We start from the raw sequence: 144,179 nt of genomic DNA, 5'->3' as shown, positions 1-144,179 counted from the left end.
CTGGTTAATTAGATTAAATCCTCTGGAATCTATTTATTTGTATTAAAAGAGCACAATTTCCAGGTTTTATTTTGATTGCTTCAGGCAAGTAATATTGGATAATCTAATCACTGGCTATAGAAAGTTTCTATTTAATCAATGAGAGGCCAAAGAAGGAGGGAGAAGAGAAAAAGGAGCCCTTTGAAGACCCATGTGATAATTAAAGATGATTGCAACCAATAGCTGTGTTTTAATGTCAGTAACAATTTCTGAGTAAGAACAATCATGAGTCACAGAAGGCAGGATATGTCCCTCAAGTGCTCATATGGATAACAAGATCAATTGCTGATGTCAATCAAAGTGAGAAGAACAGACATGAATCAGAGGAAGCTGCTGTAGCACAGACTGTCAGGTCCCATTATTATTTGGTTATTTTTAAGCATTGACAATATGGCTTAAAATATGGCTCTGTACAAAGGCCAAATGAACACAGACCCTGTCCAAAGAGCTTACAAGGCGGAAACACACACACACACATCCACTTTTTGTGGACTGCATGTTTTTCTAAAAGATCTGTTCTAGTTAAAACAGGAATTAATTCAGCGAAGTTCTATGACCTGTTTTATACAGGAGGTCAGGCTAGAAAGATGATCAGTGGTTCCTTTCTGGCTTTGTAATCTATGATTCTATCATGCCTTTTTTAACCAGTGATCTCCAAGCACTTTACAGCCAAACATGAGTTAAGCTTCAAACCATACCTGGGAGGTAGAGAGGTATTATCTTTGTTTAACAGATGGGATATTTTTTGCTGGCTTTTCCCTTCTGACTTTATAATTAGGCTTGGCAGAATTCAATTTTTATTTTCCAAGCATTTCAGTGGATAATATGTATGTTTATTTTAAGCACTTATTATTGTTATCTGCTTAAATTTTTGCAGTTGTGTAAAATTATGGGTTTTAAGCATGTTTTAATTTTATTATTAATTTTTACATTTCCACAGTTGCAGGAAATTATGGCAGGTCAGCCAATGGGAGGCTCAGACAAGGGTTATTTAACGAGAGTAGACACTGAGATTCTAAAGTTAAAGCTTTATGACCATTAAAACACAAATTGTCAACATCACCTGTCAAAGTAGACAAAGTAAATATCTTTACATTCAACTAGTAAGTTCTCAAGCAGCATTTTTCATTCTTTGACGATCTGTAAATTTCAGTGATCACTGATGGAAATATATTTTTTGTCAGTTTGTGTGTGTCCAATGAAATCAGTGTTTAATGATAAAAATTGAATCCATCCAAGACTATTTATAATCTAGGAACCTATGAGAGAGGGATTCTTTAGGAGGGATTTGAATGTGGGGAAGGTGATACTTTGGCTTAGCAAAAAGAAAAGGAGTACTTGTGGCACCTTAGAGACTAACAAATTTATTAGAGCATAAGCTTTCGTGAGCTACAGCTCACTTCATCGGATGCATTTGGTGGAAAAAACAGAGGAGAGATTTATATACACACACACAGAGAACATGAAACAATGGGTTTATCATACACACTGTAAGGAGAGTGAAAAGAAAAGGAGTACCGGTGGCACCTTAGAGACTAACAAATTTTTGATCACTTAAGATAAGCCATCACCAGCAGCAGGGGGGGGAAAGGAGGAAAACCTTTCATGGTGACAAGCAAGGTAGGCTAATTCCAGCAGTTAACAAGAATATCAGAGGAACAGTGGGGGGTGGGGTGGGGGGGGAGAAATACCATGGGGAAATAGTTTTACTTTGTGTAATGACTCATCCATTCCCAGTCTCTATTCAAGCCTAAGTTAATTGTATCCAGTTTGCAAATTAATTCCAATTCAGCAGTCTCTCCTTGGAGTCTGTTTTTGAAGTTTTTTTGTTGAAGTATAGCCACTCTTAGGTCTGTGATCGAGTGACCAGAGAGATTGAAGTGTTCTCCAACTGGTTTTTGAATGTTATAATTCTTGACGTCTGATTTGTGTCCATTCATTCTTTTACGTAGAGACTGTCCAGTTTGGCCAATGTACATGGCAGAGGGGCATTGCTGGCACATGATGGCATATATCACATTGGTAGATGCGCAGGTGAACGAGCCTCTGATAGTGTGGCTGATGTGATTAGGCCCTATGATGGTATCCCCTGAATAGATATGTGGACAGAGTTGGCAACAGGCTTTGTTGCAAGGATAGGTTCCTGGGTTAGTGGTTCTGTTGTGTGGTGTGTGGTTGCTGGTGAGTATTTGCTTCAGATTGGGGGGCTGTCTGTAAGCAAGGACTGGTCTGTCTCCCAAGATCTGTGAGAGTGACGGGTCGTCCTTCAGGATAGGTTGTAGATCCTTGATGATGCGTTGGAGAGGTTTTAGTTGGGGGCTGAAGGTGATGGCTAGTGGCGTTCTGTTGTTTTCTTTGTTGGGCCTGTCCTGTAGTAGGTGACTTCTGGGTACTCTTCTGGCTCTGTCAATCTGTTTCTTCACTTCAGCAGGTGGGTATTGTAGTTGTAGGAATGCATGATAGAGATCCGATACTGTCACGGCTAACCTGGTGGCTGAACTTTGTGACTTTGTCCTGACCCATAACTATTTCACATTTGGTGACAATGTATACCTTCAAATCAGCGGCACTGCGATGGGTACCCGCATGGCCCCACAGTATGCCAACATTTTTATGGCTGACTTAGAACAACGCTTCCTCAGCTCTCGTCCCCTAATGCCCCTACTCTACTTGCGCTACATTGATGACATCTTCATCATCTGGACCCATGGAAAAGAAGCTCTTGAGGAATTCCACCATGATTTCAACAATTTCCATCCCACCATCAACCTCAGCCTGGACCAGTCCACACAAGAGATCCACTTCCTGGACACTACGGTGCTAATAAGCGATGGTCACATAAACACCACCCTATATCGGAAACCTACTGACCGCTATTCCTACCTACATGCCTCTAGCTTTCATCCAGATCATACCACTCGATCCATTGTCTACAGCCAAGCGCTACGATATAACCGCATTTGCTCCAACCCCTCAGACAGAGACAAACACCTACAAGATCTCTATCATGCATTCCTACAACTACAATACCCACCTGCTGAAGTGAAGAAACAGATTGACAGAGCCAGAAGAGTACCCAGAAGTCACCTACTACAGGACAGGCCCAACAAAGAAAACAACAGAACGCCGCTAGCCATCACCTTCAGCCCCCAACTAAAACCTCTCCAACGCATCATCAAGGATCTACAACCTATCCTGAAGGACGACCCGTCACTCTCACAGATCTTGGGAGACAGACCAGTCCTTGCTTACAGACAGCCCCCCAATCTGAAGCAAATACTCACCAGCAACCACACACCACACAACAGAACCACTAACCCAGGAACCTATCCTTGCAACAAAGCCCGTTGCCAACTCTGTCCACATATCTATTCAGGGGATACCATCATAGGGCCTAATCACATCAGCCACACTATCAGAGGCTCGTTCACCTGCGCATCTACCAATGTGATATATGCCATCATGTGCCAGCAATGCCCCTCTGCCATGTACATTGGCCAAACTGGACAGTCTCTACGTAAAAGAATGAATGGACACAAATCAGACGTCAAGAATTATAACATTCAAAAACCAGTTGGAGAACCTTCAAAAACCAGTTGGAGAACACTTCAATCTCTCTGGTCACTCGATCACAGACCTAAGAGTGGCTATACTTCAACAAAAAAGCTTCAAAAACAGACTCCAAGGAGAGACTGCTGAATTGGAATTAATTTGCAAACTGGATACAATTAACTTAGGCTTGAATAGAGACTGGGAATGGATGAGTCATTACACAAAGTAAAACTATTTCCCCATGGTATTTCTCCCTCCCACCCCACCCCCCACTGTTCCTCTGATATTCTTGTTAACTGCTGGAATTAGCCTACCTTGCTTGTCACCATGAAAGGTTTTCCTCCTTTCCCCCCCCTGCTGCTGGTGATGGCTTATCTTAAGTGATCACTCTCCTTACAGTGTGTATGATAAACCTATTGTTTCATGTTCTCTGTGTGTGTGTGTATATAAATCTCTCCTCTGTTTTTCCACCAAATGCATCCGATGAAGTGAGCTGTAGCTCACGAAAGCTTATGCTCTAATAAATTTGTTCGTCTCTAAGGTGCCACAAGTACTCCTTTTCTTTTTGCGAATACAGACTAACACGGCTGCTACTCTGAAATTTGGCTTAGCAAGAGCTTTAGAGTCTTAACAACTTAAAATAATAACTAATGATAATCTTACATTTATATTGCACCTTTGACCCAGAAGGATCCCAACACATTCTACAAATCCCAGCATTTGCAACGGAATCTACTTGTCTCACCAACAAAATGCAACTACTTTTGGGGTGGAACCTGAAAGCTGTTGAATGGGGCCCTGCAACACTACACAGCTGCTCAGGCCTCTTCTACTAGACTGAGTGGAAATATACAAAGTGCCCATGAGCTGAAGCCAAGCAAGGAGGAACAGTTCAACACAGGGAGTGTATCTGAGAACACACTGAGACTCAGAGGCTTTGTGATAAGATGCAGAGAAGTTACCTGTAAAACCAGCATTAGCTATTTGTTCATATGATTCAATGTCCCAGCGCGAAGTGTTTGGATATGCAAAAGCATAGGAATTTTAACACCAGATTAGATGCATGGTCTGTCTAATCCAGTATCACATCTCTGACAGTGGTCAGCACGAAATGCTTTAGAAGAAAGTGCAAGATACACCTACTGGACAATTCTGAATCAACCTACTTACAGTGTTCAGAGTAGCAGCCGTGTTAGTCTGTATTCGCAAAAAGAAAAGGAGTACTTGTGGCACCTTAGAGACTAACAAATTTATTAGAGCATAAGCTTTCGTGAGCTACAGTAATGCATCCGATGAAGTGAGCTGTAGCTCACGAAAGCTTATGCTCTAATAAATTTGTTAGTCTCTAAGGTGCCACAAGTACTCCTTTTCTTTCTACTTACAGTGGAGTTTCTTCCTTACTCCTGTCAGTTAATGGCTGGCTTATTCCCTGAAGCATGAGGGTTTATGCCTCTCTGGGAAGGAGTACACTACCCAGGGGCCGCAATCAGAACCAACTGCATATAATCAAGGAGACTCCTTGCTCTATTTGAGGGCTGCCTTGTTTAAAACAGGAAGAGGAAGTGAACAGGGGGAGATGATTAGAAGCTGCACAACTGGCAAGTGATTGCTGGTCAAGGTCTCTGAAGACTGAATCTGATCAGATCCAGAGAGTTTTTGTTTTGGACTTTTAAGTTTTGGGATCTGAGGTAAGGGCCTTTAAACTGTTCTCCAAAGTTCCTTTCAGGGGGCTTCACTAAAGGGAGACTTACTTATGGCTTGGCTTCTCTTTGCACTGCTCTAAGCAAACACACTTGTTAACACCTAGTCAAAGTAAAGCAAGGTAATGGGCAATATCTATGCCACACTTGACTAGGAGGCAGCGTAGAGGGGGGGCCCATTCCTGTACATCCTCATAAAATGTAACTGTGGCTGCTTTCATTATCCATATAATTGTCTGTTCCTTTTATGGACTCCATTGGCTTTTGGCCTCAGTGATATCTTGTGGCAATGAGTTCCACCAGTTAAATATTTCCTTTAGCAATGTTACATTTGCTGCCATTCAGTTTCACTGGCTACTCTCTCATATGATGGGAAAAGGTAGATCTGGGCATGCAACTACTTCTCTGTCCCATTCATTATTGTACATACCTCTATCCTGTCCCCTCTTATTGGCCTCCTTCCTAAACTAAACAGCCTCACTCTTTTCAGTCTCTCTTTGCACAGAAATCTCACTGGGCCTCTAATCACTTTGGGTGCAATCTTGGGATTTGGGAGTTTTGCATTGATTTCAGTGGGCCCAGGGTTTCACCCTGTGTGTTTATTTCTTATTAAATATCATGATAAATAAATTCCCCTAGTGTGCATGAGCCACTGATGTCCAGAAACTACACAAGTCAGAAATGTATTCTTATTTCTGAGCTCTTACTGGTACTTGTTTGGCAATGGATGGATATAATATGCCTAAATGCTCAGATCATCATAGTTTTGGCAGGGGACCTGCTCTCTTTTTGGAGATTTTCAATTCTCATATAGGTAAAGCGAGAAGAGATCTCACTCCATGCCAGAAACAACACAGCCTGCGGATAAATTATGCTGCCTGAGAATTGCCAGTTTGCTTTGCCCTTGTGCTGTTCAAATATTGCATGAACCCTGGGGAAACCCTGGTTTGGTTTTTCTAGGCTACACCCTTACTCACTTCGGTGGTCACTTCGATTTTGCATGATTTGATTTTAATATTAAATGTACCACCAAAACATCGTCGGTAATTCTGAGGGTATGTGGTTTTCAAAGATGGAATTACTTCTGGATCTCCAAAGAAATGTCCATCTATCCCTCTCTTACTCCCAAGGAGGTCAGAAGCCTACTCAGAATGGCAAACTGTCCACACTAGAGTCATACCTCATTTGCCAGTAGAGATAAGTCATTCAGACAGCTTGGAAGTAGGAGTCAGAGCAATGGTTCAGCTAGATCAGACAAAATGAAATTTCACCTCCGCTATCAGCTGACTAGATCAGCTAGAAGCAGCACTACTGTAACACAGAATACTATGATTAGGCCCTATCAAATTCGCAGTCCATTTTGGTCAATTTCACAGTCATAGGATTTTAAAAATTCATGATTTCAGTTATTTAAATCTTAAATTTCATGGTGCTGGGATTGTAGGGGTCTACAAAAGGAGTTGGGGGTGGGTGTCACAAGGTTATTGTAGGGGGGTTGCGGTACTGCTACCCTTTCTTCTGGGCTGCTGCTGACGGAAGCGCTGCCTTCAGAGGTTGGCAGCTGGAGAGCAGTGAGTGCTGGCAGAGAGCCCACATCTGAAGACAGAGCTGCCACCAGCAGCTTCACAGAAGTAAGGACGGCAGGATATGGTATTGCCACCCTTACTTCAGCACTGCTGCTGGCGGGGCGCTGCCTTCAAAGCTGGGCACCTGGCCAACAGCTGTCACTCTCTGGCTGCCCAGCTCTGAAGGCAGTGCAAAAGTAAGGGGGGCAATACTGCAACCCCCCAAAAATAACCATGTCACCCTCCCTGCAGGTCCCTTTTGGGTCAAGACCCCTGATTTAAGAAACACTGGTCTCCCCTGTGAAATCTGTATAGTATAGGGTAAAAGCACACAAGAGACCAGATTTCACAGTCCATGATGTGTTTTTCATAGCTGTGAATTTGGTAGGGCCCTATGATCCAAAATCCACTGATCTCATTAGGAATAGTCCCGAAGCACCACAAAACTCTTCCTCACTTGCTGTTAACATTAGAAGGCAAAACATCAGTCCTGCTCAGAGGACCACATGTCTCAGGATAAAGGGAGATACATATACATGCACTGGATATATGCATAGTAGAATCTTTCCTGAGAGGTGGGCAACATTTTTCAACAAAACCTTTTTTTTTTTTTTTTCAGCAAAGATGCAGATTCAGTGACACCAAAAACATTTAGTGAATTTGTGTCTGTTTTGCCAAATTTTTTTAGGCTGAAAAACACCTAAAAAACCAACCCCTCGCCATCAAAAAAAATTGTTTTGATATTTTTTTAAATGAATCAATTTGATTTTCAACTTAAAACAAATTTTTTGGTTTGAAATTTCATTTAATTTTATTTTTAAAAAATGCAAAATGTACAAAAATTCTCATTCTTCCTGAAATATTTCATTTGGCCCAAAACAAAAAAATCAAATTTTCGACTGGCCGAAAATTTAATTTTTGACTCAACCCAAAACAAAGTAAAAAAAATTTTTTTTTGAATTGTCAGGGAACTGAGAAATCCCAGCTCTTTTTCCAGCTCACTCTTTCACTGCTAGGGAGCTGGCTTGAACCAAGACCCAGTCATTCGTGATATAAATTGTTTCCTGCTGATGTCTGCTCAAAGATGTCATAGTATTTCCATAGAACCACTGAGCAGACATGGAGATTAACAGACATAAGAGACGACAGAGTCCCTTCCTTGAGGCGTTTATGACCTCCGGTGCTCTACGTGAGCTTTGCTTAGTGGTCTTACAACCCAGTGGCAATGTACCCCCATCATCAAAATTAAGTGTCAAAAAAGGAGCCAATGAAAAAATTAGCACAGACCCTGAACTGACCTCTCTCCCCAAGAGGGAATTCCCATTATGAGCCAGTCCGTGGCTTTAGGTCATGGCCTGTCTTGAAAGAGGGCACAGAGGGGCTATGCTGTAGGAGGAATCCTGTCGGACTCAGAGTGGTGCACCCTGGAAGGGCAGCTCAACCACACATTGAACAAATGAAGTGAGTGCTCCCCAGAGCGCCAGCAGAGATCTACACCCCATCCCTCCCCCATCTCCTTGAAGGGGGCTAGCATTCCTATCTGCGCAACCATGGAACTGTGTCCCCCTTCCTCACCCCGACAGTGTAGGAGTTCCAGGAAGCTGGACATCATCTTGTGCCTTCTTCCACTCAGGGCTGGCCATAGTCAGTCCCTCTGTATCCCCTAAAGATGGGAAGGAGACACCAAGCCAGGATCTACATATCTTTGCTGCATTCCCATTTTCTCTTGCGTATTCCTATCAGACGTTCCATGTAATAGGAACTCTATTCTTATTTATTCATAGGAGCTAAACTTTTGCAAGTGTCTGACTCCCATTGTTTTATTCAGTAATCAGGATTAGGCAAAATGTCTGCAAAGTATTCTTTGTAGAGAACAGAAGTTGGGCAGTAATAGGAAGCTTTTTAGCCATGGAAAAACTTTAGTCAGTCATAAAAGTTCATAAAATAAATTCCCTTTTCAATGGATCCTCTGGGGCCTAAAAATAAATACCTGAGGATTCATTTAGTGGTAAAAGTAGATAAAATCTTTGAAGCAAATGGTCTATTGAGAAATTATGTGTGGAAATAAATGGATGGATTCTTCTACAAATCTCTTTATAGAGGTACATTGACATAATGAAGACAGAGTACATGCATTAGTAAGAATCCTCTTTTTAATGACTGCTATACCTTATGGTTTTCTTAAAGCAATGGGTTACCACTTAGCGATTTTCTAGGAAAGAGCCTGAAACAGCTCCACTGGAATGGGCCAGTGTAAGTTAGGACTCACTCATATAATTGAAAGTAACTTGAGTTAAAGAGACAGACCACTGAGCCATGTGGAGATTTGGGTAAGGAAGAAATCATGGTCTCTCATTACGTTTCCATCCCAGTCTGGTGATCATTGAGACCGTTGCCAATGGTGGGTGATATTTGCTCTTCAGAAAATATTCAGTTCAGTGAGGAAAGCTGGTCTTGTGGTTAAAGTACTGGCATGGCACTCAGGAGATCTGGGTTCTACTTCAAACACTGCCTTAGATATTGTACGTTACCTTCAGCAAAAAGAAAAGGAGTACTTGTGGCACCTTAGAGACTAACAAATTTATTAGAGCATAAGCTTTCGTGAGCTACAGCTCACTTCATCAGATGCATCCGATGAAGTGAGCTGTAGCTCACGAAAGCTTATGCTCTAATAAATTTGTTAGTCTCTAAGGTGCCACAAGTACTCCTTTTCTTTTTGCGAATATAGACTAACACGGCTGCTACTCTGATACCTTCAGCAAGTTATTCAACTTCTCTGAACCTCAACTCCCGCTCTGTAAAATGGGGGTGATGATACATTCTTTCTCCCACCCTTTGTTGTGCCTACTTAGTTGGTAGCTATTTGGGGCAGTGGCAGCCCTAGGTATGTGTATAGTGCCTAGCACAAGGGAGCCGCAATTCTGGATGGGGCCTGGAGATGCTACTGTAATATAGATAATCAACAACAAGCTCTCTCCACATTGCTGTTTAGCTCCCATTCTCCTTAGGGTTTAAAAATTCAGGTCTGTATTAACTACTAAGTGCTGATCCTGGCCCCATAGAATTCAATGGTAAAATCCCCATTTACTAGAATGAGTTCAGGACAGATAAGCTAGCTTTATAGCTCTGTGTTGCAACAAAGATCTGTGGGAAAGAGTGCTGAGGATCTAGCCCTGAGATCAGATGGCAGGGGTTCTCAGTGGAGGACTCTCAGGTCTGGAAGCTGCTTTCTGCCATTGGTCTGACCGAGCTTATGTTCGTAAATCTTTAGAGCACAATGTAAAACCCCTCTTTTGCCCTGACACTGGCTGGTGAAGAGGAAGGTTATTTCTTTAAGGACGACTGGCTGTTGGTTAGATGCTACCTCTGAGTTATGTTGTATTTTCACTTTATCATGCACATTTTGAACTTGAGCCTGTTGTTTAGCGTTTGTTCTGGTGGGACATTTTTTAATTGAAAAATATTCCTGTTTTCTGCCCAGCTCTCCTTATCTGGATCACTCATCCACCACTATCTAACGATTCCACAGGACATCTATGTTTCATTGGGAATGTTGTACATTTGCGTCATGCTGATCTTGGCAGCATGATGATAAATACAGGATTTGTTGTGGTGGATGCATTCAGAGGCTCAGGCAATGGGCAAATGTATTTATAAGTCTGAATAAGTAACTTTCTCTCCCTTTGAGCCACATGCAGTAGCTGATCTGCTAAACCTCAAACATTATATTAGCATTCTCCTGCACCGTCACACAAGGTCACCAGAGATAATCTGCCAGCAATCTGATTTTTACCAAGGCACAGTACAATGGAAATCAATTACTGTATATTGCATAGAATGCCATGCATACAGATTCAAAATTCAGGGTTTCTGAATAAACCAATGCCCAAAGCACTAATTTAGGACCAGCCATCTGGTGTTTAAAGTGAAATAAATTTCAGATCCCCAGACTTCACGTTTAATAACTTACCAAAATATTACATCTGAGTCTTACCTCTATAAATTGAACTCTTTCAGTGCTCCTAATCTCTTACTTTAACTTGGTATAAAACAAGGAAAGGCAGACAAGACAGACTAACTGGAGACACACATCAGTTAAGCTTTCCCTCTTCACTGTGGTTTCTCTCGCGGTGTGACAACAAAGTTGATATGGGGAAACCTGCCTAGATAAAATATAGACTGTTTTTTTTTTACCTAAAACTCAGATTATACCTTAACAGAATGTATAGTTAATGTTATGCTGGAAATACTGTGAGACATTCCATTAAAAAAAACCCCTCCCCTCCCAATGGGTCAAATTCTCTCCTAGTATCCTATACTTTAGGTTGGAGGTTTGCAGAAACAAACTTGTGCTAGCTCTGATCCTGCAAGCTGCGGCAGGAGCTAGCCTCCCAAGTATGTGCCTAACGTCTTGGATGGAATCATACGTGGGGTGGCTATCCTGGCCTGCTGCTCGCACCCGTTAGGCTACATGCTATTTTTAGCACACTAGCTTGATCAGAGGTAGTGCAGCTATGTCTCCTTGAGCCTGAATTTACACCTCCAGCTCAAAGTGTGGATGTACCCTCAGTGGGTGCAGCTCCACTCACTTCAACTGCATTGTGCCTTACTCCTGTATTTTCCTGTGCCCTATAAATGTGAGCTGTTGCAAAGAGACCACTGCAGTTTAACAAGCACCTGGCCAATAATGTTTCTAACTGCAGGGTCTGAATAATTATTTTATGTATCAGTTGGATAGCAAACCAGTATTTTGTCTGATTATGTATGCTGTTGTGAAACCCTGCAGTTCCACATCATTCAGAACTGGGACCAAGCAACCTCTGAACATTACTAGAAGGGACAGGTTGGTTGTGTGTGTGCTCTCGGGTTGCACCTCTCCTTTATGGCCTAATCCAAAGCCCATTGAAGGTTCCCATTTAATTCAGTGAGTTTTGGATCAGATCCTTTGAACCCAAACTCTGTGTGACCTTCCTGTGCACCATATTCTAGCTCTGGGAGAGTACTGGCAGCTATGAGCTAGGCTGGGAGGCTCTTCTGCTGTGTGTGATTATGTCTTGATCCAGCAATGCACTTGAGTACACTGATTTCAGAGAGGAACACAAGGTACCACCCAATTCCCTCCCCCCTGAGCTGCCATCACTTCACTGGGACCACCCTCATACTTAAAGTTAAGCGTGTGCTTAAGTGCTGTGCTTGATTTTGGCCTAAATGTGTTCTTGCCATTACCTCCACCTAGATTTGTTCTGTTCCTGCTCCCTTCTAATACACTGTAAATGTCCTCACAGTTTATAGGACTCGATCCTGGAGTCAGCAGGAGCTCTGCCACTGACTTCAATGGAAATAAGTCTGGGCCCATGGCAAATGAGTTTTCAATTTCAGTCCGAGCCATTAAACAGTTTGGATTTTTAAAATATATTAAATTCCGAGAGCACTGGCAAAAAGGTATTTTTTAAAGCAGATAAGTCTCTGGGAAGTGGGACTTATAAGAGATGTGCTGCCATAAGAGTAACAAACAGTGCCACCGCATAGTATATCACACCAGCACAGCATGTCGGCAAACGCTCTAAATCAGTGGTCCCCAACCTTTTTGTGGCCAAGAGCACATTCATGCCTTCAGAAGAGAGTGGCAGGCAGCGACGCTTCTCGGTAGCATTTTGGTGGCAGGTTCTGCGGTGGATGCACTCCTCTCCTCTTCGTTCCTTGGCACCAGCCCTGACGGCGGATGCACATAAATGCCCTGGCGGGCACCATGGCACCCACAGGCACCGCGCTGGGGACCACTGCTCTAATTCAATAGCTCCGATTTGCAAGCTCAGAGCTGGAATGATGTGATGGCCAGACTTAAGGGGGTACTCTCTACTCAATGCGTGGGAGATTTACATCAGTAACTCCTGTTAGTGTTTGATATGAGCCGGGAGCACATGCTGTCCTGTGGGTCCAGGGAGACAGAGATCCCCAGTTTGATGATTTCCACCTTCTGAGGCTGGAATTTCAGACAGATCCAGCATTTGTTTTGCTGCTCATTTTGTGGGAGCTGATCTTTGCTTCTGCCTCTGCACTCTGATCAGCAGCTCCCACTCTAACTGAGCTGAGGCTATCTGCTGATGGAGACCATCGTCACACCCAGCTAAACTGCACATGTGTAGCATTTGGGAGAGAACCCCTAGCTCTCTACCACACAAGCTAAAAGAACAACTCCTGCAGCTGGTGGTGGTGGTAGTAGTAGGACTTTTACCTTTCCATGGACAGCCATTAGGGGGCTGTGATACACATATTCTATGCCAGGGATCTCAAACACCTAGTCCATGGGCCGCATGCAGCCCCGGGGTTATTTTCTGTGGCCCGGCAGCTCTCCGCGGCACCCCCGCCCCTCTAGCATTTACCTAGAGCGGCTCTGGCCCGGGGCGCACCGGGGGCAGGGCAGGCTCCCTCCCTGCCTGCTCTGGCCCCGTGCCGCTCTGGGAAGCGGCCAGGACCTGGGCGGGGGAGGCCCAGGGGTCTGTGTGTTGCCCTGGCTGCTCCTCCAGGTACCTCCGCCGAAGCTCCCATTGGCCGCAGTTCCCCGTTCCCAGCCAATGGGAGCTTCGGGGGAGGTACCTGGAGGAGCGGCCAGGGCAACACACAGACCCTTGTGCCCGCCCCTGGTCCCGGCCACCCTCCGAACCGCTCCTGTAGCCGAACCCCCTGCCCTGAGCCCCCTCCTGCACCCCACACTCCTCCTGCACCCTGACCACCTGCTGCACCCCAACCCCCTGCCCTGAGTCCCCTGCCGCACCCTGACCCCCTGCCCTGAGCCCCCTGCCACACCCCACACCCCTCCTGCACCCCACCTCCCTACCTTGAGCCCCCTGCCACACCCTGCATCCCAACCCCCTGCCCTGAGCCGTCTGCCGCACCATGCACCCTGACCCCCTGCCCTGGGCCTCCTGATGCACCCCACACCCCTCCTGCACCCCAACTTCCTGCCATACCCTGCACCCCTCCTGCACCCCCTGGCGGAGTTGGGGTGGGGATTTCAGGGAAGGGGTTGGAATGGGGCAGGGAAGGGGTGGAAAGAGGTGGGGCAGGGTGGGGCCTCACAGAAGGGGTAGAGTGGGGGCGGGGCCGGGGCAGCGTTGCAGGTGGTCAGTGGTGCGGCCCTCGGGCTAACGTACTAGTCCTCATGTAGCCCTCATGGTCATTTGGGTTTGAGAGCTCTGTTCTATCACCATGCACTGGAGTCCATAAAAGTTCAATTTGTAGAGTTGGGCACTAAAATGTAATAACTCTGTGGCCAGATGCACAGTTTAGCTGGTGAGACCTCTGTATATGTGCAGGACCAAGGAGAGACAGCCTAGAAAGGTGGCCAAACTCTCCCAGAGTGAGGACCACCTTCCCTCCTGATCAGGATTACATGATATCACTATGGTAATGACAGCAATTGCTTACCTGGAAGAGTAACATCAGGGAAGCATTTAGCGTATTTAGTGCTGTCGTTAAAGTGATAGGTGGTTTGAAGAAAAGCCATTGCAAGACTAGTTCTGGGCCATCACACTGAATGGGTTCCTTCAGAAAGAGGGAATTAGTCTGTCTAGTTTTGTTTTCCCTTTCATCTCTCTCCTAGTCTGTTTTTCTCAGGTAGAAATAAGGAGGAAAGTCAGTGCCATGTGCCCAGCCCAATCACCACTGGCTAGAATGGGCATGGAAGCTATTTTCTTCCCCTCAGATGTGGTCCCTCTTGAATAAGCCTGACGCCCATTGGCGGAACAGCGTGGAAGCTCTGTGCTGCTACCTGTTGATAGGGAGATCCCATGCCCAGTCCAGCATGTTCCCCCAGCCCTGAGGTCACATGAAAAATTAAGAAAAAAGAAAATATGCTAGAGATGTTTTACCGATCACAACTGCATTTACAAGCCCTCTCTGGAAGGACTGCGTGTACCCTCAAATGAACACAAGGAAAGTCAGTTTTACATAACGGCCGAGATTTGTTACAGAAATATGGCTCATTTCTTTAATTATTTTTGATTTTAGTTTTTACAAGGAAATGCTGGGCTTCTATAAACGCCCGTGCTGACTAAGGAGTTTTCTCATGGATTTTGGCTGAACAAGCATTTCACACTCAGATCTTTATGATACAGCTGCATAAGTAGCCAAAACGGAGAGTTCTCTATGTGCTTGGGTTCTTTACATTCTTGAATTCTAGCAAGGGATTAAGATTGACACATGGTGCTGAATTCTGACATTCATTTGCGGTTTATTGCATATTGTCACTGATGTGTTCATCCTCTTTAATCTTTTTAGAGGTGTTTTGCTACAGATTATTTATGTAACAAACCCATATGGATAGGCATTAGGTGCTTTGTTACTTCTGTTTCATCGTCTATCCAGATGCCAAATGTACATCTGCATGAATGTGGTGGTTTAAAACGACACAACATAAAAAGAGCATGTTGTTAAGACACACTATTGAGGCGACAAATTGTTCCTTAGTGTATGTTGAAGAATATTTTAACAATCACCATGTGATCCCCTCATAGACTCTTTCTAGCAGCGGTATTAACAAACGAGCGCACAGTCCTTACTCAGGAAAGCACCACTGAATAGAAAAGGAGTTTTGCCTGCAAGATCTGACCCTTGCTTCTTATCTTAAGTGATCACTCTCCTTACAGTGTGTATGATAAACCCATTGTTTCATGTTCTCTGTGTGTGTGTATATAAATCTCTCCTCTGTTTTTTCCACCAAATGCATCCGATGAAGTGAGCTGTAGCTCACGAAAGCTTATGCTCTAATAAATTTGTTAGTCTCTAAGGTGCCACAAGTACTCCTTTTCTTTTTGCTTCCTAGAGTATATTCTAAAAATACACATGATTTGCTTTCTTATGCTGTGGTGGGAGTCAGGATGGTCCAAGTAGCTGCCTAATTAGTAGAGGACATTCAAAGATGTATAAATACCCTTGATTTTGGTCCCCGTCTACACCCTTTCCCTGTTGATGCAGGCTTCGGGAGGTTGGGGGGTGAACTCGCTGCTCATGGATCTGCCCTTTTTTATATGGAGTTACTTCTTCGGCTATCTTCCCTGTTGATTTTTTTAATGGACTACAGAATCTGTAAGATGAAGTTCTCAGCCTTGCTACATATTCTTTGTCACTATTCTGTTACAGATTCGTCTGGCTCACAATTCTCAACTTGCCAAGGCCCACGTGTGGGACTCAATGCATGGGAAAGACTGAAAATGAAGGACATAAACAAATTATCTACACAGGAACTTTCAAATGCTGTTTTTTTTTTAATGTAAATACTCCAGTAGCCTCATTTTCACCATACTAGCTTTCTGATGTAAATAATCTTCAACAATAAAAGAGAGAAAACCAAATTTCTGTGGAATATAGTTAACTTTGGGGCTAAATTTAGGGAAATCCCTCAAAATGAGGGACATTAGAGAGATATGATCTGCTGGTAGCGGAGATGCATTTTATTATGTTTTCTGGGAATGTAAATACAGCAAGTTCTTACATGTAGAAAACACGTATATGCTCCTGGCTTTGGCCAGCTGCCTACAGAAAAATGCTCAGCTTATTGAAATGACAATAAAATGAGAATTCAGCAAATAAATACTTGAAACTGAATAAGATTCCAAATCAATAACAGAATAAAGGTGAATAGGAAAGAGGTTTTTAAAAGGTGACCTGCAAATGTTGAAAGCCAAAATCCACTCCCTCTCTAACCAAAAGAAACTCTTGGAAAATCCTCAGAGAAAGGAAAGTAGATAGCCATTGTTTAAAATTAAATGCAATAGGGCTGATCATTTTTAAAAGCTTGTAACGCATACATGCAAATTCCTACAAACTAAAACCCACAAAGAAGAAAATGTTTCAGAGTAGCAGCCGTGTTAGTCTGTATTCGCAAAAAGAAAAGGACTACTTGTGGCACCTTAGAGACTAACAAATTTATTAGAGCATAAACTTTTGTGAGCTACAGCTCACTTCATCAGATGCATTCAGTGGAAAATACAGTGGGGAGATTTATATACATAGAGAACATGAAACAATGGGTGTTACCATACACACTGTAATGAGAGTGATCACTTAAGGTGAGCTATTACCAGCAGGAGAGCGGGGGGAATTCCCCACTGTATTTTCCACTGAATGCATCCGATGAAGTGAGCTGTAGCTCACGAAAGCTTATGCTCAAATAAATTTGTTAGTCTCTAAGATGCCACAAGTACTCCTTTTTCTTTTTACAGAAGAAAATGGCTCACAAATGCTTGGGAAGCAAAGCTGGAAGCCCACTTCTGAGTCTAGTCTTGATTCAGGACAGCATTTATAAACATGAGCTTAAGTCAATCCAATCACTATATTGGATTGCATGTACTATCACCTCCAGAATGAGAAGGGGGAAAAGAGAGCACTCACCAGCTGAAGAGAGGAGGAAATGCACCAAGCTGCTTCCAGCTCCAAAATGGCCCCATAGGGGCTGCAGGGGCCTGTCTCTGTCAATTTTAAAGGGCCAGTCCCCAGAAAGGCATGCTGGGAAGGAGTTCCTATAAGAAGGCAGCACTACAATGAGACACACTAGTAGGTAACAGGAAATCACTAAGGAGTTGAGTGGACTGAACTGAATTCTGTTTCTGTGATAGTCACATCCCCAAAAATATAACACAGCACAACAATCAATATAGTTCATTCAGCTCAGGAGTTGCCATCTCCTGGAGGAAGTATCCAGTGTCTTATTTGTACATCTGGTGTTATGTGATCTGAACTTACAGTGGCAGAGTTTGGATCTGAACTGATAAGATTTTTCCACAAGTAAACATTTTACCTTTGAGCCACTCTACTCCTGAGGCCTTGTCAGGGAACAGAGCAGAAGCAACTATTGGATTTCCTTAATTAGCTGCCATGTTCAGTAACATACCTAAGATGCATTCGTTATTGGGGCTGACCTCTCTGACCCTAAAACTTGTTAGATACATTGGTTGGAAGCTGTGAGTCATCTGGCCCAATGGAAGAGAAACAGGAAACTCTGAGGAGCAGTTCTTCCCTCAGCTATACCCACACACCCCATGAGAAATCAGTAGGTGTTTACACTAGAATAAGTAAGATCTCAAACTGTCTGCACCCTCCCAGAGCCCTACTGAAATATGTGGAGGGCCGTGCAGATACAGGGCCTAAGAACTGAATTCAGCCCTCTTAAAGTCAGACCCTACATTTCACCTACTTATATAAGCCATTCAAACACAAGCACAAACTGGTACTAATTAGCCACCTTACTGACAGTGAAGATGCTGAGGCTTATTTTGTAAAGGGACTGCTCTGTACAATAAAAATAAGCCTGCTCACAGTACAGCAGGCTGGGAACTTGCTGCGTCATCACAACAGAAATGGGGGCAGAGGGAATGCCCACTAATTAAACAAGTAGCAAGGAAGGGTGGGTGCATGGTTCCAACCCATAATACTCCAAGTAAGCCAGTTAAGAATCTGGCCCCTTGCTCTCTAGGGCTGTTAGGGTCACAGCTCTCCCCAGCACTGAACTCCCATCATCAAAACTAAATTCCTTATAAAAAAGAAAAACAAACAATCTAAAACTAGCTACTTTTGAATAATAGCATCCCTCGAACCGTCCAGATCAGGCCATCATTTCACTGTGTGGAACTAGGAAAGGGCTGGTGGAACTGATAATGAAACTAACTCTTTGATGGAATTGTAGTCATAGAATCATAGAATCATAGAATATCAGGGTTGGAAGGGACCCCAGAAGGTCATCTAGTCCAACCCCCTGCTCAAAGCAGGACCAAGTCCCAGTTAAATCATCCCAGCCAGGGCTTTGTCAAGCCTGACCTTAAAAACCTCTAAGGAAGGAGATTCTACCACCTCCCTAAGTAACGCATTCCAGTGTTTCACCACCCTCTTAGTGAAAAAGTTTTTCCTAATATCCAATCTAAACCTCCCCCATTGCAACTTGAGACCATTACTCCTCGTTCTGTCATCAGTCTTATGTCCAGCTGCAGTTGGGCTTTCTGTACTTCAGTCTCCATGAGACAGATATGACCGATTCAGCTCTGCACTGGAAATTAGATCTAGTTGTATCATAAATAACATATTAATGGTCAAGAAAAACTGATTAAATTTAAAAATATTAGTAACATTTAAAAAAGATTAATCAACAGGCACCAGGTACGTCGCTGGAGCCATCTGTCTGCTGATTTCTCTACTCTCAAAGTCGATACTTCATGTCTGATCTCTGGTTTGATCATTACTTGGGCAAGCTCCTATACTTTGACAGTTCCTGCTATTTGCTTTAGGGGAGTGAGAGAAAACCACTTTCGGAACTGCCATTTGCTTCAAAAGGAGAATTATATACTGAGGTCTTGTGTGATTTGTTGGACAGGTTCAGCAACCAGCAACTCCGCAGTAATTGATCAACTTCACTTTCATCAGTAGCTAGCATGGTTGTGGCCTGAGGAAAGATGAAGTATAGCCATGAACAAGGAATGAGACCCATATTGGACTATTACTGCTGTTAGGCATGATGTATATTTAAAATGGAGAATAGACAATCCACGCTGAGACAAATGATCTGCATGCTACCGAGAAAAGGAATAAAAGTTCTTCATATACCATGAGGCAAGATGCTAGAGATGGACTCTGCATGCTGGCTTTCATAGCTGGTGGTGTAGAGCAGGCTACATGGCAGCCAAAGGATGAGAGTTGTGCTGCTGGAACCCGGAATCCAAAGCCTGATAGGTAGGAAAAACTATTTATTAGAAAGTCTGACTCTGAATTTTGTGGATGACACATGAAGCAGAATAAAATGCTGCTCATTCTTGCATAGTTAAATCAACTCTCCAATTCTGACAGTAATGAAAAAGGTAAGATGCAAAGGCAAAGAGCAGCTTCCAGCTGAGACAGGCTCAGCACGGCTTTGACTGAACACAGCCCCCAGGGTGTGTTTTAGCTCACCTAGAAGAGCTGCTATCTATAGACAAAAAAGAAAAAGAGTACTTGTGGCACCTTAGAGACTAACAAATTTATTTGAGCGTAAGCTTTCGTGAGCTACACAGCAGCTGTAGCTCATGAAAGCTTATGCTCAAATAAATTTGTTAGTCTCTAAGGTGCCACAAGTACTCCTTTTCTTTTTTGCGAATACAGACTAACACGGCTGCTATTCTGAAACCTGTCTATAGACAAAAAGAGACCTGATTCAAATCTTGATAGGAAGTCAACAAGAAGGATGCGTACAAGCATCAGTTAAGCCACCATATGGGACTCCATTAAACAACTGATTGTTCACTGTAATAAACTATTACCACCCAAGCAAGCCCTGCCATTTTTTTTACCGTTGCCCTTTTGACCTTAATTAAACTTATAACTACACTGAAGTATAAAATACTTTCCAAACATTTGGTCTAATGCAAACCCAGATTAAAACAAGAAAATGTACTTCTTTAAAACTATAGATGTATATGTACACACACAACTTACTCACGTGCATAGGTGTCTGACAGATTGTGCTCTTACAGCCTGGGTCCAAAGCCCATTGAGTACGTCTATTGGCATCCACGAGCTTTGGATCAGGCTCTAGGGTAGGCTGCTTTCTGTGTTGTTTGCGTGGATGTTTCACACATGAAAAGATGAGAGGAAAAATATCTGAAGAACAAACATACAGGAAAATGTGATTGCAAAACCACAACATTTGGCAGGGGTCTCAGATAGGAGTCTTTCAAAGTACTTTAAATTCAATGTTTGAAATTGACTGAGGCCTGAATTGGTGAAACACCCCAGTTCATCAAAACATGTAGGCCTGGTTTTTAAAAGGAGTTTAGGCCTTGCCTTGCTCCTAGATTTAGGAGCCTAAATCTCATGTTTCAAAAATGATTTAGGCATTTAAGTGCCAAAATCTTATTGACTGTTAATGGGATTTTGGCGCTTAAGTGTCCCTACTTGATCAGCTGGCAAGAACAAATGGGACAAATACTCATTTTTGTCAAAAAAGTGGCGTGCAGAGGAACATGTAAGAGTGTGGGGCTGAGCCGGGACACCAGCCCTGTGCAGGGGGAGGGGAAGGAAGGCTTGGGGAGAGGACAGGCCGGGCTCAGGCAAGCAGCAACGCAAGCCCCAGCCTTGCACAGGGGGGCAGGCAGGGCTCAGGCGAGCTGCAATCCCAGCCCCACGCGGGGAGGGGGGCTAGGCATAGGTGAGTAGCTGGGGCCAGCCCTACATGGGGAGCAGGGCTTGGATGAGCAGCTCGGGCCAGCCCCACATGGCCAGGGGAGAAGGAAGAGCTTGAGCTACCATGGATGTCCCATTTTTCTTTTGGGAAATATGGTCATTCTGTGCCTAAATCACTTCTGAAAATGAGATGTAGCTTCTAAATCAGACCTTTAAACATCTGGGTGTTAAGCACTTGCTTAACTTCAGGCCCATACTTAAATCCCTTAGGCTTTGACTAAAATTGATTAACGTTAAACATTAGCTTCAAGTGCTTTAGTGAACTAGATTTCAAATTGATTGTGTCCCTTTAAGGCAGTGGTTTATATGGCATAGATTAGTACTAGGCAAACAAGCTTTGTTAGAGCAACATCCCCAAAAAGACAGGAGTGTAAATTTCTAGGTGATACAGATGAGGCTAGAGACAACAGGCCAAATTCTCTTTTCACATATGTGCAAGCCCATTGCTTGCATTGCGGTTATCATGGGGTGACTGATATGAGACCTGGACCCAATGTGTTATACTATACTGCTAATTACTTCCAAGTACTTCACTATAAAATAGAGTTTGCCAACTTATTATGCAACTTAAAAAAGAGAGTACAACCAAAATGGATAATTTACGTTCACACCCTAAATATGGTAAAGCCAGATACAGTATCATCTTGAACAGAATATTAAGTAATGTAAGTAGGTAATTTAAACCTACCAGAATTAAATCTCTGAATCCATTTACATTTGCATATTCTGTAATTAAATAATAAACCAAAATATCACTGTCCCTATTAAATAGGAATTCATTCTCTAAAGAGAATGTTTAAAATTACATTACAAAGTCTTATTTATTAGCATGCTGTGTATCCTCCTTTAAAAAAAATGTACAGGGAGGAACAAATTAATCCTAGAGACCCACAGCTACTGTGCGTCCTTTTATTCTATTCTTTTCTAGTCTATTCAGGGTCTTTTATGGCCTTCATCACTGGGACAAATGCATTAAGCAATATGGCTAGCAGCTTCCCCTTCTATTGTTCCATGGGAAGTGGAGGGGTACAATAGTGTAGGAAATACAGTAAAAAAGAAAAAAATGCCATTTTCCCTGAAGGCTCCAATTAGATCCCAACTCCAATTGCCAAATAATCACTAGGTATGAGGCCTGTCATGATATTTAGTAAAGAAAAAAGCTACAAATACAAATAGGCTTCCACACAGCTTACGTTCTAGCTTTGTCTTCTTTGTTTATCAGAGGCTACACTCTGTCTGGAATTCTATACAGCACCCTGAGACATCTGGTGGCTAAATAATGTACTGCATGTGAATAGAAAAGGAATACTTGTGGCACCTTAGAGACTAACAAATTTATTAGAGCATAAGCTTTCGTGAGCTACAGCTCACTTCATCGGATGCATCGGATGAAGTGAGCTGTAGCTCACGAAAGCTTATGCTCTAATAAATTTGTTAGTCTCTAAGGTGCCACAAGTACTCCTTTTCTTTTTGAGAATACAGACTAACACGGCTGCTACTCTGAAACCTGCATGTGAATAGATCACAAGGTTGAGATTATGGAGTGCAGAGGATGGACACAAGAACAAATGGATATAAACTGGCCACCAGGAAGTTTAGACTTGAAATCAGACGAAGGTTTTTAACCATCAGAGGAGTGAAGTTTTGGAATAGCCTTCCAAGGGAAGCAGTGGGGGCAAAAGATCTATCTGGTTTTAAGATTCTACTCGATAAGTTTATGGAGGAGATGGTATGATGGGATAATGGGATTTTGGTAAGTAATTGATCTTTAAATATTCAGGGTAAATAGGCCAAATCCCCTGAGATGGGATATTAGATGGATGGGATCTGAGTTACTATAGGTTTCAGAGTAGCAGCCGTGTTAGTCTGTATTCGCAAAAAGAAAAGGAGTACTTGTGGCACCTTAGAGACTAACAAATTTATTAGAGCATAAGCTTTCGTGAGCTACAGCTCACTTCATCGGGCATCCGATGAAGTGAGCTGTAGCTCACGAAAGCTTATGCTCTAATAAATTTGTTAGTCTCTAAGGTGCCACAAGTACTCCTTTTCTAGTTACTATGGAAAATTCTTTCCTGGGTATCTGGCTGGTGAATCTTGCCCATATGCTCAGGGTTTAGCTGATTGCCATATTTGGGGTTGGGAAGGAATTTTCCTCCAGGGCAGATTGGAGAGGCCCTGGAGGTTTTTCGCCTTCCTCTGTAGCATGGGGCATGGTTGAATTGAGGGAGGCTTCTCTGCTCCTTGAAGTCTTTGAACCATGATTTAAGGACTTCAATAGCTCAGACATGGGTGAGGTTTTTCATAGGAGTGGGTGGGTGAGATTCTGTGGCCTGCGTTGTGCAGGAGGTCGGACTAGATGATCAGAATGGTCCCTTCTGACCTTAGTATCTATGAATCTATGAATCTATGAATAAATGAGGCTGAAGCTGCTCCTTGACTTCCCCATCTGTTGCTGGCCACTCCCCTTCCTACCTGGTCAATGTGCCATGAGGGGATTTAGTGCAGGGAAAATGGTCAGTTATGTGAAGGGGAGGGAGAAATGTGTGTTGCCACTTCCCATTTATGGGGGCCTCCCGCCCCATCAGACACATATGTCCCGTTCCCTCGTGACCAAGGTGGCCATTCTTCCCTCTTCATTGCACAATGGAGCAGAGAACACAGGGAGTTGAAGGCTCTTAGCACTTTGTGATGTGCCCAGCCTCTCACAGAAGAAAGAAAGAGGAACATGAAGAAAAGCAGCAAATCACAACAGTGGACACTTCAAGCCACCATAGGTAGAAGTCTTAGAGAATCTGGGCCAAATTCTCTCCTAGCATACCTCCAGTGAAGTTTTTATTGGATTCAGAGGAGTTATGAAAACAGTTTGAACTTCTACAAAATTAAGGCACAAAGGCCCTCAACCTCAAAAGGTATTTAAGCACCTAACACCTATTGATTTCAATGTGTTAGATTCCTTTGGGAGATGGGCCAAAGAGCCAGATTGTAAAAGGCAGTGGTTTTCAACCAGGGGTACACGTACCTCTGGGGGTACACAGAGGTCCTTCAGGAGGTACATCAACTCATCTAGATATTTGCCCAGTTTTATAACTGGCTACATAAAAAGCACTAGTGAAGTTAATACAAACTATAATTTCATACAGACAGTGACTTATTTATACTGCTCAATATACTATACACTGAAATATAAGTACAATATTTATATTCCAATTGATTTTCTTTATAATTATATGGTAAAAGTGAGAAAGTAAGCAATTTTTCAATAATAATGTGCTGTGACACTTTTGTATTTTTGTTTGATTTTGTAAGTAAGTAGTTTTTAAGGGAGGTTAAACTTTTACTCTCCATGCAGTTTGTAGGCATTTCACCTAGTGACTGTTCCTTTTAATTTCCATTTAACTAGCTTCCTCATTTTTGTAGTTCCCTTTTTGAAGTTAAATTCTACTATGGTGGGTTTACTTGGCATTTTTCCCCTCACAAGGGTGGTTTGCTATTACCAAGCGGTTTAGCTTTATTCACCTCTTGGTTCATTTACTGGCTCCACTCAATTTGATTTCTCTGCTGCAGGCTAATTCTTAGGCAGGTTTTAATTAAAGACAAGGGGCTATTGTCTCTAGGAAAGTTCTGGAGACACATGTAGATCAGGCATTGAAGAACTGCAGCTAATTTGAAGTGTGTCCCTGAGCATGAGCATAACACCAGGCCTTAATTGCAGCAACTGACCAAAAAGAGCTATATAAGTATTTAGCATTTTCTGAATAATTTGGCTTTCAGGTTATCTTTATTGCATCACCTTGCCTAACATTACTCTTTCAGATCAATGCTTCCTCTGAGATGCAGGGCTCAGCAGAGAGACAGGCTGATATATTATTTAAATGTAAGGATCATTTGCTTTGCAAAAATAATAATTCATTTCCTCAGTATTAAATATGCAAACCATCACTGCAGGCTTAGTGTTCACAGATACAGGCATTCTCTGAGAAAGCAGGGAAATTTGCTTACAAATAGCAAGAGGGAATAACCAGTTAATTGCAGATAATTATCCACTGACACAAAGGCTGGTGTAGCACCTGATCAAGACAAGTCAAGATGAATTAGGGCAGGGAAGGATAGCTCAGTGGTTTGAGCATTGGTCTGCTAAACCCAGGGTTGTGAGTTCAATCCTTGAAGGGGCCATTTAGGGATCTGGGGCAAAAATTGGGGATTTGGCCCGCTTTGAGCAGGGGGTTGGACTAGATGACCTCCGGAGGTCCCTTCCAGCCCTGATATTCTATGGTTGTTCACTGTTGTTGAGTATAGTAAAAATTTCATAACTCACCAGAGCTAGTACTGGTGCATATTACGAGCCCAGTTCTGCTCTTAGTTATATCAGTATAAATCAAAAAGAAAAGGAGTACTTGTGGCACCTTAGAGACTAACAAATTTATTAGAGCATAAGCTTTCGTGAGCTACAGCTCACTTCATTGGATGCATCCGATGAAGTGAGCTGTAGCTCACGAAAGCTTATGCTCTAATAAATTTGTTAGTCTCTAAGGTGCCACAAGTACTCCTTTTCTTTTTGCAAATACAGACTAACACGGCTGCTACTCTGAAACCAGTATAAATCAAGAGTGACTGCAATGGAGTTGTAAAAGGGAGAGGAGAATCAAGCCTTGCATTGATACAGGCTACTACAGGCTCTTACGCTGGTGTAAATCAGGAGGCACTCCAGTGGAGTGACACTGGGCCAAAGAGAGTAGAATGAAGCCCTATGCCTAATAAGACAGTCTGTATAGTCAATATCAGGCAACAGAAGAATGACTTTTGCAAACTAAACAAAGGAATTGATCTCAACAGAGCTGCACTAATGGCAAGGGCCTTACCCCTCTCCCACTGAAGTCAGCTGGAGAGGCTGCTATTGGTTATATTGGGAGCGGGCCCTAAGTGAGGGGAGAATTTGGTGCATTTCTGATTGGATCCCTACTGTTTTCCTCTCTCACCTCACAGCTGCAGCACTAGCACTTTAAGAATCTACCCTGAAGCTGTCTGATCAGAGATGGGATGAGACTTTGCTGCATGGAAAAAAATCTGCTTGAATGATGAATCTTTTCCCACCCACTCCTTGAGCTTCTGTTTAATTCATGAATGGATGGAGTCTGATCCTTCCGCATGAGAAGACCTGGAGAGGAGGTCAGGCTAGATGATCATAATGGTCCCTTCTGACCTTAAAGTCTATGATTCTATAAAAGCCTAGAGCTCATTTCCTAGAGCTCTTCTAGGAGCTTAGGGTCCCTAGGAGCCAATTCCTGTCTCTTCCTCTTCTCAGTGCATGAGGTTCACGCTGATTAATAGCTCTTTTAAAGTTAGGGATAAACTTTTCCCCTTCACGTCTCTGGGAGTTTTTGCTGTTAACTGTGCTGCCATCAGATTGGTGTCTCTTGCATTCATTCATGCAGGAAGGGGTGCTACCTGTACAATCCTGGCTACCCTCTCCATGTCCTTGACTGATTTCAATATAAAAATAAATTTAGATCTAGATGACTGAGAACACCCAGCTCCATTGGTCTAGGGAGGGCCAGGGGGTTAATCTACACACTGCATGTTCCTTTATCCCTCACAGCGATTATGTCTGCCTCAGTAACTGCATTCAGAACATCAGAGATGATATGACGGAACTACAAAAGCAGCCGTGAAGTTAGAGAGAAAAGGATTCAGAAATAAGAGTCAAAGAGTCACTTTTCAACTGGGAAATATGAAATGAATGGAAGTGACCCAGAAGGCTGGGAAACTGAGGTGAAAGCCCCATGGCTGGTCAATAAAACATTCATTAAATCTTTTATGTTCTCATTTCTGACAATCAAGGAAAATCATCAGGGATCAATTCGTCATGAAAGACATGGGTCTTTCTGCACTGCACATGCTTATGAAAGCAAGTGAAGTTCAAGAACGTCCCGTCTGCATCCAATGCGAGAAGTCGGCTAACTGAAAGGTGACCCTATCAGACACTTTACTATTATTGCTATTTGAGTTGCAGTAGCACCCAATAGCCCTAATCAGGGATCAGGACCCTGTGGTGCCAGTTGCACTATGCACTTATACTGAATAGACATTCCCTTCTTCAAAGGACCTACAATCCACACAGAAATTTGTATTTTTTTTCAATTGGTCAATTTCAAACAATGCAAGTTAATTGTGTCCCTCTAGGGAAATAGCTCAGCAAAAACATTTATGGGAATGAAAATACTAGTGGGGCTAAATGTTCAAGCTCTATTAAACCTTATTTGTCAGGGGCTAAACTGAGCACACCAACAGGGGGCAGGTAAGAATATTCCATCTCAGTACAGTACCGAGCGCGACTTGACATGGGATAGTTGCCTTCAGTTGAGCAGGAGCTCTGGGGAGGCAGAAAGGAGCTTGGCAGGCAGAACAGATCCCAGGAGTTGGGCACATTTCAGGCAGATTCAAGGCACGAGAATGAGGATCCATAGAAAAATGAACGAGTAACAATGGGTGTTTTGCAAATGGAAATAAGATCTTATCTATTCCTGAAGCAATCTCTACAAGCCAATCAAACAAGAGACACACCCTGAGATGTTCCTTTTGCGCTGCTCATTCCAGGCAAGAAGGTCCAGACCTGAAGGATGACATTGACTTGATGTTCTTGAGCAAGGCTGGGCAGGAAATGGTTTTCCCATCTCACAAGAATTTTCCACATTTAAAAAGTAATTTCCCATCCTGAAACGAGACAAAAAGTTGAAATATTGAAAAATTTTGTGAACCAAAAAGCCCCAAAATTATAACTGTGCAATCTCTGGTTTTGATTGTGGCCATTTCCCTGTGTTTTAGTGTAAATTTATCAACATTTCAAAATGGAAAATCGTTTTGACTCAAAACCCAGAAACTTTCTTGCTCTCCAATATTGAAATGTCCTGTTTCGACAAGCTCAAAGCTATTTTTAACTAAGAATGTTTCAAGCTGAGTGTTTCATCAACCCTGACATTGTTTCATGAACAGTTTTGAACAGTTCGGTTTTGATGGATTGGCGTTTTTCTGCAAAAAACAATGTATCAAAAAACTCCCGACCAGCTTTACTCCTGAGCACATCAGTGGCTTGTGCTTTCTATAGAAGCGAGGAGGACAGTGACTGCGGGCCAGGAAATGGAAGTCATATGGCTGACTCACCTGCCAGTTCCAGCTCCAAGCCTGCCAACAACAAGTCACATCCAAACATGCTTTACAAGCACTAACCTTTTCAGAATGTCGCCAGGAGACAGTGATGTCACTACTATTGTGAGACAGAACTGAACTAAGGGGAAGGGAATGGAACCTGCATCACAAAATACATTTGAAAAATGTAAATAAAGACATTAACTTATAAAAAAGGTAATTAACATCAAATGATGGGAGAGACAGAAACAAATGGAACCTGCTCCCAAAATTGTTTGCACATCAACATACACTCAAAATCCTTGCTAAGCTAATGAGGAGAACCTCTGCAGTGCCAGTGTTTTGGTTGTAAGAGGAAATAAATAGTCCATTTAAATTATATAAAAAAAACCCCTCCCCAAATGTAGCTGTGCTGTGTACAGTCTGATTTGTTTTAGCCACCATGGGAAATGTAAAGTACACCAGATGTACATTATTTATCGCTTTAGTTCCCCCTCCCTTTAGTTCTTTGCCTAGTCTGCAAGTAACAGCACAGATTGGTGTGGTCTGGACTGCCGTTAATGCATTCTAAAGAAACAGCAGCCTAACTGGATTGAAGTACCCTCAAAAAATGGGGACAAGCAGGTCGAACCAAGCAAACCAAGTCAAGCAGGTCTAGTAGATGGGGCATTGGGCTAGGACTCAGGTATCTGCCACTGACCTGCTATGTGATCTCAAGAAAGTCAGTATGTCTCTCTGTGCCTCTGTTTCCCCATTGCTTGTTTTGTCTGTTTAGAATGTAAGCACTTCAGGGTAGGGACTATTAATATACAGTTGTACAGAACCTAGCACAGTGAGTTTCTGATCTCAGTTGGGACCAATGGGTGCTACTGTAGTATAAATAAAAATAGGCCCTGATTCTTCTTTCTTTAATACTTGGGTAAAACCCCAGTGTAACTCCATTGACTTTACTAGAGTTACACCTGATTGACACCAGTGTAGGTGAGAACATGACGAGGCCCTTGGAATGTGGCTGGAGCACTCTGGAGATTTGGCTGAGTTCAGTTAAGCCCTTAAAATGTGGATGTTTGTGTAAACCATTGGCTTGGTGGCGTGATGACTTCCACAATAACCTCCCACTTGGGGTGCATTGCCAAGAAGTGGGGCAGAGCTGAGGTGGCTCCCATGTTTGCTCAGCAGGGGGATCTAGGAAATCTTCGGTCTTTCAACTGTGCCATCAGATGGCTCATGGGTTTTTGTCTCCTATGTGCTGTGGGCTTTTTAAGACGTTAGAATCATAGAAGATTAGGGTTGGAAGAGACCTCAGGAGGTCATCTAGTCCAACCCCTCCTCAAAGCAGGACCAACCCCAACTAAATCAAGTTGCATGATGGCTTTTGTTTAAAAATCTTTTATTGCCATTACATTTGCAAATAACCAACAAAAGCACCAGACTGCAGAGCCATCTCTTTGCCAGATACTGACATCCATGTTTCAGAGTAGCAGCCGTGTTAGCCTGTATTCGCAAAAAGAAAAGGAGTACTTGTGGCACCTTAGAGACTAACAAATTTATTAGAGCATAAGCTTTCGTGAGCTACAGTTAGATAAGGCGAAGAAATTGTGTTACCACTTTAAAGAGACCTGGCTAGAGAGCGGAGGCTCTTGGTGTTCCTATACCTTCACTGGGGCTTGAGGGGCAGAGTTCAATGGGATTACATAAGTGTCACTAAGGGCAGAATTTGGCCCAGAGTGTCTTTTTTGGGCTCTATTGGGTTACAAAGGAAGGAATCATTCAGCTCCCACAGGGGCAAATTTTGAAAAAGATGGCTTTGCAAGTGCGACAGACTCACAACATTTGCAGCCTCCCTGGACGGCTCAGATAAGACAGAGAGAGGTGTGCACACACAGATTTGCACTTACAATTTGTTTGCAGATGTAGGTGCAAATTGCACCCACAACAAAGACCCAACTATATCCCCCTTAAAAATATAAGGACATGGAGGTTCATAGATGTTTGAAGCGAGAAAGATCTGCAGTGCAAGGTCACCTGGTTGGGTGGCTTTCAACCTTTCCAGACTACTGTACCCCTTGCAGGAGTCTGATTTGTCTTGAATACCCCCAAGTTTCATCTCACTTGAAAATTACTTGCTGACACAAAAATACAAAAGTGTCACAGCACACTATTACTGAACAATTGCTGACTTTCTCATATTTACCATATAATTTATAAAATAAACAATTGAAATATAAATATTATACTTACGTTTCAGTGTATAGTACATAGAGCAGTATAAGCAAGTCACTGTCTGGATGAAATTTTAGTCTGTACTGACTTCGCTAGTGCTTTTTATGTAGCAGGTTATAAAACTAGACAAATATCTAGATGAGCTGATGTACCCCCTGGAAGAGTTCTGCGTACCCCCAGGGGTACATGTATCCCAGCTGAGAACCACTGACCTAGTCCATCTCCCCACCCATGCATGCTTGTACCTTTATTGTACATTGCCTTCTCCATAAAAAGCATGCTCCTGCATGCTTTCTAATTGCACCACTCAGGTTATATTTTAAGCCCCATATGTTTATCTTTACACACACAAATAGAATAACTGAAAATTTAGTTAAAAGAAAAGGAGTACTTGTGGCACCTTAGAGACTAGCAAATTTATTTGAGCATAAGCTTTCGTGAGCTACAGCTCAGAGCTTGTTAGTCCCTAAGGTGCCACAAGTACTCCTTTTCTTTTTGCGAATACAGACTAACACAGCTGCTACTCTGAAACCTGAAAATTTAGTTGTAGCCTACACCTATTATTGTCTCATGTCTAGTTAATAATCACCTCCTAACAACAACACGGGAACTTTTCCTGTCTCGCTAACTAAGGTACTTATACAGCCCCCATTACTATATATCTGAGTATTCATAACCCCCCTGTGAGGCAAGGCAGTGTGCTTATCCCCATTTCAGAGAGCGGGAACTGAGGCACAGAGAGAATAAGGCCATGTCTAAACTAGCACTTATGTTGGCAAAGCGCTCATGTGCACAGCGCTACGTCCGCAGGAGATGCTCTCCTGCTGCTCGTTGAGCTGGTTTTATTATGTCATTGGGAGAGCGCTCTTCCATCAGCATAATACTACAAGAGGGCTCTGACAGTGGCACAGCTGTAAGCGTAGACATGGCCTAAGTGGCTAACTCAAGATCACACCAGAAGTCTGTGCAGGGAATTGAACATGGGTCTCGTAAGTCCCAGGCTAGCACGCCAAATCATTGGACCTACCTTCTTGTCTGTGTTAAAGTGTGGAGTAATGCATCCCAAGCTGCTGACAAAGAGCTACAGACAGACTTCTTTTATTTTTCTAATTCTTCCGTCTCCTCTGATGCACTTAATCATGTTATTTCAATTAACAGAGCTGAACTACCAGACCTGGCTAATATGGTATTAATTGGATCATGTCAGATCTGGATGATATGGAGTATCATGTAACTGTGAGCTTTCATCTTTTGTTTCATACCCCTTTCATTTATCTAATCTCTACTCAAGAATCACAGGGGTCCTATTTAGTTTTCCCTTTACACCCATCTTTAAAGTAAACTGATAGATTTGCTGCATTGTCTGGTATCAATTACAGGAGAAGCGCAATATTTAACTGATAATACTGTACTCTCTCAAAGAAAAATCAATGATTGTTTACATTACCATCCTACAAACCCTATTTTAAAGTAATTCATGGCAGAGCTAAAGACATTAATTTTATTAAGTTGTTATTAGGGGGCAGATACTATTCTGCTCCATTGATCCTGAGGTGATGGAAATATGATGTAGGACCATACATTTTCTATTGCAATTTCATTTGCAATCTAGAGCCACACATTAAAAATGTGCAAATTCCAACACACCAGGCCAGACTCTCTGGGAATGTAAATCGGGGTAGTCCTATTAACTTCCATGGAGTGATGATGATTTCTACTAGCTGAGAATCTAGCCAAGACTTTTGGCTTAAAATAATTCCAAAACTAAAATACTGGGATTGCTCTAAAGCTGAGCTGTTCATGACTACGGCATGTCTCAGAGAGTTTTCGGCTGGCAAAGATACCCAAATATCCTCTTCAGGACCCCGTTCATATAAACCTAGTGAGTCTGATCCTGCATTTCCAACACTGGCAAAACTTCCATGGAAGCGAATGGGAAATTTGCAGCATAGGGACATCAGCTTATTCAAATAGATTTTCATTCTTCTACATGTACAGTCATTTCGGCATGCTCTAGACCAGTAGTTCTCAAACTTTTGTATTAGTGATCCCTTTCACACAGCAAGCTTCTGAGTGCGACCCCCTTTATACATTAAAAAACACATTTTTTTATATTTACCACTTTTATAAATGCTGGAGGCAAAGCGGGGTTTGGGGGTGGAGGCTGACAGTTCATGACCACCACGTAATAACCTCATGACCCCCTCAGTGGTCACGACCCCCAGTTTGAGAACCCCTGCTCTAGACTTTGAGCTACGTTGTAGCATGCAATCATCCTGGCTAATGAAGCGCTTCCCAACCCATGGAGGTCATCTCATTGTATATCTATCCTGCTCATAACTGCCCTTCCCGTGTCTCGGCCCTGCCACACTCCATGCTTCTAGCATGGAAAGGGATCCCCATCAGCACAGAGGAATCACTGCAGACAGCAACCTGTCCGTCCACCGAGGACAGTTTAAGTGAAAGAGAAGCATCTGTGCGCCCTTGTCTGTGAAGTGGCGGGTAGTTCAGGGTGGAGGCTGGGTGGGACTCTAGTCAGGAGGACGATTCATTTGTGTTGTGTTTACGTGGTGGCTGGGATACACGATTTCACCTCATCTAAGTGACGGGTCAATTTACTTGTGTATTTTAAAAGACTGTCTAGTGAGGGGTGGGGAAGAACTCAGTAAAAATTAGAATGAATTGCTAATTCTGTTAGACAGCAACGACATGACCATATTTCCAGTGATCCAGATCCTCAGCTGGCATAAATCAGCCCAGCTCCACTGATTTCAAGAGCAATGTTGACTTCCCCCGGCTGAGACTCTAGCTCAGAGGGATATGTCCACACTGTAGCTGGGAGCAAGCCTCTAAGCCCGGGTAGCCTCACGCTAGTGGGGTTCAAGCTAATCTGCTAAAAACAGCCGTGTGGCCATTGCAGCTTGGGCTCTCTACGTAATCAGGCGGGCGGGAAAGTCTGAACTGCAGCCTGAGCTGCAGCATCCACCCTGCTATTTTTAGCAGGCTAGCAAGTCTGCCTGCCCAGGCTGGGAGGTTCGCTCCCAGCTGCAGCGTAGACTTATCCTGGGGCTACCAGAAAAAACAATAAAAAAAGGACTCATAGCACTGCTTAGATTCCTGCAGACTGGCTAATAGCCGAAAGGGATAGATGGATTTATAAAGCCTATTTCACTCAGCTAAAATGGTTGTTCAACATTATAAACCAGCCGCTTCAACTCCCGTGCAAAATAAAGAAATGAAGAAATAAATCACACTCTTTGCTCTAGAATAAAGATGTTTTTCAGTGGTAATGAAGCTCCACAGGCTATTGCTACTGCTCTGTCGGCGTGCTCCTGCCAGGTGGTGCAGAGATGCCTGCATTACATCTGTGTTGCTGGCACAAAAGCCCGAGGCAGGCAACAGCTGGATTCATTGCACGGTGTGTGTCTCCCAATAATCACAATGGGGTGGAGCAGCAGAAAAATTTATTTGAAGCTTCAAGCAGTACAGGGAGACAACAATCTCAAATCCTGCACACCAGTGCAAGCAGTTACACATATTTTATACATTCATTCTTTAGCATACTTATCCAATAGCAAGCTGCCCTGAGTATCCATATAGCCAATCCGGTATACCAGCCAGTTCCCCTTTTTCCTCTTATCATCTATTCCCCCATATATGGAGTTGTTTGTTCAGCATTATCCAACATTCCTGTCCTGCTTGACCTAATCTTGCTCCAGCCAGTCTGCGCCTGCAATACACTGTTGCAAACTTCTCAGCGTGACCGCTGAGAGTGTCTCTGGGCAGAAAAGGGAAGGGCGGGGGGCCATCTGGGCCTAGAGCGAGGGGGCTTCATCGACACTCGTGGTCTTCCATCCCTTTGAGTTACCTAGTGGCCATGCCCGGTGTCCCCAACATCTGCACACCAGCGCATAGGCCACACGGCACTGAGTTAGGGACTCTGTCCTAACTGCTCCCAACTCGCACTGGGGGAGTCACAGTTTGCTGTGACTCATTGACTGGAGTCTACAACTGGAAGGGTCACTAAGGGTATGCCTACACTACAATTAGGGCATGTCTACGCTTGCAATTAAAAACCCGCAGCTGGCCCATGCCAGCTGACTCGGGCTCGCACTAAGGGGCTGGAGCCTGGGCTCTAGAACCTGGAGAGGTGGGAGGGTCCAGCCCGAACCTGAATGTCCACACTGCAATTAAACAGCCCCGCAGCCCAAGCCTGCAAGCCTGAGTCAGCTGGCATGGGCCAGCCCCAGGTGTCTAATTGCAGTGTAAACATACCCCAAGAGGCTACTCACTTCTCTGATTAGGTGGGTCAGAGGAAGAAATGATAAGATTCAGATGAGCGATCCTGAATAGCCTAAATCTCTCCTTCTGGAGACAACCAGACAGCATAAATGGGGGGGACTGGAAATGCCCCAAACTGTCAGGCCAGTCACCAGAGAACATTTCCAAGTCATCTTAGCCTCAGCAAGAAGTGGCACCTAAAAATAAGTACTGATAAGGGCTAGCAATCATTTTGGTTAATCAAAGGGGGTTTGTTCAATGCTTTCTATTGTTTAAAGTGTGTATGGCTCATTGCCTTTTTATCATCTCTTACTGTAACATTCCCAGAGAACCCTGACGTTCAGAACATCCAACTCAGTTTCAGTCTGGGTGCCCCACTATTCACTACAGCAATGAGTCAGTTATACAGAGCTCAGATTAGTAGAGATGGTGGGAAATGCCCCCTCCCCCCCACAGGAAATGTCAGCTTTCCACCGAAAATCAAAATGCATTCAGCTGAAAAGTTTCTATTTGGGGAGGTTTTCAGTTTTCTGACAAACCACTGACTATTTTCCAGGAAAGCTGACAATTTGCTCAAAGAAGCAATTTCCCATGGAAATAAGGTTTTGATGGAAAATATTCAACCATCCCCATGCATTAGAGTCTCCAGAGCAGGTGGCAAAAGGACTCGAACATCTCTCTCTCACTGGATTAAATGTGATGTATTGTGTCTGGAACTTAAACTCCCCTCTCCCAAGGACTTCACCACCAAAATTTGCTCAGGGTGGACATACTAGAGACATATCTAGCTCTTGGAGAGAAAAATCCCATACACTCTTTACCTGAGGCTTCCAAATGGCTTTCCTGAGTGACCTCTCACAATTTGATCACTGCTTAGAAAGCCAACAACATAATGTCCTTGGATGAGGCTTTGGGGAGGACAGTATTATAAGGTATCTGCCACCCATCTCTGCTAATGCACTACTTTTATCCTCGCCTTAGTAAAAGCTGTGGCAGTGAAGGGAGGAGTGAAGGAGAAGAGTAATTACTTTCCACTATTCTTGTAGTCAAACCCATTATCATCGCTCTATTTGCTCTCTTTTCTGCTTTAATACAACAGGGCAGGTGTGAGCCGATTCTCCACAGCCTTGCACCTGCTGTGCTCTGTTTCCTGGGCCTGATTCTCACCACAGAAGTTATCAGGAAATTTGCCATTAGCCCCAGTGGGAACCAGGTCAGGACCTTACACCTGGGCAGAGAGAGTGTAAGGGCTTGTCTACACTACCGGGTGGGGTTGATCTGTGTGAATACCGTAGCTGAAGTCAACGTACTTAGATCTATTTACCATGGTGTGTTCACTGTGGTAAATCGACAACTGACGCTTTCCTGTTGACTCCGCTCCTCATTCTGGTGGAGCACCGGAGTTGATGGGAGAGCGCTCAGCAGTCAATTTATCGCATCTAGTATAGAGCTCACAGCCCCACTAATGCAGCCATACTGCACTATGCAGACCTTCTGACTCAGGCGTGCAGCTAGAGCTGCATCCACATTGCAAAATGACTGGGTTTGGACCTATGCCACAGTGGAACTCAGGCTCTGACCCACCCCTCTAGCAGGGTCCTAGAACATAGGTCCGGAGTGCTTGCTGACCCACGTCAGACTGAGCTGTGTGTGGACGGAAGGGGGTTTAGGCTCAAACCTGAGTCAGAGCTCGGGCTCATTGTGCAGTGTAGCCATACCCTTAGGGTGCACCAGGCAGATGGAGTTAGCCCAGTGTAATCCCCGAGTTTAGTTCCTGCATGGCGGTACAGGGGTGGAGGAAGAATGCTCTTTCCAGCTCCTGCTTGCAATGTGACTCAGCACCTCTGAAAATCAGGCCAAAATGCAAGGTGATGAGCTTTTCCTGCATAGTTTGGAGGGATGCTAATTCCCATTGGCTCAAATTATGTTGTTATGTTATCCTGTTATGCCCCCGGCAGCTGCTATGGCACACGTGCATGTTTTAATAAACAAGCCAAGGTTAGTCTAATTGTAGTTACTTTCCTCAAAGGAGAAGTGTTTAGTTTCTGTCTTAGGCACTTCCACAGTATCTGAGTATGGTACGCTCCTTTAACAGATGTATCCCCACAAGACCCTTGTGAGGAAGGGAACCGCTATTATCCCCATCTTACAGTTGGGGAACTGAGGCAAAGAGGGACTAAGGCCCAGATTATCAGAGATAGTTAGGGGCCTAACTCCCACTGAAATCAATGGAAGTTGGACACCTAAATACTTCTGAGGATCCAAGCCTAAGTGACTTGTCCAAAGTCACACAGGAAATCTTGGCAGAGCAGGATCTTGAATCTGAGTATCCCATATCGCAAGTTACCCTAACCTCTGGCTCATCTTTCCTCCCAATAATAAACACTGTTGATATGCCCCATCCCATAAAGGAAGGTGGACTTTATGCTGTCCCATGTAGGACACTAGATTTGGCTCTGTTGGACCTCTAGGAGGAGTGAATCCCAGAGCCTCACACTGGGAATGCCCTTTCAGCACACCTCGCTGAACAGCACGCCTCACCATATCTTGTAATGTGCTGTCTGAATTCTCTTCAAGCATTCCATAAAACCCTTTGACAACAGCAGTGAAAACCCCAGCTGCCTTAATCCTCCCCAGCAGTGGCTGTATTTCAGTGCTGGAGGAAGCATTCTCCTTACAGCTATATGGCTTGATCTTGCTCCCACTGACATCAGGAAGAGCTTTGCCATTGACTTCGATGGAAGCAGGACAATTTTAAAAACACTCTATCTTTTGAAATCAAAGAGATGGTAAAAAAGTGCCAGAAATTCTTATTATTATTATCTTCACAGGTGCTGTATGTTAGTTGGCACCTGGGAAGGCCTCACCTGGTTTGGATATTGAGTTGTGGATTGCCATCATCATTTTGACGAGATTTTGATGGAGATTCCAGTCAGGGCCATTTTAGAATCTAATACATTTGTGAAAGGTCCTGCAGAGTTGAAACAACAGCAGCAAGCATAGGCCACTTTCTTCTGCTGGGCAGCATTTTTGCAAACAGAAATTCCATGGAGGCATCCTGCAGAAGAACTTGGCACTGCTCTAACCCATATATCACACACTGGAACAAACACGCCGCCTGATACATTTGGTGCATTTCACACTGAAACTGATGCTTCACCTTTGGAATCAAATTTATCACCTCTTCAGTTACACTTCATCTACCGAATCAGAGTCACCACCTTCTGAATTAAAAACTCCCCATGAAGTTCACATCACACCCATAAATCAGGCCAAACCAGAATTAAATGAATTGTATGCTAAGAACCCATTCATCATTCCATAGATTAAATGAGAAACAAGCTAGGCCTCTTATAACTAGCTGTGCCAAAATATAGTCTATAGTATCTATGGGTGAAATCCTGGGTGAGAGCTTGGCCACTGACTTCAATGGGGCCAGGATTTCACCTTACTCCTCTGTATAGGTGGATACTCAGGGATTTAGGATGCCAGTGACTCTCCATGTAAAAACACATATCCTCTTCCTCTCACTGGTGAGAGGTTTAAGTCAGGTGGCTTCCAGCTTTTTCATATCATCTTCCCACATTTGCAATGGCCTTCCTCCTAGAGTCACAGTTCTGAAGGCCAGTAGGGACCATTATGATCATCTAGTCTGACCTCCTGCAGAACACAGGTTTTTGCTTCAGTTCCCACAATGCTTGAAAATCCCGTGATGCTTTGCTGGAAATCAGATGCAATAGAAGTGGAATTGGTGGAATGAGGATAATCAATGGTACAAAATATATCGGAAGGACAGAACAGGTCGTGCTAGTGGGGGCGTGGCACTATATGTGAAAGAAAGCGTAGAATAAAATGAAGTAAAAATCCTAAATGAATCAAACTGTACAACAGAATCTCTATGGATAGTAATTCCATGCTCTAATAATAAGAATACAGCAGTAGGGATATATTACCGACCACCTGACCAGGATGGTGATCGTGACTGTAAAATGCTCAGGGTGATTAGAGAGGCTATTAAAATAAAAAACTCAACAGGGGATTTCAACTATCCCCATATTGACTGGTACATGTCACCTCAGAACAGGATGCAGAGATAAAGTTTCTTGACACCTTAAATGACTGCTTCTTGGAATCGCTAGTCCTGGAAACCACAAGAGGAGAGGTTTCAGAGTAGCAGCCGTGTTAGTCTGTATCCGCAAAAAGAAAAGGAGTACTTGTGGCACCTTAGAGACTAACAAATTTATTTGAGCATAAGCTCTCATGAGCTACAACTCAGGCTGTAGTTCATGAAAGCTTATGCTCAAATAAATTTGTTAGTCTCTAAGGTGCCACAAGTACTCCTTTTCTTTTTACAAGAAAAGAGGCAATTCTTGATTTAGTCCTAAGTGGAGCACAGGATCTGGTCCAGAGGTGAATATAGCTGGACCCCTTGGTAATAGTAACCATAATATAATTAAATTTAACATCCCTGTGGCAGGGAAAACACCACAGCACTGTAGCATTTAATTTCAGAAAGGGGGACTACACAAAAATGAGGATGTTAGTGAAATAGAAATTATAAGGTACAGCACCAAAATTATAAGGTACAGCACCAAAAGTGAAATCCCTGCAAGCTGCATGGAAACTTTTTTAAGACACCATAATAGAGGCTCAACTTAAATGTATACCCCAAATTAAAAAACACAGTAAGAGAACCAAAAAAGTGCCACCATGGTTAGACAACAAAGTAAACGAAGCAGTGATAGGCATCCTTTAAAAAGTTAAATCCTAGTGAGGAAAATAGAAAGGAGCATAAACTCTGGCAAATTAAGTGTAAAAATATAATTAGGAAAGCCAAAAAAGAATTTGAAGAAGAGCTAGCCAAAGACTCAAAAAGTAACAGCAATTTTTTTTTAAATACACCTCTACCCCAATATAACGCGGTCCTTGGGAGCCAAAAAAATCTTACCGTGTTATAGGTGAAACCGCGTTATATCGAACTTGCTTTGGCCTCGAGCATTTCTGTTATTAAGAGTCACTTCCCGCCCTCCACTGACCCCTCAGATACCCCAACCCATCCAACCCCCCCGCTCCTTGTCCCCGACTACCTCCTCCAGAGACCCCCGCCCCTAACCACCCCCAGGACCCCACCCCCTACCCAACCCCCCTGCTCCCTCTCCCCTGACTGCCCCACACCCCATCCACATCCACACTCCCTCACAGTCCCCCCTGGACTCCTATCCAACTCCCTCGTTCCCCGTCCCCTGATCGCCCCACCCCCAGAACCTCCGAACCATCCAACCCCCTCCCGGTCCCTGTCCCCTGACCACCCCCCGAGACCCTCTGCCCCTTATCCAACCCCTCGGCCCCGGACCGGCACCCTTAACACGCCGCTCAGAGCAGCGTGTCAGAGCCAGACATGCTGACGTGCTGATCCGTCAGAGCACGCAGCCCCACCCCCCAGGATACTGCTTTACTGCGTTATATCCGAATTTGTGTTATATCAGGTCGTGTTATATCGGGGTAGAGGTGTATATCAGAAGCAGGAAGCCTGCTAAACAACCAGTGGGACCACTGGATGATCAAGATACTAAAGGAGCACTCAAGCACGATCAGGCCATTGCGGAGAAACTAAATGAATTCTTTGCATCAATTTTCATGGCTGACGATGTGAGGGAGATTACCAAACCTGAGCCATTCTTTTTAGGTGACAAATCTGAGGAACTGTCCCAGATTGAAGTGTCATTAGAGGAAGTTTTGGAAAAAATTGATAAACTAAACAGTAATAAGTCACCAGGACCAGATGGTATTCACCCAAGAGTTCTGAAGAAACTCAAACGTGAAATTGCAGAACTACTAACTGTAGTCTTCAGAGTAGCAGCTGTGTTAGTCTGTATCTGCAAAAAGAAAAGGAGTACTTGTGGCACCTTAGAGACTAACAAATTTATTTGAGCATAAGCTTTTGTGAGCTACAGCTCACTTCATCGGATGCATATAGTGGAAAATACAGTGGGGAGATTTTATATACACAGGGAACATGAAACAATGGGTGTTACCATACACACTGTAACAAGAGTGATCAGATAAGGTATTTTCCACTACAAGCATCTGATGATGTGAGCTGTAGCTCAGGAAAACTTATGCTCAAATAAATTTGTTAGTCTTTAAGGTGCCACAAGTACTCCTTTTCTTTTAACTGTAGTCTGTAACCTATCATTTAAATCAGCTGCTGTACCAAATGACTGGCGGATAGCTAATATGATACCAATTTTTAAAAAGGGCTCCAGAGGTGATCCCGGCAATTACAAGCCGGCAAGCCTGACTTTAGTACTGGGCAAACTGGTTGAAACTATAGTCAAGAACAAAATTGTCAGACACATAGATGAACATAATTTGTTGGGGAAGAGTTAACATGGTTTTTGTAAAGGGAAATCATGCCTCACCAATCTACTAGAATTCTTTGAGGGGGGCCAATAAGCATGTGGACAAGGGGGATCCACTGGATATAGTGTACTTAGATCTTTAGAAAGCCTTTGACAAGGTCCCTCACCAAGGGCTCCTAAGCAAAGTAAGCTGTCATGGGATAAGAGGGAAGGTCCTCCCATGGATTGGTAACTGGTTAAAAGATAGGTAACAAAGGGAAGGAATAAATGGTCAGTTTTCAGAATGGAGAGAGGTAAATAGTGGTGTTCCCCAGGGGTCTGTACTGGGACCAGTCCTATTCAACATATTCATAAATGATCTTGATAAAGGGGTAAACAGGTGGCAAAATTTGCAGATGACACAAAACTACTCAAGATAGTTAAGTCCCAAGCAGACTGCGAAGAGCTACAAAAGGATCTCTCAAAACTGGGTGACTGGGTAATAAAATGGCAGATGAAATTCAGTGTTGATAAATGCAAAGTAACGCACATTGGAAAACATCATCCCAACTATACATATAAAATAATGGGGTCTAAATTAGCTGTTATCACTCAAGAAAGAGATCTTGGAGTCACTGTGGATAGTTCTCTGAAAACATCCACTCAATGTGCCGTGGCCGTCAAAAAACTGAACAGAAGGTTGGGAATCATTAAGAAAGGGATAGACAATAAGACAGAAAATATCATATTGCCTCTATATAAATCCATGGTACACCCACATCTTGAATACTGCGTGCAGATGTGATCACCCCATCTCAAAAAATTGAAAAGGTTCAGAAAAGGGCAACAAAAATGATGAGGGTATGGAACGGCTTCCATATGACGAGAGATTAATAAGACTGAGACTTTTCAGCTTGGAAAAGAGACGACTAAGGGGGGATATGATAGAGGTCTATAAAATCATGACTGGTGTGGAGAAAGTAAATAAGGACGTGGTATTGACTCCTTCTCATAACACAAGAACTAGGGGTCACCAAATGAAATTAATAGGCAGCAGGTTTAAAACAAACAAAAGGAAGTATTTCTTCCCACAACACAGTCAGCCTGTGGAACTCTTTGTAATGGGATGTTGTGAAGTCCAAGACTATAACAGGGTTCAAAAAAGAACTAGATAAATTCCTGGAGGATAGGTCCATCAATGGCTATTAGCTAGGATGGGCAGGGATGGTGTCCCTAGCCTCTGTTTGCCAGAAGCTGGGAATGAGCAACAGGGAATGGATCACTTGATGATTAGCTGTTCATTCCCTGTGGGGCACTTGGCATTGGCCACTGTCGAAGACAGAATACTGGGCTAGATGGAGCTTTGGTCTGACCCAGTATGGTCGTTCTTATGTTCTTAGAAGTACCTGGTGCACCATGGGAACCAGGGCAATAGTTTATGGGCTGCTCTTGGCACATCCCTCAACACGGTTACATCAGCAGAAGACCAGAGACCAGGAACAGAAGCAGTTTTGTGGCTCTCCATCATTTGCTGATGGCTGGTAACAACTCTATGAGAGGCAAACCCACCCTTTGCCCCTGCCCTCTGGTGGGAGCCACTTATTTAAGTCCTTACTGGACATTTAAGCCAAAAGTCCAGATTCTCACACTGTTCTGCAGGGTCACTAGGTTCCCGGATTTGATGAACTCTCCTTTTTTACCTACCACACGCATCTTCACAAGGGATCCAAGAGTTGCAGCTCTGTTTAAACTAGGGTTTATAATTGCTTATGGGAAGTTAGAGGGCTTGCAATAGCAAGAGAGTTGTCTGCAAAGCTTGCTAGCAGCTAAGACATAATACGTGATTGCCTAGGGCTTTTCATCTTCAAAGTGCTTTGCAAACATGAAGGGCTGGACTGTGTCTGCATAGCCCCCACCCTACCCCAATGGGAGCTCCTTGAAGAACACTGCCTCCAGGAGCACAGGGAAAGCACAACTGTTGTGATACACTTGTACAGAGTGCAGCATTCATGGTCCCGCGTCCTGGCTAGTGCAAGGAAGGGGTGAATCATGGCCCCACACCACCCACTTAACATTCACTAGGCAGATGCTGCTAGACTCATGAAGCCTGATTCCTAGATTGACTAGAATTGGAGTTGAGGGTGCTTAGTCTATGGGAGCACAGTCCAACCCATGTATTCTTTTTACTCATTCCCTGCACAAGGGCACAAGTGGAGGTTGAAGGCTCCTTGTTTCTTCTCCTCTCATTTTTGTGCCAGATGCAATCTACTTCACTCTAATCAACCCCCACAACACCCCTGTGATGTAGCTCATTATTATTATCATCCCCTTTTACATGTGGGGAAACTGAGGCACAGAATGACTATTAGTGACTTGCCCAAGGCCAAGGTGGGAGTCAGTCAGAGTGAGGATTTGAACTCAAGAATTCCCGGCCTGAGCTAAGATTGTACATCCGTCCTTCTCTTATAAACAGCATCTCCTTGTGTGCATCTCACAGTGCTGTTAGGCAGACAACATGAGGCAAAGAAATTCTCCTTCTCTGTCCCTGTTCCCCAGAGAAAAGTATTACATACCTATGTGTAGTTGGAAGGGTGATTTAGCAAGATCTGTTCCTGGAGCAAACCCAGGATGTTTTTCTTTTATCTGCCTATTAATCCGACCCCTTTAAAAATCAGCTTGAGAGCAATTAGATCTTGTCAGCTATGCGTTGACACAGCTTTTATTTAATTAGCACTCGGTCCAATAAGGATCCTCTTCATCAATATTTCACTTACGCACGCACAGCTTAATTTGTTATGCCATTGCTTTCTGGAGCCAGATGGCTGCACAGCATTCATCAGAGAGCCAGCAGTGTGCACGCAGCTGGGAAAGCTTGGCCAACCTCCTGCCTGAACCCAGATAAAGGTTGGGGGCATAAATGTTTCAAATTAAGAAGAAAAGAAAAGCGAAGTTAATTTAATGCTGCTGACGGTGGTGGGAGTGACTAAATCTGGAAAGAGGATTCGGTGGTATAGCAAAGAAGAGGGTAATGCAAGATTTCCCACAATGCCCCACTAGCATTCCTAAAATAAAAAAGGAACCAGTTTTCCAGGCCTCGGCCAATATGGGGGTTAATTAGTGCCAGTGATAACAGCAGTTTTGTACGTTTTTTCCTTATTCTCCAACTCCCTTTTTTCTGTCCTTCCTGGCAATGAATCACAAACCCACGTTGACAAAGCAAATGTTCTGTATATTATTGCGGTATTACCATTGCCAAGTGTAGCAACCAGCAGGGAACCTGTGGGGAGAAGCACAGGCTGCATGAGGGAAGATTTGGAGGAGGGGCCCAGAAGTCTGCCTGTGTGCGCATGACTTGAATGCTAGCTGCAGTTGCAACATCTCTGTAAATAATTGCTTTAATAAAGAGCCTGTTTAGTTTAAGAAACATGAAGTCCTAATGTTATTACCCAGCATGTGGTACATGAAACACAAAGCATTCAAAAATCATGAAATAAGCTTAAAATTCATGACATATTTGGGGTCTTTTTATTTTCCTTCTGGGTTTCAAACCACTAGGCTTCAGATTTTCAACCACAAGGGTTAGATTTTTTTTAATGAAAGCTGAGATTCTCCCATAATCACATGACTCCAGTAGCTGAGGCTTCAGGAAAAATACCAAATAACAAGACTTGCAATAAAATCATGAGAGTTGGCAGCACAGGACCAGTGAAGAATGTAGACCTATTTGCCCCCATGGGATATGAGTCACTCATATTGAAGATATTGGGACTGAGTCACCCTGCAATGGAAGAATAGGGCCCCATGTTTGTAGGCCAAAAGGGTCTCTTTCAGCCAGACACCTAAAGAAGCGGTCTTTTTAGCCTGTGAGAGAAAGAGTTGCCTAGTGGCCAGGGCACTGGTCTAGGACTTGAGAAACCCAGCTTCACATCCCTTCTCCACCACATGCTCCATGTAACCTTAAGCAAGTATCTTAGCCCGAGAGCCTCAAAGATATTTCAGTGCCTAACTCCTCTTGATTTATATGGGGATCTAGACTTTAGCTTCTTGGTGTCTTAGTTCCTCATCTGTAAAATGGGTATAATAGCATTGCCCTACCTCACAGGATAAACACATTGTGTGGCTTTCAGATACAACAGCGATGCGGGGGACCTAAGATGAGCCCCCAGTGGAACTGGACGGTGTTCAGCATCGATAGAAGGCACTCAAGACTGAGTCCTTTTGGCTTGAAGGCTTGTGCAGTAGGAGTGGCTAGGATACTCCATCCCGTCCTAGCAGATGAAAGCCTGTCCTCAGTTATTTCTGCCTTTGTCACCTTTCGACTGGCCTACAGCATTGTGATATACCTGGGCGTGAAACCTTCAACTCTTAGGAAACTCCAACCAGTACAAAACGCAGTAGTGCATGGCCTTAGCAACACAGGCCACTCATGAGCGCATCACACCTGTCCTCTGCTCTCAACACTGGCTCCCTAGGGAATTTCAAAACAAGTTCATGGTCTCACTCCTTATTTTCAAAGCACTCCATAGCCTGGGCCCAGGAAAGATCATCTAAAGCTCTGGAACAAAGACTAGTGAACAACTCCCCGCCTCTGGCACAGTGGAACTCCCTACAGTAAGGGTAAAGCGTGTCTGTGCAGGATACAGAACCTTCAGGGGGGTGGGGAGGGCACTGTCTGAGACTGTGAAATGACTCCCCCCTCCAAACTAAGGACCACTACAAACCGCATCACCTCCCGCTCCAAGTGCAAGGTGCATTTCTTTGACCAGCCTTCTCTAATACAAACACAGAACAGATATATTTATTTATTTATTGTAAAAACAACAAAACAACAACAACAACAATCCTACCAAAACAAGATTTTCCCCCTGCACAACTCTTATACCCCTGTGGTGAGGATGAGAGAACAAACAATGTGTGACAGATGTGCAGTCATGTTGCTTAATGCACTAGTGCAAGGAGCACAGATACTATGGTGATGAGCTTGCTATAAGAACCTATAGAGAACCTATTTAGCTAATGGCATAGAGAGTACACTTACATAGTTTGTGGATGATACCGAGCTGAGAGAGGTTGTAAGTGCTTTGGAGGATAGGATTAAAATTCAAAATGATCTGGACAAACTGGAGAAATGTTCTGAAGTAAATAAGATGAAATTCAATAAGGACAAATGCAAAGTACTCCATTTAGAAAGGAACAATCAGTTGCACACATACAAAATGGGAAACGACAACCTAGGAAGGAGTACTGCAGAAAGGGATCTGGGGATCACAAGCTAATATGAGACAACAATGTTCCACTGCTGCAAAAAAAGCGAACATCATTCTGGGATGTATTAGCAGGACTGTTTGTTGTAAGCAAGACATGAGAAGTAATTCTTCCACTCTACTCTGCACTGATTAGGCCTCAACTGGAGTATTGTGTCCTGTTCTGGGTGCCACATTTCAGGAAAGATGTGGACAAATTGGAGAAAGTCCAGAGAAGAGCAAAAAAAATTATTAAAAGTCTAGAAAACATGACCTATGAGGGAAGACTGAAAAAATTGGGTTTGTTTAGTCTGGAGAGGAGAAGACTGAGAGGGGACATGATAACAGTTTTCAAGTACATAAAAGGTTGTGACAAGGAGGAGGGAGGAAAATTATTCTCCTTAACCTCTGAGGATAGGACAAGAAGGAATGGCTTAAATTGCAGCAATGGAGGGTTAGGTTGGACATTAGGAAAAACTTCCTAACTGTCAGGGTGGGTAAGCACTGGAATAAATTGCCCAAGGAGGTTGTGGAACTAAATCATTATTGGAGAGTCTTAAAAGCAGGTCAGACAAACACCTGATGGTCTAATACTTAGTCCTTCCATGAGTGCAGGGGAGATGACCTCTCAAGGTCTCTTCCAGTCCTATGATTCCATAAGAATAGAATAGAAAGTATGAATTAATTCTCGGTGCAGTGAAAAGTGCCACACAATTTACCTTCTACACTTTTTCCCCCTCAGGGAGACCAATCTAGATACAAATGGTTGTGGTATAATAATTTGTCTTAATTTAGCTGGATGATCCAGTAGTTAAAATATCTAGAAGCCTTAAACACAAATTTTTACAAGTGGATGGGCCCATGTGGAACTCCTGTCATGGAAATCAATGGGAGGTTTGCCCAAGCCAGGCTTGCAGGATCAGGTTCTGCATGAATTATTTGCAGGGCATTCTTTGTGGCTTTGCCATGAAAATTAATGGAACTTAAAAAAAAATCAATTACAACACAACAGTTCATAGATTGCAAACGTGAATGATGGTATCATCACAATTAATGATTACGAGAGAGCAGCTGAACAGTTTGGTTCATTATGGCTGGTTTAATTCCCAGGCTATGCATAAGCACTGCAGGTAATTGGGGCTGTCTTATCCTTAGCGTGACAAGGTAGGTTAAGCTGAGTATGAGAAAGACAACGTAGAGGAGGTAATATATTTTATTGGACCAACTTCTATTGGTGAGAGAGACAAGTTTTTGAGTTTACTCAGAGCTTTTCTTCAAGTCTGGGAAACGTACTCCTAGCAAAACACAAGATGGAACCGAATATTTAGCATAAGTAGTTTGCATATATTGTAAGGGATCATTCAAGGTAGAGTGTTCCGTTCTGCAGTCATAGGAAAGAAGAGGGGGTTAGCGAATTACATATTATTGTAATAAGCCATAAATCCAGTTTCTTTACCAGACGTGAAGAGCTCTGTGTGACTGAAAATCTCTTTCACCAACAGAAGTTGGTCCCATAAAAGATATTACCTCACCCACCTTGTCTCTCTAATACCCTGGGACCAACATAGCTACAGCTACACGACATACATTATCCTTAGCATGTCTATCTAGTGATTGCACTTTGAAAACTCTGACTAATGCCTTTTACTTTGTAATATCCTGCTCCCCAGTGAGAGTTGCAGATCTCAGGGCAGCGATATTCATGTTACAAAGTAGATCTTGTGGCAAGGGGGGACCTGGAAGAAGGATGGCTCCTCTTTGCTATCCAGCACACACACGATCAGCAAACTTCTCAAGAACATCCAAGGAGAAAATGGCTGCAGTTTAGTGTTATATAAATTGTGACTTTAGTGTACATGAAGGATGTTGGATTGAGACTTGGAGACCATGGGACTGCATTCTCCACTGTCTTGAAGCCTAGGTTGCACCTATACCTGTGCAAATCAGAATGGTAGCATTTTACCCTTTGCCCAGTGTCGGTGATTACACAAGATACAAGGCAGTGAAGAATCAGGCCCTGGAATCCTTTATTTGTATATAGAGCAAGCACAAAACAAAACAGGCACTTGGTGCAAGCTTCCCTAGCACTTCCCTGACAATTAACCCTCGCCCTGCTCCAGGAGGGGTTCACCTCTAGAAGACACATCAGTCTTAGTGGTCCCTTTGATCTAATCTATATCAAAGTGCCTCTTGCCATAGTATTTGCACAACACATCCTATATCTCTGCTGAGTCTGCTACCAAGGGCATTAGTTAGCGCTCAAAGTGGTGGATTTGTAGTATGAACAATTGCCAGCTACGAGTTGAACTGAGTACAATGCCTAGCATGGTGGAGCCCTGATCCCTGTCTGGGGCTCCTAGATGCTACCACAAAACATATGATAACTCATTTCACCTAGGGCAGGTGTGGCCAAATGTACTGGTCCTCCGAGCCGCATACGACCATATTTAGTTCGAGAGCAGAGGCACATCTGCTGGGGTCTCGGGCTTCAGCACCCCCAATTTTTGCCAGGGTTTGCTGGCCCCGCTCGGTCACATGCTGCTGCTGGGCTCGGCAAGCTGGGAGCTGCGGGGCCGGGCCGTGGGGAGAGGCAGTGGCAAACAGCTGGGAGCTGCAAGAAGAGCTGCGGCTTTTGCTGCTGCCTCTCCCCGTGGAGCTAAAGCCCTGCAGCTCCTAGCCCTTTGCTGCTGTCTCTCTATGCAGAGCTAACACCTGGGAGCTGCAAGGAGGGGCTGCTCAGGGTAAGATGGGGGCGTGACTCAAGCTGTTGGGGGTGCTAAACCTTTAAATTGTGCCGCCCCCCCCCCCTCAGCAGGTGCCAGTTGCCTCTGGCAGAAGCCCCTAGCCTCACCATCCTGCCGCAAGGCAGAATCCCCAAGCTCCCCTCCAGGTCTGGTAGGCAGAGAACGCAGGGGTGGTGGGAGCTCCGCAAGCCACACTAACTGTAAGAGAGCCGCATATGGCTCTTGAGCTGCCGTTTGGCCACCCCTTCCTAGGGCAACAAGCAGCCATCAGCTGGTAGCAGCTTCCCTTAAGTGCCAACCTAAGCCAGATACAAACAAGTTACTCAGACATGAAAGGATCTGTCTCCCTTCAGCAAAGCCCTGGGTCATCCTTTTCCTAAGTAATAGTTAACTTGAGCTCCTAGATATGATATGACCAGTGCATGGTAATCATATGGAAAAGTTTTAAGCAAGTGCTAATTAGAATCAAGGTTAAGATTTAACTACAAATCCAAGATGTCTAAGATACACGGTTTATCCCAAGATTGAAACCATATATGTAGCTAAGATGAAATATACCGCAGTGTTCTTTTCCTCTTACATATGTGCTGGAGACTGACAGGTATTATTTCCTAATGAGGTTTCCTGATCAGATCTTGCTGCATTAGGATCTTGTATTAGAAAGTAACAGAAGGTGCATATGAACCAGACTGTGAGTGCTGTACCATTTAATTGGTAACCAAATACAACAAAAAATGAAGACTTAAGAATTAGAAACCTTATGTCTTTGTTATATAGAGCGTTATCTCAAGGCAAGCTGTGGCACTTGCCTGCTTTTGTGCCCTTATATTTATTCTTATCTTGCTTCATTTTTATTATAAAAAAATCTTGTAACTATATTACAGAACTATATATGCAAACTCTACCAGTGTTGCCAACTTTTGCCATTTTTAGTGTTGCAATGATCTGGTGTTTTTCTCAAAGCCCCAGCTCATGGAGTCATGTTATTTCATCAGCTTTCATTAAAAAAAAAGCAAGTTTCTAGCCCTCATCGTTGTGAAGAAAAGTTGAAAACATGACTTACACACACCCCACAGCCTTAAAAACCAGAGGCAAATAAAGAGAATCCCAAATGTGTTATAATTTTTAAAAGTCTTATGATTTTAAAGGAACCTCATGATGTTTGGGGCCTGGTTTAAGATTTGTGATCATTTGAGGTTGGCTATACTTTGTTTCAGAATATTGCAAACAAATTCAATTTTATGTCAGAAATATAGTCCAAACACTGATGAAATAAATGTATGCCCTATGGCTAGAAGTTCCAGAGGGAAAGAGCTCTCTACTCCCTTCATTGGTAAAAAGGGAAAAGAGCTGCCATAGAGAGCTTCATTTGCGTAGGCTATCTACCCACAATTCCTCTAGTGACACTTGGGGAATCACCATAACTAGACATGAACTTGGAATTGGGGGTAGTAGGCTCCCAGAGAGGCCAGAACTCATTTCTAAGTAGTCAGAACACTGCTCAAGCTCCTAAATAAGTCTGGCTTCCCTCCTGTGGGGACTTCAGCGTAACAAATGATTCAGAGGACAGCCACAGAAACAAGTAGACTCCAGTGATACCTTATCTGTCTAGCACCTTAATAAAGCTGAATTGCTAAGCTGAGTCAAGTGGTGGAGCCTCCAGGAGAAAGGAGACAAGCAGCTCCTCTGGGATGGGAGACAGGCCTGCAGAGAGACACTAGGATGATTGGTACTTGCTGATCCTAGCTGTAAGAGGGGTCTAGTGGATGAGTGAGGTGGTGTGGCCAAGGGACTGTTACCTGTAGGATGTTCAGATTAGTAGGTGGGAAGGGAGTTGGATGGACTGCTGCCAAAGTCATAGGAAAGGGGGGCAAGGGGTATTTGATTCTTTATATGCATATCTGTTCAGTAGCTGGGTTTTCCCTGGTTCATTACTGTGTCCCCTTTGTCATCATGCAGATTGACTTGTTTGTACACAATCCTGGAGGTGCTCGTGAGTGGGGAAATTCAGTCTCCTAAGGGCATCCCGGGAGGTGAGTTTAGTTTTCCCACGTTCCTGGATGAGGGCTTGAGCTGGTTTAATTATGTGTCAGGAGGGTCTGGGACCCTAAATAGATTGAACCTGGCCCTAGTGGCCCCAGCTCAGATCACAGCCACAGTGTGGTAGGAGCTGTCGGCAGGGCTTACCCATCGCTAGGTTCGGTGTAGCCGCTGCGCTTGCCATGCTGTCTCTGTCCCTCCCTGCAGCCACTTCACAGTTTGCCCATTCTGAGGCTAGGAGCGTGGACTGGTCCAAGTGATGTAGCACAGCTCTCAGACACCAGGCAACAGGGGGACCTTGGTGACTTCAAGCCACCTTTCCACCCTCCCAATGCTGGGCAGCCACAGCGCTTGCAACAGCACCCAGCATAACAAAGGCAGCCCTGAGGGCCTGTCTCAATTACAGCAGCCTGGAATCTAGGCCCTGCTTCATGCTGAGACCCACCCCAGCCCCGTTCCTGGCACGCTTCATATGCCTCTAGCTTGTGAGGGGGCCTTCGGAAGGTATCCTTACAGCTGTTTTTGATTGTGCCTGAATCAGGAGGAATCCTCCCCCAGCTGGACGTAGAGCTCTTAAGGCCTCTTTATAACTCTCTAGCCCTTACCATGTTAAGAGCGCCATGTACAGAGAAAGCCATTTCCAGTGCACCTCAATAAGAAGCTTTAGGGCCTCACAAATCCCAGAGATATGTCACCATCTATTGGCACCTTATCTATTAACTAACTAATATTTACAGACATCGCCTTTATGCAGCAGTCCTGTTACAGGTGCTGTACATACATAGTATCAGACAATCCCTAGTATGAAGGCTTTACGATCTCCACAAATAAGACAAACACAAGGTGAGAAAGAAAAAATGGATCTGTTTGCAGGATCTTAATGTCAACGTTTTGCATTTAAATAAAAGGAATAAAGAAAGAGACTAAACACTTTAACAAGCAAATAAGAATTTTGATTGGAAGATTCAAGGTGACTATAAGGATGAAAAAGTTGCTTCCGGGATGGGATTTAATTCAAGCTTCCAATGGTCTTTCTTCACATTGTTTCTGTAAGCATAGAGGACAAAATTACCTGCAACAAAATTATGTTTTAAACAAAATAATTAATAATCCCAGCTAGCTCTGGGTATCAGAAAGATTGAGATTTCAAACCAAAATGCCAGGGGGAGGGGGAAAAGCAAGCCTGTTAATTTGTTTGTTAAATATTTGCAAACTATCACATCAATAATGCATAATAAGAAAATCCTGGTGTTCCAGAACCAATGCACAGTACAAAGCCACACAATATTACACCTAAGCCGTTACCAGCAGTGCATTTATTATTATAATAGATGAAAAACAAGCTTCCTGGCTGAAAAACAAGATCAATTAGAGCTCAAGCTCTTTCCTTATAGTCTAAGAGCTGTAATTAAAATGCAGAATATATGCTCCTCAAAAGAAATTATGAAAAAAAACTGCCTTATTGCAATCAGCATACACCTTCCAGCTCAGAGCCTGCAGCCATAGAAGAGGCAATGTGCCCCCTGCATTCAGTTTTCTCTGCATCAGGGGCCTGATTCAGAGCCCATTGAAGTTAATGAAAATCAGGCTATGGGACTGCAGGATGAGAAGCCTCAAATGTTTGTAGCGTGCACTGAGCTGGCCAGTTTAGGTTATGAATTGGTTAGAGTCTAGCAGATGCAAATTGGCCTTAAATCACAATGTTCCTTCCTGGCCTTAAAACCTATGACTGTAAGGATGTGAAAGCAGGTTCAAAAGACTCAGTTCAATTTAAAGTCTATTACAATAACTGAGTATCAATAGATCAGGATACCTGAGGAGTTGCCCTTTTACACAGTACAATGATCATTTCCAATACACAGCCCAATATTACAGGTTAACATTGACTTCTCCCAGGAGTTTTATCATAACAGGGCCTGCTGGACTGGCTCTATATATTATAATCAAGCTCTGAAACCATCCTGCCAGTGCTGAGTGCCCACTTGTTATGCTTTTCCATACACCAGGGGCAAGCAGAAACCTTCAGTTTAACTAACCTTTACTGTATATTAGAACAACAAAAGAGGAAAAAAGGAAGGTCTGCATGGGAGAGAACGAGTTGTGTTTGTCTCTCCTGTAACTGGCTGCAGCTGAACCTAAAATAGCAGCTGCATCTGTAGCAGGGTCTTCACTCAATTTAAAGGTACATTGCACACAAATCAAACTGCAAGAGATCCAGTTTACAAATGCCACCCTAGACATCTCTGGGAGTTGTTGGCACTTAGTAATTTGCAGAAAGTTGCTCAGCACCTTACAGGCATGGGGTTTTATTTTGTTCAGACAAATAAGTGACTACTGAGTTCTAGAAATCTCTTGCTAGCTCTCTAAATAAACTATAGTACATTGTCTTTTGATGTTTAATCCTAATCCCCATGAGATCTATAATACCACATACACAGTGCAAATTGGCTCATCAAATCGGTTTCTCAAAGGAACCTAGCTGAAGCTCACTCTTGGATGAAGACAGTGCCTTTGAAGGCGACCCTGGCTCTAATGATTTGCTTAGTTTATTCTGTTTAAGGTTCTGTGGCATGAGTGTGCTTAGACTGAGACCGAGGGAGCAAGAATGGGAAACCATGACTAAGAAGATGGAAGTGTCAACAGTTTGACAGCATGAACCGGGGGAACCAGATGAGAAGCCCAGAACAATAGAGGAGATTGAAGAGATGAAATAAACATGGGGATGGATGTCACCATTAATAAAAATCAGGAGAGCAATCAAACCAATGAAGAATAAGGCTCCCGAAGAGTGAACAATCAATTGCTAAGAGAGATCTACAACACATAGAAGGGGAGGAAATGGCTTGGGAGAATCAGAACCCAGGCAGGAGGTGGCACAGTGTAGAAAGCTAGAGAAAAGTTATCGTCCAATGCAAAAAAGGAAGGAGGGGCAAATACAACTGTGTTAGAGCACCCAGGATATATTCTGCTCTGAGTGATGCAACCCCAGTGAGACCAGTGCACACTGGTATAACAGAGACCAGAATTTAACTGATTTAATGGTTGGGTGTGAATGGGTAATTTCATGCAGAAGAACACCAGGCTCTAATGGTCTGATGGGGAAAAGGGAACATCATGTGTATTAGGAATTCTTATTTCTGAGGGGGTTTGTTTTAGTTGTTTCTTTTAAAAACTCTCCTTTCAGATACACCAGTGTACTCAGCAGGAATTTAGAACATCTTGTTTTGAGTGGACTATATCCCTCGTTTCAGAGTCTGACAGCCTTTTGCATACTAAGGCTATGAAGTAAAGCTGACACTCCTACACTGGTTAGCAACCAAGGGAGGGTCTCCTTAAGAATGCCCTCAAAAGGCAGAGTGTTGGTTCATTTCCATGTTAATCTGCTGAGCTGGGCATGTAATGCTCCCAGCACGCTGGGAATGAGCAATTTTTTCTTAACACAGTGATTGTTTTATTTCCTGTAAGTTCTGTAATACATTGAGAGCGCTTGTCAAGGCAAAGCATGAGACAGGATTCCGCATTATTCATTTGAGAAGCACTTGCGAGACAGATGAATTTAGATGCTCGCATTAGGAAATGGTTGGTTTGCTTCAATAATCAAGTGATGTTATCATTACTATTAATCCAGTTTAGTTATGAGTATCTTATTTTTTAGAAGAATCTTTTTTTAATAAATACCTATGGTAATTCAAGAGGGCTCACAACATTTGCAACTCTGGAGATGCATGCGGGAAAGCAAGTATCTGGCAATTCAAAGTGGCAGAACAGTTAATGGTCTTTAATCAACAGGTTTCAGAGTAGCAGCCCTGTTAGTCTGTATCTGTAAAAAGAACAGGAGTACTTGTGGTACCTTAGAGACTAACAAATTTATTAGAACACAAGCTTTCGTGAGCTACAGCTCACTTCATCGGATGTATAAATATAATAAGATATTTATATATATATACATACAGATAAGTTGGAAGTTACCATACAAACTGTTTTCAGAGTAGCAGCCGTGTTAGTCTGTATTCGCAAAAAGAAAAGGAGTACTTGTGGCACTTTAGAGACTAACAAATTTATTTGAGCATAAGCTTTCGTGAGCTACAGCTCACTTCATCGGATGCATCCGATGAAGTGAGCTGTAGCTCACAAAAGCTTATGCTCAAATAAATTTGTTAGTCTCTAAGGTGCCACAAGTACTCCTTTTCTTCATACAAACTGAGAGGCTAATTAGTTAAGATGAGCTATTATCAAGATGGCCCATTTAGACAGTTGACAAGAAGGTGTGAGGATACTTAACTTAAGGAAATAGATTCAATATGTGTAATGACCCAGCCATTCCCAGTCTCTATTCAAACCCAAGTTAATGGTATCTAGTTTGCATATTAATTCAAGCTCAGCAGTTTCTCCCTGGAGTCTGTTTTTGAAGCTTTTCTGTCACAAAATTGCCACCCTTAAATCTTTTACTGAGTGGCCACAGAGCTTGAAGTGTTCTCCTACCGGTTTCTGAATGCTATGATTCCTGAGGTCAGATTTGTGTCCATTTATTCTTTTGCATAGAGACTGTCCAGTTTGGCCAATATACGTGGCAGAGGGGCATTGCTGGCACATGATGGCATATATCACATTGGTAGATGTGCAGGTGAACGAGCCCCTGATGACGTGGCTAATGTGATTAGGTCCTATGATGGTGTCACTTGAATAAATATGTGGACAGAGTTGGCAACGGGCTTTGTTGCAAGGATAGGTTCCTGGGTTAGTGTTTTTGTTGTGTGGTGTGTGGTTGCTGGTTAATATTTGCTTCAGGTTGGGGGGGCTGTGTGTAAGTGAGGACTGGTCTGTCTCCCAAGATCTGTGAGAGTGAGGGATCATTTTTCAGGATAGGTTGTAAAACTTTGATGATGCGCTGGAGAGGTTTTAGTTGGGGACTGAAGGTGATGGCTAGTGGCGTTCTGTTATTTTCTTTGTTGGGCCTGTCCTGTAGTAGGTGACTTCTGGGTACTCTTCTGGCTCTGTCAATCTGTTTCTTCACTTCAGCAGGTGGGTACTGTAGTTGTAAGAATTCATGATAGAGATCTTGTAGGTATTTGTATCTGTCTGAGGGGTTGGAGCAAATGCAGTTGTATCGTAGAGCTTGCTGTAGACAATGGATCGTGTGGTGTGGTCTGGATGAAAGCTTGAGGCATGTAGGTAAGTACAGCAGTTAGTAGGTTTCTGGTACAGGGTGATGTTTATGTGACCATCACTTACACAGTCAGCACAGTAGTGTCCAGGAAATGGACCGCTTGTGTGGATTGGTCTAGGCTGAGGTTGATGGTGGGATGGAAATTGTTGAAATCATGGTGGAATTCCTCAATGGCTTCTTTTCCATGGGTCCAGATGATGAAGACGTCATCGATGTAGTGCAAGTAGAGTAGGGATGTTAGGGGACGAGAGCTAAGGAAGCCTTGTTCTAAGTCAGCCATAAAAATGTTGGCATATTGTGGGGCCATGCGGGTACCCATCGCAGTGCCACTGACTTGAAGGTATATATTGTCTCCAAATGTGAAATAGTTGTGGGTAAGGACAAAGTCACAAAGGTCAGCCACCAGGTTTGCTGTGACATTATCGGGGATACTGTTCCTGACGGCTTGTAGTCCATCTTTGTGTGGAATGTTGGTGTAGAGGCTTCTACATTCATAGTGGCTAGGATGGTGTTTTCAGGAAGATCACCGATGGATTGTAGTTTCCTCGGGAAGTCGGTGGTGTCTCGAAGATAGCTGGGAATGCTGGCAGCGTAGGGCCTGAGGAGATAGTCCACATAACCAGACAATCCTGCTGTCAGGGTGCCAATGTCTGAGATGATGGGGGCGTCCAGGATTTCCAGGTTTATGGATCTTGGAAAGCAGATAGAATACCCCTGGTCGGGGTTCTAGGCATGTGTCTACACAGATCTGTTCCTGTACTTTTTCAGGGAGTTTCTTGAGCAGATGGTGTAGTTTCTTTTGGTAATCCTCAGTGAGATCAGGCACAGGAGCAGATCTGCACAGGGGTATGCTATCTGCTTCCCAAGATCCATAAACCTGGAAATTCTGGATGCTACTTGAGTCAAGTAGCTTGAGCACACTAAGTCAAGCTCCCTGTAGCCATGAAGAAAAGCCCATAGCGCTGCTGTTGGAATCATTTCAAAACAGTGACTGTTGTGCTCCTGAAATAGAGGGCATGTGTATGCCACAATTAGCAGCCATGGCAGTTGCCATGGAACTGTGCCACCTGATTTAAGCTTTCATTTAAAAAAAGTTTCTTGTGATTGTGAAGATAAACTTGTGAAGGTGATGAGGAGGAAAATACCCTCAGATCTCAATTGGATGTTAACTCTGAACCCTAAAGATGGCTATTCAATATCAACCCCGTTAGCTATCTGACAGCTGATCATTTTAGCAGAAACATCCAGCAAATGTGCTTCGCTTGCAAGCCCACTCTGTCTCACAGGCCTCCCCCAGAGGGGACACTTAGTATGCAACTAACACAGGCACTTCTGCACTGAGTGTATCATTCATTTTCACATTTGATGCATTATAGTTGTTGCATTTCAATTTAAATGAGTCTGAATTTCTGGCTCACTGACTCAATGCTGTGGAACCATTTCTTCAGGAACCTTTCTGCAGAATTCAACTCCAGCTTGCTGCAGAGTCATGGTGAAATGGTTAAAGATACTGGCTTAGTAGCCCTGAAGCCCTTATAGCCACAGGGCAGGTACACTTGGGCAGTAACAGTGAAAAGTCCCCCAGGCTGCCCCACTCAGTAACATTTTCAGTCTGCTGGTGTTTCCTTGGGAAAGCTAAGAGAGGCCCCTAATTGGCACCTCTAGGTCAGTCTTGGTGTCATGAAATTCTTTAGTATAATTTGTAAGGTATTACTTCCCACACTTTGGGAATTTTCTCTTTAAAACAGTTCACAATCCCTGTAGCAGTGCCCTTTAATGTTTTTTCCAAAAGGTCTGGAGTCCTCCACTATTTAATCAGATGATCTTTCCAGGTCTGCAATCTCATTTTCTCTTGGATTAATGTGCCACAATGACTTCAAGCTATTTAAGAGCATTTTGTTTATCGGAAAGTTGGGAAGACCTTGGTTGCAGGGACCTTTCTCCCCACCCCTACTTGTGCATACTACACATGACTCTCCTTGCCCAGCATCTGAAGTCAAATCACACCCAGTGACAAATTCTATTGGCTCCTCTTTCCCTCTCACAATTGAATTAGTTCCTAATGTATTGCCCAGGAAATAGATGTCTTGGTAGACAGGCCCAGCACAAAAGCCAAGCAAGCTTCCCCAGCTCCCGGGCCTCAACCTCATTCAGGTGGGATTATCTCTAGGGCTGAGAGACAGGTTAGCCCCCCATGCCCATTCACTCTCTAGGCTTATAGCCAAAGCTGCCATTAAGTGCTAGTTGGGGTAGGTGATGAACCCCTGTCTGCTGGCATGAGACCCAACAAGACAGTGCCTTGCCCAGTGGGCAGTACACAGCTGTATTATCATGCACTATATATGCAGCATCATAGATGGGAACGGCACTTCACAGCCAGCTAAGAGACAGGGGTCAGACTTTCAGCTGCTGTAAATTGACATAATGCCATTGACATCAATGGAGCTACGCTAAGTTACACTAAGTGAGGATCTAGGGTCTGATTTTAAAGGGCTTTAGAAGCAGCTAGGTGCCTAATGGGATTTTCAAAAGTGCCTAGGCACTAACAGCCAGTGAACTCAACGGGAGTTAGGCACATAATAACCCCTCCAGCACCTAAATACCCTTTAAAAATCTGGCCCTTGACCTGTGGTACAGCCCACATTAGAGGAGGCATGCTGTGACATGGGGAGAGATTACATTCGACAAGGTGAGATGGGAATGGGAGGGAGGTTTGCTCACTAGAAGAACCCCAACGTTACTTGTTTCCATATTAGACAAATTATGTTTTGTTGAGCTGGGAATGTGACACAGCACTGGAAAGAGAGTTGAAAGAAGTGGGGTTCTGCATAAGAAGTGGCTTCTGTATAATGAATGAGCAGCCTTTTTTTGGTCTGGTTCTGTGTTGCCAAGTCTTGTGACATTTTTCCCAAAGCCCCCATTGGTGGAATCAAGAGACTGCATGCAAATCTTGGCCATCCTTTTACAAAAACTAAATAAGTGCCTAGCCCTCCTGGCTGCACAAAGAAGCTTGACCTAAGTTCAACCTAAAAACTTGAAAACCAGAAGACCAATCCCAAGAACCCCACATTTATTTATTTATTTTTTAAAAAACCTATGATTTTTAAGCCATCTCATGCATCTTTTGGGTCTAACTTCTGATTTTTGAATTCTTTGGGTTTGCCATACTGCTGGTTGTGCCTATGTTTTCCAAAGCAAATCTGTCAAACAGCAGTTAGTGCAAGTGAAGAGACGTTTCTGCATGGGAATCAGGATACAACCCTGTAAAAATCTGCTACAGAATTCTACCATAATGGTCCAAACCACTGCCGTTTATATTAATACCATTCTGACAGTAACTTGGCCCATTGCTCTGGAATCCAGTGGTGTTTTTGCCATAAGGATACACCCAACCAGAACAGGGACAACACCCTGCCAGTGCCATGCAAGAAGGGAAGCATGTGGCTGCAGTGAAGAAATTAGAGCCTCAGTTTGCTCACACTAGAAGGATCAAGTGATGAATGTTGTTATTCTTTAGTAAAAGTAATGGTAATGGCTCAGAGCCTGACAGGTTTATTCAAGAAAGCTTCTGTTGACCAAAATGGGAGTTTGTCCGTGTGATGGCTGTGTGAAAAACTGAGTAAGGGCTTCACGATTTGGCTCATTGTTTACAGTTCATAGTCTTTATCTCTGAAGGAATTCTGGGTTGGAAACCAATCCAGATCAGCTCTTTCTCTTGAGCACTGGAACTGGAAATGGACCGGGTTTGTTTTCCATGTGTGACCAGCAAGCTGAGCTCCCTCAACTCTCACTGAAATCAAAATATAATTCAAATTGATTTCTGGGAGTGGGAAGGTGCTAAACACTGTGCAGAATTGGGCCTTCAATCTTTGACCCTTAATGCATTTTAAGGAGACCAGGGCCTTACTGGGGTTATACTGAAGTAAAACTGGAGCCATGCAGTGTTGACTGCTGGATGTTGCACACCTTTTCCCCTCCTAGATTGTTCCAATTTATACAAATAATCCCCTGCTAGGTCTGCAGAATCAGGCCCCAATTAGTACAAGTGGTTTATTATATCATTTCATGAGTCTACAGTAATTTTAATGACGCACACAAAAACAATGAACAACTCTTATTATTTTTCCCTAATGTTATCATGATGGCTTGGTACACAGAGAAGTTTGGAATGGTGCAATTTGGCATCTGAAATGTACAGATTCATATCACATGTTAAATGTATCTTTTATGAGTTTGGAATGATGCCTGTAATTTAAACTCAGAGTGTGCGACATCCTCTGCTAATGCTGCCAAGGAGCTAAAAAACATTTGAAAAAGGAGCTTTTGGAGGAGATGCGGCTTTTAAGAAAGCCTCATTTGGCCACTAGCCTCTTCCTCTTGCAAATCAGTTGTCAGTACGCAGCCTGCTGATCGCTTCTCTAGGAAAGTGCTCCAATAATTTTCAATTGCTTTTTACTCTGCACAAGCCCTGAAACTCCAAACTGCTTCCAAATTCAAAGCTTATAAAAATTTAAATGATCCGATAATTTCAACTTGAGTCTGCTCAGTGTTGCTGGAGCTTGTCCTTTATTCCACCACTTTTTGGGGAGGAGAGAGCGGGGAGAAGAGGAAGAAGAAGGTCCATTTATTAGTGCTTCACTTTGGAAGTGAGTCAAATAGCATCATAGCAGAGCACTTCAGCAGTTGCTGAGCTGATTCTCAATGTATCATAAAAAAGGATTAGGAAGGCAAGAAGATTGCCTTGAGGGGAAAGAACCAACAGAGTCATGGCAAGAGAAGAATAATATGAAAATAAGCAAAGGGCATAATCCTGAACTGGGTTCTGAAGAGTGGGCTGGGTGACCAAATAGATGGTTTTGTATATCCTTTAGTCACTGGTGAGACATAGCTTCCTCTGGGGTGGAACCCAACAGCTGTTCAACAGCGCACAGAACATTAGCCAAAACAAATACAGAACCATTACAACTATGCAATGGTTTAGGACAGGAACTGAAGGCAACCATCAGACCCAATTGAAATTGCAGAAGAAATGAAGGCAAGCAGAATACAATTATCTGGGAACTAAGTAATTTGGTCATCTCTCATGAAAAGTGCCCTGAGTCTGGACTGCATCCCTATTTAACACAGCTCTTAAGCACATCAAGTTAAGCTAAGGGCTGTCCAGAACAGGACTGGAATTAAGCACGTGTATCAGCGCTTTCCTAAATTGGGGCCACAATGGCCACCTGCGATCAAGGCCTGATTTCTGTATCATTTGAAAGATGAAAATCTCTTTAAAAGTCTATTCACTATAAATCTGCCTCATCTGCAAATTATTCTAAGAAAATGTGCTGAGAGCACTGTTACAGCTAAAAAGCTGTGATACGCCCTTGCCACCTGAGACCGCAGAGCCTAGGGGAAGGGGAGCACAGAAGAGGGGGGGCACCTCCCTGGCCGTTTTGCTAGACCAATAATTATGAGCTTATTTCTAGCCTGAGCAAGAAATCTTATCCTCAGACAAGCTAGAAAAATTGGATAATTATATCACAGTTCTGCTAAAATAGCTATTTCCCGAATCTGGTACTGAGGCACAAAAGAAAAGACGCACCTTTGATGAAGTTGAAAAGAGAGCTAAGTGAGCAAAATAAATCCCTGATGCAGGGATCCCTTGCTAGGCTGAAAACTGAATAGGATAATAAAGTGCATCCTTGTTTAACCCCCCTCAGGGTGCCTGGAATTTTACAGAAATTGTTGCAACATTTCTCCCAGTGGGGAATAACTGAAGCATAGGATGAGATGCATCAAAAAGAGCTATATCCTAACCTGAAGTGACAAGGGTATAATGTAATACCAAATGCCCAGTAAGGTTTTACTACTTAGCAAGGAGCCTGGGTCTATGGGATTAAAACATAACCGGTTCTTTAATTGTAGCTTACTGAAACAGTTCATGAGGCTGCAAAGCCCACTAAAAACTCTGTACATGAGACAGATTAGACCAGTGGTTCTCAACTTTTTTTGGACCAGGACTCATTTGTAAACATTGATGGCCAGTCCCAATGCTGTAAATAGCTTAAGTAGAAAATACACAAGTATTTTGGCCCCAAAATATTTATTACGCTCTACACGGCACCATCAATTCCTCCCACCTGCTGCCTTGCGCAAGCAGCCTTAGCCTTGTCACGGACCCTGCAAGGGCTGTAGCCTCCCCCTGCCTTTATTCCTCACTCATCGCTTGGTGCTCTGTGCAGCCTCCCCAGGAACATGGTACCAGCGTGCAGTGGAGTGCAGTCCTGGAGCCTCTATCTCTGCCCTCTGTTGCCCCCAGCGTTCTGCTGGGCGCTGTACCTAGCTGCCCCCAAGCTGCCCAACTGTGCCAACTTCTCAGGAAAGGCCGAACGCAGCGTGCCCCACCCCTGGCTCCCAAGCGAGCCCTGCGGCACTACCAGCAGGGCCAGAATGTGCATGGCCAGCCCCAGCTGCACTGCAAGCGCCCAGTGCACTGGGCAAGTTTGCATGGGCACACGCAGGGTGCCATGGGGCCCAGACACTTGTGGAACACCAGGTGCATTGGCTGCAAGAGCGCCCAGTGGGGACTCTCACCTTCCCCCAGCTCCCCTTGGACTCCAGCCCCTCAGGATTCCATAATCTGTCACTGCCATGTGAGGCAGGCATAATCCCCCTTTCTTTCTCCCAGTGCTTACCAGCTGCCCCGGGTCACGAAGGGGCTGCTCAGGAGCATCCTCCCTCTCATAGCTGCTGCAGCCCAAGGCCGGGTGATGAAGGTGGGGTGCTGAAAGTTACTGGGGCTGGGTGGGAGATCCATGACGCTCCCTCCTGCCAGGCTGCCCTTGTCTGCAGATCTCCATCTACCGCTCTCACACCTGTCTTCCTTCACTGGAGCTGCCACATGACCTTCGGGTTGCTAACTTTCTAATTGCTGAAAACCAAACACTCTTGCCCTTCATGTGGCTCCAGTCACAGCTGCTGCCTCTTCCCACCCCCAGTGGAGGAGGCTGGTTACTGTGGCCCAACCGAACGTTTAGTGTCCAGTGAGCTGTGCAGACTGGACGCTGCCAGATTCCAGTCAAGAACTGGACACCTGAAAACCTTACATGTCCTCTGAGCAGCAGGCCGCTTGCAATGCAGCTGGGCAAAGGCCACCATGCACGTGGCAGAAATAGGAGGCTGGGCCAATAGTGCCTGCCGTGTCCCTTCCTGAGCCAGTCAGCTGGGGGGGCTGAGATGGAAGAACCCTGCTCCCCAGTGCAGTCTTTTCCATAGCTCTTTGCACGTTGCATTCGATTGGCTAATCGGTGGCAGCCGCATGTTCAAATAACTTTATTGGTATGCACAGCATTAACATATGGCGAAGCACAAGAGGCCTCTGTTTTAAAAAACTGTATGCAAAATATGATCCATTTTTAAAGTTTGCGACCCTTTCATACATTCTAGGTTGGGACCCCTGGGTTGAGAAACGCTGGATTAGACGGACAGATTGCACTGTGCACATCTTGTAGGGTAGTTTCTGGGGGACATTTAGTCCTGCAACATTTCATTGCCCATTATTACATGTGGATCTGGAGGCAGAAACCGTAAACCAAGACCCCTGGTAATATATAACAATGGGGGCAAAATGCCCCCCCAAAAAGTCACATGAAGAAATCTTCCATGATTATACGTAACTTTTCCCGACCTTACTGATGACACGGAAACCTCCTACCAATCATCCCACCAAATTGTTCTTCAGTAAATTCCATCCTGTTCTCCCAAATGCCTACATAAATCAGCGGTGTAGTCTCAGAATCCAGCGTACATACTTCCCCCTGCTGCTAAATATATATTTAAAGCCAAGTCACAGAAAATAATTTCTTGGCTAGAAAGGGTGGGCAGATTTAAAATTTCATTGTATTTATTTGTAATAGTGCCTTTAATACTAGGGGAGCTTTCCCAGGCAGTTTTATACAAATTTTCAGACCCCTTGTTTGGGGAAAAGGGGGATATTTCTTCAATTTACTAGAAAGATACATTTCGAGTGAGGGGCCAGAATGCAAAAACCCCGTCCCCGAACCTCCTTGCTTTTTCCTCTTAATGTTCTCTGTTTAAAAAAACAACCCAGCCCAACCCACAGTCATGTTATAGCTTTGTTTTCTGGGGAACGAGGCTGATCACATTTCCATTACTCGGCATCTCTTTCTTCTCTTCTTCTTCTTCTTCTTCTTCTTCTTCTGCTGTCATTTTTTCGGGGTCAACGGTAACGTAGAAATATCCCATGATGGAGAAAATGATACACACAGCAAAGAGAAGGCAAGCGAACAAGACAAACTCAGCCCACTGGAGAAGAAAAAGAACAAAGCTGTGAGGACCCCGTGCCTAATGCGGAGGGCATCACACTACATTTTAAAGTGGCTCTTTAAAAGCAGTACCTTGACTTCCAAGAGTGTTTATGATGGAAGTCATGAGTGGCTTTTCTTGCAACCCACTTAGAAAGCTGCCTTACATATACCATGCTAATTATAAACAGATGGATTATAGATAAAACTAATTGGACCAATCAGATTAGTTTAATTAGGGCTTCTCCTCAGAAGTGTGCCCCATCTGCTTCCACCCTTTTCAATGAATCACTCTTATCACTCTAACAGCTTATGGGCTAGGCAAAAATCTATTCTGTTCCCCATGTGTTTGAATTTAGTGTTAAATTTTAACTAGAAATCAACCCCAACCAGAACCTTTTCTGCAAGCCCCCCAGGATACTGACAGTCTGCAGAAACCCCTATCCACATCCAACCCCGACTGATCCAGACCAACAGGGACAGCTACCCCTTGAGGGCTAGGGGGGCTCAGCCTGACCAATGATGACACAGCTGTGTTGTGTGACGGGTGGACTGATGGTTGCAGTACCCTTTGCTGCCACCGGGGATCTCCTGGGGGGCTAGAGATAGCTGCACAGCCCTAAGAGGCTGTAGTATGCTTGGCTGCCACCAGCAGGGTGCAGGCAGCCAAGGCAAAAAACAGGGATTAACAGACTTCTGGGAGGGTGTTGCAGCTCAGGCCCACCGAGGCAGGGTATATACAGCATTCTGCACATGCTCCCTGCTGCCTCTGCTCCAGCGACACTGGGTATGCCGAACACCAGCCACTACTGACCAATAAACACCTGTGCAGTCTCAGCCCATCTTGGATTTGAACTGCCCGATTTGCTAGGGGGCAGAGAACCCCCTGCTCCTGATGCAGCCAATGGGGCTGCTGAGTGCTTGGGAAGAAAAGTAATCGGGCCCTAAATCTAACAAATGCTTTGCTAGCAGAGACCCGGCCTTGGGATTCTGCCAATGTCCTGACCCCGATTCGAACGTGGTCAGTAATAGTCAAAGCCTTACCTGCTCCAGCAGCGCTGCTTGGGCAACAATGAGCACAATGGCATTCCCAAAGGCCACGGTGAGCAGCCAACCTGCCTGGAGCACTGATTTCATGCTGACGGGAGCCTGAAAATAACAATACAGAGGCCTGATAAGTGGGTTTTCCTTTATTTTCATGTTCAGCTGCTTTCTTTCCCTGTTATTTCCCGGGTTACAGGTATGTGGAGGGGTGGGTGCTCTACACAGAGAGACAGCACTGAGGTGGGAGGAATTTTCCTCTCTACCATGGCCATTTTCTGCCAGGCCCATGGTGCAAGGTGATTACCAAAGGGTAATTCCTCCAAGCAGAGCCCACCCCTGGTCCCAGCCAGTGCCTGGGTCTCGAGCACAGGGGCTTTCCAGGATGTGTGTAAAGTGGGTCCAGGATGGGGTGTGTTGGGATAAAGCAGACATGTCTGGGACAGACCTGTGCCCCCGCTAGCCCCGCGGCTGCAGGCCCCATAGAGTCATACAATTTAAGGCCAGAAATGATCATCTAGTCTGACCCCCTGCACAGCCCAGGCCACAGAATTCAACCCAATCAATTCAACCGCTCTAGCCCATTATCTTGTGGTTGAGTCAGAGCCAAAAGAGACCCAGTCATGACTGAAAGTCTCCCAATGGACGGAGAATTTACCACATCCCTTCGTAAACTGTCCCAATGGTTAATTATCTTCATGGTTAAAAATGTGTACCATAGTTCCAGTACAACTTTGTCTAACTTCAACTTCCAGATGACTAGATCTTGTTATGCCTTTGTCTGCTAGACACCTTCTCTCCATATAAGCACCTATAGACCACGTTCAAGTCGCCTCTGGCCTTCTCTTTGCTAAGCTTTTCTGAGCTCCTTTAGTCTCTCATTGCAAGGCTTTGTAGCTCTTTCTTGAACCCTCTTAAAATTTACAACATCCTTTTTAATGTGGGGACACTAAAACTGGACCCCAATGCTGTACACAGAGGCTATATAAGTATATCTTCTTATTCCTACTCAGTATTCCGCTATTTATACATCCAAGGACCACCCCCATTTCTCTAGTGAGAATCAAACTGAAAAGACAGGAAAGAGTTAAAAAGTAAGCTTTTAGAGCCCAAATCTCACTTCCATTACACCCATGTAACCCCAATAACTGCAGGGGGCATGCACAGCTGTAAATGCAATGGGTCTACACATGAGTAGTAGCAAGGGCTCATTTGACCTCTAGATAACAGGTCAAATTATCTGCTGGTGTCCATTGCAGTCAGTAGAGCTGCACCAACTTGCACCAGCAGCGAACAGAGTCATTCATGTTATATTTTGGTTGCTTTCTCTATAAAATATGCACAAAAAATGTGAAGAAGAAAATCATCTCGGTGGAAACTGATGCTTTGGCATTTGGGTCCTTCCCCTTAAAAAGTTACTGGCCCAAATTCTGCTTGTTGTTTCAGTCCTGACTTGACAGGAGGTTGCCTGAGTATAGTTTAGAGCAGAATCTGGACCATCTACGTTAACCATTTCCCCAAGTCTGCCTCACAATCCCCAATTTCTTATAACTGCAACCCAGTAATATTTTGCCCTCTTAAAGCATCCTTCATTCAGGGGTCTCAAGGCACTTTCAACGCTTGACTGAATTTAGTTTCACACCCCTTCTCTGAGATAGACGCATCGCTATCCCCAATTTAAACTGAAGCACAGAGATGTTACCACTGTCATGCCCACAGCCTTGTTACAAGTCAGTGGCAGAGGCAGGAATAGAGAAAAAAGGAGTCAAGACTCATGGATTCTAAACTACAAGCCATCAATCCCAAGTACAATACCTGGGAATAAGAGAACGCTAGTCCCGTAATGGAGAACATCACTTCCCCGGCTGATATTAACACGTACTGTGGCAATTGCCAAGCAATATGGACATTGTTGGCCAGGATATCTTCCATCTTCCGTGCTTCAACAGTGTGTGCAGAAGTCTAAGTGGGAAAATAAAAAGTAATGTTGATTAGCTGTTGAGATCTATATTACATTGGCTTTCCATGCAGAATTTACCAAAAATGGGGTTTCCTTTAAAGATTGAAGCAAAATCCTGCCCTTGAATTCATTAGGTGGATCTGAATTGTGCTCTTCCTCTCTACTAGCAAAATTCTGGGCAAGTCAGGAGGAATCACGATCTGCTGCACAGATCTAAGAGAGGATTATTGTTCTAAACCTCTGCCAGATGGACCCAGACAGTTTATTGTAAATTCATTTACAAAGCATTTATTTTGTTTTCCTAGATTTCAGTAAAATCTGCTCAAATTTAGAGAGAGAAAGATTTGAGTTGTAGCCAAGAAAACACTGGGCTACACTGACTTAAAGTCAACAGCAAACTCTGCTTTCAGCACCAAACTCTGCTTTCAGGAAGGATATTATGTAGAACATAAATGTGCAGAAGATGCACTAAAGGGAGGCAAATCAAGAGACTGTATTTTAGAAGGCTAAAAGGGGGGAGAAGAGTTCTAAAGAGGATGGATCTATTCTTCTCAGTGGTAGCAGATGACAGAACAAGGAGTAATAGTCTCAAATTGCAATGGGGGAGGTTTAGGTTGGATATTAGGAAAAAGTTTTTCACTAGGAGGGTGGTGAGGCACTGGAATGGGTTACCTAGGGAGGTGGTGGAATTTCCTTCCTTAGAGGTTTTTACGGTCAGGCTTGACAAAGCCCTGGCTGGGATGATTTAGTTGGGGATTGGTCCTGTTTTGAGCAGGGGGTTGGACTAGATGACCTCTGGAGGTCCCTTCCAACCCTGATATTCTATGATTCTAGACCCAAAAGAAATGTCACTAACCCCTTAAAATAATTGGAGATTGATGAAAGTCAGATGGAGACAGTGTCCCTCGTGATTTACATCTTTACATCTTACAGTTCAACTGTGCTAACATGCCATACATGGCGTGTCGTTCATTTATTTATATAGCGCCCATCACAGTGGATCTGGGTGCTGTACAATTCATAGTAATAATTAGAACTGAGCTGCGCCTGGAGAGAAATGGCCACTCAGGCAACAGAAAAAAAAAATTGCCCAGAGGGGAAGAGATGGTCATGACTGGCCATCTCTCCAGCTGCCTGTGGCTTCCCTCAATACCCATCTACTTGAAGAGCTGCTGAAACTCTTGGGGCTAGTTTGTTATTTTTATGCACTGGTACAATATTGGCCAATCATTGTGGGGATAAACAAAAGTGAAATGAACATCCTTGATTTTCAATGTCCAAGCTGAAAGAAATGCTCCAAAGAAAGTAAGGAAAGAGCAAAAACAAGAAAAGGGTTTGAGAAACTCTTGCATTTTTACAGGTTTCAGAGTAGCAGCCGTGTTAGTCTGTATTCGCAAAAAGAAAAGGAGTACTTGTGGCACCTTAGAGACTAAAAAATTTATTAGAGCATAAGCTTTCGTGAGCTACAGCTCACTTCATCGGATGCATCCTGTAGCTGAAGCTGTAGCTCACGAAAGCTTATGCTCTAATAAATTTGTTAGTCTCTAAGGTGCCACAAGTACTCCTTTTCTTCTTGCATTTTTAGTAATTTAAGGGGGTGGTGTTAATAACGTAGGTCAAGAAATGCATTTGTTTACAGTGCCTGGATTTTGCGTTAGTGGCCCCTTACTGATGGAGGGCCAAAATTAGGAAGTAAACAAAAAAAAAAGCCAGGTTGATTTCTGTTCTTCTGTGCTATAGGCTTGTGGGAATACATGGAAACAATTGGTCTTTGTGTGCAAAGTGGTGCAATCTTTTTTGCCAAATAAGAAATCCCCGAAATACACATTTTAAAAATAAAAGTAAGTGTGTGGGCGGTTAAGGGCTCCCTGAGTCCCCACCAGCCCTCACTTCAATTTGTTTATGTTCCTCCTACCCCCATTCATAGAATATAAGGGGTTCTCTAAGCAAAACAAACAAACATGAAAAAAGGTCCTTTTCTCAGGGGAAGGATCACTTGATGATGATCTGTTCTGTTCATTCCCTCTGGGGCACCTGGCAGGATACTGGGCTATATGGAGCTTTGATCTGATCCACTATAGCCGTTTTTATGTTCTTATGCTCTCTTTTCCTTATGAGATGGGAATCCAGATGAAACAAAAAGGAAAGCACAGCTGGCCTGTCTCTTAGACAGTCTTTCACAAATCAGCCCTTTGGGCTTGGGCTTTCAGCAGGTCTCTTGCCTTTAATTAAAGTCTACCTCCAGCCACTCCTCTTGGGGCATTCTGCTCTACAGCTGGTCCATGCAGTTCCAGGGACGGTGATACCTGCACCTGTGTTCCTCTTGGCTGATCTCTCTCCATGGTCAGTAGTCTCTGCCTGTTCAGTGTCCCCTTCCTGTGGCAGGTTTTCCTTTTTTAAACTCCCCCCTCCCTTACCCTGCAGGCAGAGCTAGCTTTACAGGTGTGCCTCATTAGTGCTGAACAAGCCCAGAAATGCTCACGAGTTTCCTCTCCACCAGAGTGGGGGGGGAGGTGCCCCTGCAGAGCAAGGCTAATTTAAGTTCAGTATTCTCCATCTAGGAAGAGCAACAGCTACTCTAAAAATAATGGGCTGGGCCTGAACTAGTGCTAACCGGTGTTGCTCCATTCAAGTCAATCCAGCGGCACCAGTTTACACGGCTGATGATCTGGCCCAATATAGCATAATGAATCTGTGTCCACTTAGGACTACACAGATGTTACTCTTCTGCATAGCTCTGACAATAGGAATAAAATCCAAATTCTCGTGCCTCCAAAGCACAGATCTCTACCATTTAAAATGAAGAAGAAACACCATTAGCGGTCAGGGCCTATGATACATAGCTGAAGCTGAGCAGTCCTGATTCCATCCAGTAGAGGGCAGCATTATGCATATATCTGAGTCAGCTCATTCTAACGTGATTATTTACACTATAAAATGACTTTTATTTAATCACACTATTGATTACATGAGTTGCAGAGATAAGGAAAATATCCCTTTGCAGAGGATAAATAAGTTGGCCAAGAGCCAGTTGCTGATTTGCAGAACTGGAGCAAGGTTGTTAAGGTAACCAAAATTGTAAAAGTTATCTGAGCAAAAAGATACCATGCAAATGATGCTGTTATTTATTGTGGCAAATGCAGATAGGAGGCACTTGGCATATCAAAGTTTAATGCATAAAGTTTGGAATGCTTGGACTTCAGAGACAGACTTAAGAGTATATTCTCAAGGACTTGGTGAGTGTGACTCCTGATAGCATTTATGGGTTAGCTACATAAATCCCTGTTCATAAAGATGACAGTGTATGTCTATTCCCTCTAGGATTCTACCCCCATTCTAGCACTGGCTGATTATTTGTGGTTGCAGTTTTTTCCTTAGATCATTGGGCTTTCCAGACATGGACATATCCTATTAATTACCCAATAGAGAGACTTTATTACCAGGAGTAGCTAATGGCACTTTGCTAGCCGAATCACAAGATTGTGGTCAGAGACAGAGAGAACAGTTGAGCAGTGTGTCCTGTCAAGTCTGGTTTATCTGTATGGCTGTGCGCTGGAAAGGCTTAAATAGTAACTGATCTGATCACATTTATATACTTAGCCTTTGCCAACCAGAACAGAACGGAAGACCTGAGCAGGGGCAATCGGTCAAAAGGATCTGCATAGCTCAGAGGGTGTTCAAACCCCAGCAAGGGGTGGTTTATTCATGAAACCCTTCCTTTCCATTACTCAACCAGCCAAGTAAAAAGGCTTTCCTTAGTTACAGCCCAAATTTACTACATAGAGCCCTGCTGAGGACTGGAAGGACAGAGAAAGGTCTTTCCAACCTTACTCACAGTTTTGCACCCTGCCCCCATCTCAAATCCATAAGACATGTCATAGTGGCCTAAAATTTGGTAGGTTAGGTCTGGGGACATGGTAGAATGTTTCTGCAAAGTGATGTGGGCAAGCGATTTCCATTAGGACAGTATTTCAGTGATCACACATAGACAAGACCTGAATGTCTCATCCAAAAGATGGTGTCTCCAGCAGCCCAGTGCCCCCTAGTACATGTTGGTCAGTATTAACTCAGTGCAAACAATGTTGCTCAGTGAAACTGCCAAGAGCAATTCATGGATCACATGGATCATATGGTTTTCCTTGGAGGATTCCCATCCGATGTACTGGCCAGGCCTTACCCCTTGTTTAACTTGAAAGATCTGATAAAATGACAGCTTGTGGTGGGATGGCTGCAGGCTGCATTAATTCACATGGGTGCGTACCAAAAATCTTCCTTAAACTTCCATTGACCCACATGTAAATCATGCCTTTAGATGGCTACTCCCCTATACCTGCCAGGGCAAAGGAATAGTTAGCAGTTGCCAGTGGAAGAGCAAGAACACTGACAGATAGGGGCTGAATGCAGAATGGAAACAACATGTTAAAATAAAAGGGTAACTTACGTTAGTTATAACAATGGTGTACGATGCTCCAAAGTCAAGCAGGCCTAGGTCCAGGCTGAATTCCTCAGCTTCGGTATTGCATTGTACATTGTATCTTGATACAAGGACAAAGTACAGTATTTCCTGGTTAGTTTCATAGACACAGAGCACAGAACACAGCCATTAAAAATACTCCTGAAGTGGAGTAGGGGGATTGAGTAACCTACAGCTGTAGTCATATAAATCTCCATGGGCTGCTCTAGAGTTTTTCCTATTGCTTTGAGTTCCCTTCCTTTTAGGACTACTTTGTGAGTATTGGTTAAATTCAGCTTATGGTACATTAAATTCCTCACAGTTTTTAAATGATTTCTGCTTCCATGTGGCACTGATCTCCTTATTTCCTAGGTTTATTTTTCTTCCAAATTAAATCCCGCTCCTTCAAGGTTTGTGGACCAGACAATTCAGAAGGGCCCATAGAGTCTTCAGCTCTCTTAAGAAAATGAGCTCTCCGCCGCTACAACCTAGTTAACTATTTGCTTTCAAAAGAACAGGACTTGTCCACAGAAAGAACACACCTGAAGGCAAGTGAGATTTCCATTCAGATGCATAGCGGCTGGACACAGTTACCAGCGTGGTGGCTGAGTCTCCCTAATTTCGGCAATAAAGCTTTTGGGCAGAGGTGCTTAGGAAGGGGGAAGTTGTGCAAACTTTTTTTGAACCGAACAGGTGTTAGAGTAATGGGCACCTTAGAAATACCAGAGTATTCAGTTCAGGCAGTGCTGCCAAACCTAAAGCCCAGCTGAGATGGGGTGAAATACCAGCATGGCATCTCCCACCCAAGCTCCAGCACTATGTGGTGTAGAACACAAATGGCAATGGTGCCAAGAACTCAGTGCTGATTATAGCTTGAGCCTCACAGAGAATCATGCTTGTTATCATTGGTCTGGCAGGGGCACCGTGCAGGGCTCTCTCATCCTCCTGTTTAACAGATAACCATCCCTACAATTCCCCTAGCTAAAATAAGATACTGGGCCAAACTGCTATGTCTTTTCTCTGGTAATGGAAGTCCAGATTATGGATTTCAGAATTTGCCCCCCTCACTGTATCCTAATCATCTATCCCAAGCAGTAATAGCCTTGAAAAAAGAGTGAGTCTTGGCATTGACTGGATGCTGAATTAATCTGACTACAGATCACACAAAGGGACCTTGATCTGCTGGACACCCTGTGGAGTAACAACACTGCTTCCCTCCAAGTCTATATGAATGGGACAAGGCTCTTGTTCTGCTCTCCACTTGGCCAACGTGTCTGCTTTTACAAATGTAGTGAGCAAACTGGGAGATAGTGCTAAAGGACCTTTGTATCAGCCCGAGAAAAGCCCCACCTAGCCTGAGCGCGGAATGAACTTCAGATGTTGACTTTAGCCAAGTTAAGGAATCTTACTTTCCCCTCTCTAACGTTGTGTAATCTGAAACACTGTAGTTCTTATTAACACTGATGATCTGCTCTTTGCCAGTGGTGACGTTGACATCTTGGTCCAAAGCATTAATGAACCTGCAAGGAAGCCATATTTTATTATGGTGTCATATGAATCTGGAGAAATACAGCACCAGATATTTTACGTGAGCCACTCAATCTCTCCTAATGCGCTTTATACTTTTGTGACAGGGTCAGGCCAGATGACTACAGGAGAGTCATAGAAGGCAGATATATTAGCCCCAGGTTAAATAGGTCCCTTTCCCCTGGGTAAGGTAACAGGGAAGGTTCCAGAACAATCAGGAACTTTCTGGAAACAATTAAGACAGACAGGCTGATTAGCACACCTGCAGCCAATCAAGAAGCTGCTAGAATCAATTAAGATAGGCAGGCTAATCAGGGCACCTGGGTTTAAAAAGGAGCTCAATTCAGTTTGTGGTGCGTGCAAGGAGCTGGGAGCAAGAGGCACAAGAAACTGAGAGTGAGACATGTACTACTGCAAGACTGAGAAGTACCAGCATTATCAGACATCAGGAGGAAGGTCCTGTGGTGAGACTAAAGAAGGTTTTGGGAGGAGGCCATGGGGAAGAAGCCCAGGGAGTTGTAGCTGTCATGCAGCTGTTACAGGAGCCACTGTAGACAGCTGCAAACCACAGGGCCCTGGGCTGGAACCCGGAGTAGAGGGTGGACCTGGGTTCCCCCCATCCCTCCAACTCCCTACTTGATACCAGAGCAGTTGACCTGGACTGTGGGTTCCACCAGAGGGGAAGGTCTCTGGCCTGTTCCCCAATCCACTAGATGGATCAGCAGAGACTGTGGGGATTGTTCTTCTTCCTTTCCCCCATGCTGGCCAGTGAAGAGGCTGACTGAGAGAATGGCAGATTTGAGCCGCGAAAGTGGCCAAACTGAGGGCTGCCGTGAACCTCTGAGGCGAGCAAATCCGCCAATAAGCGCAGGACCCACCATGGCAGAGGAGGAACTTTGTCACACCTTTTAATTGTTATGGCCTGGCAGATGCCAACATTTAAGCCTAGGCTGTTGCCCACCTATTCATTCTATGATTACTGGTTCCCATCCTCATATAATTTAACCCCTTGTTTTCCCCAGAGTTGACTGCCACTGCACCCCCTTTCTCCCCTATGAGCTGGCTGTTAGAACTTGCAGGCAACCTCTGTTGAGACACTTTCTTGGACCTACTGGCAGGGCTGCTCCAAGAGGAGATTTGATCTCTTCCAAGGAAACTAGGCCTTATCTGCACTAGAAAGGGTTTACCAGTGTAGCTGTACTGGCAAGTTGACATGCAGTTCATACTGGCAGTGCATTTCCAGGGATAGCTTATACCAATTCCAACTGAAATAAGTTATACCAGCAAAAGGACTTTTTGGCCAGTATAACTGTGTTTACACTAGTGTTTTTGCTTGCATTTTGATGTTGGTCATGGGTGTGATTTTTTTTCACGCTCCTAACGGACATGGCTATTTCAGCAAAACGTGTAAGTGCAGATCAGGCCTAAGCACTGGAGCTGGTTATAATTTTTTTAAAACAAAAAATTGGCTTTTTCAGCTACATGGAAGTTTCCATATAAATGTCTTTTTCAACACAGTATTTTGGATTGTTTGTTGAAAAAACGATGTTGTTTCAGTTACCAAAAACTGAAAAAATGTAGGTGGTCAGGAAAAAGGTCTCAGTAAGAGCAAAAATGTTTGCCCAAACAGTTGAATTTTTTCAGTTTTCAGTTGTCAAAAACTGGAAAAAAAATAAACTGTTCTGTTTTTTTGGCAAATGAATCAAACCAAATAATGTTTTCAGTGAAAACCCCAAACATTTTGAAGAAAAAAATCTCAATGAAAACTGTCAGAATTTTCCCCAGGAAAATAAAAAACTTCCTGATCAGCTTTACTAAGCATGCCTTCCTGTGATGTTCAATCATCACTCCCGCACAGTGGTTATGAAAATGCTACTAGCTACAGCTAACCCACAAGGCAATGAATGATACACTATACTGGGGCTGTGCACCAAGATATCTGGCCGTGAGTAATGTTTGCCTTCAGCAGAGAGGTTCTTCTTCAGACCTTCCTTCCACCAGGCACTTACACTGCAGAGTTTGAAATCAGTACACAGTTTTACAGTACTCGGTGCTGCTTCTAAAGCAGCCTGAGCACAAGGGGCAGGCCGGGGCAGGCCTCGGGCTGGGCATTCTGGAGATGGGAGGAAGGAAGTGGGAGGAAAGGGGGTGCCGCTGGGGCAGATCAGAATGTAACAGATTGTCAATATACTGTAATGTACTAAACAAATCTTATAGATTTAAGTTAAACATTATTTAATTTGGGTTAAGACCTTTGGGGTACGCAGTGTTAAAAATGCAATTGTATATGTGCTGTTGTGACATTGTATGTACCTGCTATAGTAGGGAGAGGGGAGGCTAATGAATTTTCTCCATTATCAACCCTTTGATGTCCATCTCTTCCCACCGGGGAGAAATGCACATACTTGTTCAAACTGGATTCTCCAGAGACCAACCAGGGTTTAGATAGACTCAGGGCCATCTTCCTGATCCAGCACATGACCAGGACCCCATGTCCCTGGAGGGCCGCAGTCCTTAAGGGAGTATTGGGAGGACTTGACCTAATTGGGCCTCATAAGACCATGTGCTTGTTCTGATCTGAAGCTCTGATGAGCTTTTAACCACAAGGATGCCCCTTGGGCGAGGTATGAAAAGACTGCACTTGGCAGAACCCACATGAGAGTTGGGATGAATTTTGGGAAGCTTATTAACCTGCGTGTAGGTTCTTTCATGGTTTTTAATATGTTTCCTCTGTACTGGTTTCACCTTAGGAACAAAGGCTGGCTTAGAAAAAGCTGTGTGACTTATATCTGTAGCACTTTGCTGCTATCCATATCTGAAGAGAAAACAAGGAAGTATCCTAGGGCAACTATCTGGCCTGGGAATATGCTGGTCAGAAGGGAGAGAGGCATGTCTCCACCCAAGAGAGGCAACAGCCGAGTGTGGGTGCCCTAGCTGTACCACTGAGAAGAAATGCCCTGAACGGTGACACAGCACTTCTGTACAACTCCAGTACTGAAGCAGGGGCGCAAGTTAGGTCAACCATGTGCCAGGGGGCAAAACTGAGTAGGGGAAGTGCAGGCTGCCTCTCATTAACCTCAGTGCCATCCTGGCAGTGGTGCCAGCACTGCATCCATCCCTGGGTGCCTGATTCTCTGCTGCCTGACACCTTGTATAATCCCTTACACCTGAGCAACATGGAGGTCAAACTCTGCCATCACTTGGAATGGAGAATTCTGGTTTGGTAGCTGTAGACAGATGCCTGCAAGGGTCAATGACTGCACAAGGTGCAGGAGAGGGGAGAATCAGGCCTGAACTGGGATGGGATGAATGATCATTGTGGGTTGGGCAATTTCCAGAGCATCAATGACAGGCCCAGTTAGCTGGTACAGTTTTCCAGCCTGCTTGCTCTCTGGTGCTGTCAGGTCAGGTGCAATAGACGGCTATAGTATCCTCCTCCTTCAAAGTGACAAGAAAGTAGTTGTTTTTTTTCCCCCATCTCAATCCTGAACTTCTTAGGAGGTGACTGCTAGTAATACCTGATTCTGCATGGCAAGTTTGATTTGAATTTTACAGCTCACCAGGGACTGAGCCAAAGTGGCTAACACATGAAGCCTCCTTTCACTCAGGAATATTGATTGGATTCAAACTCTGGCTGAGAAGGGCATCCAAGTTCCATTATCTCCAAACCCCATTAGACAGCACCATACAAACAGCCCAAAAGCAATTCCCACCTGACAGATGACAGCCCCTTGGGTGGTTTTGTTGCCATGTCTGCAATCTAGAAATAAATCAAATAAATAATTACTATTGTTGCCTTTCAAACGAGGTGCAGGGGAAAATATAGAAAGCAGGGGAATTAGGAACCTGATCCAAAGCCCACTGAACTCAATGAGAATCTGCAATAGGCTTTGATTCAGGCCCTAGTGATGAAATCCTGACCCCACTGAAGTCAATGGCAAGATTCCCATTGACTCCAATGGGGGCAGGATTCATAGATTTTAAGGCTAGAAGGGACCGTTAGATCAGCTAGTCTGACCTGCTGAGTAACACAGACCACAGAATTTCACCCGATTACCCCTGTATTGAGCCCAAAAACATATGTTTGACACAAGCATATCTTCCAGAAAGGCATCTGGTCTTGATCTGAAGATATCAACAGATGGAGAACCCACCACTTCCCTTGGTAGTTTCCTCCCAATGGCTAATCACCCTCACTGGTAAAAGTCTGTGCCTTATTTCTAATTCATATTTGTCCAGCTTTAACGTCTTGCCATTGGTTCTTGTTATACCTTTCTTTATTAGTTGAAAGAGCCCATTCGTACCCAGTGTTTTCTCCCTGTTAAGGTGCTTATACACTCTAATCCAGCCACCTCTTCATCTTCATTTGGATTCATTGAACAGGTTGAGCTCTTTAAGTCTCTCACTATAAGGCTTTTTCTCCAGCCCTCAAATTGTTGTTGTGATTCTTCATTTAATCATCATTTTATGATCACTCTATGCAGCTCCTTGATAGGACCCCCAAAGGGGACATATGGAGGGCATGCAAATACACCCTGGAGATGAGAAACATAGCAGCAATTCTAATATTAATTATATTATCTCTTTATTTGAGGAAGGCCAACTGGGTGTTCAGGGCTGGGAAAGACAGAGGAAAACACGGTCCCTACCCAAATGGGTAATAAAATCATAGGGACAGATCCTCAGCCAGCATAGCTCCATTGATGTTCCGTGACCACTGAAGTCAATGGAGCTATGCCAATTTACACTAGCCAAGGATGTGGCCCGTACCATACACAAGGTGATCAGAATATGGGTTTCTCTCAAAGTAGTGCAAACGTTTTACATTCCCCACCCCCAACACACACACACACTTCTTTCTCTACATTAGACTGTTTCTCAGGGCAAGGACCTTGTCTTCTGACATACCTATAAAATGCCTATCATGTTTTTGGTGCTGTATGCTTCTCTATACATAATAAACAAGTAGTCATAACGGATAGTAAACACATGTATAATAAATAACAACAGCGTTTATTTAAATGGTGGGCACATGGGAAATAGCATCGCCTTTTAGTGGAGCAGACCAGTTAAATTATTATTGGCTGTAATCAATGCACCCTAGAGCTGTTAATTTCTTTATCTACAGTTCAGGGGCTCCAAAGATGGGAGAACATCACAGAAAGCTTCTCCAAGCTGGCTCTCACAAGCAAAGCCCAACAGACCTGTGTCAGCAATGGGCAAACCCAGCAGTCCCTAACGACGGTGAGATATGTCCTGCTTTCAGTGCCAGCAGCCCAGTCCAATGACATCATAGAATTTAGTCAGTAAGAAAGCTGGCCCATTGCCTGCAGTGTAAATGAAAATATCATTTGGACCCCAGGCTTTAGAAAAATAAGGGTCAGATACAGCTCAGAAGTGTGAAATTTGCACCTATATTGCTAGGCTGGTGAACTGGATGGAGGGGTGCCTCTCTCTGAGTGCAAACCCTGGCCCCCAGGTTCTGCCTCTGGTGTAGAGAGCAAGTATAAATTCCAATTGAGGCTACATAGCAGCCCTGCCAGCTGACGCTGCCTAGGTGATGAGCTCAATCTCACAGTCAGCCTTGCCTGGCTCCTCCCATGTTTCTGTTGAATTTGTGGCTGTCCTGGGTAACTAAGGCCCCAAGGCAGAGTAGGGCTCGCTGCAAAGGTGCCAAGCTGGCCCTAAAATTTACAGGTGATGCTGAGGAGCACTGAATCCTGGCATATTCAGAGCTGCTCTCAAAGCTCTTCCAAGCACATGTCCAACATAGTACTACTTCATTCTTTTAAGGGAAAAGATGACAGAGTTTTGTGCTGACAACTCTTGTGATTTCATCACGAGCCTTGTGGTATCTGATTTTTTTCTTAAAGCCCCAGCTTCTGGAATCAAGAGATCTCATGAGAGTTGCAGGTTTGGGTTTTTGGGTTTTTTTTTAAAGTGAGTTTCTAGTCTTCATGTTTGTGGAGAAAAGTTTGAGAACAGGACCTGAATGCAGCCTAAAGGCTCCAAAACAGAAAGACCAAGAGAATGAACTTCAGATGCAAACTGACTTTTTTTTATAATCTCCTGATTTTTAAGCCAATCTTGTGATTTTGAGCATTCTAATGCGCAATTTTCGAATGCGTGTGGCTGGCAACACGAAGCGACAAGGCTGAGGAATCCCTGGAGGTAGCGTGTTTCAACCCGAGGCCAGAGTCCAATCACATTTACCCCTAGGTCAAATCTGGAGACCCTCAATTTGCTTCAATAGAGATTCTTTGGCTTCATATAGGTGATCAGAATCTGGCCCACAGTGTCCAGTATACATCTCCAAGGCCATTGCAACAATTCCAGCACACCAAGCTGGCTCTGCTGCCGGTGCAGAGAGAAGCTAGCGTAATCGTTTGTCCTGTTCAGTAAAACAAATGGGCCTTCTGTGTGCTTTTATTAAAGACTTGTAATAATTAAACCTACAAACATTCTACTGATGTTTTCATTCTATGCCGGGCCCCAGAGTCTCTTTTTAACGTCATTGCTGTATAGCATTCAGATGCTCAGCTTCCCTATCTTCTGTGGCTCTGCTGCCTGGCAGGCACTATTCTGCTCTCTCACTGCAGCGTACACCAGTTTAAACAGTGCCCAGCAACACGGATGCCATAAAATCTGCTAGTTCATTGATCACGAGCAGAACTGAGCACAGATTCAATGCTGCTAACTGAGAAGTCAAGTTTACAGCATCTGAGAGCAATCAGACAGACTCTGCAACTGAGTGAATGAATTAATGAACCCATTACCCCATTGCGTCATCTCAGCCATTGAATTAATACTGTATTTACACTTCAGTCTTCACTTACTAAGTGGCTTGATAGGTTTCCCTCTGACTTGTAGACAATTAAGCTGTATACTGATTTTTCCTGTACGGTGTGGTGAAAAGTGGAAACTGATCCTTGGACCTGCAGATCAAAACCAAGGTTTTGTTGTTCTCCATTCAACATTAATTTTGAATACGCAGCTGGGTCCTGCAAAAAGAAAACAGGCTCTGTTACATATTTTCTTCATAAGAAAAAAGATCAAGTTCTTCCTGGGGAACTGCAATCCCATTCTGACTTCCAGGAAAGTTGTAGAGACAAATTAAGGGAGGGAGGTTAAGGTTAGCTGAAAGTATCTCAGCCTTCTTGATAAATGGCCTATGTTGACCTATGTGCTTGATGCTAGTCCACCCAGAGCTCAGAGCGACTCCTTCAGTTTTAATACTATGCGCTGCTCAGGGTATACTATCTGTGCTTGCTGCTACTGCAGGACAGATCTTCCCCTGGGCTTGTTGCGCCACTCATCAAACTCTATAGCTACAAAAGAAAAGTATGGACAGTCAGTGGCCGATGCATTACCATGCTGAACACCTAATGAGGCTGGCACCCAAAGTACTTGGGATCCTGAAAGGAGAGAGAACTAAGCTGCCAGGTTCAAGTTGAAGTAAACCCCCTCCCCTTCTTTTCTTTTATTCTTTCCAGCTAAATACATTTAAAATCTAAAATCCAAATCTCAGCAGTGACATTTGATTTATATCTAAGCAATGAGAGATGCAGACTGAATGTGGGGTCTTTTTTCTCCTGCACATATTCATCCTGGGATGATTATTCTTCATTCATAGTTATAGGTGAATGCAGTTAGCCATCTGTTCATCTTCTGCTTAAATGCAACTCAAAAATCTCTGTTTAAATTTTGCCATCGAAGACACAGTGCTCTGTCTCTAGAAGGCGGCTCCGTGTCACTCCTTCCAAGCAGGGCTGGCTCAGGGAGTGCAAGGTAACAGCTTTCTGAGTCTCTAAACATATGGGAACATGAATGCTTCCTCTTTCATGCAGTAGCCACAGGGCCCCACCTGCTGAGATAACACCTGAGCTTTCTGTGAATTAGGAAGTCTATGTAGGATGTATTCCATTTAGAAGAATACAAATTTGGGCTAATATTTGCTGCATATGTTATTTGAAAAGCAGTACTTGTGGCACCTTAGAGACTAACAAATTTATTAGAGCATAAGCTTTCGTGAACTACAGCTCACTTCATCGGATGCATTTGGTGGAAAAAACAGAGGAGAGATTTATATACACACACAGAGAACATGAAACAATGGGTTTATCATAGGTTTCAGAGTAGCAGCCGTGTTAGTCTGTATTCGCAAAAAGAAAAGGAGTACTTGTGGCACCTTAGAGACTAACAAATTTATTAGAGCATAAGCTTTCGTGAGAAGTGAGCTGTAGCTCACGAAAGCTTATGCTCTAATAAATTTGTTAGTCTCTAAGGTGCCACAAGTACTCCTTTTCTTTTTGGGTTTATCATACACACTGTAAGGAGAGTGATCACTTAAGATAAGCCATCACCAGCAGCAGGGGGGGGAAAGGAGGAAAACCTTTCATGGTGACAAGCAAGGTAGGCTAATTCCAGCAGTTAACAAGAATATCAGAGGAACAGTGGGGGGTGGGGTGGGGGGGGAGAAATAACATGGGGAAATAGTTTTACTTTCATAGATTCATAGATTCATAGATACTAAGGTCAGAAGGGACCATTCTGATCATCTAGTCCGACCTCCTGCACAGCGCAGGCCACAGAATCTCACCCACCCACTCCTATGAAAAACCTCACCCATGTCTGAGCTATTGAAGTCCTTAAATCATGGTTCAAAGACTTCAAGGAGCAGAGAAGCCTCCCTCAAGTCAACCATGCCCCATGCTACAGAGGAAGGCGAAAAACCTCCAGGGCCTCTCCAATCTGCCCTGGAGGAAAATTCCTTCCCAACCCCAAATATGGCAATCAGCTAAACCCTAAGCATATGGGCAAGATTCACCAGCCAGATACCCAGGAAAGAATTTTCTATAGTAACTCAGATCCCATCCATCTAATATCCCATCTCAGGGGATTTGGCCTATTTACCCTGAATATTTAAAGATCAATTACTTACCAAAATCCCATTATCCCATCATACCATCTCCTCCATAAACTTATCGAGTAGAATCTTAAAACCAGATAGATCTTTTGCCCCCACTGCTTCCCTTGGAAGGCTATTCCAAAACTTCACTCCTCTGATGGTTAAAAACCTTCGTCTGATTTCAAGTCTAAACTTCCTGGTGGCCAGTTTATACCCATTTGTTCTTGTGTCCACATTGGTGCTGAGCTTAAATAATTCCTCTCCCTCTCCTATATTTATCCCTCTGATATATTTATAGAGAGCAATCATATCTCCCCTCAACCTTCTTTTAGTTAAACAAGCCAAGCTCCTTAAGTCTCCTTTCATAAGACAAGTTTTCCATTCCTCGGATCATCCTAGTAGCCCTTCTCTGTACCTGCTCCAGTTTGAATTCATCCTTTTTAAACATGGGAGACCAGAACTGCACACAGTATTCTAGGTGAGGTCTCACCAGTGCCTTGTATAACGGTACTAAAAGCTCCTTATCCCTACTGGAAATGCCTCTCCTGATGCATCCCAAAACCGCATTAGCTTTTTTCACAGCCATATCACATTGGCAGCTCATAGTCATCCTATGATCAACCAATACTCCAAGGTCCTTCTCCTCTTCCGTTACTTCTAATTGATGCGTCCCCAACTTATAGCTAAAATTCTTGTTATTAATCCCTAAATGCATAACCTTACACTTCTCACTATTAAATTTCATCCTATTACTGTTACTCCAGTTTACAAGGTAATCCAGATCCTCCCGTATAATATCCCGATCCTTCTCCGAATTGGCAATACCTCCCAGCTTTGTATCATCTGCAAACTTTATTAGCACACTCCCACTTTTTGTGCCAACGTCAGTAATAAAAAGATTAAATAAGATTGGTCCCAAAAGCGATCCCTGAGGAACTCCACTGGTAACCTCCCTCCAACCTGACAGTTCGTCTTTCAGTAGGACCCGTTGCAGTCTCCCCTTTAACCAATTCCTTATCCACCTTTTGATGTTCATATTGATCCCCATCTTCTCCAATTTAACTAATAATTCCCCATGTGGCATGGTATCAAATGCCTTACTGAAATCTAGGTAAATTAGATCCACTGTGTTTCCTTTGTCTAAAAAATCTGTTACTTTCTCAAAGAAGGAGATCAGGTTGGTTTGGCACAATCTACCTTTTGTAAAACCATGTTGTATTTTGTCCCATTTACCATTGACTTCAATGTCCTTAACTAATATCTCCTTCAAAATTTTTTCCAGGACCTTGCATACTACAGATGTCAAACTAACTGGCCTGTAGTTACCCGGATCACTTTTTTTTCCTTTCTTAAAAATAGGAACTATATTAGCAATTCTCCAATCATTCGGTACTATTCCTGAGTTTACAGATTCATTAAAAATTCTTGCTAATGGTCTTGCAATTTCAGGTGCCAATTCCTTTAATATTCTTGGATGAAGATTATCTGGGCCCCCCGATTTAGTCCCATTAAGCTGTTTCAGTTTCACTTCTACCTCTGATATGGTAATATCTACCTCTATATCCTCCTTCCCATTTGTCATGCTACCATTATCCCAAGATCCTCTTTAGCCTTATTAAAGACTGAGGCAAAGTATTTGTTTAGATATTGGGCCATGCCTAGATTATCTTTAACCTCCACTCCATCCTCAGTGTTAAGCGGCCCCACTTCTTCCTTCTTAGTTTTCTTCTTATTTATATGGCTATAGAACCTTTTACTATTGGTTTTAATTCCCTTTGCAAGGTCCAACTCTACTCGACTTTTAGCCTGTCTCACTTGATCTCTACATGTTCTGACCTCAATTAGGTAGCTTTCCTTGCTGATCCCTCCCATCTTCCACTCCCTGTATGCTTTCTGCTTCTTCTTAATTACCTCTCTAAGATGCTTGCTCATCCAGCTTGGTCTACAACTCCTTCCTATGAATTTTTTCCCCTTTCTTGGGATACAGGCTTCCGATAGCTTCTGCAGTTTTGATTTAAAGTAATCCCAAGCCTCCTCTACCTTTAGATCCATAAGTTCTTCAGTCCAATCCACTTCCCTAACTAATTTCCTTAATTTTTGAAAGTCAGCCCTTTTGAAATCAAAAACCCTAGTTGCAGATTTATTTTTGTTAATCCTTCCATTTAGTTTGAACTGAATTAGCTCATGATCACTTGAGCCAAGATTGTCCCCTACAACCATTTCTTCTATGAGGTCCTCGCTACTCACCAAAATTAAATCTAAAATGGCATCCCCTCTAGTCGGTTCAGCAACTACTTGATGAAGGAATCCATCAGCTATCGCATCTAGGAAAATCTGAGCCCTATTATTATTACTAGCACTGGTCCTCCAGTCTATATCTGGGAAGTTAAAGTCTCCCATGATCATGCAGTTTCCATTAGTATTTACTTTATTAAAGACATTAAAAAGGGCTCTATCCATATCCAAATTAGATCCCGGAGGTCTATAGCACACCCCAAGCACTATCATAGGAGAGGCTTTACTAGTTTTCTTCCCCAATGTAATTTTTGCCCAGACGGACTCTGTCTTATCCATTCCATCGCTTCTTATTTCTTTACATTCTACCTCATCATTGATATACAATGCTACTCCACCCCCTTTACCTTTGTTTCTGTCTTTCCTAAAGAGCACATACCCTTCAATACCTGTAGTCCAGTCATGACTACTATTCCACCATGTTTCTGTTATCCCTATAATATCTGGTTTCACTTCCTGCACCAGTAGCTCTAGTTCCTCCATTTTGTTACCTAGACTCCTCGCATTGGTGTACAAACATCTTAATTTTTGCTGTTTGGACTCACTCACATTTTGTACCCTATTAGGCACAGTCATTCTACAGCCAGTATAACCTATTAGACTAGTATCCACACCGCCCTCGCTCCTTATATACATTCTCCTACCCACGGCTGTATCCTTTCTTACTTCGTCTTCTTCCCTCTCAATGCTAAAATCTGGCGTGGAGATTTTCTGGACATCTCCCATCCATCTCCCCCCAATTCCTAGTTTAAAGCTCTCTTTATCAGTTGTGCAATGTGTAATTACTTTGTGTAATGACTCATCCATTCCCAGTCTCTATTCAAGCCTAAGTTAATTGTATCCAGTTTGCAAATTAATTCCAATTCAGCAGTCTCTCGTTGGAGTCTGTTTTTGAAGCTTTTTTGTTGAAGGATAGCCACTCTTAGGTCTGTAATCGAGTGACCAGAGAGATTGAAGTGTTCTCCAACTGGTTTTTGAATGTTATAATTCTTGACGTCTGATTTGTGTCCATTCATTCTTTTACGTAGAGACTGTCCAGTTTGGCCAATGTACATGGCAGAGGGGCATTGCTGGCACATGATGGCATATATCACATTGGTAGATGCGCAGGTGAAGGAGCCTCTGATAGTGTGGCTGATGTGATTAGGCCCTATGATGGTATCCCCTGAATAGATATGTGGACAGAATTGGCAACGGGCTTTGTTGCAAGGATAGGTTCCTGGGTTAGTGTTTCTGTTGTGTGGTGTGTGGTTGCTGGTGAGTATTTGCTTCAGATTGGGGGGCTGTCTGTAAGCAAGGACTGGCCTGTCTCCCAAGATCTGTGAGAGTGACGGGTCGTCCTTCAGGATAGGTTGTAGATCCTTGATGATGCGTTGGAGAGGTTTTAGTTGGGGGCTGAAGGTGATGGCTAGTGAAATCACAATTTCAGCTCGTGTACGTCGGCGGAAGCACTCTACGTAGAAATCCAGGCTGCTGTTTCGACCTTCAGGAGGAGTCCACCCAGAATCCTTCTCACATATTAACCCACAGAGACCTTCCTGCCAACACTACAAAAAGAAGGATTCTGGGTGGACTCCTCCTGACGGTCGAAACAGCAGCCTGGATTTCTACATAGAGTGCTTCCGCCGACGTGCACGAGCTGAAATTGTGGAAAAGCAGCATCGCTTACCCCATAACCTCAGCCATGCAGAACACAGTGCCATCCACAGCCTCAGAAACAACTCTGACATCATAATCAAAAAGGCTGACAAAGGAGGTGCTGTCGTCATCATGAATAGGTTGGAGTATGAACAAGAGGCTACTAGGCAGCTCTCCAACACCACTTTCTACAAGCCATTACCCTCTGATCCCACTGAGAGTTACCAAAAGAAACTACAGCATTTGCTCAAGAAACTCCCTGAAAAAGCACAAGAACAAATCCGCACAGACACACCCCTAGAACCCCGACCTGGGGTATTCTATCTGCTACCCAAGATCCATAAACCTGGAAATCCTGGACGCCCCATCATCTCAGGCATTGGCACCCTGACAGCAGGATTGTCTGGCTATGTAGACTCCCTCCTCAGGCCCTTCGTTACCAGCACTCCCAGCTATCTTCGAGACACCACTGACTTCCTGAGGAAACTACAGTCCATTGGTGATCTTCCTAAAAACACCATCCTAGCCACTATGGATGTAGAAGCCCTCTACACCAACATTCCACACAAAGATGGACTACAAGCCGTCAGGAACAGTATCCCTGATACTGTCACGGCTAACCTGGTGGCTGAACTTTGTGACTTTGTCCTCACCCATAACTATTTCACATTTGGGGACAATGTATACCTTCAAATCAGCGGCACTGCGATGGGTACCCGCATGGCCCCACAGTATGCCAACATTCTTATGGCTGACTTAGAACAACGCTTCCTCAGCTCTCATCCCCTAATGCCCCTACTCTACTTGCGCTACATTGATGACATCTTCATCATCTGGACCCATGGAAAAGAAGCCCTTGAGGAATTCCACCAGGATTTCAACAATTTCCATCCCACCATCAACCTCAGCCTGGACCAGTCCACACAAGAGATCCACTTCCTGGACACTACGGTGCTAATAAGCGATGGTCACATAAACACCACCCTATACCAGAAACCTACTGACCGCTATTCCAACCTACATGCCTCTAGCTTTCATCCAGATCATACCACTCGATCCATTGTCTACAGCCAAGCGCTACGATATAACCGCATTTGCTCCAACCCCTCAGACAGAGACAAACACCTACAAGATCTCTATCATGCATTCCTACAACTACAATACCCACCTGCTGAAGTGAAGAAACAGATTGACAGAGCCAGAAGGGTAACAAGAAGTCACCTACTACAGGACAGGCCCAACAAAGAAAATAACAGAACGCCACTAGCCATCACCTTCAGCCCCCAACTAAAACCTCTCCAACGCATCATCAAGGATCTACAACCTATCCTGAAGGACGACCCGTCACTCTCACAGATCTTGGGAGACAGGCCAGTCCTTGCTTACAGACAGCCCCCCAATCTGAAGCAAATACTCACCAGCAACCACACACCACACAACAGAAACACTAACCCAGGAACCTATCCTTGCAACAAAGCCCGTTGCCAATTCTGTCCACATATCTATTCAGGGGATACCATCATAGGGCCTAATCACATCAGCCACTATCAGAGGCTCCTTCACCTGCGCATCTACCAATGTGATATATGCCATCATGTGCCAGCAATGCCCCTCTGCCATGTACATTGGCCAAACTGGACAGTCTCTACGTAAAAGAATGAATGGACACAAATCAGACGTCAAGAATTATAACATTCAAAAACCAGTTGGAGAACACTTCAATCTCTCTGGTCACTCGATCACAGACCTAAGAGTGGCTATCCTTCAACAAAAAAGCTTCAAAAACAGACTCCAATGAGAGACTGCTGAATTGGAATTAATTTGCAAACTGGATACAATTAACTTAGGCTTGAATAGAGACTGGGAATGGATGAGTCATTACACAAAGTAAAACTATTTCCCCATGTTATTTCTCCCCCCCACCTCACCCCCCACTGTTCCTCTGATATTCTTGTTAACTGCAGGAATTAGCCTACCTTGCTTGTCACCATGAAAGGTTTTCCTCCTTTCCCCCCCCTACTGCTGGTGGTGGCTTATCTTAAGTGATCACTCTCCTTACAGTGTGTATGATAAACCCATTGTTTCATGTTCTCTGTGTGTGAATATAAATCTCTCCTCTGTTTTTTCCACCAAATGCATCCGATGAAGTGAGCTGTAGCTCACGAAAGCTTAGTCTTTAAGGTGCCACAAGTACTGCTTTTCTTTTTGCGAATACAGACTAACACGGCTGCTACTCTGAAATATGTTATTTGAGGTGCCATTACATTCCTACTGCCACTGTCTAAGGGCTTCATCTAAGGCCAGTGACGTCAGTGGAAAGAATCTCTTTGGTTTCAATGGACTTTGCTTCAGGCCCTTAATCCCAAAATATATTCTTACCTGAAAAGCCCCAATGGGTTGCTGAAATAAATCTTGGCCTGGGATTGTCACCTGAATAGTGTCATTTGCCAAATTCAGGACCTGAATTAAACTTTCTTTCGGACCAGGCGGGGGCAGTGTGGTTTCCTGATTAAAACAAAATGCGTTAAGTGCTAGTTGTATCCTTTATTATGCTGCTTAATACCACTTAGCTCATAGCTGTAGTATTCTGCTTCTCTGCAGTGATGGTGGTGCCAGGTTACTAGTTCCCCATCCTCTCCTCTAAACAAGTTGCACTGTGAGACAGCTGATCATAACTCTGATTTAGGAAGAGCTTACTTGGTAGGAACCTCACTGCCTGATCTATCATTCTTTGGAAAGGTGATCTTCACACCCACCTCCATCAAATACACCAGAGACAATGTCTAGCTGAGATACTTTTCCTGGATAGTTGGTGCCAAGCTGATTTTCACACTGTACATTTCCCAAGTGCAGAGATTTAATTGGATTGTGTATTATCATGTTAGATAGAGAGAGAATGATAGTGATGTCCATAGGTAGGGTTTTCGAAAGCACCCAGCATCAATCTAACTCTGTTCCCATTGAAGTCAACAAGCATAACTCCCATTGACTTTAAATGGGAGCAGAATCAGACATGCTGAGTGAGCACTATTTCTCTATGTCTATAGGAGATATTTCTAGATTACATATACAACACCACAATATCAAAGGGCTATTTATATAGGTCTTTATCTATTGAGAGAGAGAGAGAAACAAACAAACATACATGTACTTAGATCCTTATTGGAAATAATTTGCTAGAAAGAGCTTTTCAGAAGCATTTTGCATTATTTGAACACCTAAAGCAAGTCAGCACCATCTGTTTTTAACCAGCACACCCTACTCTTAGATGACTGCAAAGGCTGCTGTAATGCCTGGCTGGTTCTGATTTTTTTGTCTGATGTTATAAATCAGGTATCTTTGATAGAGATTTGAATGGCAAAAATGCTTATGGGGTCTGTTTTCCACACAAGGGTGCAATGCCTCACTGGGAAATAACCACACACTGGGACCAATGCTCAGACAGAACTCTCATTGATTTCAGTGACAGAGTTTTGCTTGGAAAAGGAGTACAGAATGGGGAGAAGAAATGAACCCACAAAATCTCATTTCAGCGAGTGGTTTGCCAATGATTTCATGAGAGCAGCAGTAAATAAAAGCCCAACTCTATGGGCCATAGCAAGTTAGGGATTACTCTGCGTCAAATATATCTTGAGGGGTTGGGTCTTTTATCAGTCTCAGTGGAAGTTTTAAAAATTATTCCTTCTTAATTTTTTATAAAGGAAAAGATCAACCTATGTCTGCAAAGTATCTGCCATGCTCAGCCTAGAAACAACATATAGTAGTAACATGTATGACAAACATACAGAAATTGCAAGCGATTAGAAAACACCCAGAAAATAGGACAACCTTGTCACTTACAAATGACTGTAACTAAATATGTCTGAGTATATTCAAACCCATTATTATTGAAAGAATTATCCGTGCAAACAAATCTAATCCTAATGTAATCACATGGAAAGGAACAAAATCATCCCTACTTAAACACAGACAGGATAAAACATTAGACAGAAGATAGGAAACACTACCTATTTGGAATTAGCCACTAGTGTTAATTAGATGTTTGTAAAGCACATTGACAATAGAAAGCACTATATACTATAAACTAATACTGATGATTGGCACATCAGAATGGCAAAGATTAGGAGGAGAGAGAAGCAGACAAGGTGATAAGTATTATTAAAAGTAATAGTGTGTTTCATTGTAAAGCATATGTTAATGAAGGAGATCAAGCTGTACAATAGTTACAACGAGTATTATCCAATGGACATTAATAAAATAGCCCAATGGAAGCTATGTATCTATGTGGATTTGTGTGTATCTCCACATGTGCAACTGCTCTGTACTTACATTTACTTTGATGTCTACAATGGCTGCAGCTGCAAATGCCAGACCTGCAAGGATCATACCTGTTGCCATTTTTTTAATAGGCCTGCAGAGTGAATGGAACAGATTTCATTAATAAAATTGTAATGTAAAATGTGTAATATCATCCCTCAGAGTCAAATATATTCCAAAGGCATGTATTAAACTATCCAAAAAGGTGGCATTGTGGATGATGTGCTGTTGAAATTGACAATCGTTTAACTTCAAACTATTCTAATATACAGTACAAGTCCAGCACTGAGGCCAATTAAAATTGATATGGCATGAAAAAAGCTCTTTGCTTGCAAGTTTAATATTATCTTGTTCCGAGCTCTTCTAGTGGGAATAGATTCTGGCGTTATGTTAACTTGTAATTTTGGAAACACCACAAATGATCTATCTTCAAGTCCTTTTGGGGAAAGACAAAACAGGTAGCAGGCTATTTAGCTGCAGACTTCAAGAACAAAAATATAGTTCACATCGTTAAAACTTCCAACCATCTGCATTATCTGTGTTGTTATTTCTCATGCAAATACATTTAGAGTCTGATTCAGACCAGGCTTACTGTACTTTGTGTAAACCAAGAGTAATTCCCCTGGAGTCACAGGAGTGATACTGATGTGGAACCAGTTCAAGTGAGATTTGAAGTCAGGTCCAGGTTGAACATTTAAATTAGCACTAGACCAAAACAACTCTGGATGCTTAGGCTGTTCAAAATCCAAATGTAGATCCATATCCAAACAATGCAAATGGCCCCAGATCTAAATTTCCTGAATTAGGCTGTTGAAACTCCAGCTATGAAGCCAAATTTTCAAGTTTGAGCTTGTCTCTGTTAAGTGTAACAAAAAACACTTGGTTTCAGAGTAGCAGCCTTGTTCATCTGTATCCGCTAAAAGAAAAGGAGTACTTGTGGCACCTTAGAGACTAACAAATTTATTTGAGCATAAGCTTTCGTGAGCTACAGCTCAGTTGTTGACTCTTTATGCTGTTGTAATAAATGAACCCTTTTTGGCCCTGATCCTGCATTAGGATCTAGCAATCCAGACCCTTGCCGCCCCATGGGGTCCTCTGGGGACCCTGCATAGTGCAGGGTATGTGCTAGCAGATGTGAGTGTAAGACAGGGCATTGGTTTGTTAGCACCCGAGTCTTGGGGAAGGACAGAGACTGAGTTTAAATCAGAATTATTTTTAGAGGATTCTTTTTAGATACAATATAATACTAAGATGGAGCGGGGTCTGGAGCATGGAGCTTTCTCTGGTCACTGCTGTGTGGCAGAGCTTTTAATCTGCATGTAAATTTAGGGCTCATGGGTGGAATGGACAAAGAACTGGTTATAATGTGGCTAGATGTCCGATCAGCTCTGCCAGCATAAGGCCCTTTGAGGCGTGGTGGTGAAGCGCTGCTCCTGTGTATGCTCCAGAGGGCAACATGTTTCAGGAGAGTAAAACGCTTCCTAGCTCTCTGAGGGGCTCATGGGGGAGTGTGGCTGTGACCCCACTCTGGAAGAGGGCGCAGCTTCTTGTCCTCGCTGCACCTTCCAGCTCTGCTCACACAAGCAACTTGCTCTCTGAGGACCTGATCCAAGGGCCACCAAAGTCAATGGAAGACTCCTGAGAGCAAGGACTGCCTATAAGTTTAGCTCCCTTCCTCCCCCGAGGGGCCAAAGTGGGGAAAGCCTCCATCAGGCCCTAAAACAGGAGGTCAAATATTTAGAGTAGTGCAAGAGGGTGCAATGAGGAGCTGTGGGATGAAATTCAGAAAGGGAGTGATGAGATTGACTGCTGGGGAAAATTCACGGTCAACGAGATCTGATAGCGCCTGGGACATTCTGCTGAGGCTTGAGGAATCCCTGTTACATGAGACATTTACATTGGGCTAGACAAAGCCCTACTGAATGCTCATTTGGGAACAACCTGCACCCTTAGTAGGGAACAACCCACTGGTGCAGAACTGGAAGAGCTGACCTAATTGCTCTTTTCCCTCTGTAACATCCATGGACTATGTGTTAGCTTGGTGATGTTGCCAAATGCAGGACAGAAGGCTAAGTTAGAAGCAAGAACAGGTTGCAGAATGAATGGAAGCTCAGGTGTCTTGTCCACCCGATCTTGTATAAATGTATTTTTCTGGGTGGGGCGGGGGAAAGCTGTAAAGGAATAAAAATTTGGCAGAATGCACTGCCGCAAATACTTACGTGAAATTAATTCTGCACATGTTGATCAGGGGGTAGAACCCAAAGTCAAAAATTGGGATGAAGATCAGAATCAGGAGTGGGTTCAAGACCTGCAGCACCAATGAATAGGAGAGATTAGACAATATGAAGTGATTTATTGTAATTAAACCCATAAAGCAGAAATAATTCCATTATAGGAATGACACAAACAAACACTCAAAACCTCTCTTAAAAATATAATCGTACTTTGCACTTCAATAACTTCTTCCATTTAAGGTTCACAGACATGAATATATTCATCCTTACAACACCCCTAGGAGGTGAATAAGTGTTATAAGCCCAGTATTACCGATGGGGAAACTGAAGCACTACATTTTAAAGTGCACAAAGAAATGCCTTAATAACAGAGATGGGAGAATTTCCACAGGTTCAGAGCTCTGATTAGGAAATCAACCCAACAACTCTGATGTTTAATCAACAATGATGCACAAATCTGGGGTCTTCATTATAGGGTTAAAAATCTCATGAGAACAGACTCTTTTTGTGAGATTTCCAACACAGACTGTTTCCAGTCTGCTCAGAAGTCTCATGGGAGCAGCTTTTCTCCTGGGACATCTGTGTGTGTGCTGCCAAATAGCAGCGGAAATACAGGGAAATGAATAATGGCTGTGGGGAACAAACATCAAGGAACGTTCAGCTTGAGTTCTGAGTGAAGACTGCAGGGAAGAGATGACTTTGAATTTCTCTGAAGCAGTTCAGCCACCCCTAGAGAGCACACAAGTGCTGTAATCAACACTGATTACACTGCACAATCCTGGAGCCTTAAAATTCCACCTTCCCTGCCAGTGTTGCTGAGCACAGCCCAGGGACCAGGAGAAAGGAGAGGTGGCTGGTGCCTCTTCTATGCAGGGGCTGGTTCGTCCATCAGTGCATGTTGGAGCAGCTTAGAGGCCCACCCTCATTTGTACCCTGGCTGCAAAGACCCTGAGGAACCATTATGATGACAGAGAATAGTCAGGGAAGAGAAATGCCGTGGCTGCACTCCCCCCAAGCCCTCAACCCCAGCTCACACTGACATGCCCTTGACACATTTCCTGCATTGGAATTTCCTGAGGTGGGGATGGGATAAAGCTGGCTGTACCAGCTCTGCACCGGTGAGCAAAACCCTCTGTGCTCACCCATATTATGCCAGCATAACATGGCTGCAGCACAATCATTTGGTCTTGCCTCAGAGCAGGACGCTGGACTAGGTGCCCTCTTGAGGTCCCTTCCAGCCCTATGTTCCTATGATTCTAGGAATTCCCTCTGAAGTCCCTTGTTTTCCAGGAATTCACCATTAGTCAAAAGAATTCACCTAGCACGGTAGGAAATCCCCTGCAGCACTAGGAGGAGTTTTAAGGCCAGAGGACTCAGTTTCACCAAATACATAGCAAAATTAAGGCATTGATCCTGCACCATTAAAGTCACTAGGAATTTTGCCATTGTCTTTAATGAGAGCAGGACTGGGCTGTGAGTGTAATGAGTAAAATATCAATAAGAAAGACAGCACATTTACAAGGATTGTGCACTTTGCCCTATGGGTTCTTTTACCTGCATTTGGTCTGGCTGAAAGACTACTCCTCCCTGAAATATACAGACATTCAAACTGATTAGTAAACACAACATAATACCATGTCTATTGATAGCAACTAAGCAAACAGCCCACAATATAGACCTCGGTAGCTGAACAGTCTTCTCAGGTGCTTTACCTTTGCTTGAGTGGTGGATGCTGTGTTCTCCCTGACATTTCTCTTCTAAGCATGTGGTGTTTGAACTGAGTCCTTTGCAGAAGGGACGTAAAGCCCGGGATAGAGGACAATTAGGGGATCTCTGATCCCTAGAAATGTTTTGATAATGCTAGAAGCTACTGCTCCAGATTTGAACAGCCTAAACTTGGTAGGGAAGGAAGAATGGGTATTCTGGAATCCAGACTGGAATCCAAATGTTGAGCTTCCCCTCTACATCCATAATGGGATGAGCTAAAACTCTGCAACATAATGCTCCCAAACTCTGGGCAGCTTCAAAATATGGTTGTGGGGTTGTTTTACTTAAACCCATTTCTGGACAATGCCTGCCAGATGATCTTCAGTGGGATTCTGCCTGTTCCTAGAGAAGGGCAACAAAGGTGTGACAAGATTATGGCTATCAACAGATGGCTCAGGCAGTGGTGCTATCACGAGGGCTTTGGGATGTACGGCAACTGGGAGGCATTCATGGACAGAGGACAGTTCCCTCGGGATGGACTTCATCTGAGTAGGGAAGGAAATAGACTTCTAGGATGGAGGCTGGCACAACTGATTAAGAGAGCTTTAAACGAGAAATTTGGGGGAGATGTTTGGGAGATGTCCAGGTAATCTCCACACCGGATTTTAGCATTGAGAGGGAAAAAAACAAAGTAAGAAAGAATACAGCCGTGGGTAGGAGAATGGACATAAGGAGGAAGGGCAATGTGGATAACAGTCTAATAGGTCATACTGGCTGTAGAATGTCTGTGCCTAATTGGGTAAAGAATGTGATCGAGGCCAAACAGCAAAAATTAAGATTTTTGTACACCAATGCAAGGAGCCTAGGTAACAAAATGGAGGAACTAGAGCTACTGGTGCAGTAAGTGAAACCAGATGTTATAGGGATAACAGAAACATGGTGGAATAGTAGCCATGACTGGACTACAGGTATTGAAGGGTATGTGCTGTTTAGGAAAGACAGAAATAAAGGTAAAGGTGGTGGAGTAGCATTGTATATCAAGGATGAGGTAGAATGTAAAGAAATAAGAAGCAATGGAATGGATAAGACAGAGTCCATCTTGGCAAAAATCACATTGGGGAAGAAAACTACTAGAGCCTCCCCTGTGACAGTACTCAGGGTGTGCTATAGACCTCCGGGATCTAATTTGGATATGGAAAGAGCCCTCTTAAATGTTTTTAATGAAGTAAATACTAATGGAAATTGCATGATCATGAGAGACTTTAACTTCCCAGATATAGACTGGAGGACGAGTGCTAGTAATAATAACAGAACACCACTAGCCATCACCTTCAGCCCCCAACTAAAACCTCTTCAACGCATTATCAAGGATCTACAACCTATCCTGAAGGACGACCCATCACTCTCACAGATCTTGGGAGACAGGCCAGTCCTTGCTTACAGACAGCCCCCCAACCTGAAGCAAATACTCACCAGCAACCACACACCACACAACAGAACCACTAACCCAGGAACCTATCCTTGCAACAAAGCCCGCTGCCAACTCTGTCCACATTTCTATTCAGGGGACACCATCATAGGGCCTAATCACATCAGCCACACTATCAGAGGCTCGTTCACCTGTGCATCTACCAATGTGATATATGCCATCATGTGCCAGCAATGCCCCTCTGCCATGTACATTGGCCAAACTGGACAGTCTCTACGTAAAAGAATGAATGGACACAAATCAGACGTCAAGAATTATAACATTCAAAAACCAGTTGGAGAACACTTCAATCTCTTTGGTCACTCGATTACAGAGCTAAAAGTTGCAATTCTTCAACAAAAAAACTTCAGAAACGGACTCCAATGAGAGACTGCTGAATTGGAATTAATTTGCAAACTGGATACAATTTACTTAGGCTTGAATAGAGACTGGGAGTGGATGGGTCATTACACAAAACTATTTCCCCATGTTTATTTCCCTCTCCCCCCCCCCCGTTCCTCAGACGTTCTTGTCAACTGCTGGAAATGGCCCACCTTGATATCACCACAAAAGGTTTTCTTCCTTCCCCTCCTTCCCCTCTTGCTGGTAATAGCTCATCTTAAGTGATCACTCTCCTTACAGTGTGTATGGTAACACCCATTGTTTCATGTTCTCTATGTATATAAATCTCCCTGCTGTATTTTCCACTGAATGCATCCGATGAAGTGAGCTGTAGCTCACGAAAGCTTATGCTCAAATAAATTTGTTAGTCTCTAAGATGCCACAAGTACTCCTTTTCTTTTTGCGAATACAGACGAACACGGCTGCTACTCTGAAACCAGTAATAATAATAGGGCTCAGATTTTCCTAGTTGTGATAGCTAATGGATTCCTTCATCAAGTAGTTGCTGAACCAACTAGAGGGGATGCCATTTTAGATTTGGTTTTGGTAAGTAGTGAGGGCCTCATAGAAGAAATGGTTGTAGGGGACAACCTTGGTTCAAGTGATCATGAGCTAATTCAGTTCAAACTGAATGGAAGGACAAACAAAAATAAATCTGTGACTAGGGTTTTTGATTTCAAAAGGGCTGACTTTGAAAAATTAAGGAAATTAGTTAGGGAAGTGGATTGGACTGAAGAACTTGTGGATCTAAAGGCAGAGGAGGCCTGGGATTACTTCAAGTCAAAGCTGCAGAAGCTATCAGAAACCTGCATCCCAAGAAAGGGGAAAAAATTCATAGGCAGGAGTTGTAGACCAAGCTGGATGAGCAAGCATCTCAGAGAAGTGATTAAGAAAAAGAAAAAGCATATAGGGAGTGGAAGATGGGAGGGATCAGCAAGGAAAGCTACCTTATTGAGGCCAGAACATGTAGAGATAAAGTGAGAAAGGCTAAAAGTCAAGTAGAGCTGGACCTTGAAAAGGGAATTAAAACCAATAGTAAAAGGTTCTATAACAAATATAAATAAGAAGAAAACAAAGAAAGAAGAAGTGGGACCGCTAAACACTGAAGATGGAGTGGAGGTTAAGGATAATCTAGGCATGGCCCAATATCTAAACAAATACTTTGCCTCAGTCTTTAATAAGGTTACTCAGGATCTTAGGGATAATGGTAGCATGACAAATGGGAATGGGGATATGAAGGTAGACATTACCATATCTGAGGTAGAAGCGAAACTCGAACAGCTTAATGGGACTAAATCAGGGGGCCCAGATAATCTTCATCCAAGAATATTAAAGGAATTGGTACATGAAATTGCAAGCCCATTAGCTAGAATTTTTAATGAATCTGTAAACTCGGGTTGTACCGTATGACTGGAGAATTGCTAACATAGGTCCTATTTTAAAGAAAGGAAAAAAAAAAGTGATCCGGGTAACTACAGGCCCATTAATTTGACATCTGTAGAATGCAAGGTCTTGGAAAAAATTTTGAAGAAGAAAGTAGTTAAGGACATTGAGGTCAGTGGTAAATGGGACAAAATACAACATGGTTTTACAAAAGGTAGATTGTGCCAAATCAACCTGATCTCCTTCTTTGAGAAAGTAACAGATTTTTTAGACAAAGGAAACACAGTGGATCTAATTTACCTAGATTTCAGTAAGGCGTTTGATACCGTGCCACATGGGGAATTATTAGTTAAATTGGAAAAGATGGGGATCAATATGAAAATTGAAAGGTGGATAAGGAATTGGTTAAAAGGGAAACTACAGCGGGTCATACTGAAAGGTGAACTGCAACACCGGAGGGAGGTTACCGGTGGAGTTCCTCAGGGATCGCTTTTGGGACTAATCTTATTTAATCTTTTTGTTACTGATCTCCGCACAAAAAGTGGGAGTGTGCTAATAAAGTTTGCAGATGATACAAAGCTGGGAGGTATTGCCAATTTAGAGAAGGACCGGGAAATCATACAGGAGGATCTGGATGACCTTGTAAACTGGAGTAATAGTAATAGGATGAAATTTAATAGTGAGAAGCGTAAGGTCATGCATTTAGGGATTAATAACAAGAATTCTAGTTATAAGCTGGGGACGCATCAATTAGAAGTTATGGAGTAGGAGAAGGACCTTGGAGTATTGGTTGACCACAGGATGACTATGAGCCGCCAATGTGATATGGCCGTGAAAAAAGCTAATGCAGTCTTGGGATGCATCAGACGAGTTATTTCCAGTAGAGATAAGGAGGTACTAATACCATTATACAAGGCACTGGTGAGACCTCATGTGGAATATTGTGTGCAGTTCTGGTCTCCCATGTTTAAGAAGGATGAATTCAAACTTGAACAGGTACAGAGAAGGGCTACTAGGATGATCCTAGGAATGGAAAACCTGTCTTATGAAAGGAGACTCAAGGAGCTTGGCTTGTTTAGCCTAACCAAAGAAGGCTGAGGGGAGATATGATTGCTCTCTATAAATATATCAGAGGGATAAATACCAGAGAGGGAGAGGAATTATTTAAGCTCAGTACCAATATGGACACAAGAACTAATGGATATAAACTGGCCATCCAGAAGTTTAGACTTGAAATTAGATGAAGGTTTCTAACCATCAGAGGAGTGAAGTCGTGGAATAGCCTTCCAAGGGAAGCAGTCGGGGCAAAAGACCTATCTGGCTTCAAGATTAAACTTGATAAGTTTATGGAGGAGATGGTATGATGGGATAACATGATTTTGGCAATTAATTGATCTCTAACTATTCATGGACACAAGAAGAAATGGGTATAAACTGGCCACCAGGAAGTTTAGACTTGAAATCAGACGAAGGTTTTTAACCATCAGAGGAGTGAAGTTTTGGAATAGCCTTCCAAGGGAAGCAGTGGGGGCAAAAGATCTATCTGGCTTTAAGATTCTACTCGATAAGTTTATGGAGGAGATGGTATGATGGGATAATGGGATTTTGGTAAGTAATTGATCTTTAAATATTCAGGGTAAATAGGACTAATCCCCTGAGATGGGATATTAGATGGATGGGATCTGAGTTACTATAGAAAATTCTTTCCTGGGTATCTGGCTGGTGAATCTTGCCCATATGCTCAGGGTTTAGCTGATTGCCATATTTGGGGTCGGGAAGGAATTTTCCTCCAGGGCAGATTGGAGAGGCCCTGGAGGTTTTTCGCCTTCTTCTGTAGCATGGGGCATGGTTGACTTGAGGGAGGCTTCTCTGCTCCTTGAAGTCTTTGAACCATGATTTAAGGACTTCAATAGCTCAGACATGGGTGAGGTTTTTCGTAGGAGTGGGTGGGTGAGATTCTGTGGCCTGTGCTGTGCAGGAGGTCGGACTAGATGATCAGAATGGTCCCTTCTGACCTTAGTATCTATGAATCTATGATAAATAGGCTCAATGGCCTGTGATGGGATGTTAGATGGGGTGGGATCTGAATTACTACAGAGAATTCTTTCCTGGGTATCTGGCTGGTGAACTTTGCCCACATGCTCAGACTTTCAGCTGATCACCATATTTGGGGTCAGGAAGGAATTTTCCTCAAGGGCAGATTGGCAGAGGCCCTGGGGGTTTTTCGCCTTCCTCTGTAGCATGGGGCACGGGTCACTTGCTGGAGGATCCTCTGCACCTCGAAGTCTTTAAACCATGATTTGAGGACTTCAGTAGCTCAGACATAGGTGAGAGGTTTCCTGCAGGAGTGGGTGGGTGAGATTCTGTGGCCTGCATTGTGCAGGAGGTCAGACTAGATGATCATAATGGTCCCTTCTGACCTTAATATCTATGAGTCTATGAGAACTGTAACCCACACTCACTCAGCATGGTGCTCTGTCCCCCTCTCCTGGTGGTAGAATCCTAGTTCCAAAAGCATGAGCTTCTAACTCTGTTAGCGGAGGCTGTATCAGGCTCAATCACCTGGCTATGAGGCCCCTACGCCATTGGCGGGGATAGAACACGCATTTGGGGAGGGGGGGCCGCTGTACAACCTAGTACTCCAAAAATTTGCTCTTTGGAAATAATTTTAGGAGTGAGGGATATGAATAAGTGCCTGAAAGGGACAGCTTGGCCGTCTCCAGAGAGGAGGAAGTATGCATTTCACCACCGGCAGGTGTTTCTCTGAGCACAAAGAGCAAACAGATATTTTCAGTCAGAATGACTTTCATTTTAGATTAAGAGATGAAACCCCCCCCAAAGAGAACAAAAGTAAAATCTCCATGAAAGAACACAGTGTGTATTTGTCTCCTCTCTGAGAGTCTGCACTGAGCTGAGTGCAAAATGGCTGCCTGTCTCTGCAGACTGCAGAATCTGGGAGAGTAAAAATTGCAGTGCACCAACAGTTTCAAAGCTAAATACGCCATGGCAGGGAAATACCCACCCCTCCTACCATCAGGTTGTGTACTGTGTGCTAATTTGGCATTAGTAAATAAGAGTCTACATATTTCAGCTCACACAGGAATAGATCTGACTTTCCTTTCTCTTGATAATGCTCACTCCTTACTGAAGGAGAACCCTTGAATGAGAAAGCAAGGGTGATTTTACAAAGAGAAATGCCAGGAGGCCTTAAAGAGATAATTTCCCCTTGATGTGCACAGAGGAAGTGGGACAGGTTGATATATGAGCCAAAAATCCAAAGGAACTGTTGGGACAAAAAGCCCAGAACAGTTTTGTTTTCAGCCAGAGAGTGTTTAGTAAATGAGTTCTGTTGATTCTTAGATGTTTCATTAATGTATCACTAAACACATGCTCCCAGAAATACAGACTACAATGTTTCAAGCTACCAGTCACAAGGGCTGTGTGAACTTTCATTTACTTTCTTTTCAGGAAGGGAGGTATAAAACACAGAGTTGCAATCTTTTCATGCCTGGCTTGGATTAATTACCCTAACAAGTGACAAATGCCATGGGCCCAATCTTCAAATGTGAGTGATATAACAGGGCTCACACTTTGGAGATGAAATCCGAATTTACACAAAGAAAATGGCCATTTACATGCCAAAATACTGATCTGAGTGTCCATGTTTAAGATCTGGATGGCCTGTTAAGACACACATGCAGTGCTTAATTTGTCTCAGGGCTTGCTGGGTTGAGTCCCGGCACCTCTTGGTTTAGCAGTTCATAGCCCCGGCCCCTCCGAGCTTGCTGCATCAGTTATGAAAGTAAAAAAATTGTTTGAGCTCTGGCATCTAATTGTTTGATCCCCGGCACCTCTTTCATTACAAATTAAGCACTGCATACACATCTGTAAATGAGGCCCAGTATGAAAAAATCCTTACCCAGCTGGTTTATATGCATTCATACTTGACTGCATGCTGTTTTATTTGCAGTTTACATCTTCAAAGGATTTTATGGATATTATCTAATTGATTCCCACAACATCCCATCATTTTACACCTGAGGGAGAGAAGCTAAGTGATTTGCTCAAGATCACAGAAGTAGAACTCAGGTAGTCCCAGCTCACAGGGCTGGGCTTAGTTCCCTAGTCCTCACTTCTTTCCATAATGTTTCATGATCATTATGAATTCTGGTATGTACATCTACAACATTTTTTTCTAATCCATAAAAGTGCAACTCTTACAAGGTTGTAAAGCAGCAGGTTTAACTATTGTGAACCATTAATTTCAAAGAGCCAGGGTTACTACTAGTTTTATAATCCCTAATAATCTTAAATACTTACAAAGTCCGCATTCATTTTGGTAGCTTGCAGAGTCCATCTAGATCCCTAAGGACAAAACAGACCATTGTAAGTATCCTGGTGTGCTCAGAGGGATGGGAGAATAAGGGAACAGAGGAGAAGTGAGTGCTGGAAGGGCTTTACTTCTCTTCCTCTTCCTTCACTCATTCTCCCAGTATCTCTTCTGCTTGTTTCTCCCATCTCTGCTTCCCTTTTCTCTCAGCCCTCTTTTTCTTCTATTTATAGGCATGGCACCTTCTTTTCAACCATCTCTGGCACCCACCCCATCCTAGAAACCAAGCAGGAGATTGAAGGCCAGATGACCATGAATGGCAGGTGCTGGAGCTTGGCTTGTTTAGCCTAACTAAAAGAAGGTTGAGGGGAGATATGATTGCTGTCTATAAATATATCAGAGGGATAAATACAGGAGAGGGAGAGGAATTATTTCAGCTCAGCACCAATGTGTACACAAGAACAAATGGGTATAAACTGGCCACCAGGAAGTTTAGACTTGAAATTAGACGAAGGTTTCTAACCATCAGAGGAGTGAAGTTTTGGAATAGCCTTCCAAGGGAAGCAGTGGGGGCAAAAGATCTATCTGGTTTTAAGATTCTACTTGATAAGTTTATGGAGGAGATGATATGATGGGATAATGGGATTTTGGTAAGTAATTGATCTTTAAATATTCAGGGTAAATAGGACTAATCCCCTGAGATGGGATATTAGATGGATGTGATCTGAGTTACTATAGAAAATTCTTTCCTGGGTATCTGGCTGGTGAATCTTGCCCATATGCTCAGGGTTTAGCTGATCGCCATATTTGGGGTCGGGAAGGAATTTTCCTCCAGGGTAGATTGGAGAGGCCCTGGAGGTTTTTCGCCTTCCTCTGTAGCATGGGGCATGGGTGACTTGAGGGAGGCTTCTCTGCTCCTTGAAGTCTTTAAACCATGATTTAAGGACTTCAATAGCTCAGACATAGGTGAGGTTTTTTGTAGGAGTGGGTGGGTGAGATTCTGTGGCCTGCGCTGTGCAGGAGGTCGGACTAGATGATCAGAATGGTCCCTTCTGACCTTAGTATCTATGAATCTATGAATCAAGGCAAGCAGATATCTAGTGTTGAGATGAGATCGCTGATGCCCTCAATGCACTGTGATTTCCATAGAGTTACCCCAGATTGACATTGGCATGACCAAGATCAGAACCTGGCTCAATAACCATGTCTGTAATTTGTTATACTTTACCTGTTGATCAAAGAGAGCCCAGAACATTGGCAGTGGGATAAACAGGAAGAGAACTCGCGTCACCATTTTAATCTCATTGATCAGTTGCTTCTATTAAGAGAAACAAGCAGAAAGATACAATGGGGTGGAACAGCTAACAACAATTTCAGTCCCCACGTGTGAGGGTCCCTAATTAACTCCAAGGAATGGTGTGTCAAATATTTATCATACTTATACATGCTACTCCCACTATTTGCATTACAGAGAGCCTAGAGACTCCAGTCAGAATCGAAGTCCCATTCTACTTACACAGAGGTAGACATGGTCCAGGTCCTAAGGAGTTTAGAGTTTAGGAAGGCAAGTAATAAAGAGAGGCTGGGGGGAGAGACAATCAAATATACACAGTATTTATATACATAGGCCCTATGAGATACTCATGTACTGGAGATGCTGTGTAGTGCTCAGTGCAGCGTGGCTTTTTAGTGTTGCGTTTGTTTTACATCTTGAAGTTCACTAATGTTAATTAATTTCAGTGTAAGTGGAAATTTCAGTGTTAATTTCAGTGTACGGGGAAATTCATCTGTACTGGCGATTGCTCAAAGGCTCAGACACACAGCTTGACACACGGTGTCCCTTTAAGGCTACCCTATTACAGCCCAAGAACCCAAGGCACCACACAGCCCATGCCAGATCACAGAACCAGACACTCAGTCACTTACACGTAAGTCATCACTTACTGAGTATTTTTCTGATGCCCAATCTAGCCAGTGCTCCCTCTTCGGAATCTGTTTGGAGCGATTTTTCAGGCGGTTTCTAATAGCAAACTAGAGGGAGGAACAAATGAATTACAGGGGTAACTTAAGTGTATGTCAACCAGTGAGACCATCTCCCTTATCCCATCTTTCATCCCCCCCCATCCACGTAGAATTTCCAGATCAAAACTTCCCTCATCATTCTCAAACCTCCATAGTATGGTCTACGCAGCCACAGAAATGGTGCAACCTTGGAGTCCTTGTGGACCTTAGAAATTAACAAATGTATTTAGGGTGTTGATCACGTGGTTCTGCAGTGTCTTTGAGAGTGTGTGGCACAATCTCTCATGATAGTCTGTGTGATATGTTGATTGTAATGGATATTTTACCTTCAGTAAAAAACCTTAGTCTCTAAGGTGCCACAAGGACTCCTTGTTGTTTTTGCTGATACAGACTAACACGGCTTCCCCTCTAAAACCTGTGCAATCTTGTTTTCTTTGTTCTGTCCCTAGGAGTCTGCTGACTGCAGGGGTAGCTGCCTTTTTGCCAGGCAAAGTCGATGCTGCATGTTATACAGGAGACACATACAGTGTGCTCTCTCTCTCCCATGGAGACTTTTCTTGCTTTGCGTTTTTTCTAAATCAAACTGATATGGTTGATCTTTGCATGTGAAAACATAACACATGAAGTCACTCTATTTTTCTGACCTCAAAATATCTACCTGCATCTTCCTGCACCCCCTCAAATGCTCACTCCATCACCAGATCTGCCCTTCCCCTCAGTATTACACATTAGGGTATTATCCCCCTTCATGTCCTGCTCCCATCCATTGGATCTCCCACCAAACAACCCTCTGAATCCCTTCCTCTTTTTAATTATCCCTGTATTTTCCCCCCTGATCTCTTTACTTTGGGATCAGTACTGGGAGTCTCTGGCATCTCCTGAGCGATGCTCACAACTGAAGTCAGTGGGAATTGAGGGGTTGCAGGATAGGCTCTTTGTGAGTGATTCTCTCAGGGAAGCCTGTTTTGATGCTGGTCTGATTAAGAGGATCAGCTACATTCTATTCTTATCTCTCAAAGGCAAAGGTGACACCAGTCACCAAAATCATTTCTTACTTGTTTTAAAACCAGTCACAGGAAAAATCTTCTTCATTTTATTTATATCAACATCACTTCATTTATTTTTCTTTTCTAAAAACCACAGTTTGAATTGACCATTGGCACGAAGGAATAAATGCCTCATTATTTACAGCAACTTCACAGCCAGAGGCTATGTCTACACTACAGACCTTAAAGAGGCACAGATGTACCGCTGCAGCTGTGCTACTGTAAGGTCTCCTGCATAGCCGTTCTGTGTCGATGGGAAAGATCTCCTGTCCGAATAATTAAACCATCCCCCAATGAGCGGTGCAAGAGTGTCTCCCGCTGACAGCACTGTCCACACTGGTGCTTCTGTGGGTATAACTTATGTCAGGCAGGGGTGTGTTTTTTTCACACCCCTGACCTACAAAAGTTTTACCGACAAAAGTGCTAGTGTAGACACAGCCAGAATTTTCATTCCTCTGTTTTTCTGCATGCCTGTTTGTAGATTAATGCTGTTGTCCCTTTCTCGAGCAGTAGCTGATTTCAGGGCCTTGCAGCTTGGTTTTCCATCAGAGGACAAGTCGGTATTTTCTACGTGTGATTTGTTTATTTACACTGTATACAGCTGTCCTTGACAAACCAATGGCCCATTCCCAGGAATCAACTCTGACTCAAGGATTGACTCCAGTTAGAGAGATTAAGGCAGACGGAAAATGCTTGCTGTTTGTAACAACTCCTGCAGATAAAAACTATATGGCAAAGCTAACAACAATACAGTATTTCTTCAAAGACTGTATACTGCTTGCATGCCAGGAAAAAGAACTAGTAAAACGGTGTGTTACCGTGTACTGGTGACTGCTACCATAACAATACCAAGATTAGCTGGTGAGGGAGTATGTGTACTACTGCTCTCTGCTGAACTAATCAACTTTGGAAAAAAGTTACAGAACAGCAAAAAGAAAAATGAACCTGTGATTCGGCAACTCTGTGACTTTTCAGAGTTTCCTCTCAGAGAGTGTAAGGGTCAGATTCTAGCATCCTTACGTTGCAAGTCACCCCACTGACCTCAGGGGAATGTCTTGTGGAGTAAGGCACCATTCAGCATGAGGAAGGGTGTCAAAATCGGTCCCCAAATGAGTTCCCCTTCCTCAGATCTCATCAGTGGCACCACCGAGAGCAGAACCCAGGAGTTCCTGGCTCCCAGATATCTCCAGATTACATTATTATATTAAAAAGGTACAACACTTACCCCAATGAAAATTTGCTTTTACAATGCTACAACCTGTAAACTGTGCTTAAAAATGATGGGACAGAAACAAGCTCACCGCAATGCACTGGCAAACTTCGAGTAAGACGTTCCCTCGTGGTGGAGTTTTTTTGTACATTCCACTTCCAGCAATAAACACAACTGTAAAACATTAGAATCCAAATCGGGAATTCTTCCCAGTGCCACATGGCTGTGAGCCTCCTCCTGTACAGAGAACTCCCAGTGACTTCAATGGGAGTTGCACTCGCAGCAGGATTGGACCCAGGATATATATAGCATAAAACAAACACATAAGCATCCATGCACCTCCCCTCGCCCAGACTGTGAATATAATGTGTCATTGAGATGTATTCAGTGGCACACACCGTATATACGGAGATTTTCAAGGGCTCACATGGCAGTTTGGCACTCAATCCCCCTTGGAGATCAATGGGGCACCTAACTCTTATGAAAATAATGCCTTTGAAAAGAACCCCCACTTTGCATGGTCTGAGGCAAAATTATAAACAGCCATGAACTAGGCAGGCCATTCATCCAGTTTTAAACTGGACGGTCCTCTCTTTGGTTGGTTTGTTGCCCATACAGCATGGAGATAAAACTGGATGCAGTTTTGTCCAGTATCAAATGGGTGGACGCCATTTTGAAGAGCACGCTGCTCCGCCACCACCAGCATGTGCGTGAGAGGTCACACTGTCAGGAGTGGAGAAGTCTGCTCTTCAAAATGGCACCCACATGGTGCATACGCAGCCCATGCCACTCCTGGAAGTACCGGAATGTCTGGTATTCTGGGAATGGAAGAGTGGCCACTCTACCCTAAATCTGGGGGTTGCAATCTGAAATTTGATCCAGATCTAAATGTTGCATTTGGCCCTTATCTGCAAAATGAGCTGGGCCAAAAAAAACCACCCCAGTTATGAACACCTAGAACTCCGGTGAGTGGAATCCAGATGTAAAACTGCATCCAAATTTTGCATCTCAAATCCATTTCTAGCATGATCAGTCAAACCAAGTTGTTTTTTCATTGATTCCAAGGCCGAAAGAGAACGTTGTGATCATCTAGTCTGACCTCCTGTATAGCAGAGGCCCTAGAACTTTACACAATTAATTCCTAGAGCAGCTCTTTGAGGGCAAACCTCTAGCCTTGATTTAAAAATTGATTCTCCTAGATAACACAGGCCACTGAATATCCCCCAAATAATTTCTAGAGCAAATCTTTTCAAAAAAATACAATCTGGATTTAAAACATCCAATCTGGATTCAAAAATTGTCGGTGATTCAGAATCCACCACAACCTCTGGTAAAATTGTTCAGTGGTGCTCACTGGAGTTCACAGAGATCAATTGTGAATATGATGGGATGGACAATTTGAAAGATCTTTCCCTGCCAAGTCATTCTCCCCAAGCACCAGATATAGGCACAGCAAAGCATGGTTCCTAAAGTGTTTGTCTGAGATGGGGATATTCAGGATGAAGTATCTCAAATACCAAGGTTACATGCATTGGCAAAATGCTGACAATTTTAATGGTGAGCTGGATCTCCCTTTTACAGATGTGTAAAATGAAGGACAGAAATGGCTAAAAGCCTAAAAAACTTGCGCCGAGTCACAGATTCTGAAACCCATGGAGTCTTGATTTCTAATCCCCTGCTCTAGCCACTCGATGACACATGTAGTGCAGAGGGTTAAGCTAGATGACCCTTGTGGTCCCTTCTAACCCTATGGTTCTATGATTTCCAGATTTCCCTTGTAATGAGTGTATATTCAGTGTCCTAACATGTTGCACCAGGACCCTGGACCCCATTTATTTTGACATTTATTCAGCATGCTATGAATGCTGTAGTAGAACCACAGCAGAAAATAGGATTATAGTCAATTTGTGCCACGATACTGTACAATTTTTGCAAGTCAGTTTTCCCCAGCTACTGATACCCTGCTAGAAATACTTGTCATATACTTGTGTAGGAAACATCCAGTAGTGTCTTAACCTGATAGGAACAAACCATGTGGGAAAATGGGAGGCTTCTCAGACTGAGTGACCATGCACTCTTTGAAATCAATTCCTGTAACATTAATCATTGGCTTATTATCTTTTTCTAGTGTCCTGTTCTATTCTCTTTGCTGGAGGCTGTCCAGAAAGATGCCATGTTCATTATCTCTGGAAGAGTGAATTTCCAGGTCACCGATGTTACGGCTAAGCCAATATTTTTTGAAAACTGCATGATCCCTTGGACTGTTAATTAAACTAACAATCTGAAAGAGAATTCACACAATGCAGTGACAAAAACTCTTGAGTGCAGCATAATAAGGGGAATGAATGGGACTTGTTCTCAACACTAGTTAACAATTTTAATAGTGAAACAAACAAGTCAGTGTTTCTACTGGTCACTGAGGAATGGCAACAGAAACACAGCCAGTATTTGCTATTTTATAAGGCCTATAAGAGGAATATGTTGGCAATAAGATGGTGGGGCTAAAGTGCTAGATTTGGGAAGCTGTGTAATTACAGCTAGTGTCTGAGACTGAGGAATAGGAATGTACAGTATTATTCCTATAACATAATAGGCTCTAACAGTAATTGCGTGGGCAATTACAGCCAACCAAAGCAAGACAGCTCAGAATTAAGGCAGTTTATCTAGTCTCGGTTAAATCCCATGTGGGTACAAAGTTGAGATGCCCTGAGCTGCAAACTGTGTGAGTTTGAGGTAGAAGCACTGTGATAAGCTTCCATCCCACACACTGGGGAGCCTACTGTGACAGATATGGTAATTTCCTGAAATATGTTTGGACTATCTTACTGTACTAAGTGTATGTATCGTTGTGGGCCAGGGATTGTATGTAGTTCCCTGAGCGAGGGTGACTGCAGCCCTTCCAGGAACTAAGAACAGTGTGTGTGGTGGGGGGTTGGCAAATTCACTCAGGTTGTAACATCCCCAAAGATGTACCACCACCTGGAGAGGCTCGCATCTACTGGTTCAGATTGGATTCTCCAGAGTCCAACAGACAAAGAAAGGATCTTTGGATAAATAGCTTGAGTTTAATCTAACTCAGAGCTTTGTTTCTGATCCAGCAGACAGACAAGACCTTCTGTCCAAGGGGAGCCCCAATCTTTCTTGGGAAGGGTTGGAAGAACTTTGGCCTACAGAGACCCCATAAGACGGATGGGGTGACCTCTGGTAAGCATCTAGGAACTTTTTTTAGATCTATGTTTTCGCTGAAATGCTTTCACACAGGTCTCCACCCAAGACTGGTGACAGCTGAGGAGTCAGCATCCTAGAGTGAGTGCCCTTGGTGGACATGAGGGGGAAATCCAGATGCAATTGCCCTGAACTGAGAGACCTAGGACTGCAAATTGTGCAGGCCCCAGAGACCAAACTTGCTCAAGTACAATGTTGCAAACCACCGCACTGGGACATTTGCTTTGCAGCCTCTCGAAGCAGAATCATGTGAGGACATCATATTTTGAGACACACCTCACAGCATCAGCAGACAAGTGTCACAACATGGCACATGCTGCAGAAAGGCCATGATGTGACAGCCCCTGATATATTTCAGGATGTTTTCCACTGTTGTTCTGAACTGCTGTCTTATAGGACATAGCCAGGCCCATCCTGTGAAAGTGACAACAGGTGGCAAGGCAACCCCTTGCATAGGGGGATCAGAGGAACAGAAGGAGATGTGGATTGTCCTGCCAGTGGGGTTCTGTGCGGGGGGTTCGACACTTCATTTGTTCTCGGGGGGAGGGGGGAAGGTGTACTGGGCAGTGAGAGTGGACAGCAACACTCTAAGCATCCTGAATGGAACAGTCTAAGCATTGTGATTGTTTCCACTTACCCAGGGCTATAACCATGAGTGCTGCTGGGACACCAAAAGCCAAGGCATAGCAATCTCCTCCAAAGCATTTCACATCCCCTAAAAGATAACATCATAAAAGCATCTCATTTCACCATGATTAAATTCAACCCATGCTTCCCACCCTGATGCCTCCACTGCGACCTCTGCTGAAGCAGTCGCCTCGCTCAGCTCTCCACTTGTTCAGCAGGTTTTGACATTGGGCACCGAACCCACTTAAAACAAGTGCCCTGGGGATCCACTGATGGTGGCAGTTTAGAAGCAGGGCTGGCACAGCAACCTCTTCCAACTACAGCAACGGTGAAAGGGGCCAGTCCTTACCACGGTATGGTGATGAGCAGTAACAGATGCTGCATGGGGCAGAGAGTGAGTAAAAGAGTGAGTAGCAACAGGGTAGGTGGAAGCAGGGGAGGGCCCCCGAGTGGGTAAAAAAAGTTTTACATAAAAGAAACTGATCATTTTTAAAAAGAAAAGGAGGACTTGTGGCACCTTAGGGGCTAACAAATTTATTAGAGCATAAGCTTTCGTGAGCTACAGCTCACTTCATCGGATGCATACAGTGGAAAATATAGTGGGGAGATTTTATATACACAGAGAACATGAAACAATGGGTGTTGCCATACAGACTGTAACAAAAGTGATCAGGAGAAGTGAGCTATTACCAGCAGGAGGGGGGGGAGAGAACCTTTTGTAGTGATCATAGAATCATAGACTTTAAGGTCAGAAGGGACCATTATGATCGTCTAGTCTGACCTCCTGCACAACGCAGGCCACAGAATCTCACCCACCCACTCCTGTAACAAACCCCTGACCTATGTCTGAGCTACTGAAGTCCTCAATTCGTGGTTTAAAGACTTCAAGGTGCAAAGAATCCTCCAGCAAGTGACCCCTGCCTCACGCTGCAGAGAAAGGCAAAAACCCCTCGGGGCCTCTGCCAATCTGCCCTGGAGGAAAATTCCTTTCCGACCCCAAATATGGTGATCAGCTAAACCCTGAGCATGTGGGCAAGACTCACCAGCCAGAGACCCAGGAAAGAATTCTCTATAGTAACTCAGATCCAACCAAATTCTAACCAAATTACATAGCCAATATCCCCATTATTTCCTTTAACTATTCTTGCCTGTCCATCTTCTTCCATGAAGTCCCCTTTACCTATAACTCCTATTCATACTTCCAACATCTTCTCCAAGTACCTCTTTAAATCCTACTTTTCAAGAAAAGCTTATGATTCTCTATTAACTATCAATTAGGGCTGTCGATTAATCACAGTTAACGCATATGATTAACTCAAAATAAGTAATCGCAATTAAAAAAATTATTCGTGATTAATCACAGTTTTAGTTACAGATAATCAAGGTGGGTCATTTCCAGCAGTTGACAAGAACAGTAGGAGGGGAAATAAACAAGGGGAAATAGTTTTACTTTGTGTAATGACACATCCATTCCCAGTCTTTATTCAAGCCTAAGTTAATTGTATCCAGTTTGCAAATTAATTCCAATTCAGCAGTCTCTTCTTATTTTAATGGGCCTGGGTAATCAGTACAGTGGTTCGCCACCATTTGGGGGCATCTTATCTCCCTTCCATCACTGTAATCAGGAATAGCTAGCGCCATTGGTACACCAGAATAAGTGAGATCACAGAATCAGACCCTAAGATTTCAGCTGTATGAACCAACACCCTCTGTATCCTATTGACTTGTGTCGTCCCTGGCCCCAAGGAAAATAGCCTGCTCCAAACCCCAGTCCTGTGATAACTCATAATGAAAGTAGCATTGTGAGAATGGGGACTGGAGCAGTTCAAGCTACAGTACAGTGTGGGAACACAGCACAGGGTTGTACCATGACCCAGCACAGCTCCATTCCTGTGGGTGCCTGGAGAGCCAGTCCCAAACAGAGATCCAGTAGTATGGTCTGCATTCCAGTGGTTAGAAACTACTGCTATTCTTACACTCAGTAGTAGTAAATAAATGTGGTTTAAAAATCCACATAGCTAAAGCAAAACAGGAAACCATCTAGTGAAACCTCCGGTCATTACTTTGTATTATTCTTATGCAAAGACACGGTCAGTTTCAGAGTAGTGTGTGTCTATCTTTTATCTGGCCACTTTCCAAAGAATTAGCTGAAATCCAATAACCAAACAGTGACACTTTAACATGTACATTTAACTTGTGACATACAGCATGGGCAGAAATGGTTGGATTTTGCCATCTAAATCTACATGCTCCACATGGAGCTGCCAAGTTTCAAAGGAATTGCTTCTCTCTTTCTCCTCCAGGAATCGCAGAAAATAATTTTAAAACCTAAACCACCCTTTCTGCTTTCACCCTCCAGTTTGGTGTGGTTATTGGTTTGATGTTCCACTGCATTGACATAGAGTAAAAGTTTTAAGGGAACTGGATTTTCATCCACCCACAGAACAAATTTAGCAACAGCCTCTTAGCACCAAAATGTTGACACAGGTGTGTGTGTGAGAGAGAGATGTAGTTTGTCTTTTGCTGTGTGCTTTGGCACAAATATAGTGGACACACACATCTCTAGCTCCAGGAAACAAGCAGGATATTAAAATAATCACTCAGAATAAAACCTTCTGAAAGATGTCAGAGAAAAAAATCCTATTGAATGTGCCAGGTTCCTCAGTTTATGGGACACTGCCCTCTTCTCTGTATGTTTGGATATTTATAGATAGGGCCCTACCAAATTCACAGTCCATTTTGGTCAATTTCATAGTCATAGGATTTTAAAAATAGTAAATTTCATGATTTCAGCTATTTAAATCTGAAATTTCAGTGTTGTCATTGTAGGGGTCCTGACCCAAAAGTCATTGTGTGTGTGTGTGTGTGGGGGTCCTCAGGATTATTGTGGGGGAGGGGTTGCTTCTGCACAGCTGCTGGTGGCAGCGCTACCTTCAGAGCTGGGCAGCTGGAGAGCAGTGGCTGGAGCAGTGGCTGGCCTGGAGCTCAGCTCTGAAGGCAGCGCCACGGCCAGCAGCAGTGCCGGAGTAAGGATGGCCTGGTATGGTATTGCCACTGTTATTTCTGCGTTGTTGCCTGCAGAGCTGAGCCCTCAGTCAGCAGCCGCCACTCTCCAGCTGCCCAGCTCTGAAGGCAACAGTGCAGAAGTAAAGGGTGTCATGGTATGGCATTGCCGCCCTTACTTCTGCGCTGCTGCCGGGTGCTGCCTTCAGAGCTGGGCACCTGGCCAACAGCCGCGGCTGTCCAGATGCCCAGCTCTGAAGGCAGCACAGAAGTAAGGGTGGCAATACCGCACCCCCCTGAAATAACCTTGTGACCCCCTGCAACTCCCTTTTAGGTCAGAACCCCCAATTTGAGAAACACTGGTCTCCCCTGTGAAAGCTGTACAGCATAGAGGAAAAGCACACAAAAGACCAGATTTCATGGTCCATGACACTTTTTTCATGGCCGTAAATTTGGTAGGGCCCTATTTATAGAGGGCCAACCACTGAGGTGTTCAGGCACTGAAATACAATGAAGTAAGTGCTGCAAGACTCAGAACAAAAATGGGTGGAATGCAAAATAGACCTTAAGTGGGACATAGGCCCTGTGCGGGTCCTCAAGACAAGCCACTCTAGGCCATGATCTGCAACCTGATCCATGCAGGTTAACCCTTATGCCTGTCCAGCGTCCCACTGAAGCAAGTGGGGCTCTGCATGAGAGCAGGGGTCAGTTTGCAGAATTGGAGCCCTAGGCAGTCCTACTAAAGTAACCCAGAATTAAAGCCTATAAGGAGTAGGGTCAGATCAATCATTATCAATATGTTACCTATGGGCCGCAGAACATGCCAATCCCACATTGGCAGGGAGATGGCCTGATGGGTCTTCTCCAGCTCTAAATGTTTGATTCTATGTCTCAGGCTGGCTTTAAAGAAAATAAATGCAGCTTGTAGCATGGTATGTCTGACTCTTCCCTAGTTTCTATAAACCTGTTATGCAGCTACAGCAGGATTAACAAGGCAAAAATACAACCCACTGGTTGCGCAGAAGATAATGTAATCTCGGACAGTCAATCATCATAAGACCCTGACCATCCACAGCCGAACAGTCACAGTGCAGGTAATTTAATGGTTCATTCTCAGTCAACACTGACCTCTCAATACAGGAGTAACAAATGTGGAGATCAAACTTCCCGCATTAATAGCTAGATAGAAGACTGAAAAGAATTTGTTCCTTTCGTAGGCCTAAAACGAGACAAGGCAACATCAGTATATTGGACAAAGCACAGCACTGGATTTGCAAATGGAACACTATCAAATCTCTTGTTCGGAGGGCTGGGTTAATATTGACACATGGTGCATAAATTGCAAGCTAAAAGCAGGCAAACCAGCTTGCTTTTAGGTGATGGCATAGGCTCACACAAATCAGTTCATGTTACTGAAAAGCACTTCGGGTCTCTTGGCATTTTGGAGGAAAAGCTGCTGCTCTGTATCTGTCAGGAAGTTGGAGCGGGAAAGTGTTTACTTATTCAGAACAAGTAGCTTGATTCAGATTCGCTGTCACCTAATTCAATCCAATTTGGCAGCGCTTGACAGCTTGTCATTTGTTCCCACGTCCTGGCTTTTTTTTTTTTTCCTAAATAGAAACAGAAACCTATGCATTTTGAGGAGCTTGTAATGACAGCACAAATGAGAGAGTGTGTGAGAGAGACTGATCTGCTAGAGGGTCTGAGAGGAGAAGCTAAGAATAACGAAACTGAGTGTTGTGATGATTTAACCAGCTCCAAACAAATAGGATCTATTCTGCAAAACAAATTATGCAGGCCCAGTGAAACTCCTGTGAGGAAGAAAGGGCCTGAGGATAGGTCCCCTGGTGAGAGTCAACAGTGCAATATTTGGTTATTAATAAACCCCGTAAAAAGAACTCAATCAAATCATTCTTCTTTCCAGTCACTTAGGGCAACACACCTTCTGTAAAAAGAAAAGGAGTACTTGTGGCACCTTAGAGACTAACAAATTTATTAGAGCATAAGTTTTTTTGAGCTACCCTCTGTGTGATTCATGCTTAGCAATGGTAAGGATCAAGTATTTGTATGTTGATTTTGATCTGCTTAGTAGGGGGAACCTGCTGCTAAGAGTGGTCCCTCCTCACACTTGCTGGCCATGCTAGCTTTTGCCATATGTCCAATGGGATGCACAGGAGGTATAGGGTTGGGGTCAACCAACAGACGTCACATTTGCCCTGTGTGTGTGTACCCCCCTCCCCTCCCCCTCCCACACCAGGCACAGGGGAGACAAATAGGATTTCTTCTCTCTCTCATTCCCCTCCGCTCCTCAGGCAGAGCCATACACACACATGAAAGGTACATATTTCTGCCTCTGTAAAAGTCAAACCATGAATCACATGTTGGGCCCAATTAAGATGTTGAGTGCCTTCTTCTGAGATGCTGAACACCTCACCTCAGAGGGTCAGATCCCTCCATATATCAGCGGTCTGTAGATGGTTCCGGTTGGCTCAGACCATGGATCAAAAGCTCTTCTAGACGCTAACCAAAAAGTGGTACTGGAATACTCTGGATTTTTTACCATGTAGCTGGAAAGACCTCTGGGCACTGGAGCTGGTGGAATTACACTGGGAAAATTGATTTTCTCCAAGGTCTTCACAAATGAAGTTGTTCAGTGTGTGTGTGACCAGCTCTCTTCAATACAAAACAGAGGGCGAAGATGTGCACAGAGGAGGAAATTTTCCCAAGTGTCTGTGTCATTTGGCTCTCAATGGGGTCTATGTCACTTAGACACTTTGGAAAAGTCAGTTAAGGGCCAGAACATCCAGAAAGGCACAATTTGAACTAACTGGTCAATGCAAGGCACTAACATTTTTCTTTATGAGAAATGCTCCTAAACTGTAGTGTCTAGGAGGCTTTTTCCCCCACTCAGACACAGCAATGTAATCTACAAAGCACAGCAAAGAATGTACATAGGGAGCTAGGTTATATTAGTGAAAGGGTGGATGGCCTTGTGATTCAGCCCTGAAGGGGGGCATGGCAGCTCTAGTGGGCTCTGGAAGGGACTATCTGTGTGACCTGGGGCTAGCCAATTTGGGCCTCAGTACTTAGTGGAGGATCAAGCCCCAAACCTCAAAAGTATTTAGGCACTTACCTACCATGGGATTTAGGCACCTAAATATAATTAAAGATATGAGCCTGAGTTCCGATAGACAGATAGTTACAGTCCCTTGATTCTCAACTACCTGGCCCCAGTGTAACAAAGCTAAAGGGGGGGCAGCTTTAACTCAAACCCTTGGGAGAAGGTCCCTCAGGGATCTCTGCCAATGGAGAAGGAGTGGTAGTGCAGCCTTGCTTTGCCTCATCCCTTCTCCACCTCAGACCCTTGTCCTTGGTCCCCTGATGCAACAGAAAACTGCTGTGGTTCTGCTGCAGGAGGTGAGGCTGGGACAGGACTGGGGGAGCTCACAGAGGGGGTTCCTTACACACTCATGCAAAGTGGGTGCTTGGGGGACACAGGGAACATTCAGGGTGGTACCAGCGGATCTGCTACTATGTGGCTTCACCAACCATTGCTACCCTCAGAAGAGTCATGGAGGCTACTGCAGTCTGTGCGGGGAATGTGCCAAAGCATATGTGTCTCTGGCCTCTGCAGTGAAGTGAAGAAAGTGAAGAGCTGGACTGTTCACTGATCTCCTGGACTTGGCCCCTACAGAAGGTTTAGGCTTGTCAGTGCCAGTCAATCTAGCCTGCATATTATTAGTGAATGGTTTATCTAGGACTAAGGACCAATGAACCTTTATTCAGATACTAACTGTCTGCGTAGTTCACTTCTTTGGGTAATGGTAAACAGTGCCGGGGCTATTAAGTCCATATCTCTATTTTTATCTCTAGCTATCTATGTCAATTAGCTAATAATCTTCACTGCTAGTCTATATAGTTAAAATATTACACTTTTCTAGTCACCCTACCCCTGTGAGGTATTTTTTATAGTTACAAGGGGCTTAGGAACCTCGCACTGATCCACCCCAATAGCAGGCTACACTTTTACAAGGGGATAAAGATGTGGTGGAAGTTTACTCCTCTGCCCGCTTCGGTTCTATCTAAGTTCTCATAACACATCTCTAACCCTTGGTATTTGAATGCCATTGTATTTTTTATTTGCTTAGCAGGATTCAAATCCATGACCTTTGACATCATAAAACTGCTGAGCCATGGAGCCCTCTGGATGAGAGAATTTAGTCTGGTATCTTTTCACTTCCCAGTATGCAAAGGGTAGCTTGAAAGGAACAGCCAAAGAAAGCTCACTCGTGCCCTGCTGGTTCTGAACACAAAATATTGCATTGAATAAACTGGTTCCATGGGGAAATTAAGAGCATAGGTAGCAATGACAGTTTAGGCTTTGAAAGAGGAGCTAAGAGCAATTTTAACAAATACAAATAACGCTCACCTCATTAAAAGAAAGGGAGTACTTGTGGCACCTTAGAGACTAACAAATTTATTTGAGCATGAGCTTTCGTGAGCTACAGCTCACTTCATTGGATGTACTCTGTTCACCTCATTGTGGCCTGGTTTCTGAGAGAGAACCTCTGTGAAATTAGTAAGGCACTTTGAGATGCTTGGATGTTAATGAAAGGGGGTGGAATTGTGTCTTTAGATATAACAAGGTGAAATCAAATAGACTGAATAGCAGAGAAAATATCTTAATGGTGAGATCTCTTTGATCCTGCAAGAGTCTCCCAAAAGAAGTGTGAAAGACCATTTGCGTGAGGCATTTAAAGTGAGACTGAAGAAAGCTCTAGGAAATATATAAGATATATAACCCTGCACAGGCAGGTGGATGAACAAAATGACCTTATGGTCTTTCCATGTGTAATATATATAATGTCTACTAGATTAGCAAAAGAGATTAACATTAATACTTTTAATTTATATAGCACAGAAGTAGAAGTGCCTTACAAGTACCTGCAATTTAAACCCTCACAAAACTCTTGAAAACACTTAACAGATAGGTAAACTGAGGCACAGAGTGGTTCAGTATCTTGCCCAAAGTCACATTTGTACCTGAAACAGGAGTAGAATGCAGGAGTCCTGGCCCTCAATTCCTTGCTCTAACCATCAGGTAGGAATTATGCTTCTTGCATATGATATTGCAAACAGATTGGTTTTTGTAATAATATGATTATTTTACCAGCACATTGCTATTTTTTTTTAAAGAGAATGGTGATTTGTAAAGAATTTTGGTCATCTCATTTCACACATTTACAAATTTCAACTACTTCAAAAAATGATCTGAATGCCAGAAGTGTGAACATAAAAAATGACCTCGCAATTTTTATATTGCACTCATTAGAAAAAGATATCTTTCCTTGCTTTATTAATCTTTGCAGCAGAAGTACGTTTATATCGTGATTTGGATTAGCTAATTCTGAAAAAGGTACCATTCATGATAATCCTGATTTCCCTAGCAACAGGAAAATAAAGAAACAAAGAAACGGTTTTCAGTATTATACAAAGCATAGCACATCGTTTAAAAGCAGCTTTGGCCCTTCATTAATATGCACAGAAGCTTTTGCATTTATACAAAATCTTGCCAATATGATTTTGTTCAGCCATATTTAGCCTGGGCGACCAATTCTTCAGACAAAGATGCTTGGAAAGGAAATTTTCTGCAAATAAATCCTTTTTGTGTGTGTGTGTGTGTGTGTTCTAAAGATGCAGCTCTAAACGAGTGGCCACTATCATTGTTCATGGAAGCACTGCTTGAAACATGGCAGGTCCAAGGACAATTATATTTATAAAGTTCTTTGAAGAAAACAAGTGTTCAGTATTAGGGATTAAATTCAAGCTTGTTGTAAGCAGCTGACACTCTACTGACATCAGTGCAGTTGTGCCCAAATGTACTGCAGAATTGAATTTGTCTCTAGATAAGAAACTTTTCAGTGTCCCCATGAGGTAATTAAAGGAAGGTTATTTATCAGAGTTACAGGAGCACTCTGGTTATATGATCTCCACAGTTCCTAACTTGGATAAGTAGGGATCTGCAGAGGCAGTTTTATCTATGTAGAAATATTACTATCTCCACTATTTTACATATAGAGAAACTAAATTAGTGATCTTAAGTACTTGCTGAAGGTCACAGGAGTCAGTACAGCTGGGTGGAACCAGACTTTTTATTTTGCAGGAAATTTCATGATTTTAAAATTTCTCCCATTCCAAAATGGGGAGGGGGATCTAAATTGCCCACAAAATGGAATTCTAGGCGGGGGGGGAGGGGGGGACAAAACATTTCATTCCAACAAAATCAGAAACTTTTGTTCCTATTTTGACTTTTTAAATTTTATATTCTATGATATAATAGAAAACTTTTTACAAATGAAACACAAAGTTTCAAAATGGAATGTGAAAATGTCAATTCTGTAAAATTGCCACAAAAAGCATTTAAATTCAAGTCAATTTGACATTAATCTGAGCCTGCCTGAACTGCTTTGGTGCCTCATGGGAGTTGTAATTTGGGTGCATCACGCCCCTGTTCTCCTCTATGGGCTGGGCTCCCTGGCTGGACTACCTATCCAGATGATGCACTGGTCTCCCCTCCAGCTGATCCATTTTGCTGCATCATGGGAGGTGCAGTCTGGCTAGAGAGCCCAGCCCACAGGGGAGAATGGGGACATGAAGCACCTGGACTACCGTGCTCATGAGGCACTACAATAGCTAAGTTAAAATGAAATATTGTGCTATTTCCAAATTGAAATTTTTCAGAACTTTCTGTTCTGTGAAAAATTTAGATATTTTGACTTTTTACCCTGATTTGGTTCTAAAACAAATGTTGACATATTGGAATTATCCAAAGGATAGAAATTCTGATTTCTAATCAGCTCTAATAAACAAGGAAGCAACTGGTTGGATAGAAGACTTCAATGAACACCTAGGATCTTCAGTCAGTGGTGCTGGTGATGTGGCACTCTCCTGTCTGGCTCTGTACTGAACCAGTGTTGCTAAGGATCACAAAGACAATGAAAGTGCTGCCTTTTGGATAAGATATAAAACTAAGGTGCTCACTACTTGTGGTCATTAAAGAGGCAATTTCACACATATAGAGGTGACAATTTTGGTGTCTTCCAACTCAGGAAATAATCTGTCTACCTAATTCTTCCCTGTGCCTCAGTTTTAATCAAATATAATATTTTTCTTTACTTACTGCCCCCAAATTATTATTTTGTGTTGCAACATGTTAGTGACAGAGTTACTGAGTTGGCTCAGAGGCAGCTGCAGTTCATTGGTGACTGAAGCTTTACCTCTCTCCAGGCTGTTGTGAGGGCCCATTAATTAATGTTTGTGAAGTGCTTTGAGATTCAAGATGGAACTGTGAAGTACTATCATCTCTCTTTCCCAAGGCAGAGCATGCTTTCATTTGATTGCAGTTTGATCACGTCATATATCTCCCCATACGTTAATACACCAGACACTGCATAGTTTAGAAAATAAAATCTTACATGTTCTTCTTCAAACTGGTCCCCACCAAAGGCAGCCACACATGGTTTGATACCTCCCGTTCCAAGGGCAATCAAAGCCAGGCCAAGCATGGACAGAACCCTTCAAACAGGGATGAAAAACTTCAGCACCACAGAATCCCTTTAGGATAAAGCAGAGCACTCTAGATACATCTTAAACTAGATGTGTCATTTATTAATCTGCACATAGACTGTGAGTGAAGAGCAAGCTGAGATGGGTTAGTCATAGGAACAAAAGAATTATCCCCAATCCCATCCTAAACCATCAAAACATAAACCGAACCATTGTTTTTGGAGTGTTGGATAAATTCAATTAACTTTGTTGTTTTCTTGCATTTCTGAGTATCAACCAGGTATGAAAGTGGAAGTGCAGAGATGCATGAGAAGTCGGTTTCTGGCTCAGCTGGAAGCAGGAAATACCAGAGATCGAGAGAGAGGGTGAACCTTTTCTTGTAAGATTTCCAGTCCAGATTTGCCAGCAAAAAAGGTTTGGATCAGCGTCACTTTTGGGTGCTCTCTGCACCCAAACTCCTAACCTAGTGAGATCCATCCATTGCTAACTAATGGCCTCCCAAGTCACACAGTGGCCTCCCAGAATGCTTCCCAACTAGCATGAAAATACATGGAGCTGGATGGGCCCAGGGAACTTAGAAAGGTGTCTAGTAAATGTGATGTAGTTTTGCCTGGTTGTGTACATTTTCTGAGCTGTCCCCAGCTAGACAAAAATACTGGCACTTTATTAGACATGCTAAGAAGTGAGTTGGGGAACAGTACTGGGGAGAAGACTGACTGAAGCTCTGGAGGGAGAGAGGCGAGATGCACTAAAGAACAGATAGGTTCCTTGTGGTCCTGCCAGTCTGTTTTGGAAATGTGCTCGAACTGGTGATTTCGTGCTCCACTGATAGACACATACAAAGTTGTTTGCACTTTCCCTAAACTTCACCCACATCATTCTGCCTGACTTTTTCTTAGCAGGTCTTGAGACTGGCCATTATTTCTAGCACAAGTTATCTGCTTGGTTTACGATTATGAAGCTGCATAAACTGCAGAATGTATATGAATAAAAGCATGTTGTGAAAATCCCCAAGGCTGATAACATGACAAAGGGAAGACACTATTAGAGATGCCTCTTTGGGTGCTGCATAAATGAATAACCATAATAATGTATCAAAACACCAGTTCCAAGACTTACTTACACATGAACAACCTGGTTTCCCACAGTTGGTATCGCACCGACAGACTTTATCACATGCCCAGTCACATAAACAATGGAGAGGTAGATGATTGTCCTTAGAAGAAAGAAAACAGTAGCAGGTGAATACTGTCAGGTAATTTATGACCTGCAAGCAGAATGCATATCTGCTTTTCCTGATACAGTGGGATTGCTTGGCTTTTGCACTGGTAACTGGCCAGTCCCTAGCACTGGCAGATCCCAGGCCTGTAACTCCTGTGTCAGCATTGAAAGTGTCATAGGAAAGAGAGAGGCAAATGGGTTCAGATAGTGGGGTTAAAATTAACAGAGAGGGACAGACATTGCTTTGTGCACATGTAGATCTCCAGGTGGCATTAACTAACCATGTTCCAGTTCAAAATACTGTTTTAGGTGGTTATCCAGGTCATATTTAGTTGATTAACACACAGGCATTTGCCAGGCCACCTGCCAAATGAATGCGTACTTTGGAGGGTGCATATGTAGATTGTATGTCCATACACTCCAAAGAGGTACAATGCATCTGTGTTTCAGGCAGATGTTTTTAAGAGCAGCATTGACAGATGCAGGGGTTAGGATAACACAGTGTGATGAAAGCATTCTGATGATCTAACAGCAGCTGAGGCTCTAGAAGATAACTTGTGATCCAGTGGTCACAGCAGAAGTTGGGAACCTGAATGAGTTCAAATCCCGACTGACTCAGCTAATTCATAGGAATGTAAGAATTGCCAGATGGGATCAGACCCCGCCTAGACCAACAGCCTGTCTTCATCAGTGGCCAGTATCAGCTGCTTCAGAGGAAGAAACCCTGCAATAGGCAGCTGGGGCATAATGGCCCCAGGGAAAGTTTCCTCTGAACTCCTACTACTTAAGAGATCTGCTTGAGGGTTTATATCCTTCAGGTCACAGACACCCTTGTATATCAGTGAACTCAGCTGTTAAACTTGAGTAACCAAACAGCAAAATAAAACCTCCAGTGTTATGTTATTTGTTTGAATGGACAATGAGGTTTGAAAGCTGGATTTAAGCATAAGGGAAAAGGATATTGATGGCCTATTGGGAACATGCTGGCAGGAAGAGGGATCCAAACTGGTTTTCTCTTGTTCAGACCCTTGTTTCTAGGACCGCATGAAACTGGAAGTCCATGATCGGTTCTGGAAAGAAGAGAGATCTTCATGTTGTTTTTGAGAAGACAATATGGTCTAGACATAAGAACACAAGACTGGGAAGCAGGACTCCTGGATCCTTATCTCCACCTCTGCCACTGACCTTAGGCAAGTCACATGTTAATCTCTCTATACCTCAGATTCCTCATCTGTAAACTGGCGATAATAATGGTTGCCTCCTCAGAGGGAACTTATGGGGTTTAATTTATTAATCATTGTAAATCATTTATTGAGCTTCAGATGGAAGAGAAATACAAAGCATTATTAAGAATAGTGCTCCAGCTCTGGGTTTTTTTACCATGCCTACCACCGTGCTATACAGCTACCTTGAGCCTCAGGGGGTATCTTTGAATCCTGTGTCTCATCACCACAGTATTGTGCCACACAATACACACATCATGATTCCCCACATGCGGGTGCTGAAGCACTTATTTTATGGCAGCCCTGAAAACAATAGGCTTCAGCAAGCATATCAGCTGTTCACTCATTATTGGGGAGGGGAAAGCAGGAGGTTAGTATATTTGAACTAAAGAGGTTTCCTTCCTTACTTGAATTTTCCAAGGCATGTGTCAGCGATGAGAGCTCCAAGGACAGGTGTGAAATAACATAGGCCGGAAAAGGCATGGTAAATGGTGGTGGATAGGTTTTCATCCCAGTGGAGGAAATTGAGAAAATACAAAGTCAGTACAGCTTGAAAAAAAGGAAACAAATGAAACAGGTCAGATAATCCATACACAGCCAGGCAGGTGAACAAGGTGGGTTAAATTACTGTGACTAAGGTCAACCAAATTGTTTGTATAAGACTATGATGCACACAATGTCATGTAAAGCATTAAAAGTCTTGGACTCGCCTTTGTGACTTTTCTTTCCCCACCTGTCGTGCGGTCAGGTATCATTACATTTCTCATTAGATCCTTTTCATACTATAGTAATGGGGCCCCTGGCTAGGATCAAACCCAGGACCTCCATATTTAATATCATGAGCCCCTCCTATGTGAGCTAAAGGAACAAGTCATCATCTTGGACATAGAAGCAGACTTATAAACTCCTAAACCTAGTCCGGCTTTTAGAGGGAGACAAAGACCCACATTCTGCCAGTGTGCAGTGCATTCCCCCTGAGGACACTTGCCCTGAGCGTCAGTGGTCCACAGCTGTTCAGTATTTACATGTGGACAGTGAGGTGACATGTAATGGGCCTGTTTTCTTTTATGAAGCTGATCCTGAGTTCAGATGGCGTTGTCTTATACAAGGATAGGATCTGGATATCTGTCACCTGAAAGTATTCAGTAAGGCTGATATTCACCCTTCTGTGTAAGGATGGAATAAGGACATCCATGAGGTTTAAATCCACAGGGAGAGGGTAGCATGGTGTGCTGTAGGGGTGGAGCAGTCATGCAGTGGATCTCCACATTATCTTGTGCAGCAACCAATGTGCAAGGTCAATTTCAAGGGAGACCAGGGCAGGGCTACAGGATTTTCATTTATACAGATCCTGCTGCTTAGAAACCTACATAGGCGTGTGGAACAGCTGCTTCAGCAGCCTATGGGCTAGAACTGGGGCTGCCAAAGATTGTGCTGCACCCTGTAAGCAACCCAAGGAGGTTGTGATGGGATCAGGTTAAGACTAGGGCTCATTTTGATACCGTATCAAGAATTTAGATTTGGATTAGAATTCATTATTGTCCACAAATCTGCAAATGTTTGGTCCCAAATGGCAAAGACGTCCTGAAATCAGTCGATATTGAATGGTGGAAATCTAGCAAGGCCAAGTGAATCTCTGAGACTGCAACCTCAAGGGGAGATTCCAGCCATGTCAGATAGAAGCCCCCTTCCCCGTTTGGCATCTGATCTGAAACCAAACCTGTAGGCAGCTGGGGCATAACAGCCCCAGGGAAAGTTTCCTCTGAACTCCTACTACTTAAGAGATCTGCATTGTGGATCTGTGGCTTCAAAGAAGTGTGGATCTGTGGCTTCAAATCTGACACCCCTGAAATTGGGAGGGGTTCTGACTGGCTAGTCTGGTTTCAGGCCCCCGCTATTTGTAAGTTTATCAATGTCCAGAGTGCATAAAGGGACATATTTTCCCACCAGCCCGATCCTAGCCTCTGATTTTACGCAAGCAAGCCCTTGCCCACATAGGGTACCACATTGCTCATGTAAATGCAGTAAGTGCACACACAAACCAGAATCTGTGAACAAAATTAGAAGCCCCTGGGAAACCTGGCCCAGGGGGCACATCAGGTTTAAATGAGTTCAGCTGATACTGTGAAGAACTCTCTCTGAGTCAATATACAATGCAGCAACGTGAGTACATGTGAAGACAACAGACCAGGGTGAGTGGGGCCCTGCCAAGAAAAGTAAAGCAGGGTTATTATTAGATACACCATGTACCTTTCATGCCATAGTAGGAGAAGCGCTCGCAGAACTCATTCACCACGATGAAGGCAATGCTGAGCGGGTAGTTGGTGCCACATAGTTTCTGTGGGAAACAAATAGGAACATGCTGGCTTTGTTCTGTCGGAGATGGGTCCAATCCTAAACCCCACAGCCAAACACCCCAAATTCCAAGGAGAGCAACATCCACATCCCAGCCGTGTAGTTCTGGCACGCTGGTAAAAGTCATGCACTGAGGATGGGCTGCTCCCTGCCAGCCATGGTTACTGCGGCAGTCAAGGTTGTCCTGGGTGGGTTGCCTAGGGTTGCTAACTTTCTACTTGCACAAAACCAAACACCCTTGCTCTGCTTCCTATCCCACCCCTTCTCTGAGGCTCCATCCCCTGCTCCATCCCCTCTCCCTCTATCGCTTGCTCTCTCCACCCCCACTCACTTGCTCGTTTTCACTGGGCTGGCTCAGGGGATTGGGGTGCGGGAGGGAGTGAGGGCTCTGGCTAGGGTGAGGCTCCAGGGTGGGGCCAGGCATGAGAGGTTTGGCATGCAGGAGGGGGCTCCGGGCTGGGGAGTGGAGCCGAGGGGTTCGGAATATAGGAGGGGACTCTGGGCTGAGGCAGGGGGTTGGGGTGTGGGAAGGGGTACGAGCTCTGGGCTAGGGGTACAGGTTCTGGGGTGGGGCCAGAAATGAGGGGTTCAGGGTGTGGGAGGGGGCAGGGGGTTTGGGTGTGGGGGGGTGCCGGCTCCATCAGGGGGTATAAGCTCTGGTGGGGGGCCAGGGATGAGAGTTTTGCTATGTGCGACAGAGGTCTGGGTCGGGTCAAGGGGTTGGGGATGTGAGCGCTTCAGCTGGGGGTGCAGACTCTGGCGTGGGGCTGGGGGATGTGGGGTGTAGGGTATAGGGAAGTGCTCCGGGCTGGGACTGAGGGGTTCGGAGGGTGGGAGGGGGATCAGGGCTGGGGCAGGGGGTTGGGGCACAGGAGGGGGTCAGAGGTGCAGGCTCCGGGCGGCACTTTCCTCAAGCAGCTCCCGGAAGCAGTGGCATGTCCCCCCTGTGTGGAGCCACAGCTAGGCATCTCTGCGCGCTGCCCCGTCCGCAGACACCGCCCCTGCAGCTCCCATTGCTTGTGGTTCCTGGCCAATGGGAGCTGCAGAGCTGGTGCTTGGGGTGGTGGGCAGCGTGCGGAGCCCCCTGGCTGCCCCTATGATTAGGAGACGAAAGGGGGACATGCCGCTGCTTCCGGGAGCCGCACGGAGCCACGGAGGGCAAGGAGCCTGCCTAAGCCCTACTGCACAGCTGACCGGACTTGCCAGAATCCCTTTTCAACTGGGCATTCTGGTCGAAAACCAGACACCCAGCAACCCTAGGGTCACCTTCCCTCCCCGAGGCATGATCCACCCGCTGAGGCCTGGACTTCCTTCAGCTTTTCTTTTGCTCCCTCACTCCCATGGCTACTCCTCCATCAATGAGCAGGAGTCAGGGCTCATCTGCTACTCCTGCTGGGGCTGGGCTTCCCTCCAGTGGGTCCCTTCCTCTCTTTCTGCTGAAGCCTTCTGAGCAGGACACCAACTCTCCCTCCCCACATGATGCTGCTTCTTCCACTGAGGATTCCTCTTAGCAGTTCCATCACTCTCTTTAGCTGTGGCTGCCCCCCAGGCTCTCACAGCAGCGCTCCCCCATCTCCCACCAGGCTATCTTGCCCCAGACACACAGAACTGTCCCACCAGGTTTACAAAGAGGGAGAAGGCCAGCTCCTTCCAATTTTGCCAATCTGTATTCCCCTGGCCCAATTCATCTATTCAGCACTCCCTTCTCTAGACAATTCAGTTCTGCCCACTCACCAGTTCTGCACCTCTCTTCCCCCAGATTCTGTCTCTAGTTTACCCCTATTGTGGCTGGAGTTAGTCCTTAACCTGCCTTTATCACAGAGTAACTGCCTCTCTCTCTTATTCCAAGAACAGAGCAATGTTATATCGGTAGATTTTTTTTTTTTAATACGACTGGTGTATAATTCCTCTGAGTTTGAATCTCAAGTAACTGAATCTCACCTAACCAAGGTTAGCTTTACACTCTCAGAGTAAAACTCAAGGGATTTCATTTAAACACAAATGAGTCTTGACAGGACCACAGAGTGTGCCTCAGTCATTCCTTCTATACGCTCTTTGTCCAAGCATTGCTGCTTAGCTTCACTTCCTCACAACAGGGGATGTGCCTCTTCACAACATGGCCTATACCCATACCAGTTAGGGACAGCCCAAGGTAAGAAGAGAGAGGGACTCATTATACCCGGAGGCTGGGTCTACACTGCGAAGTTAGGTGGACACAAGTCACCTTGCATCAACCTAGTTGTGCACGTGTCTACACTTTCATTTTAATCCCACTAATGTAAGCACCCCATTACAGCCATGCAGTAACACCCAACTCCCCAAATGGCACTGAGGACATGGTGTTTGCAACTCTTGTGACAATAGTGCAGAGCTTTGCAGGTTCCATCCTACTGTCAGAGATGGCAGACGGCAAGGAGGACTGTGTGAGCTCTTGGGATTTTTTAAAAAGGCGTGAAAATGATGGGGTATGGATGACATTATGGGATGGAGAAAATTGCATGCTGAGAACTTGCTCCCTTGCTCCCAGTTATCTCTGCATGACTCGTTTCTGCACCACCATGCATTGCCAAAACTTCCCCAAAGACAGTGCAGTGGCAAATTGCACACTGGGATACCTACCCATGGTGCACCACACTACACAGAGACACAAGTACTCCTGGTGAGTACCTGTAGAAGCCAAGTATTCATGCACGAGTGACATATTAACTGCAGCGACTTTATGCCAACATAACTTGTGTCAGCCAAAGTTTGTAGCGTAGACATGGCCTGACTCATGGGTAGGGCTCCATGTCTGTCTCTGAGGTCGTGGAAGTCATGGATTCCATGACTTCTGCAGTGGCCAGTGTGGCTGACCCCAGGGCCGCCCAAGCAGCTGGCTCTGGGGCCAGCTGCTCAGGTGACCCCGGGGACAGCCACACCAGCCACTGCTCAGGCAACCCCCAGCAGCAGTCCCAGGGCAGCCGGAGCAGCCATGGTCTGCTGGCCCCAGCAGTGGTCCCCAGCAGTGGTCCCCGTGTAGCCGGCCGAAGGAGTCATGGCCTGCTGGCCCCTGCAGTGGTCCCCAGGCAGCCGGCTGGAGGAGCCAGGGTCTGCTGGCCCTGGCAGTGGTCCCAGGGAGGCTGGCTGGAGCAGCCAGGGTCCTCAGCCCACAGCAGCTGGTGCTGCTGACCCCAACCCCCACAACAGTCTCCCTTCCCCCCCAAGATTTAGTCACAGGTATTTTTAGTAAAAGTCATGGCAGGTCATGGGGCTGTGAATTTTTGTTTATTGCCCATGACCTGTCCATGACTCTTACTAAAAATACCAGTGACTAAATCATAGCCTACTCATGCGTGGTGTTTGTGTTTTTAATTTCTTAAAGAGCCATATTATGGAGCCAAAATGACATGAGATCTGGTCTTCCCAGTGAATTTTAGTTCCTGAAAGATGGAAATACTGATCTCCTGTTTTTTCAGCCTCAAATGGTTCACAAAACACAAATACAGATGCCAAAATAGATATGTTTACTCAAATATACCCAAATATTGAGGCATTTGGGTTTATTTTAATTCCTGTAGTGACAGAAGATTTTAATCTCAAATACCAGTTTAACAATACTTTTTTTTTGGCCAGGAATGTACAAGAGCAATGAAAGACAATATGAGTGAACTAAAAAAGAATAAAAAATTAAACCTTCAAGAATTTAACCCCATTTGTCTAAACACAAATATTTTGGTGCATCATTTCAAACACATTTTTCATCTCTTATTTATGGGATAAAGACTTCAGCCATCATACCTATTTCTTCAGAAACCTTCTGACCATGTGCCCTGGTTGAGCAATTGATATTAATGTTATTTGTTATTTGCTCTGTAGTTATAAAGTCTGGAATACAGTTTGTAAGCAAGATCCTACACAAGGTGGCTTATTCCTCAGATTTCTGCACTAGCACTCCTTGTTAATTAACCCCCAAAGCCTAAAAACTTGCAAATATTGCAAATGTGGATGCACACCCAGGCGCACACACATACACATTCACACCCCAGAGTGTAATAGATTCATGGATACTAAAGTCAGAAGGGCCCATTATGATCATCTAGTCCAACCTCCTGCACAATGCAGGCCACAGAATCTCACCCACCCACTCCTGCGAAAAACCTCTCACCTATGTCTGAGCTATTGAAGTCCTCAAATCGTGATTTAACGTCTGCCTTTCTCCACCAAGTTGTGTGTAATCAAGAAAAAGCAGAGAAACTGAACTATGCAATTCTGTCTTTTTTTGCAAACAGAAGTAAAAGTACACTACATGAACACTTCCGCCCATCCAAAAATTTGCAAGAGATTCCTGATTTTCACAGTCCTGTGCTGCTAGCATGCAGAAAATTTAAAAAGTTACAAATTTAGGGCCCAATTCTGCAGACGCTTATTGCCACGTTTAGTGATTACTACCCACTGAAAGTCAAATTCCATTTCTCACATCAGTGATCACTAACAGAGCTGTGCTAATAACTGACTTTTTGGTTCTCTGGACATTTGGAAAAAATTGGGGGTGGGAGGGGGAAGAAGGCGTGGAATTGCTTCAGGTCAACCAGAAACAAAAAGGTTTTGGCAAATCAAAAAATCATTTTGGGGCATCCAGTGTTTTGTTTGACTTGAAGCAAAACATTTCCTTTCATTTTTTCCTTTTCTAATTTTTTTAAATAAAATTGAAGTAAATTTCAAAGTGGAAAGTCATTGTAAATCAGAGAAATCAAAATGTTTTGTTTCAAACAAAACAAACATTTCAAATGAAACAAAACATTTTGATTTTTTAGGGGAAAAAATCCTCTTTTCTTCTGACCAAAACAATGGCAAATTCAACACGGATTTGTAAAATGTTTTGGTCGCCCTGACTGCATTTTTCAGTGAAAAAAAGTTACACCTGAAAAACTTCACCCAGCTGTAACTACGAATGCTGCGTGTAGCAATTGTCTGCAGTAGCGGGTCCTTAGTTTTGGCCTCAGCATCATGATGTGGCAATGTCGTGTAGCGAGGAACCAGTGAAGTGGTATCTTCCCAAAACTGATGCTGCATCAGCATGTGGTGTCATCTAGGAAGCAGGAGGAGGTCACAAAATTCAGAGAAATAAACACAGGCTTGACGGTTAGGAAATCCTGAGTCGTTGTCCCAGCTCAGTCATGGACTTGCTCTGTGGCCTTGGGGCAAAACTTTCAAACTTGGGTATCTAAAATTAGACTCCTAAATCCATACTTAGGACCAGCTTCTGCCACACTTACTGACACTGAGTAAAAAGAAAAGGAGGACTTGTGGCACCTTGGAGACTAACATATTTATTTGAGCATAAGCTTTCGTGAGCTACAGCTCACTTCATTGGATGCTCACGAAAGCTTATGCTCAAATAAATTTTTTAGTCTCTAAGGTGCCACAAGTACTCCTTTTCTTTTTGCGAATACAGACTAACACGGCTGCTAATCTGAAACCTGACACTGAGTAGTAGCACTTTACTCCACAACTAGTCCCATTGAAATCAGTGGTGCTGCTCTTGGAGTAATGAGCTACTCAAAGTATAGGGGTGGAAGAATCTGTAACCTAGATAAGGGCATGATTTGCAGAAGTGCTGAGCACTCTCAGATCCCAAGGAAGTTGATTCTTGTCATGTTTGAAAATCAGGCCCCATATGAAGGTGTCTGTATATTGATTTAGGGCCCAGATCCTCAAAAGTATGTTTTAGGTACCTAACTCCCATTGGCTTTAGAATTAAAAGTAAATATTCCCATTTAGCACAAAATAGCAGCCATTTTTATGGGCCCCAGAAGTCAGGCCCAGAAAAAGCAAACTTTAGGCTCAGTGGAAGCATGACAAAATGCATAGGTCTCAATCGCTTGATGAGAACTCGCCTGAGGGGCGGCACACATGTCAAAGCTGCATGGCGAGAAAATGATTTGCTAGATCTGCCTTTAAATCTCAGCTGAAGATTTAAACCGGAGCCTCTCACTCTGGACAGGGAGCACTGGAATGTGCGGCAATGGCCAGTGCTAGCACCGCATCTGTTTCACAGCTCAGCAGCATCTGGAAACTGCCTCTTTACTAGCTTTACAACAAACTGTGCAAATAAACAGTCCCAATCCCGAGCCCCTACGCTCCTCCTTGCCCTCCAGGTCTTCACTTCAAAGGAACCATCCTGCAAGAGAAGGAGCCTCAGGGAGAAAGGTATGAATCAAAGCTGCATTTCCCAAAGAATCTGACATCTCATTTCCCCCATAAACTGCCCTTTCTTAATTTAATCCGGTTAGCAGAGGGGCTTTTGTTTTGAGTTTTTAATGCTCATTCCTATCCAAGGCAAGGAATGTCTGTCTGAAGGCACAGCACGACAGGGGAAGGAACAGAGTGATCCTGTGAGGTTTGGCGTGAACAAAACAGAAAGCAAAAAAAAGAGAGCCCGATGTAATACTCACTGGAGATTTTTTCTGAGAAAAGAAATCTCCTCTGGGGGGATCATCTCCTGCAGGAATAAAAGCAAATAAAGTTTCTGTTGGTTTGTTTTTCTGAAAAGGGTTCATCTCTCTTCTCGCCTTGTCTCACACCATGGTATGTGGCTGTTGTGAGTTGACTGGAAGACTTCCAGCTGCAGGGCTTGGAGTTTGATTCAGTTAAGTTAACCCTAATCAAGCGCATTTCTGCACTGGTGGGGATGATACTAGGAATGACAACAACAGAGCTGTTGTAGTAGCTCATCCTAAATCACTAATGGATTTGGGTTCTCAGCACTTTGCATTGTTTGTTTGGCACTCCCCCGGCTATTGTGCATGAACTAGCTCGACAAAGAACTTTGTGCCACATAGATATGATCCCAAGAACAAATGCCAGATCCAAATACCCCTGGAGCCTGTGGAAGCTCAGATTTAGGAGCAAAGTTTGCATCTCAGGCCAGTCTCAGTAATAACTGCTTTATTAAATTCTTTCCAGAGCTAAATGGTGGGCTGGAGAAAAGTACCGCATGGATAGCACATTGACAACATAAAAGATATTACCTCACCCACCTTGTCTCTCTAACAAGCTACTTGTGGGTTATACTTGCTGCACCAACCTCTGTTGCTCCTTTCCCTTTCAGACCGTAGACCTTATGGGTTCCTGCACCCCATTAAATAAGTCCCACTTGGCTCTCAGCACATAGATACACTTGATATTTTCCCCGCATTCAGCCCCCCACAGCAATCCTGCATTCCCCTGTAGAACCATTTAATCTGCTCCCACCCATACAGAGCCCTCCCCCATGGTCCATCAGGACAGTCCCAAGTGGACCCCCCAATTCACTGCCCCATTTCCCCCTGAAAGAAGACCTAAATCCCTCCCCCTGTAGAAACCCTTCAGCAAGTTCATTCTGGAGGCCTCCTGATGTGCTCCCCAGGGTGCTGAATGCCTCCTGCACTGTGCAGTGATCCCTTGATTCCCACTGAAGACAATGGGAGTTAAGGGCGCTCAGCTCCTTGCAGGATTGGACCAATAGACACCCAATGCCCTTCGCCTTTATATGCCCCTCCTCCTAAATCTTCTGTAAAGGACTCTGAGGAGCTCGGTTCCACAAAAAATATCCCTGATGCATTGCCCACACTCGCAACACTGCCTGCCGTAAAGTCCCATATGCATTCCCTCCTGGAATTTCCCATCTTGCATTTCCATACCCACCAAGACTCCCTGAAGAGCTCCTGTCCCCCCTTCCCCAAGATCCATGACTTCGCCCTGTCTAGAGACACCCAGGTCTGACCAGTACCGTCTTGTATATGGACAACTAGACACTTGTCCAACACAAGCATAGGAAAACTGCCTTTTGATCATAAAGGGAAGCCCCACCAATTTCTTGCTGGCTTTATCCCCTGCACCTTAATCATCAGTAAGAACACGTCTTCTCTTGTGCAACAGACCACCATAGGTTGACTTCAATGAACTAGCTAAGAACATGGCCCGGTCAGAATCTGGCAGCCTCTGTGCAAGATACACTGCATTGGTGGGATGCAGCATCCCTAGCTGCTGGCATAGCTGTGAGGAAAGGTCTCCCGTCCCCACTTTTGCACGCTTATGCTGACTCCATACTACTGCAGGTCCATCTCCTGATCATTAATCGTCACAATACCTTACATACCTGCACAGTAGAGCCTTTCATTTGGGGGTCTTCTGCTGGTAATAGCTCACTTTAAGTGATCACTCTGGTTACAGTGTGTATGGTAACACCCATTGTTTCATGTTCTCTATGTATATAAATCTTCCCACTGTATTTTCCACTGAATGCATCTGATGAAGTGAGCTGTAGCTCAAGAAAGCTTATGCTCAAATAAATTTGTTAGTCTCTAAGGTGCCACAAGTACTCCTTTTCTTTTTGCGAATGCAGATTAACACGGCTGCTACTCTGAAACCGTTCTTTACAATGTAACTGCGGAAACTGTTTCATGAACCTCAGAATTACAAACACCCCAGGAATGGATGTTGTTTGTAACTCTGAAAAGTTCGTAATGCTGAACAAAACGTTATGGTTGTTCTTTTCAAATTTTACAACTGAACCTTGACTTAATACAGCTTTGAAACTTTACTATGCAGAAGAAAATGCTGCTTTTAACCATCTTAACTTAAATGAAACAAGCACAGAAACAGTTTCCTGACCTTATCAAATCTTTTTTTTTAAACTTTCCCTGTATATTTTTACTAGTTTACATTTAACACAACACTGTACTGTATTTGCTTTTTGTGTGTGTGTGTCCCTCTCAGCTAATGCCTGATTGCCTACTTCCAGTTCAAATGAGGTGCGTGGTTGAGCAGTCAGTTCACAACTCTGGTGTTCACAACTCTGAGGTTCCACTGTAGCTGTAATTTCCACCCCACAGATGTCTGTGCATAGTACTCACAGGGGACTCTAACAGCATCCTATGGGTTTGAGGTCATAGATGCCAAAGCCAAAAGGGACTACTGTGATCATCTAGTCTGACCTCCAGTATAACACAGAGGCCATAGCACCCCGCAAAGAGCAAATCTTTTAGAAAAACATCCAATCTTGATTTTAAAAAATTGCCAGTGATGGAGACTCCACCATGACCGTTGGTAAGTTAAGTTAATTAATGATTAGGGCATTTTTCATTATTGTTCTTCTCCAGTCCTGCAGATTTGATACCTACTGCAGTTTCTTGTTTGCTTTTGATTCATTGGATCCCTGTCTGAGGCATGACAAACTGGGAAATCCTGCTATTTTTGTTATGGCTCTGGGGCAGGCTGCTGTGTGTTTGGTTGTTGTGATGTGTGACTTGCAACAGAGTTAGATCACAAGGAGGCTGTTATAGGTAGAGCCCATGCAGATACAAACTTATATCAAAAAGAAAAGGAGTACTTGTGGCACCTTAGAGACTAACAAATTTATTTGAGCATAAGCTTTCATGAGCTACAGCTCACTTCATTGGATGCATTCAGTGGAAAATACAGTGGGGAGATTTATATACACACACAGAGAATATTAAACAATGGGTTTTTTCATACACACTGTAAGGAGAGTGATCACTTAAGATGAGCTATTACCAGCAGGAGGGGAAGGAGGGGAAAGGAAGAAAACCTTTTGTGGTGATAATCAAGGTGGGCCCTTTCCAGCAGTTGACAAGAACGTCTGAGGAACAGTGGGTGGTGGTGGTGGTGGGGGAAATAACATGGGGAAATAGTTTTACTTTGTGTAATGACCCATCCACTCCCAGTCTCTATTCAAGCCTAAATTAATTGTATCCAGTTTGCAAATTAATTCCAATTCAGCAGTCTCTCGTTGGAGTCTGTTTTTGAAGTTTTTTTGTTGAAGAATAGCCACTCTTAGGTCTGTAATCAAGTGACCAGAAAGATTGAAGTGTTCTCCGACTGGTTTTTGAATGTTATAATTCTTGACATCTGATTTGTGTCCATTTATTCTTTTATGTAGAGACTGTCCAGTTTGACCAATGTACATGGCAGAGGGGCACTGCTGGCACATGATGGCAAATACTCACAAGCAACCACACACCACACAACAGAACTACTAACCCAGGAACCTATCCTTGCAACAAAGCCTGTTGCCAACTCTGTCCACATATCTATTCAGGGGATACCCTCATAGGGCCTAATCACATCAGCCACACTATCAGAGGCTCATTCATCTGCGCATCTACCAATGTGATATATGCCATCATGTGCCAGCAATGCCCCTCTGCCATGTACATTGGTCAAACTGGACAGTCTCTACGTTGGGCTGCCATTCCCAGAAAATTAATTTCTATCCGCGCAGAGCTCTAGTTATAGGAACTGTGCCAGAAAGGTAAATAACGGACACCAATAAAAGTCCTGCCGGAAACAAATAGAAAATCTATTTATTGGGGAATACCCCCAGTCTGGCTCCATCCAGGAATACGCTAAAGCCTGGGATCAGAGGGAATTCTCAAAGAGCCTAGAAAAGACAAGGTGACTGGGTGAATTAGGAGGGGCTACCCAGTGTATATCAGTGAAAAGCTGACAGGTGAGTAAACACACAGAGAGACAGAGGGGGCATGATGTAATTGAGATGGTCTGGTTCTCCTGACTCTAAAGTCTAATCTGCCTTAGTCAGCATCACTTCACTGGGTATCTTGCTTCCTTTCCGCCGGCCAATGCATTTGTGTACGCTTATTTCCACTCTGCACTTAGAGAAGATTTGTTACTAGTGATATCATTCACTGCAATATTTTCATTGTTTTGCTGATCTTCTTTTTGACTTGATTCAGAGATTCCAAGGCCAGAAGGGACTATTGTGATCATCTAGTGATCATCTGATCATCCTGCATAACACAGGCCAGAAAACTTCCCCAAAATAATTCCCAGAGAGATCTTTTAGAAACATATCCAATCTTGATTTAAAAATTGTCACTGATGCAGACTCCACCCAACCCTTGGTAAATGGTTTCAATGGTTAATTACTCTTAAGTACTAATTTGTCTGCTCCTAAGGCAGAGGTGGGCAAACTACGGCCCACAGGCCACATCCAGCCCATGGGACCACCCTGTCCAGCCCTTGAGCTCCCGGGAGGCTAGTCTCCGGCCCCTCCCCTGCTGTCCCCCCTCCGCCGCAGCCTCGTCGCCAGCGCTCTGGCCTGCTGCTCCTGCCGGGGAGTGTGGCGGTATGGCTGGCTCCTGCACGGTAAGGGGGTGGGGAGCGGGGGGTTTCAGGGGGCAGTCAGGGGACAGGGAGCAGGGCGGTTGGATGGGGCAGAGGTTCTGTGGGAGTGGTGGCCAGGGGATGGGGAACGGGGGGGTTGAATAGGCGTGGGAGTCCCGGGGGGCCTGTTGGGGGCGGGGGTGTGGATAGTGGTTGGGGCAGTCAGAGGACAGGGAGCGGGGTGGGGGGGTTGGATGGGGATCGGGTTCCAGGGCAGGCAGTTAGGGGCGATGGGCCCCAGGAGGGGGCAGTCAGGGGACAAGAAGCAGGGGGGGTTGGATGGATCAGGAGTTTGGGGGGGCAGTCAGGGGGTGGGAAGTGAGAGGGAGCGGATGGGGGCAGGGGCCAGGCTTTTGGGAGGCACAGCCTTCCCTACCCAGCCCTCCATATAGTTTTGCAACCCCAATGTGGCCCTCAAGCCAAAAAGTTTGCCCACCCCTGTCCTAAGGCAATAATAATACAGCGCCCTATGAAACCTTGAATCCAAACATTTTTATGTGTGTAAATTTCCAGATGAACTGAGATACAGAGGGACAGATTCTTAGATTATGTGAAAAGAAAAGGAGGACTTGTGGCACCTTAGAGACTAACAAATTTATTTGAGTATAAGCTTTCGTGAGCTACAGCTCACTTCATTGCATCCGATGAAGTGAGCTGTAGCTCATGAAAGCTTATGCTCAAATAAATTTGTTAGTCTCTAAGGTGCCACAAGTCCTCCTTTTCTTTTTGCGAATACAGACTAACACAGCTGCTACTCTTAAACCTTAGATTATGTGAAATATCATAACTGCATTGACTGAAACAGAGCTACACTGATTTACACTATCTGAAGATCTGGTTCAATGAAGTTAAGTGATTTGCCAAAGGCTAAGTAGCATATCAATAGCAGAGTCCAGAATAGAACCCAGGAATCTTGAGCCTCAAACCCACATTTGAACCACTAAACTCCATAGCCAACAAAGATGAAAGAAACCTTATCCTGCTAGACTCATCAGCATTTTCTTTGCATTCTCTCTCTCAGTCTTTTCTTTAATTAGCAAGGAAAACAAGTATAACATTTCTCACCAGTTTGGTTTTTCTTTGCCGTTTCCTTTATACCTTTCTCCTTTGCCATGTTTGCAATTCCCTGTGCTCAGTGTGATCCCAGCCCTGCGTTGCTGAACATTAATCTTGCTGAGCGATCCTGCCTGTCTATTTAACTTTTGTTAATGTTTCACTTTACTGTAGTCACCAATAAAATGCCATTGGACAGTCATTGATTTTTCACCCTCAAGAGGAGATGAAGTTATTTATTCTCAACTTTTGTAGACAGAAAATCATGCATAGACAAGCCACACATGTAGACTATTGGTAAATTACAGTCATAAATGTTCCCTATGTTTTTCATGGTAGATATTCTTGAGAAATCACATTTATTTTCAGCTGCGGGGGGGGGGGGGGGGGGTTAAATAGAATTATTATGCTGTTGAGGGAACAGGCTTTTGACCCAAGACTAATTAGGGCCAGATCTACAGCTGTCATAAACCAACATAGCCCAATCAACTTGGATGGAGGTACTGCAGTACACAGCAACTGCAGATCTGGCCATAATTGATTGCATGTGACAGTAGTTAACTCTGTTCTGAGAGGGGCTTCATCAACTCTTAACAGACCAGCTTTAATTCTAAGATCTTTTTGCATCCTGTATACTAGCCTTTTTTAAATTCATGCCCCATTCATCATGCAGAGAGTCCTTTCTTCATCTACCGTACCTTTATGAAACAAGAAACCCTACATAGAAATAATTTCTTTTGCACAATTTTTTTACTTGCCTTTCATGTTTCCCCTGAACTAATCTCTAAAGGGAAGGCACAATATCTCCCTACAGAGAAATGAGTGCCTGTCTTTCCCTGCCCCCCCGCCCCATGAGCTGCTACCATCCTCCTGTGATGACCCAAACATCTCAATATACTTAAAAGAATGCGAGTTTGCTAATCCACAGTTATCAGAGTGCACTGGACAATAGGAATTTTAATAAACAGAACCTAATTTTATTGGGTTTATTTATAATTATTTATTTTTCAAAAGATTATCACTTTCTATTCTAGTCTATAGGGCTTTTCCCATAGGGGAAGGCCCCTTCTCCAGACACTTTTTGAACACTCAAATGAAGGGGGAATGGCTTGCAGCAAAGCTCAGTTGGCTGAGCAGTGGTGTGAAACACAGGTCTCTAATGACTCCTTTGTTACCACATCTCAGGGCCTCTAATCCATCCTCATCCCCTTTGAGCTCTCCTCTCCTTTGACACTGCTGACCACACCCTCCTCACCTGCCCTGAGTTTCCATGATCCTGTCCTCTCTTCTTCCTCCCCTTAGCCCATCTCATCATCATCATCTCCCATCTTGATTTTCGCCACTTCCTGTTTTCCAGCCTTCCAAGCCTGACTCCAATCCTCCAATCCATTCAAAACACGGCTGCCAGGATTTTCCCTCCATCACTCTAACCTCATTACCCCAATTCCCCTACTCTGCTGATTTACCCTTTTCCCACCATATTATATTCAAACTTCTTGCCCTCATCTTACAGACTTTTCACAGCTCTGCCATTCCCTACTTTTCTGCACTTGTCTATGATTGCATCCTTCGTGTCCACTCCAGTGTGCCAACAGGCCCAGCCTCCACCATCTCTTTGTCCATTGGTCCTACAAATATCTGTGCCCTTTCTTCCATTCTGAATGGAACACTTTTCCCTGAACTGATCCATCAACCCACCCCTCTCTCCTCCTTCAAATCCATCTTCAAGGCTCACTGCTTCCACCCAAGCCTATATGAGATCTGCTAACAATGTCTTGGCTTAGGGGAGGGAATAGTCATTTCAGTATGATTATGTGAACATAATATTTATGTTCAATTGTTGTCTGTATGTTATAACTTTCCCTCTTTCTCTTCTGTCATGTGGCAATTGTTTTCTTTGTTCCTGATCCTACAGATGCCTAAGCATGTACATAACTTTATATACTTCCATTGACCTCCATCTGTCAGGATGGATAGAAGGAAAAAATGACACTCAGAGGGAAATAAAAGGAAAGGGTGAAAGGTAAAAGTTGTAATGGTGAAAGGAGAAAAAATCCAATGGGGCTGCTCACAGGGATAAAGTTACTCCTGTACTTCAGTGTTTGTAATACCAAGGCCTTGGATGGTAAGCTCTTCAAGGCAGGGACATGGTCTCCCCAGTGTAAGCACACAGGCTCCTGATTGCGGCCTATGGTAATAAATAGTGCTAATGACATGTGAGAGACAGCCGAAAGCAGCTGGGGTTGAGTTTCTTCTCTTTAAATTTCTTCTTCATTCACCACTACAAATGTTCCCTTTCAACCTTTCCTCTGTTTGCCTGCTAATGCAATTCTTTCCATTCAAAGATTTGCTCAGAGGTGCCTCCAATTTTAAACTTACTGTAGAATGGGTTTTATGCAGAGCTTTCAGCTTCCGTTCCTTCCTTCTTTGCTCTCCTCCTTTTCTCCCAACTCTTTGCAGCAGGGACAGTCTGTTATGTGTTGAGTACGGTGCATAGCACAATAGACCTGATCCTGACTGGCACCTCTAGGCTTTACATCAATACAAATAAAGAAACTTTTGTACGCCCCAACCCTAAGGGCTAATTCAACCCTTGGTGTAAGTTAGAGCAGACTCAGCTGTAAAGTCATGTGCTTTCAGAGCATGATTTAAGTGGCAAAGCCAATCAGGAAATTTATGACAAAATGGTTTTCCATCTAAAAATGCCAATGTGGGAAAGGGTCCGTTTGGACGAACTTCCTGCTTCAAACAAAAATTGAAAAAAAACTTTTGAAATTGTCTGAACTGCCTGTTTTGACATTGTCCAAACAAAAAATTCTGATTTTTGGTTCAAAGTGACTTTTTGTTTTGAAATTTAAGTAAATGTTTAGTAAAAATCATCTTTTAACAAATTTTAAAATAAAAATGAAATGCTTCAAAATAATCAAAATAAAATGTTTGGATGACCAGAACCAAAACATTTGTTCAAATCATTGGGTCATGAAAATTTGCAAGTATTTGATCCCCCCTCCCCCATTCAGAATGGGAAAATTTATTTGAAATCACCAAAAGTTTCCCAGGAGGCGGTGAAAACTGTTCCCCACCCAGCTGTAATGAGTAGGACTCAGTTAGTGCTTAGATCTAGTGCAGGTCCTCAACACAGGAGTGAATTTTACCTGATTTTCCGTTTCTCCCTCGAGCAGCACTTCATTTATTCTCAAAAAGAAAAGGAGTACTTGTGGCATCTTAGAGACTAACAAATTTATTAGAGCATAAGCTTTCGTGAGCTACAGCTCACTTCATCGGATGCATTTGGTGGAAAAAACAGAGATTCTGTCTATGACGTATCAGATTTGAAGTCAAGCCTTGCACTGTGGGATGATCTATACGGGCTTGATCCAAAGTCTGCTGAAGTCTGTGAAAAGACTCTCACTGATTTAAATGACCCTGAGTGGAGCCTTGGAATCGAACAACTAATTTTGAATGTTCAGGCCCTTGCTCTTCAGCTTGGATTGCCTGAACCTGCCATGTCCCTTGAATGGTGTACATTTCAGAACATGTATTCCGTTCTCCTGATTTGCCTTCCTTTCCTCTCCATCCCCTTTGGTAATGCAGGACACATTGTAAGAGTTTCTGGGATGCAGCACATCTTTCCAATATAATCACATCTTGGCTAGATCAATAAACATTGATGAGATGAAAAGTAAAAGTAAGGTCAGCAGCAAACTGATGGTTTTCAGCAAGAAAAGGAGAGATGGGATAAGGAAAACAGAAAGTGAGCTAGACAATCTATTAGAAAATAAGCCTAAAGTTTGACTTATAAGGATATAAATAACATATTCTGAACATTTTTTTCTAGACTCCTAACAGATTAGGGGCATTAAACTTTCGTCAGTCCACATACACAACATCCTGTATTTCTTTCTGTCTTGAGATCAGCATGGCTTGGATTATACAACAACTAGAAACAAGCTGTAAACTGTCCTGTTCATACCTGAACTTGGAACGAGGGAATCAGGCCATGTCTACAAGACAGGCACTACAGCTATAGTGCCATAACTATACTACTGTAGCACAGATGCTTCCCACAGCACCAGAAAAGGTTTTTCCATTGCTGTAGGTAATCCACCTTCCCACTGGGAGCATTCTCCCATTGACCTAGACCTATCTACACCAGGGATTAGTTCAGTAGAGCTACAGTGCTCAGGGGCGTGTGTGAAAAATTCACATCCTTGAACGCCATACCTATATCAACCTAACTTTCCCGGGTAGACCAGGCCTCAGATCAATCAAAAATGGGAAACACCTAGTGGAGGTCCAATCCAGTCCACCTGACTGGGGCTGCTGCAAGACTGTTACCGTCATGAAGTTTTTTAATATCTGGCCAAATCCATTTGTCAATGTCACAGGCATTGGGGCCTCCCCTCCCATTTGCCATCAGGCCAATCCCACTTCTCCACCCATTCACGATCAAATAATGCAATAATAATTATTTGTATTCCCATAGCTCATAGGAGCCCTAATCCTGGACCAGGCCTCTGTTGCGCTAGGCACTGTATGAACACAAAACAGAAAGACAATCCCCGCCTCAAAGCGCTGACAATCGAAGTATTAAAACCAGGGACAACAAATGGATGCAGAGAGACAGAGGGTGAAGTACAAGGAAACATTATTGAGCAGCCTGAGAGGCAGTGGTCTCAGCACACCAGCAGCCGAACCTTTGTCCATTTTTTGGTATCCTGGCAAAGGAGAGTTTGAAGGAAGGATTTGAAGGAGGCCAATGAGGTAGCTTTGAGGATGTTTATGGGGAGCGCCTCCCAAGTGCGAGAGGCAGCATGGGACCAAGCACGAAGGTTCTTGTTGGAAAATTTAACAAGTGGGCGACGATGGAGGCTGACGCCATGGGCCGATCAGGAGTCGACATTTCAATAGCGAACGAGAGATGCTAGGTAGGGTGGGGATAGGTCATGAAGGGCCTTGGATGTGAAGCCACATGGTTTGTGTGTGATGCAACAGAGAAAGGTGAGCCACTGGAGGGAGGCAAAGTGAGGGGTGCCATGGTCAAAGTGATGGGCTAGGAGAATCATCTTTGCAGAAGCATTCTGAATGGAGGTGAGCGGGACAAGACTGCTTTTCTCAAGGCCAGAGAAAGGAATGTTGCAGAAACCGAGACGTAGTATGCTGAGAGTTTGAGCTGCGTGGCTGGCTAGGAAAGGCCTTATGTCAGAGATGCCATGCAGAAAGAATTGGCAAGGTTACACACAGCTTGGATGCGAGGACCTAATTTCCTTGTGACAACCACAACAATTGCTTACATGATGGAGTAACACTGCAAGAGGAGTGATGTGTTTACGCTGTCTCTGCAATGATAAAAAGCAAAACGATTTGTCTACTTTTGCGCTTGAATTTGTCTCATCTGCCTTCTTACCCCTGTCCCCTTATCCCACTTGTTGGTCTCTTCCCCCTGAACATGCTGTCCAGGGTGCTTTTCTCTCCCATTCCCCTGTACCTGGCTACATGTTAGGAGACTTGGAGTCAGGACTCCTGGGTTCTATTCTGTCTATGCCACTACTTTGCTGCACATCTTTGAGCAAGTCCTTCAACTCCCAGTACCTCGGTTTCTCCATCCATAAAACTGGGGAAAACAACATTTATCTACCTTCCGGCAGGGGTCAAAGGTTTGATTCATTAATGTCTATAAAGTATCTGGGAGAGCCTCAGATAAAAGATGCTGTGTAATTACAAAGTTTGCATACAACCTTCATAGGATCACTAATCATTTTATTTCTAAAGAGTGCCGTATGCCAGGATACTTGATGTAGACCACAAACAAACAATATCAGAATCTTTGCTGTGTGACAGAGGGTGTTAGCTCTGTATTTCAGTACAGAGTTTGTTGTTTTAATTTTAGTTGTTATTGTACAATTGGTGTTTTATTAGGGCAATCTGAAAGGGTCACACAACATGGATGATCCCAAAAATGTTCCTGAGACAAGGAAATGGTTGAGCCGATTCCCAGCTTTATCATTTGTTTGGTCAGTCAGCTGTGCCTGGGAAATTGTTCTGACATATTTTCATGGACTGTGACCTTCTTCAGGACATCAAGATCCAGGTCTATAAGACAATTGTTGTTCCTATACTCCTTTACAGATGCAAAACCTGGATGGCCTATCGACAGAACCTCAAGAGTCTGGAGAGGTACCACCAAGGATGCCTCTGGAAGATCCTGTGCATCAAGTGGGAAGATCACTGCACTAATGCCAGCAAT

At 43.8% G+C, this 144,179-nt stretch overlaps 1 protein-coding gene and 1 long non-coding RNA gene across 3 annotated transcripts; both read right to left on the bottom strand.

The window, feature by feature from the left end:
* Positions 1 to 19,238: 19,238 nt before the first annotated feature.
* LOC122458011 lies at positions 19,239 to 43,747 on the bottom strand. Its single transcript, XR_006277827.1, has 3 exons — positions 43,623 to 43,747; positions 20,319 to 20,479; positions 19,239 to 19,289 (listed from the first exon to the last, which is right to left on the bottom strand). It is a non-coding gene; the product is annotated as an uncharacterized LOC122458011 (long non-coding RNA).
* A 20,327-nt stretch (positions 43,748 to 64,074) lies between these two features.
* On the bottom strand, positions 64,075 to 138,303 carry SLC15A2 (solute carrier family 15 member 2). Of its 2 annotated transcripts, XM_043504937.1 has the most exons (23): positions 137,945 to 138,303; positions 132,148 to 132,194; positions 125,609 to 125,696; positions 123,766 to 123,907; positions 122,038 to 122,130; positions 120,824 to 120,923; positions 114,477 to 114,567; positions 110,356 to 110,433; positions 106,585 to 106,667; positions 104,160 to 104,246; positions 103,444 to 103,533; positions 102,206 to 102,250; positions 94,480 to 94,512; positions 92,911 to 92,999; positions 90,704 to 90,785; positions 88,754 to 88,879; positions 80,370 to 80,534; positions 77,247 to 77,293; positions 73,416 to 73,526; positions 71,995 to 72,088; positions 67,409 to 67,555; positions 65,597 to 65,701; positions 64,075 to 64,553 (listed from the first exon to the last, which is right to left on the bottom strand). In XM_043504937.1, exons 1-23 carry the CDS (start codon positions 137,991 to 137,993, stop codon positions 64,356 to 64,358), a joined length of 2,190 nt encoding a protein of 729 aa, XP_043360872.1. In that variant the 5' UTR covers positions 137,994 to 138,303; the 3' UTR covers positions 64,075 to 64,355. The 2 variants fall into 2 exon arrangements, with proteins under 2 accessions (XP_043360872.1, XP_038277836.1); XM_038421908.2 differs by lacking the exon at positions 137,945 to 138,303 and having other exon boundaries at positions 132,148 to 132,525.
* Positions 138,304 to 144,179: the final 5,876 nt, after the last annotated feature.

This window comes from Dermochelys coriacea, chromosome 11, assembly GCF_009764565.3.
Source record: "Dermochelys coriacea isolate rDerCor1 chromosome 11, rDerCor1.pri.v4, whole genome shotgun sequence".
Taxonomy (NCBI): domain Eukaryota; kingdom Metazoa; phylum Chordata; order Testudines; family Dermochelyidae; genus Dermochelys; species Dermochelys coriacea.
This window is presented reverse-complemented; position numbering and strand designations above follow the sequence as displayed.

What these genes read in the sequence shown, in the direction of transcription:
- SLC15A2 (XM_038421908.2), bottom strand. Translation starts at nt 132,252, where the DNA reads ATGAACCCTTTTCAGAAAAACAAACCAACAGAAACTTTATTTGCTTTT. An exon ending in GGGCATCAGAAAAATACTCA is followed by an intron (nt 103,534 to 104,159) that starts GTAAGTGATGAC and finishes TTCTCTTAATAG; the next exon opens with AAGCAACTGATCAATGAGAT. An exon ending in AACCCATTGGGGCTTTTCAG is followed by an intron (nt 80,535 to 88,753) that starts GTAAGAATATAT and finishes TTCTTTTTGCAG; the next exon opens with GACCCAGCTGCGTATTCAAA.